The sequence below is a fragment of the Pristis pectinata genome, chromosome 19, assembly GCF_009764475.1.
Source record: "Pristis pectinata isolate sPriPec2 chromosome 19, sPriPec2.1.pri, whole genome shotgun sequence".
In the NCBI taxonomy this organism is placed as follows: domain Eukaryota; kingdom Metazoa; phylum Chordata; class Chondrichthyes; order Rhinopristiformes; family Pristidae; genus Pristis; species Pristis pectinata.
The window spans coordinates 41,493,571-41,601,521 of NC_067423.1; the positions used below are offsets into that span (position 1 = coordinate 41,493,571).

Sequence of the window (107,951 nt, forward strand, 5' to 3'; positions counted from 1 at the left end):
AACACGCCCTAACTGGCCTTGGGATGTGGGAGGAAGCTGGAGCATCCAGGAGGAAACCCACGTGGTCACAGGGAGAATGTACAAACTCCACACAGACACAGCACCCGAGGTCAGGATCAAACCCGGGTCGCTGGCGCAGTGAGGCAGTAGCTCTAGCTGCTGCATCACTGTGTCACTGTTCCTCCAGCTTGCACCGGACATTATTATAATAGTACAGGAGGGCACAGACAGATAGATCAGAGTGGGAGCAGCAGGCAACAAGAACTCAGGGCCATCCCTGTGGACTGATAGCAGATGCTCTGCAAAGCGATCAGCCAGTCTGACAGCAGAGCACGTTGTGAGCACCAGATTAGAAGTGCAAGTTTCACCTGAAAAGACTTATGTGGGTTCCTGGATGGTGGAGGGGGAAGAGATTTTAAAAAAAAAGAGAGGTGTTGCATCCCACTGACATCACCCTTTGGGCAAGGACTGTTTCACGATTTGGAGAATTGCAAATGAAGGTGAACACATTGAACAAAGAAATACAGTAGAACCTGCACTTTACCATGAACTTCACTGAAGTTTTGCCAGTTAGTTGGAAGTTTGGGGTCCACGTCCATAGATCCCTCAAGGTTGCCACGCAGGTTGATAGGGTTGTCAAGGCGGCATATGGAGCGTTGGCCTTCATTAGGGGTTATAGAGTTCAAGAGCCGCGAGGTGATGTTGCAGCTCTATAGAACTCTGGTTAGACCACACTTGGAGTATTGTGTTCAGTTCTGGTCACCTCATTATAGGAAGGATGTGGAAGCTTTAGAGAGGGTGCAGAGGAGATTTACCAGGATGTTGCCTGGATTGGAGAGCACGTCTTATGAGGATAGGTTGAGTGAGCTAGGGCTTTTCTCTTTGGAGGATGAGAGGTGACTTGACAGAGGTGTACATGCTGATAAGAGGCATAGATCAAGAGGACAGTCAGAGACTTTTTCCCCAGGGCAACAATGGCTAACACAAGGGGATGTAATTTTAAGGTAATTGGAGGAAGGTATAAGGGGGATGTCAGGGTTTTTTTTATATACAGAGAGTGGTGGGTGCGTGGATTGCACTGCTGGCAGAGGTTGTGGGGGCAGATACATTAGAGACATTTAAGAGACTCTTAGATAGCCACATGAATGATAGAGAAATGGAGGGCTATGTGGGAGGGAAGGGTTAGATAGATCTTAGAGCAGGATAAAATGTCAGCACAACATTGTGGGCCGAAGGGCCTGTACTGTGCTGTAGTGTTCTGTGTTCCTGGGAGCAGTAAGCTGCCCGTGCTTGCTGTTCCTCCTCTACCTGTCAGGCTTGTTCTGTCAGCAACAAAGCTTCTCCAAGCTGATGAGTCCTGCACTTCCGACCATAAACAAAATGTTTTGACAGCCAGTGTTCAACACTACTATACTGTCAACACTCAATTTAAATATTTGTCTATAATCTTTAAGTGTGAATATCATAAAAATATTGGTCACAATTAAAACACATTGGGAATCAATTCATATGTAAATTAACTCAATTGATTAAAAACCTCAATTACCTCTAACTCGCTGCTCTCCACCGCAGCCACTCTCTTCTTCACTGAAATGAATGGTGTCATTGAACCTACTACCAGCTCTAATCTGCTGAAAACTCAGTGGCACGTTTCCCAGCAGTCAAAACATCAGCAGAGAGGACCTCTGAAGAGTTTGGACTATTGCATTTCTCCATGCTTACACAAGTGTTCAGAACTTTGGAGGTTATGTAGTAAATCCTAACAGCTCCATGTGGGACTATAGGCATTCCTCGCACAAATCTAGTTGGTTTTATCTATCAAATGGCCTCGAATGAAACCCAACCCTGAGGCACACGGAACAATGACTCGTTCTATGTTTTCTTTAAATCTGCTCCTTAAAATCTTTCACTACTCATCTTAATATGACGCAACTAGATTAACAGTGCTGCAGTTATGGAGATTCATTAGTAGGCCAGATGATCACATTGAACACATCCAATTCTAATGGTGTAACCCCCTAATGCTGAGGAATTGAGGACAAGGGCCTCTAGCTTCAGAATAAGGAGAATAAGGAGTTAGTCATCACAGAGGATTGACAGTCTTAGGAATTCTGTATCCCAGAGAATTGTAGCTGTGTGTTTAAGTCAGGCAGTTATTTGTGGATCCTGGAGCACTACAGGGAAGGTGAAGTAGATTACTCAAGAGTTTAACTGAATGACAAAGTTGACTTCACCACATGAAATGCTCCTTTAGTGCGCTAAGCCCAGTGAAGTTGCATGAACTGCCATCCTAGTCCCAGCTGTCTGACATGCTCAGGGTGCATGTTCCTCCAGCATTTTGTGTGTGTTGCTCCAGATTCCAGCATCTGCAGAATCTCTTGCGTCTCCAGGGTACACAGCACTTTGTTTTAAACTCATGTTTCCAGTATCTGCGGTATTTTGCTTTTTGTACAATAGCTACTGGTTTCCTTAAGAAAATCACTAACAAAATACAGAAATGCCAGTTTTAGTTTACTAAGTTTTTATCATACACAAATACACACAATTCATTTTTTGCTGCTGTTTAATACTCAGAATCTTATTGCCATCATCCTAACATGTAGCTATATACAAACAAGTAAAACATCACAGATTATTTTCCTAATAAAATCAATTACAATTTGTTTAAAAAAATACAGCCAAAATAGAATTTACACTTGTAGTCTGATTTCAAGACATTTACAGGAGCATTTATACAAAAAGCACACTGGAGGAAATATCTGAGGGGGCTTACTGACAGTATAGACACTGAGCTATATCACTAGTGTATACTATACAGATATGGAATGCAAAGCACTTCAAACCAGAGAACACACTATCTATAAGCTACACCTCATTGTGTGTATAATATATAGTAAGCGCCTCTAATGTTATACACAGCTTCAATCAGCCATAGCAAGTCATTTCCGTGTCCCCTAACACAGGAAAATGATACCAATTCTTGATTGTCGTGGCAACAACTAATTATCAGGTGCTACATTTCCTCTGTTACCTGCATTTCTAGGCGTCTCTCAAGTAATGAATTGTTCATCCTTTCTGTCGGTTAGTTGTGGATGAATCAAATGGTGCAATTTCACATCACCAATGTTTGCTCCAGGGGGGTTTGTCAAGCCTTTATGTAAGAAACACATTTTCATTAATTATAGAATCTAGTAATTACATTGACCTAATATTCTTCTATGTGGTTTTTGAATGCGCCCTGAAAAGAGTAGACACGTTTTTAGAAATATACAAGAGCCTTGAGCACAGGGGTGGGTAGAGAGGAGTGGGCTTAAAGAATCAGACACAAAAATGATTTTTAAATTATATATTTTCTTTTTATACAAAATAGTCAACTTAAGTTATCCTGCAAAAGCTGGTGAGAAAGCTAGCAATAGAAGTTTCATTTGATACCGTTTCAGTTTCCGCCCCACCTGACTTCACAAACCAAAAAATAAAACCCTCACCCTACCTTCAAACAAAAAATACAACGCAGATTCTAACTTGATGGAAATCAGCAGCAGATTACGACTGCTGAATGGAAAAGGCTTCCTTCAAAGGAAGGAAAGCGGTTAGCGAAAGAAATCCAACAAAATAACAGGCGATGTAATCTCTAGTTCCTCAATACTAGCATTTCTTTCAGTTCCAAGTGTTTAACAGGACATTTTATAAAACTCTAAAGTTGAATATTGTAAACCACAATTCGTACAGAAAACATGTATTTGCAAATGACATTCCGTTAAACGTTCTGATGCAGGTAAAGTTTCCACTGTAATGCAGCAGAAACATTGGCGCAACACTAAAACTGGCTAAACCTGTAACTGTACAGACTAAATACCTAGCAACGATTTTCATTTTATTGGAACATAAACTTGAAGTCAATTATTATGCCTCAGGAGGTATTAGCACAAAGAAAATTGTGTTCAGGCCAAGACTTCTGGGCCTTTCACTGAAAAAAAAGGTTATTTTCCAGCAATTTTAAATGTGAAAATAGCAACATTTATTCAAATTTCTGTTTACGGTATCTGCCACTGGTATTCTTTGTGGAAGTAGGAACATCCATTTCTCTCCCTCTGCCTGCTAAATTCCAGATTCTACGATGTATTAATAGACTTTAAACAGGGTAATGGCTGAAAAATCAAAATTCAGGGGTGGGGGGAGGGGTGGCGGGGAAAGAAACTGGGATATTTAATGGGAATAAAACTTTGCATTGGTGGTTTCTCGACAGCTATCAAAGTGCTACAGTAAGGTTTTTTTTTACAGCTGCTTTTTTTTTAAAAAAAACATCCAATTTGAGTTAAATTTGCTTCCTTTTAATTAGTACTTCTGTGCGTGACTTCAATATAGAAGTGAGACTGTTTCCTTAGGATGTATACTAATTGGGCCAGGTTGACGGTCCATTGAAGATCAGGTGTGCTTCAATGCACTTATAATTATGTAACTCTACAATGGACAGGATGACTAAATCTAACATTAGCTTTGCATGGTAACACTGCAAAATATAATTTGTCTTGTCTCCTCATTTTCCTTATGTTCTTATTCATCAAAAAGGATACAGATGTGATATCAATAAAATTAAGCTACCAGATACAATGACACATTCATTTGATAAAGACAATTTGCCAGCTATTCACATAGTTGCCCAATACTTGCCCAAAAAGGTGTCTGGATCTACATCTAAATGTTATGCTATATACTGGAACAGTCTCAGACATGCAACATTGGTGCCTTATCAATATGTTACCGAGACATTAAACAAGCCCATTGTTCTCAAATGACTGTTTAGTCAAATACAGTCCTATAAAAATTAAAAAAAATTGGGGTAAACAAATATATGATCATGGCATTTTCAACCCAAGCTGTACACGCATTCTGCAAACTGCAGAAACTAACAATTTAAAAAAAGGAAGGGCTCATTCATGGTCACTTTTCTTTTATTACAACTGCTGTCAAGCACAATTCATCAATGAAAAATATTCACAGTCTAGTCCCCATGAATTGTTTTTCTTTCATTCTCTTTTAAAGACTACCCCGTGATTTTTTTTTTGTACATGAACAACCTGCAATTGTCCCTCATTGTTGAAGTGAAGGCGAAGAAGCTTCCAACAGGTTGCTATGATTGTTCATAGGTGTTAAATTACACTGCAGACCCTGTGATTTGACTGTTGTACTCTGCAGTTTCCATTCGCAATATGTAAGGTATTATACTGTCAATCTGCACATTTCCTATTAGTCCGGCAAAGAACAGTTCTTCTGTGATGGCAGAACTCATGAGTCGTAGTGCAGGCAATCTAAGAAGCAGTCTTGATAACCTGAAAAAAATTAAGTTATATGTGTGTTAGAACCTGAAGTTTGCTGTTCCAAGGAATTCACGCTTGCATCATATCAGCTAACAAATTTCATAATAGCTGCTTTGGTAAAATTACAGCCATATTCTCCATTTCTAGAAAATGTCATATTAATTTTTAATCTCACTGTTTGAAATGAAGGGGTTCACATGTACAAAAACCTTCATGCTCCCAGATAACCCACACGGATTACTTTTTTTGAAATATGGTCAACTGTTGCAAACAGGCAAATACCGTTGAAAACTGGTACACAACCTAGTGTGTGGAAGAGACCGTGATTCCCACATTGGCCTCGTCAGCCACCCCAAAACCCAAACAACTGGCAGGGGAGCGAGTCATCCTCGATCCCATGGGATAGCTGAGAGGAGGAGAAAGTGGTCTCACAAACAGTGAGAAACACATTAGCAGATCGTCTTCAATTGTGCTGATTATGGAATAAACGTTGATCAGCAAATCCCAAGCTTCATGTTTTGGCACAGGACCGATCACAGCCGAATGTGGAGACGGGTTTTGGTTTAACGACTGTTGGATAGACAGTACAACACGTTTGATAGTGGACCCTTGCTCAGAACTGAATTAGAATGTGAGACTACATACTGTGCTCACTTTCTTTAGCACGACCATGTGATCAATGTACAGCTCCTGTTACAGTTTGATCGGCCTTCATTCCTCAACAAAATGACCAAAGGGAAAACAGAAAATATTGCAAGTGCACAATTGTCCAACAGATCGGCAGAAGGGAATTAAAGGTTAACATGTCGGTTGAAAGCTCTCGATGGGGATACTGCCCCAGACCTGAATCTCTTCTGCCTTTTTTGATACTGGAAGATCTCCTATTGTTTGATCATCTCACAGAACCACACTGCAGGAAATACTACGGTGAGCTGTAACTTTCAATGTTATGAAACTATATCTCCATATCAATTATTGTTTTAAAAAAATTACATGATATCCTGGTACAGTATTCTATTTTTAGTTATGTAGCAAGTGCTTGAACATGACTGGTTCTGAGGAACAGCAACTATTTTCTGGGACTGGACCTTCACATCAAAGACACAAAAATAGGTGGCGTTAAAAGCAGTGCATTTCTTGGAAGTATTTAATCACAAAATATTAACAGATTAAACAAATAAGGAATGAGTGGGAAATGGATTTCAAAGCAAACAAATATGCAGTAAGTGGTCTTCATGGCAAAAAGGATAGGTTGGAGTTCTAACTAAATGATAAAAACCTGAAGACAATATGGTTCAAGGAGCCTTAGTAATCTACGCACACAGATCTTTACAACATCGTGGACGGGTACAGAAAATAATCAACATGACTAACAGAACTGTGGCCTTTGTTTCTAGAAGATCAAAATCGGGTTTATCAAGTTATTAAAAGTTAATGCAATTAAAATATAAATAGCAACTTCAATGCTGGTTCAACTGCACGGAACACAGGGCGCAAGGCGGGCTTGAACTACCCTGTCCTTTGCTATTCAAATGAAAATTAGAATCTCATTTAAGCTCTGGTTTCACCACATTTCTTAATTTATAGGTCTTGTCTTTATCATCACACTTGCGTGTTAATCTGCTTTGAAATTTGGCTTTAGTAACAACAGTTGGGCTTCTAACTGCACGAGTATCCATGTACACCATTTATCGTAATGTTATGGAAGGTTAGGTTGCACATTACAACCAGCAGCAAATGAATTGATTATTACAAATACTATCTGACAAATCAAGAAAGAATAAAGCGACTGCCCTGAGAGACAGTAATAAATACTAACATGATAATTTGTGAAGTGGGTCAATTGATTTAGTGGAAGAAAAAAGTCAAAATTTCCTCTATTTTTTGCTGCCAATTTTGACTGAACTTCAAATGTAAATGCCTGAATATTGTTCTTAATTTACCTTGTTAATCTAAGCAAATACTTCAGAAATGCACTGAATCGATTAAATACAGAAGGAATCAATGGTAAAGTATTAAGAGCATAGAACACAGCATTTGAAATATTCAGCATGAAACATGGTCTCCTAAAACTCAAATGAGATGGGCTTGTTGGGTCAGTGTCACGATTTGTCAAAACCTGCCTGAGAAATCAATAAATGACAGTGATTACTGTCAAAGCAGCATGCAAAAATTATCGGGCAGCTTATACTGCCCTCGTCCTAATTGCACTGCCACATTAATGCAATTCAAACCGTCAACAGAGGCAGCACTGTCAAATGCATGATACATAATTCAGTGCCACCATCTACAAAGTCACCAAGTCTAGCAGAATGGGCTACAAATATGAATTTGTGTTTACAGGAGTTAGAGGCAGCTTCCCTGGTCTTGTGCCCAACACCCGAGAGACACACGTCATCCCACAGCAACCCTCACCACAGTCACATCACTTGGGAGTGAGATAGTGCAGGCAGAGGTCCAAGTCCAGACCAAATGATAGCGAACAGGCCGGGAGTGGGGCAAGAGTTGGGTGGTAGAAAGTTGTGCCAGAAGATTGGCACGGAGGTAAGGGCAAGTCAACGCATCAGGGGAGATCAAGATTCAGGATTAGGTCATTGGAATGGAGTACTTAGGGACAATGACTCCAGAACTGGGGAAAGGGCACAGTGTTCAGCATTTCACAAAAAACCACGAGGCCCAGTAACACTGGGGTGTCATCACAAGAGCAGCACAGAGTAAGATAACAGCCAGCAAGCGAAATCTGTGAATCTTCCTGTGAACAATCAAAGATTATTTATGAGCAATTGCCCAATTAGGCGTAAACACAATCATCCTGAAATAGTCATATAACGGGCATGATAAATGGGGAGGGGGGACGCGCGGGGGGGGGGGGACGGGAGGGGGTGGGACGCGAGAGGGAGGGGGTGGGACGCGAGAGGGAGGGGGTGGGACGCGGGGGGGACGACGCGCGGGGGGGACGACGCGCGGGGGGGACGACGCGCGGGGGGGGGACGAGAGAGAGAGGGGACGAGAGAGAGAGGGGACGAGAGAGAGAGGGGACGAGAGAGAGAGGGGACGAGAGAGAGAGAGAGAGAGAGGGGACGAGAACATTGGAAATGTCATTTCATTTGGAAGAAAAATGTTAATTTATCACGAATTTGTTGCAACAATTATTATGACTGTGTCGAACCTCAAAGGTGAACAGCTGAAAGAGTGGAGGGGAGTGTTCAGATATAGAGATTTCAGTGACACAAATGAAGATAACAATGATGTCCCTTGTAGCTTTTTGCTACATTAAAGTAACTACATAAATAGTTATTATTGTTACTTCCTTCATCAGTAGTGATGACTCTAATACATAAATATTTAACTTTGTTATTTCAGCCACACTGATCCCACACTACAAATCCGCTTGAATTAATAATTTCCTATCAACTTCAGTATCTTTGCTTTTCTCCCAAAAAAACAACTGTTTTTAAACCTTGGACAATGCTGTAACTGTGCTGTGTGTATCCCAGAACACATATGGAACTACGTAAATTACTGGAGCATTACCACATCATGAAATTAAACGTTTTTCTTTGGCAACGTGAGTGAGAAAACATATTTGATAGCGATGCCCAATGGTGGTGAAAGAACAACATTCAATGACTCTGAAGTAAGTCACGATGACAAAATATCAGTACAGAATCAGAAGATATGCTGGTGCTGGTCAACAGAGTAACTACACAGCCTGATCCCACCGTCCAGCGCTGGGCCCAGAGCCCTGCTGGTCGTGACTCTGTGCACATGGTGAGGGTTTCTGCCTCCACCACTCTCTGGTACAGTGAGTTCCAGACACCCACTGCTCTCTGGGTTTTAAAGGAGCAACGAGCACCTTGTATTAGGTAGGCTACAACCTAATGGCATGAACACAATTCCAGGCAACTCACTCCCCTGCTGATCTTTTCTCACTCCTCCTGATCCAGCCACGGTTCGCTCACACACTCGTCCTTCCAACCAACCACCCACCCACCCGTTACCCAGTTCCTTTCCCCTTCCCCACCTGGGTTCCATCTATCACCCACACACTTAACCCACTCCGTCCCTCAACACCTTCCTTTCTGATCAGATTCCATAACCTGCAACCCCTTGTTGAACCCATTATCATCTCCCAGCCTCTGTCGCTGTCTGCGCCCCTCCCTCCCCTACCTGCCCATCAACCCCTCCTCACCTGGATCCTCCCATCACTTGCCAGCTCCTACCTCCACCCTCCCGCTCCTCTTTATACCAGCCACCTCCCCTTTACACTCAGTCCTGATGCAGGGTCTCGACCGGAAACATCAACTATCCCTCTGCCTCCACAGATACTGCATGACCCACTGAGTTCTTCCAGCAGTTTTTTTTGCTAAGATCCCAGCATCTGCAGTCTCGTGTCTGTTTTTTTTAAAAAGAAAAAAAAACAGCATCTCCCCTCTAATCTTCTATCATTAAAACCATACCTCTGTTTCTGACTCTGCTAATGGAAAAATATCCTTATTTACTCTACCCTGCACACAGCCCAGCGCATCACAGACACCAGCCTCCCCTCCTTGGACTCTGTCTTTACCTCTCGTTGTCTTGATGTAGCAGCCAGCATAATCAAAGACCCCACCCACCCGGGACATTCTCTCTTCTCTCCTCTTCCATCAGGTAGAAGATACAGGTGCCTGAGGGCACGTACCACCAGACTTAAGGACAGCTTCTACCCCACTGTGATAAGACTATTGAACGGTTCCCTTATACGATGAGATGGACTCTGACCTCACGATCTACCTTGTTGTGACCTTGCACCTTACTGCACTGCACTTTCTCTGTAGCTGTGACACTTTACTCTGTACTGTCATTGTTTTTACCTGTACTACATCAATGCACTCTGTACTAACTCAATGTAACTGCACTGTGTAATGAATTGACCTGTACGATCGGTTTGTAAGACAAGCTTTTCACTGTACCTCGGTACAAGTGACAATAATAAACCAATACCTCATAATTACACGCATCTCATGAATGTCTCCTCCTCTGTTCTAAAGAAAATAATCTTAACTTTTCTGATCTTTCTTCATGGCTAGTTTTCCCAGTGCTGGAAACGGCCTCTGCACTCTCTTCAGTCTCTCCAGTGGAATCACAACTTTCCTGCAATGTGACCAATACCGTATGCAGTACCTCAGCTGTAGCCTGTGGTTGTACACAGTTCTAGCATTAACTCCCTGCTCTTACACTGCCTGCCTCAGGTGAAGGAAAGAACCCCACAAGCCTTTTCAACGACCCTACTGACCTGAACTGTTACCTTTACGGTTTTGTGGATGTACATTCCCTCTTCCACACCACTCAACATCCTCCCATTTATTGTACATTCCCCACTTGTTGCACCTCCCTAGGAACTCAAATTTTATGTAAAAAAATATTCCAAATGCCAACACTGCTTAGAATGCAATAGTCAAATTTTAATCCTGACCACACAACATGGTAGTGATGTTGAAATGCTATGTGATTCAGATCCAATAGCTATGAGAGTGAATCAACATTTCTGTGGGGAATTTTGAAGAATTGCACACAAAATCCTGCAAGAAATAGGATGGCAAGTCAAGTGTCCAGGTGCAACCTGGACCACAGGCTCTTCTGAAATTGGGCACATTAGTTGTCGAGATTAGTTGTTAGCACTTCAAGAGGCAGCTCATCAAATATTTAGCCCTGCTCTATCACTGGTCAAGTCTGAAGTAGAAACAAACTCCCTCAACTATTGCTGATGGGCACCTGTGGTCCCTTTCAGAGTGAAGAATTGGGAAAAACTAAATGGGGCTGGTACATGCATGTACCAGCTGATTATGCCACATATTTTGCAGAAGAGTCTTGAGGTAGCTGCTGGACCATTGTGTTTGTAAACTGGTCCACAGTTGATTTTAAGTGACCACCAGGATTGCCTAACAATAGCCAAGACCAGCATGGAGATTAGGTGCAAACTGTGCTGAGAAACTGATTCACACTGCACCAGTTTTCTGCCTCAAAAATATAGCAAATGGACACCAATTTCCACTCTCGGATACCCAAAATGACTTTGGAGAATGTGACCCATATTGAGTGGCATCTCAGTCCCACCTGAGAAACACATTTGACACCCAGTGCCCCGTAGATAATCCAAATCTTGCTGCAACAGAGCCTGTGAAGAACACATTTCCTCATACCTGTAAGAATCATCTGGGTAGGCTTTTGCTTCATAATCCTGCAGTTCCATGTATGCCTTCTCTTGAAACTTGTCAATCTGTGCGGCATTAATTAGGCCTGGGTGGTCTACAGAAGTAAAATAAAATATTCTTAAAATGCTGCTCATACTTTATAACCCGAAGGAAAAATATAAAGCCTCTATTTTGTGGCTGTGAATGACCTAGAAGCTTTCACTCTTCACAACCATTACACCATGGAGTTGACAAACTTGAACATAATTAATTAAAAGTGAAATTACTATCAGCTATTCATCTACCACAGGATTTCCTGTTGAAGTCCACAAAATTGGCAATTTTTTTTGTAGACACGAGCGACTGCAGATGCTGGAACTAGGAGCAACACACAAAGTGCTGGAGGAACTCAGTGGGTCAGGCAGCAGCTGTGGAGGGAACTTGGCTGCCAAAGCTAATTAGAGGAACAGCACCTCATATTCCGCCTGGGCAGTCTCCAACCTGGCGGCATGAACATCGAATTCTCAAACTTTCGGTAACTGCTCCCCCTCTGTCCTCTCCAACTCCTCCCCCCGCCCCCAACCACCAGTTTTCTTTTCTCACTCCTCCTGATCCATTGGCCCCAATCACCTTATCTTTGCCCCCCCTCCCCCACCCTCTGTGCCCATCACCCACACACTGCTCCCACTGGTTCCCCCCAACCTCCCTCTAATTCCAGGCTCCACCTTCCTCTCCTATCAGATTCCATCATCTGCAGCCCTTTGCTGCCTCCACCTCTCACCTCCCAGCCTCTGTTGCTATTTCCATCCTCCTCCATCTGCTTACCCCTGCTCCTCGCCTGGATCCACCTGTCACCTCTTGCTACATTCCTCCCCCCACCTCTTTATACCGGCCCTCTCCCCTCTATCTTTCAGCCCAGATGAAGGGTCTCAACCCGAAATGTCGACTGTCCATTTCCCTCCATAGATGCTGCATGACACAGAGTTCCTACAGTGCTTTGTGTTGGCAATTTTTTGTGGTTATTGAATTAATAAAAACTTATTTTCCTGTACTTATTGTAAAAACCATCAACAAGTTGATCTCTGTTAAGTAAGGTGTAACAAAGTTTTTTTTTAAAACACAGAATACTAGGCCATTGCAGGTAAGCACTGCCAAGGCCCTGAGAAACTAATTGTATGCCTGGTGGATAATTCCCATGGAATAATTCTCAAAATTCCATAGCTTCTGAAAATAATTTTGTTTTGAAGACTAGGTCAATGATATTTTCAAGTTTCAACCACAAGCTCATCTGTACGTCCTAATCTTTATTTTGCTGTCTGCAGAATGATTAAAATGTCAACTAAAAATTAGAGTTTTGCTTCATGCTTTACTGTCTGTGAAAATACTTCAACACAATTTCTTTTCTTCCTCTTCCTGTACACAACACCTTGGTACATGTGACAACAATGAACCAATTTATGCTGCTGCTGAACCTCCTCCAAGGCGCATTGTTACCAAATGACAGAGACCAGCTGTAGTTGATGCTAGCACAAAAACAACAGTGGGGATAAAGGAAATCAAGATCCGAGATTATAGAAAGGTTCGCACCTCCCAAAAAAAAATCGAGCAATGTCACTTGTACCATAAAATCCAGAACAAACTGTCAACTCTCCAGATCTAAAGTATCTCGCAGGGATAGGACAGTATACATTTCTGCTTACTCACGTCAGTGGGATCAATAGCTAAATATAGATAATTGAGAGGAAGATGTGATGAAGTAGTGCCCAGAGGGCAAAGTTGGCCTGCTTTATAGCCTGCCTGCTTATCTAACGTTGTTCCTAGTATGATAAGATGGAATCTTGACCTCAAAATCTACCTCATCATGGCCTTGCACCTTACTGTCTTGTCTGCACGTTCACTGTAACACTGCATTCTGTTGTTTTTCCCTTGTACTACTTCAATGTACGATGTGACAAAATGATCTGTATGGATGGCATGCAAAACAAAGTTTTTCACTGTACCTCAGTACATGTGACAATAATAAACCAATTTACATTAAAACTAACATGCAAAATGGGCACTTTACCCTCTATTATTATGATTTGCTCTCTGTATACATGAAAACCTATGCCTGGATGACTAACTTAGAAAATCTACACTTGTACACATCTGTAGATGTATTCATTTTCTGAAAACATGCGTGGATCAATAAACCATTTAATTTTCCTATAAAGTCAGTTGAGTTAATGTCATTTCCTGAACAAGTTCCCAAACAGGAATAACCAATTTAACATCTATTGGTATATTATTGTCACTTGTACCGAGGTACAGTGAAAATCTTGTCTTACAAACCAATCGTACAGGTCAATTCATTACACAGTGCAGTTACATTGAGTTAGTACAGAGTGCATTGATGTAGTACAGGTAAAAACAATAACAGTACAGAGTAAACTGTCACAGTTACAGAGGAAGTGCACTGCAATGGAAACATTAAAATATTAATCCTTAGGTGAGTGAAAATTACCAGGTTATTTTACTGTTAAATGCAAATATTTTCAATGTTCACTTTTGTGACTGTATAAAAGTCCAGCCTTGAGATTTTTTGCTTTTCTACCATTCTCAGGAAAAAAAATAGAAAGTTCAGCAAAATGTTCTGATGATGTGAAATGTTTTGCTGCTGCTGCTTTCAAAAAGGGAAGTGGACAAATAGTTAAATTGGGGGAATTTGAAGTAGCCTAGAGAAGTATGAAGGGAATGGGACTTAGTGAGATAGGTCCGGGAAAGGTTCCAGAGAGCTAACCCACGCATAAAATGGCCACAGTTGGTGCTGTAAAGTTCGAGCAGATTTTAGGAAGTCACACACTATTTTGGTCAGATTGTCTTTATATAGATTCAAACTTTCTTCACCTGGACTAAAGAGGACAATTGCCTTCAGATAGGCATACTCGTATCCATCCAGAGATAGTTTAACCATGCTGTTACAGAACTCCTGCAGTTTCCAGATATGCTCCATCACCACTTTCACGCGGTCTGCTGACAATTTATCTGTTTATTAAAAACAAAAAATATCACCATGACTCACTCAAAATAAACTGATTAAATAGAACAAAATCCTCATTACAAAATGGGAACAATCAATTCTTAACTGCTGCACTGATTTCTCCCCCACCCCATTATTCTGTTCACAGAGACTATATTAATTTCCTGTGAAATTCTCCTGCATTTTCCCCAGGTGTCCTCTTGCAGCCTCCCAACTTGAGAATGGGAGCTCCCAGTCTTCTTAAAACATGCAAAATCCAAATACTTACAATATAGTACTGGACACTAACCTTACCCCACTGCACTAATGACAAACATTTCCCAGTAATTGAAATAATAAATTGACATCAATATTTCTTCCTTCATGCAAGTGGAAGTTAATTTGCTGCACAGCTCTCCCACGGTTAACAGAGGAGGTTAGGCTGCTAAAGAACCTTTAGTTATGCAAACATTCGTGTAGCAGCAGGTATAGTAAACCCTTAAATTTTGTGGGGTATACTAGCTGCTGTGGATGGTGAGAAAAGTCAGAAACTAGTCAATCTCCTGCCAGGAAGGATGCAGTCAAAGGCAAACCATGCTTGTTTTGACAAGCCAAGGCACACAGATTGTTCATTGAATAGCCATTGCTACCAGATAGAAGAGTGCAAATGGAGTCTTACTCCCACCCACTCCCCATTTTAAATAGCTATTTATTGAACAGACTCCTTCCCATAAATCCAGTCAAAAAAGAAAGTTAAAATGATACTTTTAAGGGCCCATGTTTGAAAGACAAACGCGTTCCCTACTTTTCCTTGGAGCAATAAAATCTTTGCCAAGTGACAAGTTAAATCGAATGAAGTCCTTTGTTGGAGCAAAGATTTGTTAAGTAAATAACTGGGGGAGAGCTGTACTTTCACAGTAACTCAAAACATTTTTAACCCTTGGTCCTTAATTTTTAAACAGGTACGATGACCCAGTGGCTGCAGAACTATACCAGCTGCCCACAAGCTGCGAGTTCAAGCCCCATCATAGCAAGTAGTGCAACTGAATATCATATGTTTGGAGCTACCGTCAGAAAAGTAACTTTAAGCATGCTGGATAGCTGCAATAACCACAACTGTTTCATTAACAACCTTCGGGGAATGGAACCTGCTGTCAGCTGTCACTCACTTTGTAGCATTCACCCATCTGAGCATATTGTGGGGGGTTTGTCCCAATCAAGAGACTTGAGCCTAAAAGTCTATACCGATATTTCACTATACCGAGGGAGTGGTATACTCTCAAAGGTCCTGACTTCCAGAAGAGGTGTTAAACTAAGGTTTCCACTGTGCTTCTAGGCAAATGATATAGTATCATGAGATTTTTTTTTTTGCAAAGAACGTCAGGGAGGTTCTCTCTACTGTCCTATATTTATCCCTTCATCGATATCACAGACACAGGGTGCTTGCTATGCTTAAATTGTCTGCTGTGTTTTCTGGATCACAAGTGACTAACAAAGCATTTCATTGGGTGTAAAACACTTCTGGACTTGAGCACTTTGTAGGTTCCCCAGTCACACAGTTCTCTCAGTAACATTACAATGAAAGAGGAAAACTGGATTCACAGGTTAGTGCAAGGCAAACTACAGAAACATCCCCGAGTTCCATCACTGCTTTATGCAGCTCACAGAAGGGACATATCATTTGGCTGCTAGGCATTCTCCCTCAAGATCATGAAATGTGCCATGAAAACAGTTGTCCTCTGAACCTGTTCAGGCATCCAATAAGATCATGGCTAATCTATGTCTTCATTACATCTTCCCACCTTCATTCTCTAATGCTGCCTTAACAAAATTCCCAGATTTCAACTGACAGGAACAAGGAGGATTATTTCTCGGGAGATCAGGTGGGAAGTGGAGTGTCAGATCTCCACCAGGTGAAGTGTGTTTTCCGAGCTCATCCTCGAATGGCCTCTAACTTTATGACGATCCTCCTTGTTCTAAACCTGCCTGCAAAAATAGTTTCTCTTTATTTATCAAATCTTTTAATCATTTTCCAACACCTCAATAAGATCAGTCCTACAGAGGGAAACACGGAGCTATTCTGCTCTCATAATGTGACTATTTCAGCTGTTATCATTCAGGTGAACCTGTACCACCAGGTACAATGCCCAGAAATGAATCCTGTCTCTAGCATTAAATACATGTGTGGTATAGCCTCCACCCACTATCATTTCACTCACTTTGAAATGAAAGGCAATTTTTTTTTCTAGTCCAAAGTGAATGACCTCGTTCTTCTCACATTGAACTCCATTGACCAGAATTTTACCAATATTCGGTGGCAACTTCCTGCTCCCCCTACTACACTTACCCATGTCACCCAATTTGGTGTCATCAGCTAACTTGGAAATATGGCTCTCTATTCCTTCAGCCAAGTCATTTACAAATACAGCAAAAAGTTGTCATCCCAGAGCAGATCCTTGGGGAACTCCACTGGTCAGATTTAGCCATTTGGAATATATGCCCATTTCTTCTACCTCCTACCTTAAATAATTTCCTATCTATGCTAATTAATTGCCTCAAATTCCATGCACCCTAATTTCTTACATTTCTTCTGTGGAAATGTATTGTTTACTGGAAAAACACAAATGTAACATACATAGACACTTATCTGCCAGATTAGTGACCTCCTCTAAAACAACGAAATGACTTCAGACTTCCACTTAACGATTCCCGAATCAAAAGATTTTTAGGAGGTTGGGATTACAGGAAGTACATTTTCTACTTTGAACACTCCTGGCTGGAGACCTTCAGGCCCTGGTAATTTGTCCATAGTAGTCTCATTATTAGATCTAATATTAAAGGAAATTGGAAAAAAAACAATTTCCTCTCCACTTTGCTTTATTCATGTCTATTCCTTTATCATCCTCCTCTACTGAGCAGTCTGATGCAAAACAATTATTTAGGATGTTCATCATTTCTGTTTTCTCAATTACATCTTTAAAAGCTCATATCACCAAATCTATTCACCAGCTCCATTCTTTTTAAAAAAAAACCTGAAATGTCCTTTGTATCCTGCACAACTTTTAAACTTCCGTTTTAAAAATTCCTATTACCTCCTTTATAGCCCCCTTTAGTTTATGCTCTACGCCAGTTTTGACTTCCACTATTCTTTATATTTGCATAATTCCTGATTTAGACTATCATGCATTTATAATACAAACATTTTCATTTTCTGTATTACTCAATGATACAGTATTTCAGTGCAGAGATGGGCTCTGTCACTTCATGGTATAGCACCAGAGCCCACACATGCCTCATTACACCGTGATACAACGTTTCAAAGATAGCATACACATGCTCTGAACTCCACGGTACAGCACTTCAAAGTACACATGCACTATTAATGAGAGCAGCATTTTAGATGCCACATTACTCTATGATACAGCATTTTCACAACACACACAGAATATCACGACACACACATGCTCTATTATTCTATGATACAGCATTTCAGAACACACATGAATCAACCGTTTGAAGATTAGCTCCCTGCCAACCTTGCTGGAGACTTGTCTGCAGATGGTTAACGATTGCAGTGAGTATGGTTGATAAATTCATCACTTGGGAACACTGGGCAAGACCAAGTGTAAAGAGTTCATTCCAACAAGCTCGTACCAAAGCTGTATTATTGTCTGGCCTGTGGAAAGAAACAATTTAAAATTCTTAATCCTTAATAAAATCGTGATAAAGAAATAATATTATATAGTATACAAATTACATTTTTTAATTATCCAATAACTTCTTAAATAAACTGTTAGATGGAGATCCTGTCTGATCAATATGAATTTTTTCAAAGAGATAACGACAGGTACCCATGATCAAGCACACAGTAAGGCCTTTGACAAATTCTCACGAGAAACTGGTCCAAAAAGGTTACAGCCCACGGGATCCACAACATGTTGGCAAATTGGATCCAAAACTGGCTTGTTAATAGGAAGCAGGTGATGGTGGAGGGTTCCTTTCGCAATGAGAAAGCTCTGACTAGTGGTGTACCACAGGTATTGGTGCTGGGGCCCTCATTGTTTGTTATAATCTTTATGATTTGGATGATACAATAACTTATGTTGTTGATAGTGAGGAGGTTAGTCCCAGGCTACAGGACGATATCAAGTTGGTAAGATAGGAAGAACAATGGCAGATGGAAGTTAATCCTGGTAAGTGTGAGACAATGTAGTTTGGGAGGACATAAAAAATTAATGGTAGGGCACAAGGGAGTCCGGAGACATTGGTGTACTAGTTCAAAGATCCATGAAGGTGGCAGCACAAGTAAATAAGATAAATTGTTTTTTTATTGTCACATGCACCCAAGTACAGTGAAAAACTTGTATTGCATACCGTTCATACAGGTCAATTCATTACACAGTGAATTGAGGTAGTACAAGGTAAAACAATACAGAATGCAGAATAAAGTGTAACAGTTACAGAGAAAGTGCAGTGCAGGTAGACAGTAAGGTGCAAGGTCATAAGGTAGATTGAGGTCAAGAGTCCATCTTATCGTACTACTTCTTAGAGACATAGAACTTAGATTTAAAAGAGTGGAATGATTATAATGGAATTGATGAGTGGATCTCCAGGAGGCAGCTTGCAAAGACTCGCCACGCTCCGGCACTGAGAAAGCATATGGATTGCTTGTCTTCATTAGCCAGGGGACAGAATATAAAAGCAGAGAGGTTACGGTACAACTTTATAGAACAATGGTTCGGGCACAGCTGGAGTACTGTGCGCAGTTCTGCTCACCACACTATAGGAAGGAAGGATGGATGGATTTGCACTGGAGAGGAAGCAGAGGAGATTCATCAAGTTGTTGTCTGGCCAGAGATGGAACATTTCAGTTATGAAGAGGGACTGAATAGACTGGATTTGTTTACCTTGGAGTGGAGGAGGCCGATGGAGGGATGAAACCTGAGAGGCATACAAAAATATAGAGGGGCATAAATAGGATAGACAGTACGAAGCTGTTGTCCATTGCAGCCTCTATGGAAGGCTATGGAGCAATTGGTGATAAATGGGATTAGTGCTGATAGACACTTATGGAGACACCAGAGACTGCAGATGCTGGGATCTGGAGCAACACACAATCTGCTGGAAGAACTCAGTGGGTTGAGCAGCATCTGTGGGAAGAAAGGAATTGCTGACGTTTCGGGTTGAAACCCTGCATCAGGTCCCGAAACGTTGACAATTCCTTACCTCCCACAGATGTTGCTTGACCAGCTGAGAGTTCTTCCAGCAGATTGTTTATCTGTATGGACATGTTGGGCTGAAGGGCCTGTTTATGAGCTCCATGATTTTATGACTATGTACTATTTTGACATGCATAATACAGCCTATATTTGTCTACTGGATAAATATATATCTGTATTTATGCATGTCAGCATATCCCAGCTTTGAGTCCTGTTTCACTATACTGCTTCACCTCCTGTACCTTCACCTCTCAGAAACCACTTCATCCTTCCTCTGGCTTTTTCCATTCTGTTACCCTTTCAGTCATTACCAACTAAGCCTTGCAAATTTTCGTCAAGGTTCCTCTTCACCATCCTGAAAGCTTACTAAACTCTTGGATTATTATTGTTGTTATTCACACTAGGCTTCCAATGCCAAAAAATAAATTACTGACACTCACTCCAGCTTTGCCAATCTTAATTGAAACAGATTCTGTTTCATGACCGCCTAGAATGACATGAACAAGTTCTGCAACTCCACAGAACAGTCACTTGGAGAAAGTCACCAAGAAGCACATGGTAGTTTATTAACGTGATACAAAAATGTATCAGAAGATTCATCTTATTTATTGGTATCAGTTTATTATTGTCACTTGTACTGAGGTACAGTGGAAAAACTGTCTTGCATACCAATCGTACAGGTCAATTCATTGCACAGTGCAGTTACATTGGGTTAGTACAGAGTGCATTGAGGTGGTACAGGTAAAAACAATAACAGTACAGAGTAAAGTGTCACAGCTACAGAGAAAGTGCAGTGCAATAAGGTGCAAGGTCACAACAAGGTAGATCGTGAGGTCAGAGTCAATCTCATCATATAAGGGAACCGTTCAATAGTCTTATCACAGTGGGATAAAAGCTGTCCTTAAGCCTGATAAATACACATTCTTTCTTTTACATGGAATATGGAAGACAACTAATCCAGCAAGTATGCTGAACAATTTGCTTCCTAAAGATATACAAAGGGGCATAAATATGCCGTTAACTAATTTAGAACAGATGCTTATGTTTTATATATGCATTTGCTCACAGAAACAGATTTGTTCATAAAACTGTTCAACGACCATAGATCTTTCATATCCCTTTTAGAACAGAGACATCTTTCTGAGCACGAAGTCAGAGGTTGAGTCCCTGCGATGCTTTCACTAATGATACCCAGTAATATTAGTTGCCACAACTGATTCCTTCTTTTAAAAAGGTACTTGAAAACAATAATAGATTTGCTTGAATATATAAAAGTTTAGCTAATTTATCTGTCAAAAAGAGATACAAATATATAGTTACACTGTCAAGTATTAATCTGGATCCTGAAATTTACAAGCAAATTCCAGCAAATAATCTGAATGAAATCATGAGTAGTGGCCTGACAAAGACAAGCCAGATCTACAGACAAAAGATCAAAACTGTACAATGTAGCTCATGGCATGGGAACACTGCACATACATGTCTCAATAAGCTCTAAATGACAAATTGAAATACAAGATTGTTAAAACTCGATCACTAACCCAAGAGCCTGGAAGGCTGGAATAGACCTTGCCCAATGCATGGAAAGGAACAGTAATCTTGAAGCAGACTCGCAGATGTAGTGCACATTCAGGTACTCTGGCATTGGTGACGGCATTGTTAACTGTAGATAGCAAACAAGAACTTTAACATCAAGTTATTCTATTAGTGCAAAATTTCCTTCTGTGGTAAAGGAATTTCAGTTTGCAGTCGCAACATTAATAAAAACAAATCATGTTCTTGACAACAATCTAGTTGATTTCTCATAACTTCTAAATTCAGATTAGTTGAATAGGTATTTGGATCTATTACACCATTTATGCAGGACATGGGACATCTTGATAGGACAGCCTTCACTTTTCTTCCCCATAGCATTACATGATGTGCAACCACAAGTACACAAGCGACAAATGCCAAACCCATTAGTCTCAAGGCTGCTGTTATAATTAACTACTGCACACTCAGAAGCAATGCCTTTAACATACAGCAACAGGGGCACACTCTTAACTCTGTAGCACTGGGAATTATATAAGCAGTACAAGCCAAAACTGCTGGTTGTGTCAGGAACCACAACCCTTAGAGCCCAAGCTGTCTAATGAGGAATTTCAAGGGACCTAATACGAGAGATACAAGATGGTAAAATAGAAAAGGCAGTGGCGATGTTATACAATACAAAAATAAGATTAAATCAAAAAGGTTATAACTAATCCCATGTTAATATGTCTATTATTGTGCAATTCACAATTTAAATAGATGGAAAAGGTTTAAACAATCTTACTTATAAATTTTGGGATTAGCCAAGACTACCTAAATCTAGAGATTAAGTCTCCATTATCAAAATTGGATGCACCGATCAAGAAAATCCAAGTGGTGTAGCTAAGCATCCCACGCCTCATTCTTCAGTGAGTTTGATGAAAAATTAGGGAACTGAAATAGTTCAAGTAGCCTAATAAACCAACACTTCAAATCAGTGATGCCTCTCAATGAGCTGGCATGTGTGAGAACTGCATCCAGCTGTTTCAGATGTGAAAGGTACAAGGACACCACCTGACTTAACTATAGGGGAATCCTCCCAGCATCCTGACCAATTCCTCAACCAATACCACCGATTTATTGTCCGATTAATTCATTGGGATATTGAGGGTTGCAACATAACACTAAATCCATTTACAGCACAAAAATATTTAGTTGCCTATAATGTGTTCTGTGATGTCCTGAGATCATAAAAAAAAGCTACACAGAGATACAAAATTCCTTCTTTCAAAGGCTATTAAGGGAAACATTGGCAAGCTTGCATTATTCTTCTCACTTGACTAAGGATTTACCCCAAATACACCATGGTCTGGTTGTGGTCATTTCTGGGTATGGGCTGAGTAGGCATGCAGCTTGATCCACAATCTCCAATAAGGAGTAACTGAGGTGCAAATAGACACAAGAGTTGCAAAGCCTTTTGGTGAATCAGGTAACTGGGTTGGGATGAGACAGCTTGGGAACACAGCAAAGGTTCTGCTTATTATAATAACCCTAATGTATTTGGAAGGTTAAAAATGCAGTCTTGGAAACAGATCTGACAAATCTAAATGGGGATATGTACCATTATGAGATCAGCTATTAATAATTGACAATTATTTCCAAAATTGGAACTGGGAAGGAAGGAGGATGGAAAGAGGTAAAGGGGCAATCAAACAGATTGATCATAAGGTACCAAGTCTGATTCCTTCCCTGCTGAAACCCCCAGCCCCCCCATTCCTCTCCCTCTGCACTCCCCAACTCTCCTCCCACTCTCCCTTCCCCCCTCACCTTGCCACATTCCTATCAATTCCCCATCCTACCCCTCCCCTTTCCCTTCAAAATACAAGTATTCCACTATTGTTGATAAAGGGTGTGATTAAGACGCAACATTTTTAAAAACTTCCTGACTATCCCAATTACATTATCGTGTTAACCATGTTCATAATGAACAAAGTAAGTGATGCAACTGTCTTTACAGATTTCAATGACTAAACTCTGTACTTGCCATTATCTTAGGTCTCAATCAAACTTCTTACGGAATGCTTCCAACCCTTAGGGTTTGTATTAAAGTTGGGATCGAAAAGGTCTGACAGATATGCACCTCCCTCTTCTTTCTGACAGAACATTTGACCATCACATTTATAAAATCACGTCCATTGGCTTCAATTTAGAGCATTATCCCTACTATAAAAGTTACTTTAAATTCGACACAGAAATCCACTGAAGTTTATAGCACAGAAACAAGGCCACTCAACCTAGTAGTTCTATACCACTGTTTATATTCCACACAAGCCTTAGCCACTTATCCATATAATCGTGTACCCTTCATGTTACCTGGCTTTTTAAATGTAACCTTCTACACCTCAGCCACTCCAAGCATTGGAGAGTTTCATTAACTTATTCAAATGAGTGTCCACAGCAGAACACAGAACTACATACGAAAAACTGGTAGGGGATTTTGGAATTCTGAAATATAGTTTAAAAGGCAAACAAAGGATTTCAGCGCGCCTGGCATACAATGGCAACAGGATGGTAAATGCCTGCCGCATGCCTTCTGAAAACTCAGAAATTATGTTTGAATCAGAAATACTGAAAGGTGTCCTAAAATTTAGCCCTGCCATAGGCTTCATAAGAAACAATAAAAGCAATGCAACAATGAAGAATCTTAAGATCCCATAATTTGAATGAACAAGCAATGGACAAAACCATACCTTGAAAGCAACATGCACATCACTGAGAAGAGGACCCTCAATCTCAACAATAGGAAGGGACTGCTCTCCACTAATAAGCTGGATATTGGTGCCCGAGGTATCCATGCACTCTGCTGAGTTCTGAACAGCTGATCCCTCTGCGGGATTTAGTGCTTTTGCAAGTGTATCAAATGCCCTGAAACACCAATGGTCAGAAAATGCAGACACATTTTATCCATGTAACTTTGCCAGGCTTATTTCTGCGTAACAAATGTCAAAAAGCCAGTAATGCAGCACAAATAAAGAAATCATCTGATTGAAGGGGGGTTACACTCCAGTGCTGTAAGATAACTTTTGAAATTAAGCCTCTAGCTCACCAGCATAATTTAGAATGGTGATTTCAGTTTTATTTAAGTGACCTGGAATAGCTTCATTTCTTTTGCTTTTACTTTAACTACTTTAGGTTCACTTACTTTCAATATTAATTTCCATCATGCTTTTTGTTTGCAAAGGAGGGGAGAAGGGACTTGGCGAGGTACTTTTGTAAATCATAGGTTGTATAATATTACACAATCATCTCTGAACAAGATAACCAGAAAGACATGGATTTGAATTTTTTTCAGCACATTATAAAACTATCATGAAAATCTAATTGATTACAAAGGAGTAGTGTATATATTGCTTAAAAGATTTTTACAACAGCCACAATGAAATGTGCTCATTGTTTCAGTGTTTTTGATCATCAGTAATTAATAAAGCTAACAGAATGTTGTCCTGATTTGCAAGGGGCATTCAATACAAAGTAGCGAGGTTACGTTTCAGTTATTTAGGACAATGGAGCACTGTGCATCATATTGATCATCTTATTTAAGGAAGGATGTAAATATATTGGAAGCAGTTATGGTGAAGTTTATTAGAGTAATTGGGTCGTGTCATGAGGAAAGGTTGACCAAGCTATGCTTGTATCTGTTAGACTTGAAAGAGAGAAAACACAAGATCCTGAGGGGTCTTGAGAGGGTGGACATGGGGAGGATGTTTCCTTCTGTGGGAGAATCTAGAATTAGGGGTCACTCATTTAAGACAATGATGTCACAAAATATTCCTCAGAGGTCCTGAATTTTTGGAGATGTCTTTGTCAATGGTGGTGGAAACAGAGACTTTGAATGTTTTTAAGGCAGAAGTAGATAAGATTCTTAATAAGAAAGGGGGCAAAATAGTACGATGGAAAGATGGGAATGCAGTGCTGAGATTGCAATCAGATATTGAATGGTGGACCAGGCTCACGGGCTGAATAGTTTACTCTTGCTTCTAATTTGTATATTTTTAAAATAATTACCTGGTAATATCACTGGCAGACTGGTCATCTTGTTGCATTTCTGATAAAGAAGCATCACCATTACTTAGGGCATCAATCCCTGACAAATCAGCACTACTTTGGGACAGATCCTTTGACTTGCTTAGGTTTGCAAGTGATGTGACCACATTTGCAAGAGTGCTTAAATCACCTTGACAGGTTTCAGCCTGAAATAAAAAAAACCAGTTAGCAATAACCGTTTATCCAAATATAGAATTTACAGTAGGCAATAAAAAATCAGAGTAAACTGGATCATATTATACCTTGTTCTCAGCTGTGAGTAGCATAGCACTCTCTGTCTTCATCAGTGGTTGTTGTATATTTACCAGCATTCCTGGCTCTAAAAGGCCTCCAGATCTTTGTGAAACAAAAAATTGAAAGCATTTGCACTTTTATAACAAACTCCCTCTCAATCTTCTCCAAAGTCAATCTATTAATTTTTTTTTACCCATAAGATACCATCGCCTCATCACCACTTTACCCCTATTTGTCCTTACTGCTGGCACTACTACCCTTCTTTCAACAGCAGTATCTCTTTCCCAATACTTGAGTGGTTGGGTACTCTGAATAAATTGGCTACTCTATGGGAGTAATCTCATTTTTCAGTTTACTGGCAACGTACAATAATGTTACAAAGTCACCTTCAAAATTAGATTTTCCTTCTGTTTGAAATCGATTAGGTGTACACAAATTGGGAAGGAAATCCACAGTAGAGAGTGTACTATTTTAGGCAACGTAAGCTTTGAAAAATCACTACATTGTTTACTTCATAACAAATGTTTTCCTTAAAGAGGTTGAACTACCTTCAACATTACAACTAATTTAAAGTCAAACACAATTCCTATTAATAAAAGCAACATTTTTTAAAAAATACAACCCTTCTCCAACACCAGTTTTGGTTACCTTGGTGCCCAAATTGGATTGGTGTTACAACTTTCTATTTCTTCCCCAGATTAATTACCCTCCAACTGAGGACGGTACCTTGCACTTTCCTTGTCTGTTACAAAGGTTGGTGTCGCAGCCAAAGGACTACGCAAATCCTTCCTGATGTAAATCTTTTCAGTTGAAGCTGCGCAGTTCGCAGACTTTTCTCGAGAAACTTCAATTGGTTTCCGTTCACACTGAACAGCTATTGAAAAAGCAAATGCTGTCAACAATTTACAATTAAATAATTGAATGGGCTAAAGATATTATCAGCTGGAAGTTCAGGCCTTCACTTACAATCCTGTTTCATTCCTAGTGCCAGGCATCTCTGCAACCGACAGTACTGGCAGCGGTTTCTGTGGTGTTTGTTAATCACACAGTCCTTTGACCCTCTGCAGACATACACCAAGTTCTTCCTTATACTCCTTTTGAAGAAGCCTTTACAGCCTTCACAGCTCACTGCTCCATAATGACGGCCTGAAAGGTTAGGGAAAATAAAATAAGCTTCTGGGTACAAATGCAAATGATCCTTCAATATAGAAAAAAGTTGATAACCAGTTAAAAAGAACTGTTGAATACCTGAAATATTTCACAAGAAAAATACTCCAGCAGTTAACAAGCATAAAGAATAAGAAACAAGAGCAGCATTATGCTAAATGGCCCCTTGACCTGCTTTACTGTTTAATATGATGGCTGATCCAATTTTCCTCTCTCTCCTTTCCCTCAACTCCTTTGTAGTTGAAATGTTTGTCAACCTCTGCCTTGAATTTGTTTATTGATTCTACCATGCAAGTTCTCAAAGTAAAGAATCCCAAAGAATCACAACCCTCAGAAGAAATTCTGCCTCATCTATCTTAAATCGATAACCCATTATTCCAAAACTATGTACTCTAGCTCCAGATATGCCCATTAAAGGAAACACTCCCTCAGCCTCCACCCAGTCAACCCCACCAGAACCGAGATCTACTCCAGGTAAATTTAGGCCTGGGTGCAAACAGAACTTTGCCCCTCCAGTATAGAAATGCAGCATTTCAAAGTGGGGAAAGCTGCTGATCCAAGAAAAGTGCCAATTCCAATTGATCTCGTATTTTGCTCAAAATTATATATTTTTTCAAAAGTAAGTATATCTATCCAATTATAGTAAATACTGCACTAAATTGGTCAGTATTTCTGGAGATTAATATTTTAAATGACCAATTTAGGTGGTCCTGTTACTGCAATATATTGAATAGACTTTCCCTTGTGGTTGACTCTCAATTGCCTCCTCAGTTCAGAGGCAATTAGGAATGGATAACAAATGCTAGCAGTGCCATTAATGTCCACATCCCATGAATATTAAAACCACAATTTTCAAAAAATGTTACAGTACGTACTGCACTAGTTTTCAATGCAACAAAATATACTACAAAATACAACTTATTGCATTAAAAATTAATGCAATACACATTTAGAGCATTTGAGAATATGCTATGCTAGGTTAAGAATATATTATAGTTCTACAAATCAATCACCTGCGAAGTTACATTTGGGAGTCAAAATCATTTGCAGCTTTTGAGTGGGGAGGTTAGATGCTGACAGGAGTTAACAGCACCAGGGAGCATAGGTACAGTTCAGTCTCCATTTGAAACTCTCCTCTCTATACTTCTGTATTTCGTAATAAACATCCATATTTATAATAGTAACACCCTGTGTCTTGTGTCATATTGCTGAGTTGGGAGTATGCAGATAATTAGGGGAGAGACTATATGTGCCACATTCACCTGGACAGATTTTGTTAGATTTTCAGAAAAGGGAATTTGTCCCAAGGGAAATGTATAATGGGATAAAGCTGAAAGGTGCTGTGTGCAAATACAAAATCTTCAGCAATTGCAAAGGTAGAGAGATACAGCAGTTTGCATGATCTTGAGATCTCCTAGAGTTATAGGAAATGAATACTTCCTGGTGTAATTACTGTTGTAATGTGGGAAAACAAAACAGATAATTTGTGTACAACTTGAGTCTACAAAAAGCAAAGAGATACTGGCCAAATAATATCTGTTTGACAGCTAGCAGTCTTGACATTTTAATCTGGAGATACGCAAAGCTGATTCCTGCTCGTTTATACCCAGCATGAAAGTCAATAACCACATTTTCTGTCCACTGGTAGCTTGACACCAAGGAGAGCAGCTCTGCTCAGTTTCAAACAGTGCAATGGGATGGGATATTTATTACCTTCATCTGAGAACTAAATAGATTCTTGGTTTAAATCATATGTGGGAACACAGCACATTCTCAGTACTAAACTCAAGTGTCAGCCTGGATCGTACACCCAAGAATGTGGAGCAGAGTTTAAATCGAAAACTTTCTGACTTGGGCAAGAATGTACACACATGTGCATAGAATATAAAACTTGCAACTTTAATAAAACATAACAGAACCCCAAACAAACTTTAAGGAACTTGCAGTTTGCTATCACTCTTAACCTTTGTATCCTGCCACTTTGCTTTCTTCTTCCACATTTAATGCATTTTTTGACCCTTTATCACTCCTTCAAGCAATTTCAGAGCAGAATCAAGTATCTAATAGCTGTCTTGATAGCAAACTACCAAAAGATATTGCATTTCAAATTTAATTGTTCTCTTTTCCAAAGGATGTTATCACATTTCTAAGCACATCGGCTGATAACTTTGTCAATTAAGCACGAGACATGCAAGAAAAATTGGGCCAGAAAGACAGGATCAGATCAAAAATCAAGCTACCAGTGAACAGAAAATTTGATTATTGACTTTCAAGCTGGGTATAAACGAGCAGGAATCAGATTTAGAATGTCAAATCGCCATCTGCTTTAAAGAATATAATTCAAAGGCATTAAACTTGCGTTATCAAACTCGAACTATTTCCAAATAAATTGTCAGAGATTAAGGAAGCATTTTCTTACCCGATGCTCTGTCGCCACAAACTACACAAAACTCCAGTGGCGGTTTGACTGCACTTTGCTCAGCTGAAGTTGCATCAGTTACAATCTACAGAGATGAAAATATAAATACGTTTTTAAAAGAACACACAGAAAGCAAAGGCTAGAACTTCTGCAGTTCCTACCCTATTTTCTGCTACAACTCAAGGTGTAGAGACATAACCTTTTGACCATGTTATGACAATAAAACTGTAGAAGTTCTGTGTGGAAACCTCTATCAGCTGGATTGGTGTGAACATCTTAGTTTTCAATTATTTTTCAATAATTGCCTTCAGTTGGTAAACTCCACACAACATCTCTCAAATTGCTCAAGTGCCGGGGAACTACAGGCCAGTGAGCCTAGCGTCGGTGGTGGGAAAGTTACTGGAGGGGATTCTGAGAGATAGAATCTACCTGCATTTGGAAAGGCAAGGCCCGATTAGGGATAGTCAGCTTGACTTTGTGCATGGAAAATCACATCTCACAAATTTGAGTTTTTCTTTGAAGGGATTACAAAGAGGATTCACGAGGGCTGGGCAGTAGACATCGTCTACAAGGCCTTTGACCAGGTTCCACGTGGAAGGCTGGTCCAGACGTTTAAATCACATGGGGTTCAAAGTGAACTAACCAATTGGATACAAAATTGGCTTGATGGAAGAAGAGGGTGGTAGTGGAGGGTTGTTTTTCCAGGAGGTCTGTGGCCAGCGGCGTGCCACAGGGATTGGTGCTGGGTGCACCGTTATTCATCATCTATATTAACGATTTGGATGAGCATGTAGGTGGCACGGTTAGTAAGTTTGGTGGCATAGTGGATAGTGAAGATGGTTATCTAAGATTTAACAGGATCTAGATCAACTGGGAAAGTGGGCCAAGGAATGGCAGATAGAATTTAACTCTGACAATTCAACTTTAGCAAGTTAAACTATGGCAGGATTTAGACAGTGAATGGCAGGATCCTGAGAAGCGTTATTAAACAAAGGGAGACAAGTACATTGTTCCCCGAAAGTGGCAACACAGGTAGACAGGGTGGTGAAGAAGGCGTTTGGCACACTTGTCTTCACTGATCAGGGCACTGAGTACAAGAGTTCGGACATCACGTTACAACTGTACAAATTGTTGGCAAGACCACAGTTGGAGTATTGTGTGCGGTTCTGGCTGTCCAGCTACAGGAAGGATATCCTTAAGCTGGAAAGGATGCAGAAAAGATTCACAAAGACGTTACAAGGACTAGACGGCTTGAGTTATAAGGAGAAACTGGATAGGCTGGGGCTTTTTCCCCTGGAGCGCAGGAGGCCGATGGGTGACCTTGTAGAGGGTTATAAAATCACCAGGAGTATAGATAATGTGAATAGCTGCAGTCTTCTTCCCAGGGTAGGGCAGTCTAAAACTAGCGGATGTAGATTTAAGGCGAGAGGGGTAAGATTTAAAGGGGACCCCAGGGGCAACTTTTCCCCAAACAGAGGGTGGTGGGTATGTGGAATTAACTGCCAGAGGAAGTGGTAGATGTGGGTATAATCACAATGTTCGAAGGACATTCAGACAGGTACATGGATAGGAAAAGGTTCAGAGGGATATGGACCAAACGCAGGCAAATGAGGCTAGCTCAGATAGGTAACTTGGTCAGCAAGGATGAGTAGGTGCTGTACAACTTTATGAATTTGGACACAGGAAAGTTTAGACGTGCAACGTTACACACAGATCAAGTTTTCACAAGTAAATTGGAATTAAATCTGTACTTATTTAAAAAAAACAAAGATAAGGATTGAGCGGCACAGTGGCGTAGTGGTTAGCGCAACGCTATTACAGCGCCAGCGATCGGGGTTCGATTCCCGTCGCTGTCTGTAAGGAGTTTACGTTCTCCCCGTGTCTGTGTGGGTTTCCTCCCACATTCTAAAGACGTACGGGTAGGTTAATATGGATTTTAAAAACAAAAGGGCGGCGCGGACTCGTTGGGCCGGAAGGGCCTGTTACCACGTTGTAAATAAAATTTTAAAAAAATTTAAATTTAAAATTCAGCATTCCCCCACTTTCAAATAAGCTTTTAAAAAGTTTAAAAACTTAGTCCTGAGTTCAGCACTGAATGGCATAATTTCTGTTAATTTTCTTTTATGTAACTTTTCAATTTGTGCTAGTAAGGCTGTCATTTCTTGCCTAATCCTCATGACCCTGAGACAGCAAGTCAGTTGATTGGATTGCTTTGTCACTGCAGAGGACTTACACAAGGATTAAGTGCAAGGTCACACAGTCTGGACGTAACAGCCAGTTTCCTTCCTTAGAAATGCAATTAGTAAACTGGTTTTCTTTTTCAAATACAAAATCTTTTAAATTTTTTCTTCAAATATAAAAGGTTTTTATTTCCAGACTCTCAACCTGGCATGATATGCATTTAACTCTTGCCCTCTTGGATTACTTGTCCAATACAATAAGTACTGTGCCCAGCATTAGGCATATTAATTCCATACTATTCTCAACTCCCTAGCACTTCACAACCGATTTTTTTCAGAATCCAAGAAAACTCAAGTGCATTGAGTGGACAAGGTAAATCAGGGAGGAGAATTTAGGTAGATTGGGTTTTAAAAACCCAAGGATTGTAGGAGGAAGAATCAGAGTGTCCTATAGAATTATCCAGTTTCAAGATAACAGGGAAAATTTAAGTGAGAGAATATAATGAGCTTTCAACCAAGTGACTCCTAGTTATCCAAAAGGGAATGAACAGTGATAGAGTGAATAAGGAAGCAATCCATTACTCAAGTGTGAATTCTACCAACAGGAATTACTTTAGTGGCTTTCAATAATACAGCTCTCTTTTAGAGACAAAGATCAAGAAAACTGGTCTCAGTAGAAATGACGACGAAGCTGTTAGAATGTTGTAAACACACAATTGGTTCATCTGTTTTCTTTATCCAGTCTCTGACTCTAGTGCAACACCACAAGCTCCTGAGTTGTAAGCAAACCATGGAAAGCAATTCGAAGCACTGGCTCACCACCTCTTTCTCAGGAAAATAAAACAGTAACTTTAACAGTCACACCCAAGGACAAAAACAAACCCAAGAAAAGTTGGAAAGGTTAGATTGCAAAAAGACAAATTCAATGTTTTAATTAAATGACTGGCATGTGTAAAGTTTCCAGGTTCCACAGACCACTGCGAACAGCATATATACAATTTGCATCCACTCTACCTGAATATGTTGTGCTGATCCATCAGGAGACGTAAAGATGAGCTGGTTGAGACCAGCAGAGTCAGGTGTGGCCAGGATGACCTTTCCTTGTCCTGAATCAGGTCGGGCTAAAATCACTTTGTTTGATGTTGTGCCATCTGAATTTGTTAATATGAATTGCTTGCTTGCACCATGATCCATCGACGTGACTATCTGAATCTTTTGGCCTGTCTGCTGATCAGTGACAATCTACAAATAAAAACATATCATTTGGCAGCTGACATCTATCATAGGATAAAGAGGAAAAATAATCTAATGGTGCCCTCTGTACCTTTAGATGTCAAACACTCACTTCAACATTTCCTCTGGACTGTGACCCACACACAACCATCGAAGCAATTGTTTCCCGGACTGTCACTGACCTCGTCTGCAGAGATTCTTCCTGTGACCAACTTCAAAGCCCCAAAAGCCGAACTCCTACCTTCCTCCTTATGGATCCCAGCTTTCTTTGCCCCTCTGTTAGATACACATAACATTCCCTGCTCCAGTCCTTCTGGGTCTAATCCCTCTCCTTTGGCCAGTTCACTGATGATTGTATCGGTAAGATTTACTGCTCTCACCCAGAACTGGAAAGTGTCATCAACTTTGCTACCATTTTCTCTCTCTCACATGGTTCACCTTTGACTTTTCCCTTCTATCACATTTCCAACTCTTTTGTAGGGAATAGGCTAGTGACCGATAACCATTGCATGACCACTAGCTTCCACACTTACCCTGACTAAATTTCCTTCCATCCCACTTCCCACAGGCATTCCCAGCTTTCAGCATCTGATCTTACAATGTCACTTTCCACACCAATGTTGCAGGTATGTCTTCCTTTGTCCTCAAGTGAGGACTCTCCTCCATCGCAGTTAACATGCTCCTCGACTATATGTTCCATTCCCTTCTTTAACTTTGCCCTCCATCCGAAAACCATGATAGAGGTCTACCTGCCTTCACCTTCCACCCTACCAGCTTCCAGATTCATCTGGCATCTTGAAGCCACCAAATGCACTCCATCCTGCACCAACATTCCATGAGTGACTGCTCCCTCCATTACTTGCTGGTTCATATCCCACCAACACTCCCACCCTTTTCCATAGCACCTCCCACATTCTCCTTTCCTCCCACCCAAAGCCTGAACACTTTAACAAAACAATTTAACAAGCTTGTTTCAACTGAGTATACACCAGACGTACTTGATTGTGTTGCAGTCTTCCTAAAGAACATATGAAAAAGAGGCATGGTAGACCATATGATTCCTTTAGCCTGCATTACCATTCAAAAAGATCATGGCTGGTCTGATCATTAGTCCCCAACTCCCCTTTCCTACCCAATTACTACAACACATGATTCCCCATGAAAATCTCAGCCTTGAATATACTCAATGACTCAGAGGCCACAGCTCTCTAGCGTAAAATAGTTCCAAAGATTTAATCCTCAGAAGAAATTCCTTTACACCTCCATCTTAAATCTTTTATCTGAAGACTACGGCTTTGGATTGAGATTTCCTTTCATGCTCTCCGCTCCCCCCCCCCCCCCCCCCCCCCCCCCCCCCCCCCACCCACTCCCACCAGATTATTGTGTGTTTCGATACGATCACCATTTCTCTTCCAAACTCCAGACAGCAAACATCTATTCTGCTCATTTGCTCCTAATAAGGCAAAACCTTTATTCAATAATCAGTCTAGAGAACTTTTCTGCACTATTTTGATTCTAATGTACTCGTCCTGATCAAGGCTACATATAGAACTCCAGACCAGAGTCATACAGCATGGAAACAGGCCCTTCGACCCATCTGGTCCATACTGACCAAGATGCCCATCCAAACTAGTCCCATTTGCCAGCAGTTGGCCCATAACCTTCTAAACCTTTCCTATCCATGTACCTGTCCAACTGTCTTTAAAAGTTCTTAATGTACCTACCTCAACCACTTCCTCTGGCAGCTCATTCTACATACATACATATCACCCCTTGTGCAGAAGAAGTCGCCCCTCAAGATCCTATTAAATTGTTCCCCTTTCACCTTATACCTATGTCACCTTGCCCTAATTTAGAACTTGAACCTGTGGACCATTTCTGCCCCTTTCCATATCTATTTTAAAACGAATAAAATTATGGTCACTGGTCCCAAAGTGCTCCCCCATTGTCACCTCAGTCACGTGCCCCATCCTGTTACCAAAGAGTAGGTGGAGCTTTGCCCTCTCCCTAGTAGGCCCTCTATATATTGCCCAAGGAAACTTTCTGGAACACACTTAACAAATTCCACCCCATCTAAGCTCTTAAAATGTGGTAGTCCCAGTGCAAGCTAGGAAAGTTAAAATCCCTCATTATGACAGATTATTAGGTGTTTCGATACGATCACCATTTCTCTTCCAACCTCCAGACAACAAACATCTATTCTGCTCAATCGCTCCTAATAAGACAAAACCTTATTTAGGAGTAGTTAGGTGTGGGTGTAGTCTCAGCAAAGTTCTGTACAGTTACAACAGGACACCTGCTCCATCCCTCTTGCAATACAGGACACCATCCAATTCCTTTTCTGATAACTTGCAGTATCTACATGTTAATTTGTTCCCTTTATACCAGGACGCTCAGACAGCACCAGCGACCTGGGTTCAATTCCCGCCACCGTCTGTAAGGAGTTTGTATGTTCTCCCCGTGTCTGCGTGGGTTTCCTCTGGGTGCTCTGGTTTCCTCCCACATGCCAAAGACGCACGGGTTAGGAAGTTGTGGGCATGCTATGTTGGCACCGGAAGCGTGGCAACACTTGCGGGCTGCCCCCACAACACTCTACGCAAAAGATGCATTTCACTATTTCGATGTACATGTGACTAATAAAGATATCTTATTAACATTTAAATAGTGAGACTAATGAATGCTATGTTTTCCTGTTTCCAATGTGAATAAACTTGAATTTCTCCACATTATACTGCATCTACTGTCTCGTTGTCCACTCATGTAACGAGTCAATGATCCTTTTCAGGCTTTTAGTGTCCTACTCACAATTTACTTTCCTATCTGTTTTTGTATTATTAGCAAACTTAGAAATACACTCAATCCCTTCATCTAGGCCATTAATGTAAAATCTAAATAGGTGAGGCCACTGCAGTGACCGCTGTGACACTTCACTGTTTACAGCTTGCCAATATGAAATTGCATTCCTCCCTCATACCTTATCATGTCTTCTATATATGTCTGTACCTCCCTCTTCCTGTCCCACTCTGCCCAATTGTACATCTGTGTCCCATTCCCCTGCCAAATTAGTTTAAACCCTACCCACCAGCACTAACAAATCTCCCTGCAAGGGTCCATTTCAATTCAGGTGCAACCAGTCCAGCCTGTGCAGGTCCCACCTTCGAGAAAAAGCCCAGCAGTTTTGTGTTTAATTCCAGATTTTCAGCTTATGCTGAATTTCTCTGCAAATTTCTTTGCAGGTGTACTGCATGTAAAAGACATCAATAACCAATGAGATAGTTAAAGAACACCAGTTGCCGGGAGGCAAGACACCACATGGACCAGTAACAACTCACATGAGGGGAGGGGTGATGGGGAAGCTGGACATTTCGACCCACTTACATATTATTTCTGTTTAAAGGCTGAAACTTGTTTCCATTATGGATGGAGCAGGTTTGCAGTATTTAATGCTCTAGTACATGCAACTTTTAATTTATTTCACCACATTTTAGTAAGAGAAATTCTACCTGAATGCGCTGTGCTACTGTGACACCAGAGTCTGTGGGAACAATCTGAATCCTCTGTGGGGTACTGGTCATTATTGGTCGTCCTATTACAGTTCCTGGAGCTACAGTAGATAATGTCCCTTGAGAGTGAGAGACCTGTGAGGAAGTTGCCAGGAAAAAAAATAAAAAAAGGCACTTCTAACTTCATATATATATATATATATATATTTCTTTAAAATAGCATCCTTGTCCATTGAAATTAAAGAAGATTAAAAGGATGTCATTCTTCTCCCACATTCTTTTCCTCTTTGCTTTCCCCACTGGTGGCTCATTACTCCAAATCCCTACTCAACTGACAGCAAGGCAGCCTGATCCGCTATTGTTATTATTGTTCACTAACTCATGGAGCCAGAGTGCAATGAAACACAGTCCCTGGTGAAATCTTCAAGTGAAAAAACAAGCTCAAATCAGTAAAGACTCTAAATGTTACAACTTTCAAATGAATTTTATTCTCTTTTGTTTTAAGAAGAAAGGGAAGAGGCAGAACACCAAGCACAGTAACAAAAAATGCTGGAAATATTCAGCAGATCAGGCAGCATCTGTGGAGGGAGAAACAGAATTAACGTTTCAACTCAATGATTCTTTGTTAGAACTGGGGGGAAAAAACATTTTAAGCTTCAGAGGAAATGGGAATGAGATAGAGAAAACAAAAAGGAAAGCCGTGCGACTGAGGAGACCATGAGTGAATAAGGATACGCTTTCGTTATACAGGGCTTCAGAGAGACTGCACCTGGAATACTGTGTGCTGTTGTGGTCACCATGCTATAGGAAGGATGTGATTAAGCTAGAGAGGCTGCAGAAAAGATTGACAAAGATGCTGCCAAGACTGGGGGGGGCTTGAGTTTAGGAGAGACTGGATAGCTGATTTTCCCTGGAGTGAAGGAAGCCAAGGGGTAACCTTAATAGAGGTTTATAAAATCATGAGGGGCACAGGTAAGGTGAATGGTCACACAGTCTTTTTCCCCAGGGTAAGGGAGTCTAAAACTAGAGGGCACAGGTTTAAGGTGAGAGACAAAAGATTTAAAAGGGACTGGAGAGACAAGTTTTTCCACAGAGAAGGTGGTGGGTGTATGGAATGAGTTGCCAGAGAAAGCTGTAGAGGCAGGTACAATTACAATGTTTAAAAGACACTTGGACAGGTACACGGATAGGAAAGGCTGAGAGGGATACAGGCCAAATGCAGGCAAACGGGCTCAGGAAGACACCTTGGTCGGCACGAACGAGTTGAGCTGAAGGGCCTGTTTCAGTGCTTTCAACACTATGGCATTAGTGACATCACGTCTGGATTGCCGTGAATAGTACTGGTCTGCTTATCTGAGGAAAGGTGTAAACACTGGAAGCAGTTCAGAGAAGATTTACAAGAGTGAAATCCAGAATGAGTGGGTTGTTTTATAAAGACATCTTGGACAGGCCTAGCTTGTACCTGCTCGAGTTTAGAACAGTGACAGGAGATTTGACCAAAACATATACTGTATGATCCTGTGGGATGGATGTTTTTTCTCCTGTGCGACATCTAGAGGTCACTATTTAAAAATAAGGTGTTGCTCCATTTAAGACAGACGAGCTGAATTATTTCTTCTCAGAGGGTCCTGAATCTTTGGAACTCTCTTCTACAAAGGGCAGTGGAAGCAGAGTCTTTGAAAATAGATAGATTCCTGATCCAGTATGGTTGAAGGTTACCTTCGGTACTTAGGAATGTGGAGTTAAGACTACAATCAGATCAGCCACGATGTTATTGAGTGGCAGAGCAGGCTTGAGGAGCCAAGTGGACAACTCAGACTCTGTGCGTGTGCGTGTCTCTCTCTCTCTCTGTCAACGTCAGCTGAGAGTCTGCAGTTATAAATACAAGATGACAAGCAAACTGACAAAGTAGAAGAAAGGAGGAAACTGAATGTTGAAAATTTGAGATGACTGAACGACTGATTATCTGAAGTTGTTGAATTCAATGTTGCATCCTCAGGCTTGTACTGTGCCAAGTTGTAAGATGAAGCACTGTTCCTCAAACGTTGAACTTCACCAGAACAGTGTAGGAGGCCAAAGACAGTGAGGTTAGAGAAGATGACAAAATAAAAGTACCAGACAACTGGAAGCTCAGGGTCACCCGAGCAGGGACGTTCAGCAAGTCTGACACCCAATATGTGCTTGGTTTCTCCAAAGTGGAGGAGACCACACTGTGAGCACCGTGTGCAGCAGATTAAATTGGAAGCAGTTCAAGAAAGTAGCTGTTTCACCTTGAAGCAGCACAAGGTCCCCATTTTATCTTCTCCCCTTATCTAGCATTTAATTTTTTGCCATCTCTTCCTATTTGCACCTGCTCCAGACATCTCTATCACCCTCTTTCTGCTGGCACCTCCATTGTATCATTCAATCTCTGGCATCACAGACCTCGCCCTTGGCCTTACTTCCCCTCCCCACTTCATTTGCAACTTAAATCTTGTTTAATTTCTAAACTTTTCCCAATTCTCATAAATGAATAACTGGAAACGTTGCTTCTCTGTTCACAGCTGCTCCCTGACCTGCCTAGTATTCCCAGTAATTAGTGCCTTTCTTTAAGTTTTCCAGAATCTGCAGTATTTTGCTTTTGCATCAAAAATTAGATGAGGTGGACATTTAAGGGGAAGCTAACTAAATGTGCAAGACAGAAAGGAACAAAAGGAGGATGCAAAAGCTTAGATGAACTGTAACCAGCCCTGCTTTCCCAGCACAGCCAACATAGGCAGAACAGCCATTACTGTGCTGTGAATTCTATGCAATGCTATTGGTTTAATCAGAATGCGTTTTAAACAAGACAGATTACCCCTACCCCACAAACTGTTGAGATATAGAAATGAAGTCCATTCCTTTCAAATACCTGATCTATTTGTTTTCTATTGGGGACATCAGGGCTGACAAATTGAAATGCTTTAGAGTTTCTCAATACCCCCTACATATCAGGACAAGTCCAGATCTGCCAAAATTTATATAGCAAGCAATTCACAATACGTTACCTTGAGTTGTGCCATTGCAGGCACAACATACACACGAGATTGAATTACATACAAAGATGTTAACCCTTGTGCAACAGCGAATTGACAACTCTGTCCAACTGTGTGAACCACATACAGAAAACCTGGTCCTGTCAGAAGGAAGAACATCCTTCCCATGGAATTTAAAGAGATCCTCTATTTGCAGATTGGTTGAATACTGAGATTAGACAAATCTGAGTTTTTGACCCAAGAACACGAGGCTCATTTGTAGTCGACTGAGCTTCCAGCATGTCTGACAGGTGCAAAAGGAGAGAAGCCTGGAGATGAGTCCACCTTGCCAGAAGAATCACAAAGAGGAAGGGGAGAGGGGCTCGGCTCTATCCAGGAGAGCTTAATCTCCAAGAGTCGACCGCGAGCACAGGTCATTAGTCTAACTGACAAAGCAGCAATGTGGCCAGAAACAAGTTAGTCGCTGTGATCTGGCAAGCTGCAGCCACACAGACTTGGACAGCTTTTGTCTGTGGCACTGAAGGTCACAGTCCTCGACTTCCACCTCCATTCCAGGGAGCTGTGGCAGATATCAGCCACAGGTTGCAGTTTTCAGTTCTGTAACATTCAGCCGTTTCTAATAGAGGGAGGAAAATTCAACAGCTCCTCCTTGGGAAGAGAGCAACAGACAACATGGACATATAGACTCACCAAGGCAACAGGATTTCCTAAATTGAGGAAGTAACAACCTGTACAAATGTCCCACTGAGGACTCTGTACAGGAACAACCACCTGTTCAAGAACTACAAGGGGCTTTACTGGACAAACATAAAAATTAATTTATCACTATTAGAGGATCAGGTTGGGACTGGGAGTCATTTGGGAAGCCAACAAGATATCTTCACTCTAAAGTACTCTGCTCTGGCCATATTTCAGCCACTACATGACTAATATTGGAATAGGGTTATCCCCTAAATCCACAGCTTGCAGCAGTTACAGCTGATCATTTGTGTGAAGAAAACCTTGGAGAAACCTGGAACGTGGTGGAGAAAGCAAGTAACATTACAGGATAAAACCACAGGGAGAGCATCTTGCTTTGTTGTCACCTGTATATCCCAAATAGCTTTGCCTTTATGAGTGTGCAATCTTTGACTGCAGCATCACGGCAGGAAGAAGGGCAAGAGGGTGGGGAAAATACAATAGGAATAACCATCAAAACAGCAGATGATGAAAGGCCCTCTCTGCATGTGTTGGAAGAACTCTTCAATTCAGTTAAGGAGCCAATTTAACACTTCCAAAGCTCAAAGAATGAGCCAGTATGTGCCCAGAGCAAGACCCAAACAGCACTCTGTTCTGGGCTCACGTGTATCAAGTATAAAGCAATGGTGATCTCCAAAGGAGAAGATCCCTTTGATTTTCAACAGCATTACCATTGCCAAAATCTCACCACTTACATCCTGGGAATGGTCATTGACCAGAAACTTACCAGGATCTTAAATACTGTGGCTTGCAGAGCAGATCAGAGGCTGTGTATTCTGCAGCGAGGAACTCAACTCCTGACTTCAGAAAGCCTTTTCCACATCTGCAAGGCACAAGTTAGCGTTGTAAAAGAACATTCTTCACTTGCTGGACACTCGACTTCATTCAGGATAAAACAGTCCAGTTGATTGGCACCCCTCTCAACCACCCTGAACATTCACTGCTGTCCACAACACAGTGGGGCTATTGTGAACCATCGGTAAAGAGGATGGCAGCAACTTGGCAAGGGTTCTTCAACAGCATCTGGAAAATTGACCACCGTTAGTCCATTGCTGTTTGCAGAGATTACATGTCATCTCCAAGTTCAGAAAGGGAAGTGTTTTGCCAAGTCTACTTCAATGTATCTGAGTGACGAGTCCACTACAACTGAATAATTGCCAATGTATGTAAAAGCTGTAAGTAATGGTAAGCTTTTGAGGGTGTGATGGGGCTCGTGAAAGTGGGGTAGGAATTGTAATTCATAGAAATTATTATTCAATGACTGATGGGAGCAGCGTGAGGTGGGATTTCACGATGCATTCACTGAGCTAACCACCTGTAGGGAAGCTTCTTCACAACATCCAGTTCCTTGGTGTAAAATTCTTGGAGTAGACCATAGTTAAAAACTTCTTCCAATGGCACTTCACAATGGACCTGGATGGTTTCCTGTACATCCTCCTTTCTAACTCTTCCACTATGTATCCAGAGTTGTATCCAAAATCTGGGTGCCTGCTCTACACTCTGGCCTTTCATTGCTTGCACCAACCTTGCCAAAGTTAGAAGGACCAGAGGCTGGAAGCAACGAGCAGCTCCCCAGAGATGCAATCTTGAATTCAGTCCGTGTCAGTTAACTGCAACTGCTGCTAGCAGCGCCTGAAACTGGTGCATATACATGGGATGCAATGAGGTAAAGAGTACTGTTGGCAGTGGCCAAAATCTGCAAACATTATAACAAAGCATGCATATGAATTTCTGATCCGACCCTCACCGAGTCAAAGTGACCCTGGTTACTTGCGCATATCCAGCAAGATCCAATTTCTAACCACCTTTCCCCACCCTCCCCAGCTTTCTCACCTATACCACTAATCCACACAGGAAAACTAATTCCTGTGTGCTTGATATTTATTAATACTGAAGTACTGCTTTCTAGTTTGGTACTCATCATCCAAGATAATTATTCTATTTATATTTAATGTACCTATACCGTTCAGCAATTTAAATTCTCTCTCTAATAAATTTATTCATCTAAGAAATGAAGTTTCCTTCTAAAACACAAACCCTGTTGTTCCTTGCCAACATATCAATATCCCTTTCAACCTACAGTGCCCAAACACATGTACAGTACTCAAAATGTTACCTCAGAAATTACAATAATTTGTTTCGCTGTGCAAGAAATCAATGCATCGTCAGGGAGGATACAAATATTTTATCTACCTTGTTTAGAACTACTTCAAAGAGTCAACAATTTCACTGTTTAGTCTGTGATCCTACCAACTCTATTTCCTACTTTTCTGTTGGGCATGTCTTAATAATGTACACATCTCACTTACAATTCCAGTGCCCATCCCTATCCCTCACATTAAAATTTCCATTCTCTCCCTTGTTCTATTAGATATCCAGTTCTCTTTCCCATCTATCCCTCCCTTAAAGCCCATAATGCCAACAACTGCCTCTATGCTTATCAACAGGCCAAGTTACATGGTGTTATCACTAAACCCAATACAAAGTGCGGCACTGCTAGGAGCAAGAATCCTACATCCTAAATACAAAGGCAATATAAATACACATTTACTCAGCTTGCTGTATCTGGAGAAAGTGTAAGCACTCAGAGTAAGTTTACTACTTCACTGGAAAATTCCAAACACAAAACTACATCATTACCAAAATAGTCAGAAAGGTCATAAACTTAGTGCCAAATTGCCTCAACAAACAGATGCTGGTTATGACTCCAAGAATATCTCCCATTTCATCTTTTTCTGCCCAGCTACTTTATGGTAATCAAACACACCATTTTCTTGCTTTAAGGAAATCAAGTGATATAGGGTTGGTGCAGGTACATAAACAGCCATGATCTTACTGAATGGTGGAGCAGGCACAAAGGGCTGAGTGGTCTACTCCTGCCTCTAGTTTAAATGTAATGTTCTTCATGGAATGACACACAGAATTTCTCATGAGAAATAACTTAACAGTTAGACAGTGTTTTTACTCAAGTTTTAAAAGTCCAGAGCTACATCAGGAAAATTTTCAGACAGATGATAAAAAGTTGGTTCAAACACGTTGGTTTTTAAGAATATCTTAAAGGTCCAGAGGAATGTACTGAGGTTTAAGAGATGAATGCCAGGTGGATACACTGATTAAAACTGGGCATGCACAAAAAGGTCAGGGTTGGTGGTGCATAAAGATCACTGAGAGTTGTAGGACTGAAAGAGTTGACTCAAGTAGTAGGAGTACCTTCTCCCTCATCTGGCTGAGAAGGGACTTGCCAATGAAAACTACTATTTCAAATAAAGAGTTATTCCCTTTTCCTATTGGAACCATGGCCATTCTTGTACTACATGGGCAAGCTCAAAGCAGAAAATGCTGAAAACACTCAGCATCTGTGGAAAGAGCATCAAAGTTAACATTACAGGTTGAAGGTCCTTCATCAGAACTGGAAAAGTGAGAAAACAAGTTAATTTTAAGTTGAAACCACAATGCAAAAGAGATGCAAGGAAATCATGTCAGAGAGAAGAGCAGAAAGTCAGGGTTGGCAAGCTTGGAAGAGATGGCAGCAAGTTCAACACGAAATGTATATCAAACTGCAGATGCTATATATCTAAAATAAAAACAGAAAATGATCGAAACTCTCATCGTGCCAGTCACAGGCCTTTCATGAGAAAGGAAAGACTGATTGTTATGAGAGGCCAAAACAACAGCCTGAGTGAGGAGTGTAAAGTTCTGAATAAATCCTCTGTATGCTTCCTCACAAGAGGGAAGGACTGATTTGACACCGTTACAGGGGAGTACATTGCTAGACCCAGATAAAATAAATCCAACAGATGAAATACATCCATAAGACAACGAGGGAGGAAATAGCTCAGGCCCTGGCCCTTGCTTCCACTCGCTATCTGCGGGCACGGTGCTAGAGGAATGGAAGGCTGCTGATGTGGTGCCATCGTTTGGAAAGGGTGAGATCAAGTAACCACCGGCCAGGCAGTCTGACGTTGGCAGTGGACAGATGTTGAGGAAAAGGTGTCGAGGGATGGCATAAACCAACGTTTGGAGAGAGCAGTTAATCAAGGAGAGTCAGTGTCAGCAAATGCTGGGAAGACCTAGCATGTCAGGCAGCACCTGTGGGAAAAGAAACAGAGTTAACACTCCAGGTCAAAGATCCTTTGTCAGAACAGGGAAGGAGAGAAAACAAGTTAGCTAATGTACCATAAAGACCTGAACTAAAAACAAAAATTGCTGGGAATACTCAGCAGGTCAGGCAGCTTCTACAAAATGAGAAACAGTTAATGTTTCAGGTTAAAGACTTTTAGTTAGAACTGAAAAGGGCAGAAAACAAATTAGTATTAAGCTGCAGGGAGGGTGGGGAAGGGATGCATAGGACAAAAGGAATATGTCACCGGGTGAGGCCAGGTTGCCCTAGGAATAAGCTGTAAATCTGGTCAATGGGTTAATGGGGCAGTTAGAGAGAAAGAACATGACCATTTATAAAAGCTTTAAAATGAGGGCAGGTAGTGAGAACACAGACAAAGGAATGCAGGAGTTATGAAATGCTGTACTGCAGGACACGTCCAGCAGGTCAGACTGTGCTAATGGAGAGAGAAAAACTGAGTCACAACCAGAGACAGATGACAAGCCAGTTCTGATAGAGACAGAGAAAGCAAGTTACCTGAAGTTGTAGAATTCAATATTGAGCCCAGAAAGTTGCAATGTGCCCAGACAGAAGATGAGGTGTTGTTCCTCAAGCTTATATTATAACAGCACAAGGAGCCACAGATAGATCAGTCAGAGTGGGATGGACAATCTATATCTGCAGGCTTTTTGATTTTTTTTATTTACTGTGCTTAGTAAATTAAACTAATGCAATATTATAAATGCAAATACTTCTGGATTATACATTTACAAATATAAATATACATCACATCCATTGGATATTCCTATCGACTGATTTATTTCACGTTCTCTTGATTTATGATGCTATAACTACAAAATCCAGACTGACTTCCCCATTTGGCTTCTGTATCCAGCTGTTTGAGGAATTTAATTTCTATTTTCTTCATTGATTGACTTTGCTCAGCATTCATGCTTAATTTATTACTTTTATATTTGGCTAAGACTTAATTCAAACATTAGCCCAAAATTTATAACACTAAAACTTAGCATTGAACTAATATACTATGCCGCATGCAATGAAGTATCACGGTTACAGAAATTGGACAGCTTTATTTGTGTTTGTAAAAAGTAGTTTGAACAGCTAACAATTGCTGCAATTTTTAAAGAGGAGCAAAGTCAAAAGGATCTCCAGTCCCACACAAAAACAGTGAAAGGTGCCCTTTAACAACAAGAATGTGTCAATCTAGAAAATGTAGAGAACAAATGAGACTTGCTTCTGGAAGTGCAATATAATTACTCTGTCTTATTAGACATTGCTTCAGCTTTGTCCTTCCTATAAACAAAAGATTTCTCTATCCTTCATTATTCTAACCTCAAAGCTCTTTGTACACTTTTTTCATTGAGAACCAAAACCTTAATTTCTGTAGCTCCCTCAACTCTGTTAAGAAGCAGCCTGCTATCAATAGAACTATTACCTCAAGTAATGAATTTACCTCTACTGGCATGAAAACATTTGCAATTCCAATGCTTGCTTGACTAATCCTTCTGCTGCACACAATGAACAAAATTATTCCAATATTACAAATGCACACATTTCAGGAACATGCAGGCAACCTCCCAGTTATCTGTCGAGCACTGTGAGGATGCACAATTCCCTGAACAGCTTCACTGCTCATATGAACCTCCTATGAAACATTTAATTTCATAGCAACAGAATAAATTAACCCTAAAGTCTTTTCCGATTAGAAAAACTACACATATTAAATGCTGAGCTCCACACATTGTCCCCAAGTCCATCAAATCTAACTCCATATAGCATCCAAAACCTGGAACCAAAATAAACTAATGGGGTAACCTCGCAGCATGCTGATTTTTCAATTTTCCCAAGCATTCTGTGGATTGTATGAAAACTGCTCAAAAGACAACTAGGTAGGAAGGAAGACAGACAGGGTGGCAACTTTTCTCTCCCTCCTGCTGTGATCACCTAAACCGTTAGGTGAGAAAGTCTTGCAGAAGAATGTTGCAATTTATTCAAACAGGAGAAACTCTACCCAAGATTGATTTTGAACATGGCTCCAAGTACAGGGAGAAACAGCCAATTTGTTACTTGGACAATGCAAGACTTTTAAGGAACTGGATTGGAAAATGGCATGATTAAAATAGAACAAAGGTTCAGAGACATAAAAGACACAGCAAGTTCAACGTTATTGGAAGAAATTAATTCTTGTCTCTGACTTAGAGGATTTCTTATTACTGCAAAAAGTTTGTATAAAGTTATTTTATCTAATAAAATGCATTTGAGTCGTATTCAAGGAGACTTTACCGTACATACAAGCAGCCAGAATTAAGCATGTATTTCTTTTTAGGTTTGGGGTCACAATTTAGCAAATAAACTGTTCTTGCTGTGGAGTTCAATCAAAAGGAAAATATACAAGCTCGTCAACTCTAACGTTAATTGAGTATTAATATGGTTAAGCAAAGCTATTTTAAAAGGCGAATTGAAATGTCGTTGAATATTTTTTATGGAATGGATACAATCTTTTCCAAAAGTTATTAAAAATAAATCTTGGAACTTGGTGAATTTGCTTTTAAAACTAAAAGGGGACCATATGGAAATGTTTCTAAACTTCTTCTAGCTGGTGCAATGAAGTACAGTACAGATGTAACTACTGCACATATAACCAGATTCAAACAATCACGTTCAGCAACCAACAAATCGTACCTGATGTTCAGCTAGTTGCTGAACTAAGTCATCAGTGACCGTGATGAGCTTTACTTGAGCCTGTTCAGCCAAGGAGACTGGTGGGCTTCCAGCCATAGACACTTGATGCATATGAACCTGTAGTGGTCATAAAGCAAAATTCAGCAAAGGATAAAAACCATGGGAACAGGAGTTCACTATTCCAGATCAGGAAACTGACCTCTTTTACCATGGCAACTAACCTCCTAGCTAAGCTAACATATTCTGTCAATCAATTAAGATCAGGATCGATCTGTACCTCAAGTCCATTTATCATGTTTTTGAAGAATATTCCTTGGCATTTTTAGCTAATGAAAATCTATTGCACAGTTTCAAAAACTTCTATCATTCTAGCATCCAATCTTTTTCGCCATAGAGATCCATATTGCCACTACATTTCCTGATTTCAATGTTTAAAATCAAATTTGTCCCCAATCAATTCTCAAATTTATCCAAAAGCCAAAAAGATGGAAACTATCTGGAGCTGCCTAACGGAATTGTTGGATCTGCCTTCCAAATAGGTATTTAAATCACAGCCTTGCCCAACATTTGAATGATTGGGACAAAGCAGAAGGTGAGGTGGGTTGCAGGGGAGGCAATAGTGTCCTGTTACCAACAGTTAGGTCTTTAGTCACTCTATCATGATGCAGCAATTGTCAAGCATCACACTTATACAGAACAGAAAAGTTGCATGGTGGGAACTGTTTACTGGTTGGGGAAAGGACCACAAGAGGATTTCATAAGACATATTGCTTAGTCAGTCCTGATAACAAAAATCTTCACCACCGTCAAGATGCAAAGAGAACAACATTTCTCATAGTTTGTTGACATTTTCACAGACCGGTGGTGGTAAATAATGCAACTTCTTGCTAAAGGAGTGGCCAAAAATAATGGAGATTCAAAGCCCTCTGTAAGGAACATGCCCTCTCTAGTCAATTGCAAATCACACAGAACTCATTGCCATCATAAAGATTCAGTGGATTTTGAGGGAAGTTTGCTTGGAAAGTGACATAACTCCCTACTGTTTTGCTAGAGAGCAAAGTAAAGAATATTTTTCCATAGTAAATTTTCATATTTCCTTATGACACAGCAAAGCCACTCAGCCCATCAAGTCTATGTCAGCTCTCAAACCAATCCCATTAATCTCATATCCTCACTTATTTCCCTGTAATTTATTCTCTTACATGTATACCTTATGATTCTCCCACCAGCCACCTACACTAGGGTTAAGTTAGCCGATTAATAATCAGCAGAATGGGCTTGGGAGGAAAGGCAGGTGTGTAGATTTTAAATGCCAGCCTGTTAAATCAGTCTCTAAAAAAGGCTTTTATGACCACCTTGCAAAAGATAAGAAAAATACATGACGACTAAAACATTATGTATTCAAATTTGCAAACAGAATAAAATCAACTGGATACATTTAATAGAAAATTAAATCTCAATGTCAATAGCTATGCACCGATATTTTTGAGAATGCACTCCTGAAGACAGGAGATCAGAAACAACCAGACATATGTCCCAACACCAATCCCATGAATACTGATATTCTAGCTACCAAATTAGTCCCAATGTTCATGTCTTCATTTCATGCCAGGACCAATTCATATTCAAACAATGTAGATGAATAGTTCTTCCTGTACTTTAAAAGACAAGCACAAATGCATTGTGCATGCAGATAACATTAAATATTCCCCCCGAGTACTGCCCTGCAGACTGCCACACGGAAAAAAAAGCTGCGTAATTAGAGTCAAAAATAATATACATGCAACATGCTATCATGTAATGGCCCATACAAGAATAATTGCAAACTAAAAATCTATCAACACTTCCAAAGTGGTAAAAATGCTTACCTATACTTGTCCTCACAATGTTCTCGAGCTTTTATACAAGTATAAATGCTACTTTTCTTTCCAATTACTTGTTTCTCAGCATGTCTAGAGTGGGGGGAAAAAAAATCACCTTTTAAAAATGATAAGGGATAGTCAACGTGGCTTCGTGCATGGCAGGTCATGCCTAACGAACCTAATAAGAGATTTTCGAGGAGGTTAACGGGAAGGTTGATGAAGGGAAGGTGGTGGACATTGTCTACGTGGACTTTAGCAAGGCCTTTGACAAGGTCCCGCATGGGAGGCTGTTCCAGAAGGTTAAGTCGCTTGGCAGTCAGAATGAAGTAGTCAATTGGATTCAACATTGGTTCAGTGGGAGAAGCCAGAGAGTGAAAGTAGATGGTTGTTTCTCTGATCGGAGGCCTGTGACTAGCGGTGTGCCGCAAGAATCGGTGCTGGGTCTGTTGTTGTTTACCATCTATATTAATGATTTAGATGATAATGTGGTAAACTGGATCAGCAAATTTGTGGATAACACAAAGACTGGGGTCGTAGTGGACAGTGAGGAAGGCGATCAAAGCTTGCAAAGTGATCTGGACCAGCTAGGAAAATGGGCTGAAAAATGGCAGATGGAATTTAATGCAGACAAGTGTGAGGTGATGCAGCTTGGGAGGACAAACCTGAGTAAGACTGACACAGTGAACAGCAAGGCACTGAGGTGTGCGGTAGAACAAAGGGACCTGGGAATACAGATCCATAATTCCTTGAACATGGCATCACAGGTGGATAGGGTTGTAAAGAGAGCTTTTGGCACTTTGGCCTTCATAAATCAGGGCATTGAGTACAGGAGTTGGGATGTTATGTTGAAGTTGTACAAGATGTTAGTGAGGCCAGATTTAGAGTACTGTGTGCTGTTCTGGTCACCTACCTACAGGAAAGATATCAATAAGCTTGAAAGAGTGCAGAAAATATTTACATGGATGTTGCCAGGACTTGAGGACCCGAGTTACAGGGATAGGTTGAATAGGTTAGCACTTTATTCCCTGACGCGCAGGAGAATAAGGAGAGATCTTGTAGAGGCATACAAAATTATGAGGGGTATAGATAGGGTGAATGCATGCAGGCTTTTTCCCCTCAGGCTGGGTGAGACTAGAATAAGAGGTCATAGGTTTACGGTGATAGGTGAAATATATAAGGGGAACTGAGGGGGGAATCAGAGAGTGGCGTGAGTGTGGAATGAGCTGCCAGCGGAAGTGGTGGATGCAGGTTCCATTGTAACACTTAAGAGAAGTTTGGATATGTACATGAATGAGCGCACCGTGGTCCAAGTGAAGGTTCATGGGACAGGGCAGAAAACCAGGCCAACATGGACTAGATGGGCCAAAAGGGCCTGTTTCTGTGCTGTAATGCACTGACTCTGGGTTCAACACCAATGTTGCAGTGTTAAGCAGCAAAGAATCAAACGCCCAGAAGTGTAATGGAAGCCCAGAGTGAAAGACAAAATCCGTTCATTCCAATATCTTAGCACTGGTTCAAAGTGAAAGACATAGGAGAGTGTTAGTTGAGCACAAGCAGCTGAGCAGCCAAGTTAAATAACTGGAACTCCTTTTGTATACTTGGTTTTGAAAGAATATTTCAAAAGGCAGGACATTATTTCAACCCAATCATAAAATCTTGGTCATTTAAGTTGTATAAGACAGAAATGAATAATTCTTTCCTCCTCATGTGCAGATGTAGATCTGTTCTGCTTAAATTAATTAGGCAATAAATCCAGAAATCACTTAGTGAAATCCCCCGCTGCACATGGGCCGTGTGCAGCACAGTTCTTAGCTTTTCACAACGGTTCAAGAGTCAAGTTAATTTTCTGGCAGTTTTTGCTCCCTTCAGGTTTGTTAAATGAGTAAACCCAATGGGGAGATATCACACATACAAGGACAATGTCATGGCTGTTTATGACGGCAAAGTAAACTGTTATATTGTCCAAGATGAGAATGAGAAGATTTTAACTCACTTAATGCTCTAGAATACTTGCCACCTAGGGCAGCAGTGCATGGTGGCTGCAATCAAGCAACCAATGGTAGCACCACGTTTGCACAGTCTACAGGGAGGCCCACTGTAGCAGCCACTTTCACCCAGGCACAAAATTGTTCAGACCAGTGATGGCAAGTTCATCTCTGTTGGTGTTAATGATGGGGGGATTGATTACACATTGAATATTAAAAGGTGGTGGATGCCTTTCTGTGTTACGCTCTTATTTATCCATGGAATAAATAAGATGTTATCACAGTCCATAATTTTACTGAGAGAGAATTTAATTGCAAAAATCAGGTATCCTCAAAGCCACTCTGCAAACATAGAATCATCGAAACATACAGCACAGAAATGGGCTTTTATGGCTCACCTCATCCATGCCAACCATGAAGCCCATCTACACGAATCCCATTTGCTTGCATTGGGCCCCTACCCCTATATACGTCTCCTATTGAAGTTCATATCCCTCAATGCCTCTCCTTTTTAAGTTCCTGTCCAAACACCTTTCCAGTGTTGTAATTGTATCTGTCTCTACCACCTCCTCTGGCAGCTTATTCCAGATACTCACCAACTTGTGTGTGAAAAACCTAACCCGCCGATCTCCTTTAAATTTCTCGCTTCTCACCTTAAACCTGTGCCCTCTAGTTCTAGACTTCCCTGCTCCGAGAGAAAGACTCAGGCTATTCATCCTATCTATGCCCCTCATAATTTTATCAACCTCAATAAGGTCACTCCTCAGCCTCCAACGTTGCAGTGAGAACAAACCCACCCTATCAAATCTCTCTCTATAACTACAGCCCTTCATTCAAGGCAACAACCTGGTGAATCTCTTCTGTACTCTCTCCATTGCTACCTCACCCTTCCTCTAGTGGCAACCAGAGTTGTACACAATATTCCAAGTGTGGTCTAACCAATGTTTTGTACAACTACAACATGACATCCCAACTCTTATACTCAATGCTTGGCCTATGAAGGCAAGCATGCCAAAAAGTCCTTCTCACCACCCTATCCACCCATGTTGCCACTGTCAGGGAGCTATGGACTTTGTACATCAATGCTCCTAAGGTCCCTGCCATTCACTGAATATGTCCTACCAGAATTTGACTTCCCACAGTGCATTACCTTACACTTCTCTGGATTAAATTCCATCTGCCACTGCTCTGCCCAACTTTCCAGCTGATCTATGTCCCGCTGTATCCTTAGACAACCTTCTTCGCTACCAACGACTCCATCGGTTTTTGTATCATCTGCAAAATTACTAATAATACCCCTTACATTCTCATCCAAATCATTTATATTAGAAACAACAATGGTCCCAACATCAATCCCTGCGATGCATCACTTGTTACAGATTTCCAGTCAGAGAAACACCCATCCACCAGTACCCTCTACTTCCCAACACATCTCAAACAGCAGTTGTCCTCAACAAGATGTGGGACAAAAAACATTAAAATTTACATGCAAAAGTTGCCGGCTGTCTTCTTAACTACCTCTGTATTTAAAAGCTTGGTCCAGCATCCTCAGGGGCCCATACTGTGAAGACAGATTATTCAGATTTGGCTCTCCTCCACAAAGGTTGCAACGTGATAGCGACACCAATATGATTTCATCTCTGCCATATTACAGCTGTTTAACTAAGTTCATGCCTACTTCATACAGCCTGGGCTCTGCTAGGCAACGAGCCAGAAACACCAGTCTATAGTAATTTATTTTCTCTTTATAGCAGAAGTGAAAATTGACTCTGGAATGACGAAATAGTTAGCCAGTGTTCTAACACCAGTTGTCATTCAGTGACTGGTGCTATCCTGCCCTTCACTTACGGCAAGGACAGGATCAGACTTGGTTTCAGTGGCTTCGCTGCCAAATAATGTCAACATTCTTTGACAAGCATACACAAAAATACCTATTAGTCTCCAGACGGAAATGGGTCATTACTGGTGTTTGCTTTCCCCATAAGCAAATAATCCTGATCACATTTATACGTTTACATCCTTATATCTTCAACCATCAAATCAATCTCATCTGAAATTTTGACAGCTTCTGTTTCAACTACTGACCCTGGAAATAAATTCCTTATGTTTGAAATATATTCCATGAAATTGAACATAATGCCTTGCTCATCCCACTTCCATGCTCAGTTTCCAACAGAAGATGCAGTACACTACTTCTCTAATCTAATCTTTTGCTGCTGTTATTTCCTCTATTACATTTAGTCATATGCAATAATCTAAGATGAGCCGAGCTCCAGACCCTCCAAAGACAAATTGCTGTCTGCCCTCATCCGACTGAAAGCCTCAAGTGTAAATAATGATTTACTTACATCTCAAACATTGGAAGACCAAATCTTGACAGCTTGGAGGTGTTGAGAACGACTGTCAAAAATGCATTAAGCATGAAACTGTTAACAGCTCCAGGGACTTCAAATTTGCTCAGTCATGTAGCTTGCTTCCACTTAAATCATCTTAGTTCCTTCATTCAAATGAGATATTAAGCTACATCCCAGTTTGCCTAGTTCAGACAAACATTTCCCACATTATTTAAAACAAAAGCAACCCTATTTTAGATGAATTAGGTTTGTTTAATCCTGCAGCACAGATGGAAGCCATTCAGTCCATTGTGCTAACTATTTAATAAAATCCACACTTGGAAAGGCAGAGATTGTCCATGGATAATTGACATGGCTTTATTCATGGGAAATCCTGTCTCATTAATTTGACAATGTTTTGAAGCCATAATTAAGCATATTGATGAAGACGATGTGATAGACGTCCTCTACATGGACTTTAGTAAGGTCTTTGACAAGATTCTGGTCCAGAAGATTAAAGCCCATCAGATCCAAGGTAAGCTGGAGAAATGGATCCAAAATTGGCTTCGAGGGTAGTGGTGGAGGGCTGCTTCTCTGATTGGTATACCATAAGGGTTGGTGCTGAGACCTCTGATGTATTCTATTGACTTGGATGTGAACGTAGGAGGTATGATTAGCAAGTTAGCAAACAATATGAAAATTGGTGGTGTTGTAGATAGTGAGGAGAGTTGTCTAAGTCTGCAGCATTACACAGATCAGCTGGAAAGTTGGGCAATGGCATTTAATCCTGTTAAGTGCGAGGTGATACATTTGGGAGGTCAAACAAGGGTAGGATTACACAGCAAATGATAGAGCCCTGGGGGAGTGTTGATGAACAGAGACCTTAGGATACATAAATCCCTGAAAGTGGCAGCACTGGTAGATAAGGTGGTGAAGAAGGCATATGGATTACTTGCATTCATCGGCTGTGGCACAGAATACAAGAAATGGGATGTCATATTACAACTTTAATTAACATTGTTTAGGCCATTTGGAGTATTGTGTGCAATTCTGATCACAAATAGGAAGGGTGTGACTAAGCAGAGGAGAATCACCAGGATGATGCCTGGATTGGAATGTGTCAATGGGTTTGTTTTTCCTGGGGTGGAGGCAGTTGAGGGATGATCTGATGGAATTAGGATATAGGTTTAGGAAGGGTAGATAGTGAGGATCTTTTTCCCATGATTGAGGTGTCGAAGGCAAGAGGACATAGGTTTAAAAGTAAGAGGTAGGAGGTTTAAAGGGGATCTGAGGGGGAATTTTTCTCCCCATACAGGTGGTTGGAATCTGAATACACTGCTCGATGTGGTGGGTACTCATACAACATTTAAGCAGCATCAGGACTAGCACTTGAATTGCCAAGTCATAGAGGGCTATGATGAAGTGCTGATAAATGGGATTAGTATGGATAGGTACAACAGTTGGCATGGACATGGTGGGTCAATGGGCCTGTTTCTGTGATGTACGACCTATGATTCTAAAAATCCTTGCTGCTCCCCAATAGCCTTTCAACTTCCTCATTATTTATCCCACTGTTTTGAAAGTTAACAATTGGTTTCCAGCACCGTTTCAGGCAGTGCATCCCAAATCAGAACTTGGAGCATTGAAAGATTTACCTCCGAATGTGCCAATTGGGCCCGTTATATAAAAACTTACAATGTGGTCAACAACTCTCAAGCTAGTGGAAACAATTCCTCCCTATGTACTCCATCAAATTCAATCAGAATGTTGGATACTTTTATTAACTCCCCAAGTACCCCAGCCAATATGCTCCTCTCAAGCAGTACACATGAAACAGGGAATAGGTCAATCATTTATCTCTCAGCTAGGTTTAGGACCATGCTGCTCATAAAAATGACTGCTACGTTTGTTTGCACAATAATACCCACTTATGATTAATTATGTCACATGCATTTTTTGCACGTGACACATGCACCCCATTAATTGATTTTTAAGGAAAAGTCAATTCTCACATTTCTGTAAATGTTTTGCCTCCCTGGGAGGCAAAAGAAAGAGGTGTCATAGAACAGTTACTGAAGAATGTTAACGACTAGAGATGAAATATGGGAACTTAGATTAGAGCAGTACTACATTGCTAAGAATGGAAGCAAAGGCTTGCTCAATAGACCTTCTACTTAATTAATGAGCTGAGAACACAGACTTATGATCAAACCATCTGAGAAAATCTATTAACTTTCAAATATTATGATGATGCATTAACAAAAGTGGATGAAACCATTTATGGAACTGTACATTTCAGTGAAAAGTCAAAATACAGCAGCCTGCCTGCAAAAACACAGCTGCCCCGTACAATGCGTTCCACAATCCTACGTCAGAGTCAGCACAATTACCCAATAATTGCCACATTGTGAAAAACAAATAAGCTGCAGATGCTGGAGATCTGAAACAAAACTAGGAAATGCTGGAAACACTCAGCAGGTCAGGCAGCATCTATGCAAAGAGAAACAGTTAACATTCAAGGTCAGAGAAGTAGATGTGAAGGATCCATTGACCTGAACCATTAACTGTTTCTCTTTCCACAAATGCTGCCTGACCAGCATTTTCTGTTTCAAATTGCCATTTTTTCCCCTGATTTTATTATACAAGTACAGTTTGGCCTATATGATCAGTGGCTGCAGTACTATATTATTGGTTTGTTCTGTTTTGTTTTATTATGGCACTCTTGGGAATAAAACAGGGTGAAGATGATTGGGTAATTCCTTTGTTATTAAGCTTGGTATTACACTGTTTTCAGTGACTTAGATTATTGCCATTTTCTGGAGAATTTACACTACCTTTACTGGGAGAAGTTGCTGTACTTTCCTCTACTCTTTAAATAGAAAGCTAACAGAGTACATGGAATTTCTTGGCTGTACAATGGATTGTTTACTTCAAGTCCTTGCCCTGCCAACCTCCAACACGCTGCCCGATCTAGCACTGGAAAAACCTTTAAAAGGCAGGACATATCTATTTTACAGAACAACATCCCTCAATGAGTTCAAGTCCTTCAATCAGTATTGATGACAGGAGCAGGAATGAGCATTCCAGAAATCTCTTAATTAGAAAATGACACATGCCAGCAGGCACAAGGAGCATTGCTCGGCAGCAGTAATTGCAACTGAGCAGTCAAAGGCAAAGAATAAGTACTCTAAAGAGTGTGTCACTCTTTCCTGACTGGATAACCAGATTCTGTGGGATCATTGTTACTGTGATCAAAATCAACCAAGCTGGAAACTCATCATTGGGACCCAGACCATCTAAGCCCTTATGGGCAACGTAGAGTGAATGCCCAGAGGACCACACTGATCATAGTCCAAGAACTCTGGAGATTCAGCACTGACGTTGCTGCTGAGCACTTCCCAATGTATGGGAGAAGCATAGTTCATGGAGAAATGAGACTATACCTCCTTTCGAAAGGATAAACAGAAAATAAGAAGAATCCAGGTTTCACAATAGTAGCTTTGACATCAAGAATGAACATACACTGACTTAACATATTTCCTTCTGGAATCAGTGATCACCTCATACCTATCTGTCTGTCTCAGTCTCATAAGGCACCAATATCTCAAAGCCATCAGGCCACATGCTCCAATGCAGACAATGAAATCAAGATGAATCTTACTCTAACTTTGACCAAACCATTTCCAGCTTTTAACTTGTGGAACAGAACCACTGGAAACATAGGAATGGGGAAAAGGGCCATACTCCTCCAGAACAAGTGCGTCGAACAATGCAGATCACGAGTTCAGGAAAATCTAATCCAGCTATTCTTGCCCAGTCAATCATCAGCAACATGGTGTAAGATGACAGTGTTATCAAGCAGCATTTATACACTAACAACCTGCATGCTAATGCCCAGTTTGATCCACAGCTCATCACGACCCAAGTCCAGAGGCAATATAGAATGATTGTCCCTGACTTCAAAGCAGCATTGACAAATCACGGCTTCAAGGAGTTTTACCAACTAAATATAATGATCACCAGGGAAAACAAAGGAAGACAGTGTTAGAAGTCAGTCATCTCAGCCCCAGTCATCACTGCAGGAGTCTCTTAGGGCAGCATCCCAGGCACAACCATCTTCAGCTGTTTCATCGACGATGTTCTGTCCACCAGCGGGCCAGACGTAGCAATATAGGTTAATGATTACACAACATTCAGCCCTCTGAGTCTATGCCAGCTCTCAGAGGTTATTTCCGATAACCTGTTCTCCCCACATTTCTATCAATTACCCCCAGATTCTACTCCCATCTACACTAACAGCAATTTAAAATGGCCAATTAACTTGCCAAATAGCACGCCTTTGGGATATGGGAGAAAATTGGAGCAGCCGGAGGAAACCCACATAGCCACAGAGAACATGCAAATCCACACAGACAGCACCAGAGGTCAGGATCAAACCTAGGTCACTAGAGCTGAGGCAGCAGCTCTTCTCCCCGTGCTGTCCTTGGGAATTCCTCCAACCGTCGAGGAGATGAGGAAGCCCATTAAACAGATGAAGAACCCAAGTCAGGTGGAGCTGCTTGACTTCCTGAAATCATCCTCGAGTGGGCAGGTGGAGAATGTGAATATCATTCCTCCGTGATGTTGAAGAAATATTAGATATCCCAAATGCTTTGACTATAGCAGGCTTCAAGGAAGGAGATGCATTCAGATTGGGAAATGACCTCGTCGTACATCACAGGAAAAATCATTGCACAAACCTTTCCGAATCCTTTTTAGTTATTAATTTTTTTAGGATACAGTTATCGGTGGCAAGGCCAGCATTTTATATTGGCTCACTACCCTCTTGAACAGCTGCAATGTTTCCTGAACAAGGTTCTCTCACACTGCTGTTCGGTTGGTAGCCCCGGATTTAGATCCAATGAAGAAACGTGGTAGATGTTCGTAAGTCGGGATGGAGTGCAATTTAGAGGAGATCCTGCAGATGGCAGTGCTCCCCTGCACCCGCTGCCCTTGTCCTCTTTGATGGTGGAGGTCACAGGACTGAGGGGTGCTGTCAGGACTATTCTAGCTGAGTAAGTGCACCTACTTCAGTGACAAAGCTATATTCAGCACGTGGAGAGTATTCCTTCATGCTTCTGATTCATGCCTTGCACATGATGGAACAATTTTGGAGTGTCAGGCGATGAGTCATTTGCTGCAAGTTACCCAGCCTCTGGCACGCTCACGTGTCCAGTTAAGTTTCTGGTCAATGGTGACTCCAAGGACGCTGACAGTGGGGAAACCCAGCGATGGTAATGCCATTGAAGGTCAGAAGTAGTGGTCAGACTCTTGATGAAGATGTCATTCCCGACAATAAATGTTTCTTGCCGCATGTTGTCCAGGTCTTGCTGCATGCTGGCATGGCCTGCTTCATTTGCTGAGGAGTCGCAAATGGATTTGAATATGGTTCAGTGAACATTCCCATTTGACTTTATAATTGAGGGATGGTCACTGATGAAACAGCTAAAGATAGTTGAGCCTAGGAAAGTGCACTAAATCCTGTGGTGATGTTCTGTTACTCACTACTAAGGCCAAGGTCCTCCTTTCCTAGCAAGTCCTAATCTGATGCTCTCTGCCCATTTGACTTACCCAAAGTTTTCACACCATGCTAAATAAACAGCCATTGTAATTTGTGACTGTACCAAATTTACATAAAGACTACAATAAAGTATGCTTGCCAACATTGCAATTCATTCCAACCAAGTGGAAGACACGCTGATAGGACACCATGGGAAGCAATCTTATTAAGGAATTCTAAAGGATCCCTTGATCAGTATGTCAAATGAAGGATGGCCCACAATGTGGACCTCTAACTCAAGTGACTCAGACGTTGAAAAAAAAGTCTACCAATAAAAACTCTTCATGAAAGAAATGCAAAATGCCATACTGCAGAAGATCAGCAGTCCAGATCTCCATCATCCAAAATAGCTATTTAAAAAAAAATGCACATTTAAGATTTGGATTGCAATGGATTACAAGTTTCCAAATCATAAGCTTCTGTGCACTGCTGGATTCCATGAATTTGGATAAATACAATAATTAAATGTTTTTGAAACTGTTATATTAACATTAAGCACACTATTACATTTAAAATTTACATTGAGTATACAAATATAGGACTTCTAAAGAATGACAAATATCCAAAAAGTAATCTATCAAAGACTCTAATTCATAATCCAATTATGACTGCACTTTGCTGTCCCCAGGATCTTGGGCTGAAGATCTTCTAGCGTATAACTTGAGTCATGGGCATTAAAAGAGTATTTGTATCCAAGCTGGGGACGTAGAAAAGAATTGTTGGATAAGTTGTAAGTCAATGGAAGAGAATGTGAGGAAAATAAAGCATGAAATCTACAATAGTTACTGAATTAGTTCTTGTTGGTTCCAGCACACACAGGTTAAAGCTAATTACCAACTGTATCTACAATATAAATCCTACTTTGGATTAAATTCACATTTTAGCACAAAACAGCTTACCAGTACCCATCCTTGCTTATTCAGATACTTAGGCTGAGTGTTCCAGCAGGTTTTTCCATTAGGCCTTGACTAGACCTTGGAGCTATACTCCCTAATAGTCACAATGCCAGACTACAAATTTCAAGATCAGTGAGAAGTCCTTCATTAGAACTAACAGCTATTAATCACCAAAATATTCAGGTTGATAAAAATACAAACAACGTGATGCGGAAGGTTTAAAATACAGGCCATTCTCAATGTTAAGACTAAGATGAAGATACCCCAGGTAAACATCATCCAACAGCATCAGATATTATATTTTCTGTTCCATTAACAGTTTTAACTTGAAGTTATTGGTGTTCTTGTTTATACTCTGTATAATTCCTGGACGTTTCATTAAATCTGCTAATAAAATATACTCACTACACACAATATTGGTATCAATATATGCGGTTTATCAATGCCATTGCACCAAATTGGGAATCCATCTAAAAGGTCAAAACGTTTGACACAGATTTATGATTCAACCTACTCCAATCAATTCAAACATCATGTGTAATGGATAAAATGACTGATCACTGAATATTGTTTCAATAACCTTTCTTCACATACATCAGCCGAAGATTTTGAATGGGGGATCCAAGGTCAACTTAGCCTCTGATAAATTGGCCTGAAGCCAGCAGAAAAACAGATGCGCATGACGTAAACCATCAAAAGTCATATTAAAGGGAACACGGTGAAGTGTGTTTGTTCTTTAACATTACGAGTACCAATTCGTTATCTAATTAATTAAATAAATTTGCTTGCTGGTTTATACTCTGCAGAATTGCCTAATGGTGTCCAGTTTCTGGTTGCTGAGAATAACAAGTGCATGTTATATTCCAATAAACCTGATCATTGTAGCAGGCTTTTTTTTTCCAGATATTACTACATTTCTTATTTAGATTCTGAGCAAATTTTCTTTTCTATGGTGGATGGTTCTGAACTACAGAAGAATAGCACAAAAATTGTGTTTAGTTGGTATCAGTAAACTTGCCACAAGTAACACAGCTGGGTATTGTACTCCATTGGAATGATTTCAATGGAATCAAAGCTTAGAGGTAGAGTTAATAGTTACTGGTGCGTCATACACTTAGCAAGACCAAATTGACGAGAAATTTCTAGGTATATGTCCACAATTAAAAATCCTAAGTTGGGATACCAGTTTTAAAAATATGCATTGTCAAATGACTACTGCATCACTATCACCTATCAAAACACAGTACAAACAATAAATTATTTTTAACTTGTTGCAGGGAAACTTTCTGGTAATATATTAACCCAACAGGTTTTGAACCAGTCTGGCTACTTACTCTCAATAAAAGGTAAATGCTTCAGACAAAAATTACTAAAATGTCTTTCAAGACCAGGAATTTTTTTTTAAAAAGAAAACAATGGTGTAACAGTTTGATAATTTGCCAATGTTGATCACTTAAAGCTTCCTTTAAATTAAACTTTGATTGACATTCACAAATTGCTAGTAACTGCAGTTTCTTGCTGCCATTGTTCAATAATTTACAATTGGATCACATGCCATTTGATTGGGCAGTTCCATGAGTGCTTTTAGATCACCTTACTTTAGCTGAGAAGCTTCATTCAATTTGCACCATAGTTCCGTTTCACCGGTTAGATATGCAAATTGAAAAATATGAAATCATCAAATTATTTGGCATTTTGTTGGATTTCTTCAAGCAAAGACCAGGCACTAGGTTGGTACTGAACATTCCCATCATAGCCACTTATCTTTTTCTCTTGCAAATGGGGAAAGGGAGGGCAGGGGTTGGCTGACAAGACACTGGGCTCCCTATAATACAATGAAAGGCACTCAGTGACCAAATTGAGAAAGCTGTTTTTGATGATTCCCATATGCATACCTCACCCACTTGAGCTTCAACAATCTGCTGTGCCAGTTCCTCCATACTGTTTGCCATTCAGATTATTCATGAGCACGTCCTGGAAGAAATACACAGATTTATCCAATAGTAATAGTGAGTCAAAGAAAATTACAGAATCCTCATCAGGTGAAGAAACGTATGACAGTTTACACCTACAGATGCACCAAGTTCCAGTTTTTAAATAAATGTAACATCACTTCTTACTCCCTAAAATAAGCAAGCATAAAATCCTAGAAAGGATGTGCATTGATAAACACCAACCACAACCTCAGAACATCCCAGACCAGTGTCAATATATTCACACATGAATATGTGCATTAATGGAATGATCAACATTTAACACCCATCAGAACTGCTCCAGGGGCCATTTAGTTCTGAAGTTTGCTGAAGTGCAATATACGAAAAGTGTCAATGAATTTGCACAAAAAAAAGATAAAACGACTGCAAAATGTGTTTTAGTGATATAGACCGAGGATGAAAATTAGCTTGTTTCTTCGGTAACATAATTGTAACTTTTATCCAGATGGGTCAGGAAGGAAGAAAATGAACCAAAGCTCCATTGGCATATAGAATTTGTGGCAAATTTTGAAATTTAGCCAAATAAATTTTCACATGAGAAACACAATTGTGGCATAAATGCACAAAAGTACAGAAGATCAAATCCTATTCACAAAATTATAAAGATGAAATTGAATGCAAATAATCTTTATAATTCCATTCATTATGAATAACATCTAGCCACTGACAGTGTTGACGATTCTAATATCAATCGACATTATTAATTCAAACTGGATGTAAAATATGACATGACAATAAATGGTGGAAACTGCAAATATTGCAGACAATATTTTACAAATGAAAATTGAAATTTAATTTGAAAGCAGACTTTTAAGTGATCAACATTATACTTAAAGGATGAATCCAAAGGGACCAACAGAATCGTCACACCATGGGGCAGTTCTTTGAATGATACGCGTCCTCTGCTCTATACAAACGTCCATTCCGAATTATTTCTTTGTACCTTGACATTTTCATTAAGCTTGCACTAGTGATCTTTTGCCACTTTCCCTACTATTGAAGTTCAAGTTAAAGTAACACGTCAAATTTCCCTTCATTACACATATGCCACATAATCCACATCAGCTCAGAAACTCAAGTTTTTACTTCTTCATAACTCAGTTCTCTGATACCACAAATTAGATATCCCATACTACTGTTGGCATCAACTTTTCATTCAGTTATCTAATACTAGCATACATTCCCCATCCTCGTTTGGTCTAAGAAGGTGGAAGCCAGCTTTCTTACATAGATGGAGTCCAAATGAGAACCATGTTGTAACTTACCCAAAGATATCACCAAATGAAAAACATAATTGTGACACGAGGGTTCTGACAAAGTGTTTCTCTTTCTATAGATGTTTCTTGACCTGAGTATTTCCAACATTCTCTATTTTTAAATTCAGATTCCCAGCAGTTTTTTTGATTTGCATTTGAGTCCATATAATGGCAATGCTCCCACAATGTATTAGACATGGTTCCAGGATTTTGATATCATGGTGAAGGAATGGTGATCTATGTCCATATGTGAATTGGAAGAAAAATTTTAATGTAGTGTTATATCTATTGACAAACAATTCTTGCTCTTCAAGGTAGTAGAAGTCAAACATTTAGGAGGTACTACTGAAGAACATTGACTTATCTTTTGGTTCTGATGCAGACTGCACAATCTACAACATCGATCGTGTTCTATGTTATAACTTTACTAGGTTAGCGTCTCAAGCTGGGACGATCATGCTCTTCTACACTCTGCATAAAACCAGGTGACCAAACCTGGCTCAATTGTGACAGAGAAGTATGGCCGTGAGGTTACAGATTGTTTTCTGCTGTGACAGCCCACAGGATCTCATGGATGGTCAGTTTTCTTTTGCCAGATGTGCTCTTGATTTACATCACATAGGAAGCTGTTGCACAACAAAATGAAAGGTATCTTCAGTAAGTGGGGTTGGGAGGGTGGGGGGGTGGTGAGGGGGAGGTGGTGGAGAGAAGCCTGGTCATCACAAGGACTCTGCAGTAATCACTACTAGTCAGTCACATACAAGAATGAAGTCACCCAACTTATTTCCTCCCTTGATTCTCTCACCACCTGTTACTAGTTCAGTTCGGCAGCTCTGGCCTTTATGACTACCAGGCCACTTCAGATGTTATAGACATCAAAATCCTGCAACCATATTATATGCTGTACCCTTGAATTGAAAGAGGGTAGAAGATACTGCTCAACAGGAAGTCAATATTGAGGCATAGTAGAACCGTTATCCTCTAACTGCTAACCATGTTAACAGCTTGCACCTTCCACTTTCCCCTACCACCACCCTAACATCCTCCAGACTTTAGTGAGATGAATTCCTGTGGAACGGAACAAATCCAGGGATAGTTGTCGAGTCTGGGACTGGATGAGAAGTATGATTCTAAGAGTACGATTTTGATAGACTGCTCCTCGATAAGTTTATGGGAGAATTCGTTATACATGCCAATCCCCAGATATTGGAAAAGAAGGTGGTGCAGGATATACTTTAAACACTTCCCCATTTCATGTACAGATAGTAACCTGATCATCCAGTTTTATTCCAAATAGTTTTTTTTAATAAATAATTTCACATAACTTAAGAGGCTTGCTAGACCACTTCAGGAACAGTAAAGGTTCAGCTATGTTTGTGTGGGACTAGAATTGTTTGTGCACCAGGCAGGTAAAGGTTTTCTTCCCAAAAGAACAATGATGCAAGTTTTTAATGACAAGCTGACAATTGTATTGTTTTATTTGCAGACACCAATTACTCCTAGATTTCTTTAGAACAGAACTCAAATCCTCAGTCTCTCTTGGTGTGATTAGAACTCAAATTGTCTAAATTATTACACTTCTCGCAGGCGGCGGTGAATCTCTGAAATTCTCTACCCTGGGAGGCATTGTGGGCATTTAAAGAGAATACAAATAAAGTTTTGAAAAAAAAAATCAGGGAACTGAAAAGCTATGGGGAACAGGCACAGAAGAGGAGATAAAGCCTGGTGAAGATTAGCATTACCCACATTCAATGGCTGGGCTGGCTTAAGTGCCAAGAGGGCTAATCCTGCTCCTATTTTCTTATGTTCTTATGATTTCAGTGGTAATTAGGGGCAGAAATGGAAGCAAGCAAATATAATGGAAAGCATATAGACTGAAAAGGTCAGCTCAGGGTTGAACAAAATACCAAAAAAGTATAGATCAATTAATTCAAACTCTGATGGTTGGTGGTGAAGGAAGCACAATGGAGCTCATTTTAATGGAGGCAAGAGTCCTAGAAAACAAGAAATACATCAGATGGAAATGAGCATTGCAGGCCAAACAAACCATTTACCAAGAGCATCAGCAAATATTACTAACACTTACCACCCCTATTCCTAAATTCTTTCATCCACCTATCCAAATCTAGAAAGTTGACAGCTTCTGCCTCAACCACCAATTTCCAAACTGCATTCCAAAGCTTGTCATAGCCCAGCCTCAATACACTATGAAGCACACAATAGCCCAACTGAGCTTGGAAGATTTTTTAAAACCTCATCAACATCTTGTCTTTTACAACTTGTGCTGTAATAAAATCAGGAACTACATTTTCTTTTGCTGGTTCCTAATTAGGATGACTGCTGTCTCTAATGTGTTATGAGCCTGTGCCCTCAAATTCCTCAGCAATAAGCCTATTTCCATACCAAGCATTAGCATTATTTTTTTTGTTTTAAAACAAAAAGCATCACATCATACCAACAGAAACTGGGGAAAAGACCAAGATGGGAATTTGCAGTGATGGTCAAGCTTCATGATTGTGCTTTGAGAGCAAGACAAAAATCACTTCAGACACACTGGGTTATAAGCAGAAATACTGGAGAACCAGGGAGATAACTTTCAACAAATAATGATGTTGTAATTTCCAATTTTGTATCTTGGGGTTATCAGAACAAACAACATTCTAGGTGTTATCTGATTGGAGCATTGCATAAATTAATCTCATCATAAGGACATTTTTTTCACTAGCATGGAGTAGCTGTACGGCTAACAACCAAATCTTTTCGAACTTGATGGGGAAGGAAGTCAACTTTACATCAGAGATACAAGAGACTACAGATGCTGCAATCTGGAGCAACAATCTGCTGGATGAACTCAGCAGGTCAAGCAGTATCTGTGGGAGAAAAGGAATGCAGGTCCTGATGCAAGGTTTCAACCCAAAATGTCAACAATTCCTTTCCTCCCACAGATGCCGCTCAATACACTGAGTTCCTCCAGCAGATTGTTTGTTGCTTTAACTTTACATCAATTCTGGAAGAAGTCACCTTTACCAAAACTCTATCCTGCTATAAAGAGGGAGTGGAACTGGATGGTTACCTCAGCTAACTAAGCAAGTGTGAAGGGTTGCTCCACCTTGATGGAGGCAAAGGACGGAAAAGAGACAAATTAAAGATGCATTAAAGAGGGTCCATCACGGACACTGAGGGTGGTGACAACCATCGCAGAAAGAAGACCCGGAGTTTGGAACTCAGAAGATAACAACCTCCATCAGAATGAGCCTGGCCAGTTCACCTCACAAGGGTAGTATTCAAGTCCAAGCCATGAGTCTTGTGATTTAGCGTAATGAATGATAAACCAGAATCTAATGTGGAGTTACTGAGAATTAATAGTATGCTGGCATGCCTAAGTGACTTGAGTACTCTGAGAGTCTGTGTGACATGTCAGTTGATACCCTATAGAGATAATAGGGTCAATATTGCTTATTGCACATCAGCCTAATTTTATGACATTGACACAACAGAGCCAAAGCCTAATACTCAAGAGGTCTTGTTAAATTGTTATCACCTTTCTGACACCATTGTCGATCTCATACTGCAGCAACTTATTTTCAAGTTACAAATGGGACACATTAAACAGCAAAGTTTCCATCTAGAAACTCCAACAATATAATAACAACAAGTAACATTTATTGAATAGTTGCAATTCTGGTTTCTGATTCGGAATTCTCTACTACATACCTTTTGCTGTTCTTCTTTCTCCAGCTTGGCACTTTATATAAACAGCCACTTTTTAATCTGCATGTTAGAATGGGCAAGAAAATCATATTTCAATTCTTCGAAAGTAAATTCAACAGATAGTATCAGCTGAAAAATAATCTTGCACAATACAAAGAGCAAGAGTGCATTTACACAGCACTTTTTATGACTGATGGCTATTATACAGGCAACAAATTATTTCTGGACTCATGTTTATTGTAAAGCCAACAAGCAGTTTTCTGCACACAAAAGGCCACAAATGAAGACAGAAGTGACTAGATCACCTGCTTTTGGGCAACACCATTCGCCAAATTTGGCAAATGTTAGCCAGGACAGCAGAAAATATCCTTCAATTCTTTGCCTGCAGAGAGCATTTATGATCATCTAATGCGCATTGCACCAAAGAATTAGCAATAGGTTAAATAGCTCAAGTCTCTGGAGAAGGCATTAAACTTCAGACTAACTTTCGAGAGATTGAAAAGCGTTGGTGTGTTCAAAAGGACTTTGGTGTCCTTTCCTAAGGATACACTTCCTATAGGAGTACAGCAAAGATTCAGGCTGCTTCATGGAATCACAGATATGACAGGTGTGTCATATGAAGAGAAGCAGTAGGGTAGGCCTGTGTTCTCTGGAGCTCTGAAGCATGAGCAGTGACTTGGGTAAAAATACAAAGTTCTTTGAGGGTTAACAGAGTAGATGTGGGAAGTATGTTTACCCGGACTGAGGAATCTAAAACTAGGGGGTCACAGTCCCAAAATAAAGAGTACACTATTTAGAATGGAAAGGAGCAATTTCTTCACTCAGGGTGTAGTGAATCTTTTAAATTCTCTACCCCAAAATCCCAGAGGCTCAGTTACTGATTGCACTCGAAACAGAGCTGGATTTCTGAATACTGAAGGAATCAAGGGATGTGAAGCTAGGGTGGGAAAGTAGTGCTGAGGTAGATGTAGAAAAGGCAGATATATATGGATGAATGAGACGATACTCCATTCCTTTATTGTAAATAATAATGCACAGTAATCATTCCATGTGTCTTTTTAAAACTTTGAAAATCAATGGCAATGATATTATAAATTAAAAGGCCCCACATTGCTGCTGACCAGTGCCCCTTTCCTCAACATGCACATTTTGTGTTAATTTTGATTTCCTTGCAAATTTTCCCATACTTCATATTTTACAATTCTTACCTATTTGTCACTCTGTTCTTTCCTCTCTCTTGATCAACAAGATTGCATTAGTTTTTACTTCTACTTTTAAGCTCTGCCCTCCTTTAGTGATCCAGAGATAGCAGGTGGAACTCTTGCCCCTTGGTGGTAATAAACTGGTTCTGTCCTACATTGAAATCTCACATGAACACCTCCCATTGGGTTTATTTGCTTCACACCCAAGTGGATCTGAGCGGTTTATTATGGTCTTTCTTCTCAGAAGGAAATTGCTTACCCTAGAATCTTAGACATTTTGCATTTCACTCTTTCAAACACATTAAACCTAAAAAAAGTGTTCAGTCACCCTCAACGTCAGGCTGTTGACTAATTCTGATTCATTTCCAAACACTAAATTTCATATTGTCCCTGTTGTAGAAAACCAACCTGAACAGACTTCAAAAATGCACCAACTTTGAGACTCAAGCTGGCCCTCTTATTGTCAATCCACATGGAAATCAAAATTCCCCCCTTAAAACCAGGCCTTTAAAAAACCAGGCTTACCTGATTAATGTATTCTTCCACAGTTGGCCTTTTAAAAACAGGGACTTAATGACTTATTACAAGTTATGTATGAAGACAGAAATTTAGGTTTGCTGGCAATCTCAAGTTCAGTGTCAATGTGTAGTAAAATTCTTCACTGAAATATAGGTATGTAGCCAAGTGTAATATTTTCCCCCCGGAATCCCATCTCTAAAAGACAAAACTGTCAAAAAAAAAAGGCTTATTCAGGCAATGGGAAGCATCTTGAGAATTTCAATTTCAAATCAAAATTCCTTTTCATTGCATTAAAAACACAACTGTATTTCAGAAGAGGTGTTACACTTTTCCTGCTCACATCATATCTTTCTCGTTTGTGTGGGTCACTAGCTGGACAACCCCAGAACATGACAGAGCTATCCCTGGCTTCAACAGAGTGCAAGGCAAAGTGGCGGGTGCTGACAGATATCATGGTCAATGTGGCCTCCTTTGCTAATTACAACACCAAAGAGTAATTTTTCAGATAACTACTCCTGATTACCCATGGCTTTTTAAATCTGATTAATGGCCTTGTGGAGTAGATTACATAGCCTCTGACAGATGGGGGCTGTCCCAATCGTGATGCAGAAGACCTTGCATTTATTGCTGTCTTTACTCTATGGACTAAAACAATACTTCAAAGAATTAAAGGAAATGGCTTGCGTTTATATTGCACCTTTCATGAATAGTTATCTTTCAATCTGGAGAAAGGTGAATCATGGTATGAATAGAGGCATTTCTCCGGGATCAGTGTTGGGGCCATTACTTCATTTATCTGCAATGACCTAGACTTGAGGGAAAGTCTAAATTTGCAGATGACACAAAACTTGTCAGGATTGCAGTCTGTAAAGAGGATAGTAATAGAGTGCAGCCACATGCTTGACAGGTAAATATTAATGCAGAGAAATGCAAGGAAATGAAAACACATTTTGGTAAGAACAAGGAGAGACAAAATAGAAGAGTACAGCACAGGAACAGGCCCTTCAGCCCATGATGTTATGCTGAACTAATTAAGCTAATGACACCCATTTAAACTAATCTCTTCTGCCTGCCGATGGTCCATATCCTTCCATTCTCTGCATATTCATGTGGCTACTTAAAAGCCTCAAAAACCTCTATCGTATCTGCCTCCACCACCACCGGCAGCGCATTCCAGGCACCCACCACTCTTGGTGTAAAAATCTTGTCCCACACATCTCCTTTTAACTTTCCCCTTCTTACTTTAAACACATGCCTTCTAGTATTAGACATTACAACTCTGGGAAAAAGATACCAGCTGTCATAATTTTATAAACTTCCCTCAGGTCTCCCCTCAGCATCCAACACTCCAGAGAAAACAACCCAGGTTTGTCCAACCTCTCCTTATAGCACATGCCCTTTCATCCAGGCAGCATCCTAGTGACCTCTTATGCACCCTCTCCAAAGCCTCTACATCCTTCCTATAATGGGGCAACCAGAATTGAATGCAATACTCCAGATACAGCCTAACCAGTTTTATATAGCTGTTACATAAATTACTGACTCTCAAACTCAATGCCTCGACTAATAAAGGCAAGCATGCCATACACTTTCTTTACCACCCTATCAATTTGTGCTGCCACTTTCAGGGAGCTATAGAAAGCACCCCAAGGCCCCTCTGTACATCAACACTGTTAAGGGTCCTGCCATTAATCCTGTACTTTCACTTTACATTTGATTCCCAAAATGCAACATCTCACACCCGCTCGGATTAAACTCCATTCGGTACTTCTCTGCACCTATCTGCAACTGATCTATATCCCGTGGTATTCTTTGGCAATCTTCTATAATATCCACAACACCACCAATCTTTGTGTCATCTGCAAATTTACTAACCCACCCATCCATGTTTTCATCCAAGTCATTTATACATATCATAAACAGCAGAGGTCCCAGTACAGACCCCTGTGGAATACGACCAGTCACTGACCTCCAACCACAATAAGACACATCGACCACTACGCTCTGCCTTCTATGAGCAAGCCAATTCTGAATCCAAATGGCCAAGTCACCGTGGATCCAATGCACCTTAATCTTCTGGATGAGCCTATCATGAGGGACCTTGTTGAATTCCTTACTAAAATCCATGTAGACGACATCCACTGCTCTACCTTCATCGATCACCTTCGTCAGCTCCTCAAAAAAACTTAATCACATTAGTAAGACATGACCTGCCCCACACAAAGCCTTGCTGACTGTCCCTAATTAGACCACGATTTTCCAAATACTCATAAATCCTATCCTTAAGGATCTATCCAATAGCTTTCCTACCACTGACATGAAACTCACTGGTCTATAGTTCCCAGGATTATGCACATTTCCCTTCTTGAACAAAGGAGCAACATAAGCTACTCACCAGTCCTCCAGAACCTCGCCTGTGGCTAGAGAGGACACAAAGATCTTGGTCAAGACCCAGCAATTTCATATCTTACCTCTAACAATATATCCCACAGGCCCTGGGGATTTATCCACCCTAAGAGACCCAACGCAATCTTTTTCTTCATCTCAAAATGCCCTAGCATATTAGTATGCTCTACAGTGATCTCACTATCCTCCACGGTATTCACCAAGGAGAAGGACAAGGCAAAGTACTCATTTAGGACCTCACCCACATCCTCCCTCCTTTATCCTTGAGTGGTCCTACCCTCTCCCTAGTTACCTTCTTGCTCAGAGAAATGCAATAAAGAATATTGTTCTTAAAGTCAGGGAGGACCAGAGGGACTTGCAGGTATGTGTACACAAATCATTGTAAAATGCCAGGGCAGGTTGAGAAAGCAGTTAATAAGGCAGACACAATTCTGGGATCTGTCAATAGAGACAGAATATAAAAAGCAGGAGAGTCATGCTGAACCTTTAAATAAACACTAGTCCAGCCTCATCTGGAGTAGTGTGTTCAATTTGGTTGCCACATTATGAGATGGATATGAAGATATTAGAGAGGGTCCAGAAAAGACTTTGGGTTCTCTTCCAGCAACCCTAATGATTCCTGGAATAAGTGGCAACAGTTACAAAGACAGATGACAGAGACTGGGACTGTTTTCTATGGAGGAGACCGAGAGTATAGTCAATGGAAGTATATAAAACAATGAGGGATCTATAGAATGTGGATAGTGAGAGGCTGTTCTCTTTGGTGGAAGGGTTGAGGACTAGAGGTCACAGGTATAAAACGGGGGTGCGGTAGAAGAGCAACATGACAAAAAAAAAAACTGCTCTGTGTGTGAGAGACTCTGGAATACACTGCCTGTGGATATGGTGGCCTTCATGTGGGAATTAGATAAATATACGGAGGAAAAAATTTGCAAGGCTGTGGAGAAAGGCCGCATTACCGTGATAGAGAGTCGGTGTGGACGTGACAGGCCAAATAGCTTATTTCTATGTTGTAACCATTTTAAGAGCTCAGGGTGTTCCAAAACACTACCTTGAAGGGCAGTCACTGCTTAATATAGGGAAACACTGAAAGATTGGTGTGTCCAAATCAGTAGCAATAAGTAGAGCTTGGCATAATATTTCTTTCTGTCAACCATTACAGGCTGAACAAGGGAAATATTGTAACATGACTTTCCTTCCCAACCCATAATTTAGTTGGGAATGATGCAGTTGACAGGTCATAATGACCCACAGGTGCTGATACCAATCATGCTATTAATGAGAAAATTAAATCCTTAACTGGGACTGTAATTCTATTCTAATAGAAGGTCTCAAACCATGGATCAAGTAGTTTGCAAAGCCAATTTCAGGCAATTGTGCCTAGCTATACTAACAGATGTAATTAAACAAGGAAAGAAAAGGCTGAAATATTAACCGCAAGGCATTTATAAGATTTGCATATTAAAGCCTCCACTTGGTGTCTATATCAATAAAAAACAGATGTTTCTGTTGGAAAAATCTTTGACACAAAACCTTTATGCCCTTTATGCAGAGTATCTGAAGAGACTTCGATATAAGATTCCACACTCTGCAAACAAAACAGAATGGTAAATAATCTACAGAACACGTTCACAATGTAAGGTTCCAGCAGTTTCATACAAAATTAATTCTACTGATAGATATTAGCAGTAATTTTAAACTTGCAAAATGCTTTTAACAGCAAAAATTTTTAACTTGCAACATGCTCCACTAATTGCAGATGGGAGCAGACATCATAAATCTGTCCAAGTCCAAAAATGCTGTCCCCTTCTTTCTTTTAATCTGCAATCAAAGCTAATATAGTGATCAGACTCCTGTCTTACCCTTGTGTCTGCATCTCCTATATATATATGGCGTAGGAGAGAGATGGGCATGTAGACTTTCAGAAAAAAAAACAAAATGCTAACACTAGCACCTGTAGGATTCACAAAGCCGTGAATTAAAATAATGTAACTCTACCTGCTGACATTTTATTAAATGCAAAAGCTTAATGACTGTTTCAAACTATGAATCTTACTATTCCTAAACTGACTGGCAGATTATGACTACTTACTTTTCAGAACAAATATAGCAATACTTGCTGTAAAAGCAGTCAACAAGATCATTCATTATTCCAAACAATGTTGTAAATGTCAAGGACTCAAGAGAGAATACTACACAAACTGTAGGTCGCTCTCTCAATTAAACCATCGAAAAGGATTCGGCTCTCAGCATTTTAAAAAAGTAGTTCCATTTGTCTAACCTTGGAGCAATCAATTTGGCTTTGCTCTGCTTAATAAGTACATTACACAAAAAGTCAACTATCTATGCAGAACTACCAAACTATTCAACCAGGGAAAAAACTGATTGCAAATTACAATCTTTGATAAAGAATCCCGAATAATATCCATTTTTGCAATATGCTTGTCCTTTCTTGAAAATGCTTTCTGGAATACTTTCTTATAGCCTGCCGTTTAACACTGACGAAAACCCTCAAAACTTATTTTTGTACAAAAATCCTTTTAGATGATTATTATAGACAACATTTACTCTAGCTGTCGACCTCATCTGCTGCTTACTGTTCTGAGTTCATCACTGATGCTTTCAGAAGTAGTTTACTTGGCCTCAGTTGGTCATCCTGCTGGCATTTAGTGTGAGCATTCATACATTCAAATAAATTTAACAACTCTTTCAACAAGATGTCTCACAGAGGTTTAGTGACAAGAACATAAAATAGGGATGCCCACTGAAGAAAGGGTGAAATGAAAGCTTAGGATGAGAGGTCAAAAGCATTGCTGAAACATTTTTACAATGTCTTTGGTCAAAAGCAAGAAAGGCAGTAACATTAAACAAAACAGGAGCACTGTCACTGCAGAAATAATGTTAAAGTAGAAAAATAAGACGTTAAAGTATGACGGGAGCTTCAGAAAAGTGGCATGGTGAAGCAAGGCTCAGAATATCGAACCAAGTCCCTGTGGCAGGTGCACTGGCAGAGTTGGAGGTCAAGAGTGCAGGGCTCAGTGCTTGCAATGTAAGCCATTGTTTTTTTTAATATACAAGTTGGAATCATTTGCAGAGCTGAAGCAATGTGATCAGCTTAGTCAACTGAAATAGTTCAGTGTTGAAGTGAGGAAAGCATTACTAAAAAGTGGAGGAAGCTAAGCTTTTGAGAACTGGAAAAGTATAAATTTCAGATTGTCTTTCAATTTGGGATATTGTGTTTGGTCAAGAACGAGGAGACTTCTTCTCAGATTGTCCTTTGCATAACTTGTTTCTACTCAAGTTCTGTGGCTTCTGAGGTGGCTGATGAAGCCAAAGTGGGATCCACAGACAAAGACAGACAAGCCAAGAGGTGCTGGATAGGGCAGGCGGAAGGGTAGTGGGAGATAGTACACTTTACGCGGGGCTTTTGTGTGGCACCTGATACATGGACTTGAGGTTCTCAAGACCATACGAAATGCTCCTTCTCCATTTAGAGCAGTCATGGGTCAGGAATTCCTACAAATCTTCTGTCCCCAGTAATCTCGTCATGATGGAGCTCAGACAAAGTTTGGTTTAGACATTTTAGCTTACAGTGTAATTTTAACGCTTAATGCTGGAGATGTTGGTCCAGGAGATGATGCTGATGTTGGTTCACTTATCCTGGATATGGATTTGAAGGATTTTGTATGCAGTGTTGATACCTGTCCAGTGCTTTGAGGTACCTGTTGTAGGTAGTCCATATCTCAGACATTTGGAGGGTGGCAAGGACTATTACTCCCAATACATAAATGAGCTTTGTGCTAGATTTGAGTTCTTATTCTTTAAAAGCTCTTCTGCTACCCAGCCAAAGGCTGTGCTGGCACTCTGAAGGGAAAGGTGAATTTCATCAATGACGTCTGCCTTCATTGACAGGTGGCTCCCAAGATATGGAAAGTGGTTCATGTTCTCCAAGGTCTCATTGTGGACTGTGTATAGAGGGTTGGTGTTCTTCACCAGGGGCAGGTTGGCATAGAAACTTTATGTTGCAAATGTCCAAAGAATCCAAGGAAGGAGAAAGGAAAGCCAACTCCGAGAGAGTCTTCTTCCTGACAAAGTGCTTGAAGCCTGATCTTCTCAAAACCAGCACCTTGTTTCTCCAGATAGGCAACCACAACACATAATGGCAACACCCCCCAAAGCAGTGGCGCCCATTTATACCATCATGCAAACAACATATCACAAAGGTAGTCACATCACCTATGCCACAACGTGTACTTATGACTGCTGGACTGACCACAACCTAAGCTGCTCTATTATCTCCATTAGCCTGGGCCCAAAACAACGACTGCATCAGAAACTCTGCTTCAAGAAAATCAATACTAAAAGTCTTAAAGACCCCACAAGTATACCTCTTTTCACACAGTTTGATGACCCCAACCAACAGGAGCCATGATGCTCAGAGTTTCTGCACTGTTCTGAAATCCATCTTAATCCGAGCCTGTGAAGAGATTTCTGGCCCCACTGATAGAAAATACCAGGTTAGATTTTGAGAATGACCTGGAGATCCAGGAATTAACCACAAGTGCAAGGTGTTCTTGGACTAAAAGTTCCACCAAACCTCAACGGAAAACAATGTTTAACAGACACCACTGAAGGTAGAGGGCCAACAGAAAACCCATGGCCTAAACAGCAGGTGGCAAGTGGATAGAGTACAAGAGGTTCTCAACTTGCTGATAATAGAATCATGACAGAAGCAGATTCTTCAGCACTGTCAAAGCCACCTACAGCCCAAATATCCAAAGCTCCACCTCAGAGCCAAGAATGGGAGGTGAAATTGTCAATGACAGAGGCAATTAGCACCCACTGGAAGGAACACTTGAAGATCTTTTCAATACCGTCGCTGTCCCTGACGTGAATGTGGTTAACTCCATCCATAGCAAACTATCCCAGCTAACCTTGCTGCCACCCCTGACAGACAAGAAATCGAAAAGGCCAAATACCAACTGAGAAACAAAACCTTCAAAGCAGATGAAGTCCCTGATGAAGTTCTAACACTCAATAAAAGAACTTTAGTTAAAAACTCAAAACCTTATCTTTCACGTCTAGTAAGCGAAGAACATGCTAGAGGACTCTGATGGCATAAATGCGACTGTCTTCAAGATAGGAAACAAATCCAATTTTGTTAGTACAGAGGGGTGTCACTTCTACCTGCCATTGGAAAATTCATCGCCGTGGTCTTCTTCAATCTCTTCCTCCCAATGACTGAAAACCTACTCCCCAAACCACAGCGTAGACTCCGTCCATCTGGAGGGCACAATGGACACCAAATTCACAATGCGTACATCCATGAGAAACGCAAGGAGTGCCATTGACCATTATTTACGACCTAATGACAAAAACCCTCAACTAAGGGGAAGAGTGGAGGATTCTTCTTAAACTTAGCTGCTACAGAAGTTCACTTCCATCATGCATCTGCTTCACAATTGCTTGCCAGCCATGATCTTAACCAAAAGGTCTACAACAGATCCAGTTATCAGTGTAGAATGGTGCCAAACAAGGTTATGTCCTGCCCTTCTTCAAAATATTTTTTGCTCCAATGCTGCACCTTGCCTCAAATAAGCTTCACACTAGAGTGGGGCTGTTCTATAGGACAAATGGGAAATTGTTCAATCTACATTACCCAACCTCAGCGATTGAGCTGCAGTACACAGACGCACATTTAAGTACACACACAATTGGAGGCAGAGCTAAATATCACTGGTGATTCTTTGACTGAGATTAACAACTTCAGATTGACTCACAAAGTGGTACCCATTGTCATTCAACATGTAAACATAGAATAGTACAGCACAGGAAGAGGGCCTTTGGCCCATGATGTTGTGCCAAACCAATTAAATTAGTAATTAAATGCCCAACTAAACTAATTCTTTCTACCTACACAATGTCCATATCCTTCCATTCTCTGCACATTCATGTGCCAAGAGCCTTTTAAGTGCCTCTTATTTGCCTCCACCACCACCCCTGGCAGCGCATTCCAGGCACCCACCACTCTGTGTAAAAGACGAGCCCCACACGTCTCCTTTGAACTTCCTTCCCCCCCCCTCACCTTAAATGTATGCCCTCTAGTATTAGACATTTCGATCCTGAAAAAAAGATACCAGCTATATAAGCCTCTCAATTTTATCAGCTTCTATCAGGTCTCTCCTCAGCCTCTGCCGCTCTGGAGGAAACATTCCAAGTTTGTCCAACCTCTCCTAATGGCACATGCCCTCTAATCCAGGCAGCATCCTGATAAACCTCTTCTGCACCCTCTCCAAAGCCTCCACATCCTTCCTGTAATGGGGTAACCAGAATTGCACGCAATACTCCAGATACAGCTTAAACATGACCACAACTTGTTAGCCTGTCACTTTTATTCTCCTTCATTTCCAAATTGGCCTTCACTCCTCTTCTGGACCAACGTTTTGTTTCATTATGTCCCATTACCAATGGCTTTTGCTTTGGGCCAACATTCCTCTACTAATCTCTCCTGGATCACAACTTATTGCAGACCTTTCCTTTCCTCTTTCTGCACCTTTAAACTCTTGTCTCTTTTTCCAGTTTTAATCAAAGATCATTGACCCAGAAACATTAATTCTGTCTGTAAAGATAGGCCTATTGAGTATTTCTAGCATCTTCTATTTTTAATTTCAATTTTCAGCAACAGTGCATTTTGTTTTAGTAAATAATGAAGGGATTTGACTCAATCCAAAGGAACAGGCAATTCAAACAGGATGGGTTAAGAAAGATGAAGGGACAAGCTGGTTAAGTTTTGTAAACATAGAACCAGAACACAGCTGCTCGTAGGGAGACATTGGACAAGTTCCAAGAAATGACCTATTTAATGACACAAAAACAGTAGATAGGTTACAGAGATCCCTTCACCCAGTTGCCATGGTCTTCTGGAGCTTGCTTTGAGGTTAGAGAGGAATCTTTCATTTAATTGCCTCCTAAATTGCTTAAGCATTTTGCTTCTTGTAGAAAACGGCATAAAAGTCGTGGTGAGAGGCACAGGATGGGACACAGAAGTTACACTAAGCCAGGCAGCTATTTCCTCCAGGAAGTACTTAAAAGTGTATTTGAGTGAGCATTTCTGAAACCACCTCTTCTGGTTCAGTGTCAACTCTTATGGAATTATGCTTTTATGAAGCACCTTGGGACATTTTACTATGTTAACACCAAACTACATTTATATACTGCCTTTAAATGCAATAAAATGCCTCAAAGCACTTCACAAGCATTGTCAGACAAAATTTAAGACACCATCATAAGGCATTGGGTTAATGGACCAAAAGTGTGGTTAAAGAGAGAGGTTTTAAAGTGCACCCTAAAGGAAGAGAGAAGGGAGCAAGAGTTGTGTAACGAGTTCCACAGTCAAGCAGCCGAAGCATGGCTGCTACTGGTGAAGTGATCGAACTTGGAGATGCTTTGGAGACCAAGAGGATTGTCAAATCTAAGGTTTAGGAAATTGCACATTAAAGCAGGGAGAGGCCATGGAGGTGTTTGAAAACAAGGATGAGTATTTTAAAATTAATTCACTTGCGAACTAAACCAATATTTGTCAACGAGTTATGGTAAACAGAGCTTGATGTGAATTAGTTTAAGGCCAGCAAAGTTTTGGAAGACCTTAAGGTTACTTTGGGTGGAAAATGGTCAGAGCATTGGCACAGTCAAGTCTAGAAAGTTTCAAAAGTATGGATGTAGATTTCAGCAGTAGAATCAGAGACAGATTTGAAAGAGATCATAGAAATAGAGGTCAGGTGCCTTGGTGAGGGAGCAGGTTTGTGATTAGAAGCTCATTTCAGGGCAAGTATGAGGCCAAAATTGTAAATAGGCCAGTTCAGCCTCAGACAGTTTTCAGTAGTTAGGGAATGAAGCTTGTGACAGGACTTTGTTATGCCCAACATATAAATGGGAGAAAATTTCTGCTCTTATCATACTGGATACAGGGGTTGTAGTATGATAAATCTTACAGTGGAGTGGTCAGTAGAGACGACAGAGAAGTAGAACCTGACATGGTGCACATGAAAACTCATGATTTATCAGGTAATGTAGCTGAGAGGTCAAATGCATATAACAAACAGGAGGGGGCCAAGGTAAGGATTTCAGAGGCAATAGTGGCAGAAAGAAACCATCGCAGGTTATTCTCAGACTTAAAACTGATCAAAATAGAGACAGTTGATTGGAGTCAGCCCAATTGAACAGCACAATAAAAATGAAAATTGTAATTGACAGCCAACAGGTTTGAATGGCCAGCTCGCTCTTATGTGCATTTTAATTTGTCTGAGTCCCAGACAATGTAACAAAGTACAATATCCCTTCTTTGATGATCCTAGCAGGTAATGGGATCAAGATAAATATGGGTTCTCAGAGGAATCAAATGATCGGCACTGGGTTTATTTATATAATGCCAAACCAAATTACGATTCATCCAGATCTTCAAGAGAAGGTAGAGCTGCTTTTGGAAGAGGATACAGTACAATTTGGGTGCTGGCATACATGCAGAGGTTAACTTTATAACTCAGGGTGACAATATCAAGCCAAGGCATTTTAAATGGTGAAGACTGGGAAGGAAGGACCGCAAAAGTGGCATATATTGGTTATGAAGGGACTGATAGTCAGTATAGCGCAAAGTACGAGGACAAGAGACAAGATCTTACCCAGGGCTTGAGGATGAAATGCAAAGGGGCCCTGGAGATGGATGCGACAATCTATAGTATTAGAGGCAAGCAGATAGAAATCTAACATACAGATGTCAGTAAAAACACCATCTGCAAGAGACTTCAAAGCCCATTGTGTTTGTATCAACAAGTAAATACATATAAACAGAGAACTGATAGTTTGAGCGAGTTAAGCAGGACAAGGAATTCTGCAGAGACAAGGACTGTTATAACTTATGAATAAAGAATTGCTTGATACAGGCCAAAAAAAAAGCAGTTGTTAACAGATGATCTTTGAGGCTGGGAAAGGTTTGAAGTAGAAATGTGAGGGATGGTCTACCATAAAAGACTTGAATCTGGTGGTAGGATAATTAGCCATTAGTAGTTTGTAGGATTAGAAGTGGGTTAGAATGTTTGCCAGGGATGGGTGTTTGTGCTCACTAAGGGAGGAGTCATTAGTGGGAGCCTGCATACTAATCGTTTTCCTGCAATAAAAGCAAAGATAGAGGGCTTCAGTTGAGTGAACAAGTATTTTGCATGCTGGTGAAGAACAGGCAGAGGCCAGTAATTCAGTGGTTGATTCAGGAAGTGGGTTTGAGCTTTGTTAGTAGTTTGGAAGAAAGGGAAGGGTCAAAGTGAAGAAAAGTGAGAATGCGAGACCTATTGCAAGTGTGGTTATTGGATGACCAAGGCAAATCATGAATTTTTAACACTTTTGCAAGGATCAAAAAGAGCTTACTTTCCTACATGAATGCTTTATTCATAATTCAAATGCCTTTGCACTTTTTATTATCATTTGAAAGCTGTATGTCAGAGGATACACTGGTAATCAAGCTATTTTAGTATTCTCGACCTTGATTCATTTGACATGACCTTCAAATCTATGCCAAACCTCAATCTAACCTGAAACTTCAAAATAAATTAAATATCCTCGTGCTTAACTGACTTCAGTCCAAACCAATCATTTTTTGGGGCAGTTATGTTAGCAAGAATTTTTCATTAGAAGATGATCCAATAAGGTTTATTGATTTTACAATCATTTCCTTATTGACCAGCTTCTCCTTTAACATGCATATCATTGTAATACTTGAGACTTCAGACACAGATCCAATGCCAGCACATTATGTCCATCAATTTTTACAACAGAAAAATATAAGGCATCTCAATATTGGGGTCAAGGTCAGGTTCTGGGTTAACAGATGAAGGAGTAGGGGTAGTTGCTTCAAGAGGCTTCTAAAATATTTTTGTCACTCCATATTACTTTTTGGTTCAAAATGCACTTTTAATTATACAAGCCTTAGCAAAGACACAAAACAACACTATAAATATCAAAATAGCTCACTAAAGGTGACCCTGACTTTTCCGTTAACTCTGCAACTTTAAGACTTAAATAATATTCAGTGTTGCCAATTCTGGTTTAGGAAGACATGGATTATAGTCTTAACCCCTGCAGAACAACAATGTCTCAAGTTGAAAATGCAAATAAAGAAAATGCCATAATGCATATTTTAATACAGGAAACTTTCCAGACTTCAGTTGAGTAGAATTCAAATAAAAACAATACCACTATGATTCAATAGTCCTAGTTTACAGACCAATGGAAAGTTCAAACATGCAACACACAAGTCATTTAGTCACCAGTTTCTGTTCAGAATAGTAAATAGTCAATCAAAATATTTCAGAATGCATGTCTGTCTTGAAGACAATTTCTTATGTTGTGTTCAGAATATTTCCCACTATTCTATTGAATTTCATTGCTAAACTGGTTTTCGATGAAGGGCACACAGGGTTTATCTTAAACAGGATCACTGTTCTCTGCAGTGGTTAAAAATTACCATCCAAGAAGATTTTATGGAATAGAAATTAAAGGATGATAATTGCTTGAAATTTGTATGAACTTGACCCTCATAAGCGCAAGTAGTGAGTTTAGGTGAGAAACATAGTCTCGTAAAGCATGTAACAGCAAGTTACAAGTCCTGTTGCTCTGCCCCACATAGACCTCCTCAATGCATCATGGGATATTTTTGTCCATTCTTCACACTGTCTCTTAAAACAATACGTCTTGTGCTGTTAATCTAAACTGGCATCAAGGCTTCTCACCATTTTTTATACTAAACCAGCCAAGGATTCTCATCTCACCAGTTTGGACTGAAATCCAATCTTCCAAAGTATCCATTATGCAATGATTTGAAGATGTAAAATCCATGAGAATGTGAAGCAATATACTGGCATTCTACCTACATTAGTGAGTAGAAGAATAAAAGTACATACATTGAACTCAAGGCCACTACAAGCAAACGTCCAATGCAAATTATAACCTGCCATTGTTCTCCAAGATTAAAGGATGAAATCAAGATTAAAATTAGTATTTGACAAACATTCCATCAAAGCAGGAATTTAGGTATGCTGAAATCAGTAACTGTGAGTGATTTTCCTTCATCTATCTGTCTTATCAGCAAATTCAAAAAAAGTCAGAACAGAATGTCAAACAATGTGATTAATCTTTCTAAATTAGCTTTAATCACACTGTTAAACAGTAAAGATTACCAACATCCAGAAATGCTTCCCTATATTTTCACTATTAATTTCAATTTCAGCACAATGCAAAGTTTTTTTTAATCACTGTACATTAAAGTGTTACTCTCTTTCAACAGGTTAATTGCAGGTCAAAGCTTTCAATAAAGTGAATTCAGTAACTTAAAAACACATCATTACTTCATCCAAGGGCCAATATCGGGGCCATATCTGGCCCATCGCTCAGCCTCCAACCCTGCTTCTGCCATGGTGGTGGTTGCAAGATTATGGCTTGGAGCAAAGTCAATGGCATGTGATCCTGATGCACAGACTATTTTTCAAAGCTCCAAGTTTGTGGCAGCCAAGTACATATAGGAACTTGGAACAGAATGTTGGGAGTGCACAAGGGTGGAAGAAGTGGGGCAATTAGCATCTGAGAGGCCAGGAAAAAAAAGGACTGGAAATGGTTTATTGTCACATGTACCGAGATACAATGAAAAACTTAGTTTTGCAAGCTATTCGTATGGATCATTTCAAAACGCAAGTACATCAAGGTAGTACAAGGGAAAAGCAATAACAGAGTGCAGAATAAGGTGTTACAGTAATAGAGAAAGTGCAGTGCAGGCAGACAATAAAATGCAAGGGCCATGATGAGATCGATTCTGAGGTAATGAGTTCACCTTTAATGTACATGAAGAGGTCCATTCAAAAGTCCCACGATTATTGAACAAAGCTCAGGGCCTTAAAATTCTCACAACTCTAGATGGTTCTTATCCTGGAAAGGCCACCTGGCCACAGCAAATGTGCATGATTATCATGCATTAAAAAATTAATGTGCTGAGCAGGCTGTGTTAATTGCATACATTAACTGTGATTAATTGACAGCCCTAATAAGTATTTACACAGCTCCCTTAACATGGCAAAATTCCACGCTGCACCACTGGAGTATTATTAAACAAAATTTCACCAAATCACACATGGTTGAAAGGACCAGTTTTCAGGATGTCTTAAATGGGGTAAAGAGACAAGAAGCTAAAGGTGAATGGGAACGCATGAGGTCAGAATTCTCTGGTTTTAAGAGTAGGTCAGAGGCTTGGTATTCAGTACAGGGTCACTCATCCCCTGAAACCATAAGCTTTTCCAATATCTACAGAACAAGTCAGGAGGGTGTTGGACTACTTGAACATTCATTCCACCACCATACACTGTGGTTGCAGTGTACACCATCTACAAAATGTACTGCAGTTACTTATCCGCGCTACTCAGACCACAGTTGCCAATCTGTAGCAGGCTTATGCGAACACCAGTTGACTTGAAGTGAGTCACACACCATTCTAACATGGAAATGTATTAACGTCCCTTCAACATCACTGGGTATAAACACTGGTGGAACTCCCAACCCAATAATCCCCTAGAACTTTGCCAGGACAGCAACAGTTCAAGGTGGCTCACCACCATTTTCTCAGTGCTAACTAGGGATAGGTAATAAATGTGAAACCCAATCCTAGAAAATTAACAAGTAGCCTTGCAGGTAGTTTTGGGGTTAAGAAGTGTGGGGCCACAGAACACTGTTAAAACAGGAATATTTTAGAAATGAGATCCTTTGTGGAAGTCATCGAGGACCATTGGATAACCAGGAGGATGCAAGTGAGGATATGAACAATTATTTTCTTTAGATACTGTTCTCATGCTATTTCCCACAGTCACCTTTACTCTTTGCCTCTGTTTATACTCAGTTCTCTTACAATTACTAAAAATGACACAACAGCACTACTTTCCCCATTCCCGTCTTCCCAATTCGAAGGCATTACCTTTTCTCAACACCTCCTCTGGAGCAGCTAAACTGAAATTAAAGCACAAAACATTAAGCAAAGAGGCAGGAAAGAGAAACCTAATTCTAACATGGAATAAGCTACAAGAATAATAACAACATTTTAATACTAAAACCAATGTTCACCAGTTCTTAAAAGAAAATGAAGGTCAAGTTAGCTTTTTAAAAAAGATTTCATGAATGGTTCAGTTTTCAACATTTTTAATACAAGTCATTTTATCTTTTTCTCCTCCACACTGAATAATGCACAAGCAAACTTCAGTGGATTTGAACAGCAAATTGCAAATCCAGGCGACAGCAATGAATCCTATAGAAACACAGGCCCTAGAAAATCAGAAGCCAGTAGGCCATTCAGCCCTTGAAACGTAATACACCATTCAATACAATTGTGGCTGATCCTCCATTTCAATACCACTTTCACACTGTTTCCCTATACACTCAATGCCATTGTATCTAAAAAATTATCTACTGCTTAAATATATTCAGCGGCTCTGTCTCCACACTGAATTTTGGAGACAAGGGAATGCAGATGCTTGAATTTTGCAGTTGTTCGAATTTTTGGATGCTTCAATGGGATCTGCTCTCAATCTTCTAAACTATTGTGAATACAGACCTACTTGACCCAACCCAGGAACCAGTCTGGTCAATCTTATTTCCATCTGTATGGAAAGTGGAATAGTCCTGAGTCACTTTGGAAGTTAACTTGGGGAACTTGTTGATTCAGCCAGTGGCTGCAATATCAGCAACTAAGGATTCAAATTCAAAAGAGACAAACAGGAAAACTAACCTTCCATGCCAAGAATACAGTTTAATGCTGATAATTTATAATTGCTGGGGCATGTAAAATAGTCTACTAATTTGAAATTAGCAACACAAATAACAGCAAAATGAAATTCAAAGTGAACTTTTGAGTTATCCAAGCTTGAATTGAGAGCAAATTACAGAATGAAATAGCACAGGAGGATACTCAGCTGATCATGCCAGCTCGGTGATCCATTTTGCAGCAAATATTTTCTTTTCAAGTATTTCTACATGTTACTTTTGCTTCTATCATCTGTTCAGGCAATGCATTCCACATTACAAGAATTTATTTTGCATAAACATGTTTTTCTCGTATTGGATTTGGTACTTCCCCCTATCAACAATTTCTGATCTCTGGTTACCATCCCTTCTTTCACTGTAAACAGTTTTGCTTTGTTATTCCTGAAATCCCTTCATTTTTCTTTGAAAATTAACACCCGCTTAACTTTTTCTGAAGGCAACCTTCTGAAGGCAAAGGATTTACCTTTCCACATTACCAAGCTTCTTTGTCCCTGACACCCAAGTACTTCTACAATCTTTCAGGCCTTAACACCGCTCTAAATACGGGGATGCCCAGAATCAAACATGCCAGCTAAATGTTTCATGATGGTTTGGCAAAACTTTGATGCTTTAACGCACCATGTCTCCTTTAATAAAGCTAAAAATTGCATATGATGCTGCCTCCTCTGTATCAGTGGGACCAATTACAGACAGGGTGACCACTTTGCTAAGCACCTGTGCTCTGTCTGCCATGGCTTTCTGCAACTCCCAGTTGCCAGCCATTTTAATTCCCCATCCATTCCCACACTGACATATCCGTCCTTGGCCCCCTCCACTGCCAGGGTGAGGCCAAACACAAACTAGAACAACAACTTGTATTCCGCCTGGGTAGTCTACAACCCAATGGCACGAACAGTGAATTCTCCAATTTCAGATAACCTGCTCCCCATTTCGTTCTCTTTCTGATTTACCCAGTTCCTCCTTCACACACACCCAACCCCCTCCCTCAGCTCCCTATCACCTAGTTTCTTGCCCCTACCCCACCTGCCCATCACCCCCACACTCCTCCCACTGGGTCCCCTGCCCCCACTGTTCCCATCTGCCCACTCCACTGCCCCCCTTAGTTGGCTGCATCTCCATCTTCCTTTTGTTACCGCCACCCATCACCTCACAACTTCTGTTGCAATTTCCACCCTTCCCTCCCACGTCTGACTCCATCTGCCAATTCTCCTCACCCGAATCAACCCATCCCTTGCCAGTTCTTGCTCCACTCCTTTCGCTCACCTCTTTCTACAGGCTATCTGCTCTCTACTCCTTCAGTCCAGGTGAAGGCTCAACCCAAAATGTCTACTATCCATTTCTCTCCACAGGTGCTGCCCAAGCTACTGAATTCCTCCAGCAGTTTGTTTCTTTTTTGCCAAAAATTGCATATGTTTGTTTGAAAGTAGTAGAACAAGTTGAACAAGCTTTTTCAAAGATTTGGATACATCCCCAGGTCTCTCTATTTCTCCAAGTCCTTAAAAATTGAACCATTGAGTTTGCATTGCCTCTCCTCGCTTGTGCTACTGGTAAGGATCAAGGTGCACTTCATTCATATTAAATTCTCAATCTGTCACGTGTCTGCTTACTTCCCCTAAATCCTCCCAAAATACCCAATTCTCATTGTTTCCCACTTTAGTTTTTATGTCATCTACAATCTTCAAAATCATGCCTTAGAAATTAATGACCTAGACTTGGACATCAAAAGACAGCAGTGATTTTAATACCAGATCCTTGGGAACACCACTCTACAATTCCCTCCTATATGAAAAATATTCACCACTCCTTTCTGCTTTTTAGCCAATTTTAGATCCACACTGCCACAATCCCACAGGTTTTAATTTTGTTTACGAGCCTAAAAGAATCCAATATTATACATCCCTACTCCAAATTGCTTCCCCGCAGACCTCAAAATTAGTTGGTGTCCAACTTTCATCAGCAAACAAACAGGAGGACAATTAATGCAAAACAGACAATATAAAGAGGCATCTGATATGCCAATCCATTACCTTATCAGAGGAAATATTGGAGCAAACCTCTTGCCCCAAGACTAATACCTATTCAGGAACCCCAAAGGGAGTCCCATTTCTAACTTAAGCCACCAATGACCCTTGTGTCCTGCTGTTTCTGGCTACTCATGTTGCACCAATGGACAGTTCATGGATTCTAAGGGGGCAGCATGATTCTCTTGAAGTTTCCTAGTTCCCAGGGTAGGATGTCTTTCCACTGACCCTGCACCAATATAAACTTGGTTCCCACACAGCTGTCCCCATTCAAAAGGGGAGAAATTGGCTACTAAGGGAAAGGAGGGTTTTTTTTTGGAAGTTTTTCCAATGTCTGTAGCAATAACAACCAGGACACTGTCACACCATTAACACAGAGAAACAAAGTCCAGTGATATCTCCAATAGCTCACAGTCTCACTGTCTTCACTCCTACTGGGTCTGGGCCAGATGCAGCAGAGAAAAAGAAAAGAACATGACACAGGAAAAAGAGAAAAATACAAATTGTGCTTATATAGCCAGTGGAACATTAATGAAAAGGGAACCAGAATGAGAAATAGGTGAATTGGGCAAGAGAGAGAGATAGTGTGCCAAAGTGCAAAAGAGCAATCTGGAAAGATCCACAATACAATGTCACTGTGAATCCACATCTTTTGGCCTCTAGCATCATTCAATTCTCCCATTAACACATACACACAGCACTGTACTGGATTTATTTTTCATTATCTTGAAGCTCTTTCACAAATTCCAAGTCAACCAGTCAAATTTCCAAAACAATAAACTGTTGACCTTGAATGAAGCTAATGTACAATTTCAGTTTTTTGTATAAATATTTCTCTCAATAGCTTCATAGTATTTTTCTATGTACATAATTGTCAGCAGCAATTCAAAGCCTGCTGCTTTCTAGTAATCTGCCCATTGATTTAACAATATTTAAATGCAAGAACTTAGCGTTTCACATGCCAACAATACTGCATAGACAAATAAACACAAAGTTTGTATTCAGTTTGTTACTTCAAGTACCTGCAGCAGAAATAGATTTTCTCCCCATTTGTAAATAATGAGAAGAATATTTGGCCACCCATTTCAAAATGGTGGACGCTGCCAAAGTAAATCAGACAACTTTCCCATCTCATCACGTGATATCCGCAAAATATAGTAGTAGCTCCTCAGCTTCAATGGAAGTTTAAAAACTGAGCTCTCTCTTCAAAATACAGAGAAACTATGAACTTCTTCAATAATTCATTTATAAGTACACAATTATTATATATCAATAGTCTTGGACAATTCAATGATTCTGTAGTACAATTCACAAGTGCTAAATCCACCATCAACCGACTGAATGCGAGTCCAGCTTCACTGGAGTCACAGAGTACAGATCAGCTGACGAACAAAAATAACTGGTAAATTTACAGGTTTCCACACACTGACAATATCAAACCAAATTTTCAAGATATGGGGAGATTCGACATCTTGTCTGAGTGCACCTTATAGTTAGCTGTAACCCACTAACTCAATTATTTGCTCTTGTTAGCATCATTTAAAATAAAACATTGGAAGGGATTTTGCAGAAGGAAAAATGGATGCCATCAATTGACAAGTTGAGGGATCTGGACCAAAAGTACAATTAACAAATGCTACTTTTTGAAAGAAAGATTGATCACAAAATCCTTTGAGGAACCCTCTGTGGTGTGAGTTAAGACAAAACTTCTACTACTGCATTGGGCACTGCAAGTGCAAAGGTGGTCTGATTCAGAGAAGAAGGATGCTGTCAAGTACAATGCATCCAAATAAGTAGGACTAGAGAGGATGGCTTAGGGAGAGAGAAATGGGATGGGGGGGGGGGTGCAGGGGGGAAGAAACCTCAAAAATCAATATTCCTGCATCTTATCTCTTAGGTAACTCTATAAAATAATCCTAACAGACTGTAGGCAAAGGAAATGATCAGTTTATCTTACTGCTTCATCTGACACATCAACATCTCAAACCACATTAAATCCAATAAAGTATGGCAGCAGTTACAACAAACATCAATGAGATAATAATCAATTAATCCTTTTTTATTTCTTTACTTTAAAGGAGCAGTTAATTTCTGGCAAAGCTAGCATTTACTCCTGATCCGCAATCACCCTTGAGAAGGTGACAAGCTACCTTGAACTGCTGCAGTCCTTCTGTTATAGATTTGGAAGGCACGGTAGCCTTGGGAGAGTAACTGCACCGCAACTTGTGAATGAAACACAATGCAGTCATATGCACTGGTGAAGATTGTAACCTATTTAAGGAGATAGACGAAAAGCAATCAAACAGGGTGGTGTCAAGCTTGAATTTTGTTGGAGTGGCACTCAAACAAGTAAACACATTCCCAATTTGTGCCTTATAGAAAGACTTTGTGAATTAAGGGTGTCAAGTACCATAGCCTTACTAGCATCAGACCCAGAGTTGTTTCCATAATGTTTTTGTGGCTGATCTGGTTAAATTTCTGATTGGTTGGATTCTGAGGAAGTTGATGTCTACACAATCTCAAAAGTTACATTCTTATTGGACATGGTCATTACCTGGGACTTGTGTACCGCACATTACTTCCCACTTATCAGCCTATGTCAGAATGTCATCTAAAATCTTGCTACTTGAGACATGGGCTGTCTCATTGAAGAGTTATGAACATTTGTGCATTCGGTGAACTTACCCACTATTGACGTTATGATGCCAAGAATGCCACTGATGAAGTAGGTAGTTGGACCCAAGCCACTTCCCTGAGGAACTTCTGCAGTAATGTCCTGTTTTTACGAATATTGGTTGAGGAATAAAAGCTGTCCGAGAAACTGGGGAATACCTGCCCCCCTCCTCTTTAAATAGTGCCATGGCTCTTGTACATTTGCTTGTGGAGGCAACAGAACCTCAATTCAATGTTTCAACCAGATGGCAGCAGTTCTGACAGTACAGCTCCCCTTTAGTACTGCACTCGGGTATCAGTTTAGTTTATGAACTGAAGTGGGACTTGAATCCTCAACTATCTCACTCAGAAGTGATAGCATTGCCATTGAACCAGTGCTTTTTGAAAAAATTTCTTTTTGAAATCCAGCCAATTAATAACACAGAAATTGAAAGATTCAGAAAGAATTCAAAATCACCAATTACTGGAGACCCAACTTTTGTTTGGATAATTCATAATTTGATTCTATCAACCCAGCTGAAGCAAACAGGATCATAACACTATAAAATGAGAGATCTAAACTGACTATTGAAATTGAAAACAAGAGAATTGTGAACTCACAAATCCAGTCACATGAAAGCTATAAATTTATAATGAATGTAAACTGCATCAAATTTAATCTACACTGAAAAACATTTATTTTACTTTCAATACTATAAAAGTATTAAACATGATAAGTGAAATAAAAGGAAACCAGCAACGATCAAAGTAAATGCACGTGTGCAGCGTCTAAAACGCAGAACCAAGAACATTCAGCCAACAGGTCCAGTTTTTCTACCACATACCTGCTGCCTACTCTTCCGCACTCACACCCCACCCCAAAAAAACCCTTGATTCAATTTCTGTTATCAAGTGCAACTACCCTACCTTCACACGTCTCAAAACTATTTGCTCCAAGCACTCCACTGTTGGCAAGCTCCACATTCCCAAATTCCTCCAAGTTTTATTTTGTGTCCCCTTAATTCTGAACTCACAAGTGGAAAGTCCATCCCTATCCACCCTACTGAAGGTTTACAAAAATGTTTTATACCTATAGGCAGCATTCTTGAAATGATGAATGTTATCAATCTCATCGTGGTGGAATCGCTGATAGAGTATATATTTTTATTGGCATGGATTTTGCGGGGAAATGTTCTGAGGTCAGGATTAGCTGTTGCGTGGAGGGAGGCAGCAGTCTTTGACAATTGGAACTAAGCAGGGTGTGGCTTAGGCAGATGTCAAGATTTTTAATTGTCCATTTTGCGGTTGGGGCTTGCTCTGCTCCACCTGTCACCTCATGAAATCCCATTTTCTTACAGAAGGCCCCTCCATCGCCCAGGACCTTGACACAAGGAAGCAGCTGACTACAACCAACAATTGTCTGGATCCAACAAGTTTTATCTTTATTCTGAAGTTAGTGATAAGGGTGGCTCGCCTCAGACCACAAATTCTGGCCCACGATTTTATTTGATCTACAATGCTAGATGGCAGTTTAATGTTTATTCTAGTGTTCCACATAAAGAGAAGGGCTCTGCTTCTATCAACACCTACTTTCACTTTCTTGACAAAGCTTTTCTTTTTAAAATTGTGTCCTAAAAATACAGATGAAAAGCATAATTTTTTTTGAAAGTAACCACCACACAAATGTAACATCAATATATGCAAATGTAGCTCTAGCTCTTCAATACCCACTCAAATTCAACATCACTGAGCCCAGTTATATTTACATAACTGCAATCTTATTCAAAGTGTATGTGTACCGCTGAAGGCATGCTTTAGAAACAGTTAGGCATGTTTTGCTCAAGAATAAATACACTCTGGCTGTCTGCCACTCCCACCTACTCGGGATTAATGAAAGAGGACACAAGATTGCAGATACTGGAACCTGGAGCAACAAAATCTACTGCAGGAACTTAGCGGGTCGAGCAGCATCAATGGGAGGAAAGGAATTGGCAACGTTTTGGGTTGAAACCCTGCATCGACACTTTGATGAGGCGGTGGGGACCGGGGAAATCAGAAGTTGTCCAAACGGTGGAGAGCATGCGAGGTGTCCCAGATGTAAGTGGGGAGGGACTAGACAAGGGAAGTCAAGGTGGACTCAAGGCGTGAGGAGATAAGTTTGGTGGAGCAAGAGCAGGCAGAAACAATGGGCCTAGCAGGATCTTAGATAAGAGATAGAAGCAGGAAGTGTAGGGTTGAGACACTATCAGATCAGAAGCTGCTGGGGGCAAGATCTCCTGATGTCATGAGATCTGTGACAGAGTGGAGATGGCAGCCTGGTGTTTGTTAGTGAGGTTGTGGTCAAGGGGCTGGTAAGAGGAAGTATTCAAAAGCTGTTGGATGTTAATGGAAGGTGTTGCCAACAATGTCATTAAAGCAGCATTAAGAACCTCCTCATGATCACTTTGCTCCTGCCTGGACCATTCAGCCCCAAAACTTGTTACAGTTTTACTCCAAACGTATGCCAAAGCACTAAATTGCAACAATAAGATGAGAGTAAAGACCACTGACCGTGTGACATAAAGGAAGTCCAGTAAAATTGAAATCAGACAATTAAGAAAATTCTCTGCTGGCTTGTGTTACGAAGATGGCAGTGATTTGAGGTCAATTACCCAACCTCCCACAACACTACACTGTTTCGGGAGTTCCAAGGCAGTGACCTAATCCCAGGCATATTCAACTACTTCAATGACCTTCACTGCATCAGAGAAAGCTGGAAGTAAATATGCTGATGAATGACTGTAGACTAATCTGAATATTTGCAAACTGAACCACAGATAAGCAGCCCACAGCATCTATGCTCAGAATGATCGATAGCAAATAATATTCACAAAACAGAAGTACCAAGGAATAACCAACCCACTCAATATTCAATGGCATGGTCATTAAATCCCCAACCTTCAACTTTGACCAGAACTTAATTACATCAGCCACAATTACTTCACTATTATCAGGATGGGGGCTTGTGCATTTTGCGGCAAGACCTCATTCCCTTCTCCCCAAAAACTTTCTGCCACTGACAAAGCACAAAGCTATAGTGCGATAGAATACTCTCCACTTGAATGGATGAATGCAGTTTGAAAAACACACCCAATGCCATCAAGTAGTATACTTTAGATCAGCACCCCATTCAGCATCTTATTCATTCACTCCATTCAAATTGGCACACCATAACTAGTGTGCACCACTTACAAGGTGCGGTACAATTAATTAGTCTGGCTGTTTTGACAGCACCTGTAATATCGATGACTGGTAATACTTGGGACAAATGCACCAGGCACATGAAAACACGACCTCCAAGTCACAGATCATCTTGATTTAAATGTTGCTTCATTATCACTGGGTTAAAATTCTGAAAGTTCCTACCAAAGAGCAATGTTCTGCCATATCAACTGCAGTGACCATTGAAGTCAACTCATCATCAGCTTCAGAAAGGCATGTTGGGTCAAGTAATGAATGTTGGCTTTGCCAGTGGTGCCGTCATGACAAAACTTAATAAACAAACTTTAAAACTGCTTATTTTCTACTGAAGAATTACAAATCACAAATGAAGGATCAGGAACTGCTACTCCTCCACTGTCTTGATGCATCACATGGTCTTCCCAATTCTTAACCACCATTATTTCCACAGTTAAAAACATCATTCCTCAACTACCAACCATTGCAACCCAGGTTTCATTTTTGACCCCAACAGGCACTCCCGATAACACACCTGCTCGTCACTATGATCATTCATTTCATATTTGTTACACTATCCAGATACTCACTCCTCCCTTAATTGAATTACTGATGAAATCCTCAACCATACCTCTGGCACATCAGGACTTGATGACGCTTCTCTGGATAGCCTCCCATCTTCCTTCAACTTCCTCCCAAAATTCTGCTGCCCCCATACCCTAATTCACACCCAGTTTTGTTCACCCTTCACCAGTCTTTGGAAATCTCCAATGGCTTCCCATCCAGCAACATGTTGAATTCATTTTATGGCTTCCCATTCCCCCAACCCCCACTTCTACAAGTTCCATCAACGGCTCTCCGAGATCTCTTTACTCCTACAGTTCTGCCTCTTATGCAACCCAATTTTAAATAATCCTTTCACTGGCACTGTGATTTAGCTCCTGTGACTTATATTCTGGAATGCCTTTTTCAAATCTTTTTGCTCCTATTCTCATTTAAATTGCTTCTTAAAACCTAATGCTTCAGTTGTGCTTTTGGTTACCTATCCTTGTGAAGACAACAAAGACAGGGATGTACATGACTTGGCATGGGAGAATCGGCAGTCAGCTGAAGTATACAAAGTGTGGAAGATGGAAAGCCTACAAGAATGTTAAATACAGCATCAGACAGTACAAACCCATGGATAATTGTTGTGGACAGTGATGGGACTTGATAACGTTCTGGAAGTGGGGACAGAAATAGTCTTTGTAATGGAGGTGATACAAGTTACAGCATCCAAAAGAGTTAATGACAAAGTTTGACTGCTTTAGAACATCGAGAAACAGCATTGGAAAGGCTAAACATTCCAATGTTGTCTAATCAAAACAAAAATGTGAAATGATGTCCAAATCTGAATTCGAACTTAAAAAGAGACCACCTCAGACAGATCAATAATCAGCATGAAAGTCAACAGTTGGCATCCTTTGCAAATTCTAGCAGAGAGATGGACATATACCAAGTGTAACTACGTCAAAGTTAAGCACAAGTGACAGAAAAGCTGCAAGTTATCTGAGGGATCAACACTTCACTGCTGCAACCTACATACATCCTGCAGCTGACAAGCTGGATCTTCCAGCACCTAGCTGGAACTCAGATTCTTCTGCTGTGGAGACAACACTGGGCACAGGTCTACATGCAGCACAAACTTTCCCCCCAGCAAAATACAAAATGTGGGAAGTGTGGATGACAAAATCCACACCCATTAAACCATTTAAATGTGCACAAGTTAAAAAGCTTCTGTGGTCAATTAAGCTGCTACATAGGCACTGTGTTGCGCCATAGGTGGAGTATCATAGAGTTTGCCATCCCCAATTCTAAATTTACTACCATAGAGCAGAGTTTACTTGAAACACACTTAACATATAGAAATGCACTTTTCCTGATTAAGATGCAGTAAATGAAGACCCAGTTATCACTGCATCCCAAGTAAACAATCATACATCAGAAGGTATTGAAGCCTTGACTGCTGTGACATCCTCTACATTGCAGAACTGGTGGAACATATTCAAGGCTACTGCATTCAAAAGTATACACAGAGCATAGCAACAAATGATTAGGCAAAACTGATCCGTGCTGGTGCTTTAATGAAAAAAGCCTCTAACCAATCACCTCCAACTACCCCTTCATCTCTTCACCAAGCAACCCCTTAACATTTTTTAAGCTGTTTAAAGTGCAATGTAGCAGCAGGTTCCACCTTATTACTGCACATAAACATTCCTCATTAATTCTTAATTTGGTCTGTTAGGGATGATATACTCATGCTGTCTTGTTTTGTAAACCATGCTCAGTGGAAATAGTTCTCCTCATCATTCTATCAAATATCATTGTTTTCCCTCGTTTTCTCCTTTCCAGAGATACCAGCCATGGCCTGCTCAATTCTGATAAATCTTTCTGCAGCTCTTTAGTAGCCTCTCTGTAGCATGAAGGCAATTGGGATCAGAGAATGACACAGCACAGTAGGAAGCCATTCATGCCTGTCTACTCCTCGAAAGAGCTGTCCAATTAATCCCACTCCCAGCTCTTTCCCCCAAAGCCCTGAAAATGTCCTTTTCACACCAGACTGCATCTCTCACAAAAACTAAACATAAAGGCACACGGACACTTTATTCGCGTTACCGTTTATAGTAACAAAAAAAGCAGCTTTTCAGTCTTTTGGGCAAATATCCAATGTCCGGGTTGCATTTGCTCCCTCTTTTCAGCTGCTGCAGTTGACATCATCAGGCTGCAGTTCGTCGAGGAACATTCTCCCATTAGCAAATGTTTTGTTTGCAAACCTACAGATTAGATGACCCATTTTGGGGAGCGATTCGGAGTTTTTAAACTTGGGGGGGGGGGGGGGTGATCCTCGGGGGACAGAATCCCCTGCGCTGCGGGAGGGAGGGCGCACCCTCTGCATTGGGGAAACCAAATCCAGCCCGCTGACTGCCTGCGCCACAGCAGGCCGCGGGTGCCAGTCCGGACGCCGGGCTCTCGGAGGCCGCTGCCGGGCTCGACGACCTGTCGGGAGTCCCATGTAGGAGACCCTCACGGTGACAGCCCGGGAGGGGAGGGGAGGGGAGGGGGTGCAGGACAGTCAGGGAGCGCTCGGCCCGAGGGGTTCCTGTGCCGGGTCCGGCCGGCGCCTCCCCCCGCCCACCCCCGGGGTTGAGGAGGAGGCGGCGGCGGCCGGCCGGCTGGTCGGTCGGGCAGGCGGCGGGGAGCCGAGGCTGCGGCTGCTCTGGGTGAAAGGTCACGGAGAGGGGGTGAACCGCTGTCGTCAGATATGCAAAAGCGGCGGCCGCACGGCGCTGTCGGCGGCTCTCGGACTCCCCCACCGGCCCGTCTCCTCGGCCGAGTGCAACCCCGAGGCCTTGCGGCCCGCTCCCTTCCCTCAGACCGTCCCCCGCTCGCCGTCGCGGGGCCTGGGCTCGGCGGGGCGGCGCCGGGGCCCTGAGATGGCGGTGGTTCCGCCGCCGCCTCGGCGATCGGAGCCCGGGCGCCCGGCCGGCCGCCGCTCCGACGGGACGTTCAGCCGCCCTTCCCGCCTCTTACCTGAAACGTTATTTTTCAAACGGGCGGAAAAAGCCCCGAACGTTTCTCCCCCCCGTTTCTCGGCTCCGCTGCGGGTCAGAGTTCGTGACCTCTCCCTCGCTTCGACAGGCGGCGCATGCGCACTCCCTCCCCCCCCAAGGCGGGGAGGAGGACGACGACGACGATGCGCAAAATGGCGACGCGGCCAGTTAATGGGCGCTTGGACGTGTGCCAAAAAATCCCAAAAAAACGCTAGCTCTTCCTGCGGTGGAAAGGTATCTGGTTTTTTCTTTGGTTGTCCTTGCCGTTTGGAGTGCTGCGGAGCCGGTGAAGGACGCCGGGGTTAGTGGTGTGGTCAGCGGCTCCGAGGCGCAGGCGGGGCGGGTGATGGCGCTTGATGAAAGCCCGTCAGTTCCCCCATTTTCTGCGGGCCCGGAGCAGGCAGCTCCCCACCCCCCCCCCTTCTCCTCTCCCTCCTCCCCTTCTCCTCTCCCTCCCTCCCTCCCTCCCTCCCTCCTCCCTCCCTCCTCCCCATCCACAGGGAGGCTCGATCTCTGCTCCTCTCACATCTACCTCAAGATAAATTATTCATTCTACCAGGAGCTTTCGCTGTTGAAAAATAACCACGGAAGGGGACACCGGGGATCTGAAATAACAAATACCAACAATTAGAAATCAAGGGAGTAGAAGTCTGAAATTAAAACACATTTGCAAGAAAAAGTAGAAGAATTTTTTTTGAAAAATGAGCCTCTTTTTTGCGAATTGTTCAAACATCTCTATTCCCACACAACTTAGTGCAAGGTCAAGTTTCCCTCTCTGTTTAAAACCTGCCTCAATTCATGGGTAGCAGCTGGACTTTGTGATCTCCTGTGATTCCTTTACTCCCATTGTGTCAATACTCCTGCGTTTTCCACCGCAGTAAGAATTCATGCAGATCTCTACTCTTTGAATTTCAAACTATTCTATTCCCCCATCACCTCCATGCTCACGAAACAACATTGATTTCTTGTCTGAGGTTTGTTTTCATACTGTCCCACTATTTGTGGCCTGCCCTCATAAACCTTTCCTCCTTTATCATCTTTAATATTTCCTTTCAGTAAGCTTTGCTGTATTAGTTACTGCAGGAGCTGAATTTTTGTTCATCCTGACAATGTACTAATAAAGATGCTTTACAGGCCAAAATGTCTGATCCCAGATTTAACCACCTCTGGTCACATTCTTCCCTCCCTGACCTTCAAAAGTACCAATTTAAAATGAAAACATGCAATTTGTAATTAAAATAATTACTTGGTTAAAAAATAAAAGCTGGGAATCTGAAATAAAAGTCGAGCAATCACAAACAAAATATAAGAAATGTGCAGCATGAAAAATCTGAAGTAAACTTCGCATTCTACATGAAGTAGAACATCCTGTAAATTTGTACTACAAATACCATATTATCAAATAGAATATAAGGAAACAAAATAAAAAGATATTACTTTGAAATAGAAATACAAAAATTCTAAAATAAAACATAAAAATTAATAAATTAAATAGGAAAGAACCCTAAACTTAGAATTGATAAAGTATAAGGTATTTCAAATAAAAATCTATGGAAATTTGGAATAATTTTTTTAAAATAAGCAAAGTAATCTGAATAAAAATAGTAGCACTTAAAGAAAATAAATAAAAATATGAAAAATGCAATAATAAAACATAGCAAATATGATTAAAAGAATAGAAATCAAAAACATGCAGATGCTGGACATCTAAAATAAACACAGAAATTACTGAAAACACCAAGCAGGTCAGGCAGCATTTGACTAAAATAAATCTGGTTAAAAAGAAAATGGGGAAATTAAATTTGGAAAAAAAAGTAATTTAAAATACACTTGCATGTATGTATCGGGCAGGAGTAGGGCACTCAGTACATTGAGTCTGCTCTGCTATTTAATAAGATCATAACTGATCTGTAATCTCAACATATTCCTGCCAATCCTGTGGTAACCTTTCACCCCCCTTGCTTATCAAGAATCTATTTAACTCTGCTTTAAACATATTAGGCTTCTCTCACCCTTTGAGGAAAAAAATTCCAAAGACTCACAACCCTCAGAGAAAAATTTAGCTTTTTAAAAAATCAACCCCTAGTTCAAGGTTTTCACACAAGAAAATAATGTCTCCACAACCACCTGTCAAGATCGTCATGATGTATGTTTCAATCAAGTCAATTCTCACTTTTCTAAACTCCAGCAAGGTAGCTTGTTCAACTTTTTATCGTAAGACAACTCACCCATTCCAAATAATAGTCCTCTAAGTTTTTTCTGAACTGCTTCCAATGCATTAGTCTTCCATTCACCTTAATTTCTACACTATGAGCTTTTGCCTTCCACAGTAACATTTGATGCCATTTGGAAATCTAAGTATATCCATCGGTTCTCCTTTATCCACAGCACGTTATTTGTTCAGAGAACTTCAATAAACTGGTCAAGCATGGTTTCCCTTTCATAAAACCATGTTGACTTTGCCTTAAAATCTTCAACTGCCCTGCTATAATGGATGAAAGAGAATCAGCTTGAGTTCAAACCCAGCAGAATTTGGATGAGCTGAAGTTAATGGATGGTGGATTATGAAGGAACAGCCAGGACTGAAATGGAGTAATAACTAGGAGGATCAGGTATTAAGGAAAGTTTCAGCCACAGATGAGGTGAAATAAGAATGGAGTTGGCAGATGTTACGGAGGTGGAAATAGGCATTCTTAGTGATGCCATGGATAAATGGTCATGAGGCCACCTTGGAATTAAATTTGAGAGCATGATTACATCAGATAGATGCCTGGATTGATTGGGGGTTGGGGGGGGGAGTGGTGGCTAAATGAATAAAGCAATTTAATTAAAATACTGGAAATTTAAAATAAACTTTAAATGTAATTTGAAAATAGTACATGAAATCTGAAAGGAAAATAAGGAAATTTGATACTTTAAAAAATGAAGTAAAATTACAAGGAATGTGAGATAAATAAGTAATGTATGACATCCAAAATGATGTACACAATTAATCTAAAATAAAAGTTGTGTTAATTTGAAAGAATTAATCTGAAAGAAAAGCTACAATAACTAGAATGAAAATAATCAAATTATATGAAATCAAATAAAGGATGAAAATTTGATGTAAGAAGTATGAGACTACTAAATTAAACATTTAAAGAAATATGAATTAAAGAAGTACATGGAATCTAAAGAAAGGTCATTCAGTCATTCTCTCACCCCACATCCACACACACTTGCTCCTTCACAAGAAAGCAAAGGTACAGGTATCCCTACATCCAATTGTGATGCTTGCAGCCACCAGCTCAGATATTGTCACTTACTCATTTCTCTTTTTGAAAACTGCCATTGAAAGCGTATCCTAAATCCCATGCATTCATTGCATGAATAAACGTTTCCTCGTGTTGGCCTGGTTCTTTTGGCATTCAACTTAAATCTGCGCCCATGGTTATCGACCCTGAGGCTATTGGAAGCGGGTTCATTTCATCTGATCCATTCACAATTTTAAACGTTTCTGTCAATTCTCCTCTTGGCCTTCTGTGCTCTGAGAACAATCCCAACTTCTCCAACCTATCCAGAACTGCAGTTCCTTATTCCTAGAATCATTCTAATAAATGTCCTCTGTACACTATTCAGAAGCTAAGGTGTGGTGCCCAAAATTAAACATAATAAACCAGCTGGGGCTGCAGTACTCTTACAGATCTGTTTAGCTTAATCTTTTGACTTTTATATTCTATGCCTCTTTATAAAGTCTACTTTCAAGTAAATTGATATTAGTTTATTATTGTGACTTGTACCGAGGTACAGTGCAAAACTTGTCTTGCATACCATTCGTACAGATCAATTCATTACACAGTGCATTGAGGTAGTACAGGGTAAAAACAATAACAGAATACAGTGTCACAGCTACAGGGAATTGCATTGCAGGTAGACAATAAGGTGCAAGGTCATAACAAGGTAGATTGTGAGGTCAAGAATCCATCTCATTGTATAAGGGAACCATTCAATAGTCTTATCACAGTGGGATAGGAGCTGTTATATATATATATATATATATATATATATATATATATATATATATATATATATGTGTGTGTGTGTGTGTGTGTGAGTGAGTGAGACAAATAGATGAGTCTTAAGTGCCTTAATAAATTTGGACATTTGAAATGATAAATACAAGACAACAATTCCAACATGCAAATAATTTGATAAATTAAAGCGATCTGAAATTTTAAAAGGTCCAGACATTTAATCTAAAAATGAAAAAGAATTCTGAAAACGTGACATTCTAAACATCAATTTGAAATAAGATACCAATGAAATTTGGCATCAAATGTGTCAGATAATTGAAAAGAAATCAAAATTTGAAATAGAAAATACAATAAATCCAAAATCAAAATTACATAAAATCTGAAATCAAAAGTATTGGAAATTTGAGACCAAAAATATAAAATATCGGAAACAAAATTTCAGGATGTAGGGAAGGGGACTAAATTAACTTGTGTTTTCTTTGCTGGAAGAACATTGGACAATTTTTACTGTGTCTGCTTGACTTGGTGCAGTTTGCACACAAAATTTGTGCTCCAACCTCAGCACTGACAGCACTGTTTACTGACAGCAGACATTCACAGGACCCACTTCTGTGTGTATTCAGCAGCAACTGAAGTTACCTCTTGTTGATTGAAGGCATGCATGCCTCCATCTTTTAGAGGGGAAGTGCCATGTGGCTGTACCTAGTGGTGCAAAGTCTTTGGAAGGTTGGTGGAAACCATAGTAGAGCACAGGTGAGAACAGGTGCAGCTCTGCTGGATAGACAAATGGGAGAGACTCCAAGAACTTTGCATCATCAATGTTCGCAGGCCCAGTGTTCAAGTGCTCTAGACAAGGACAAAGCATCTGAACCATGCTCATCCAGAAGTACCAAGTAGGTAATCCATCTCAGCTTCCTCGAAAGATTCCCACCGTCACAGAAGCCGTGCTTCCAACAAATTCAATTCCCATCAAGTGATACACTGATATTACTGAGAACACTGGCAAAGGCTATGGGAACAAGCAACATCCTGGCTGCAGTACTGAAGACTTGTTCTCCAGAGTTAGTTCCAACTCTAACTGAGCTGCTCCAGTACAGCTACAATACTGACATCTACTCAATAGTAAGGAACATTGCCCAGGTATATACTGTTCACAGAAAGCAGCACAAATCCATTCTGACTAATTACTGCCCAATCTACTCTCAATTACCAGCAAAATGATGCAGGGCGACCTGGCAGTGTTAGCAAACAGTGCTTACTCTTTAATAACCTGCTCACTGAAGCTCAGTTTGAACTAAGCTAGGACCACTCAGCTCCAGACTTCATCACTGCCCAGGTTCAAACATGGCAAACAATGCTGAAATACAGCATTGAGGTGAGAGTGACTGTCCGTGACATTGAGGCAGCATTTGACCAAGCATGGCATCATGGAGATGTGGTCAATGAAGTCAATGGGGATCAAGGAGAAAATACCTCAATGGCTGGAGTCATTTCTTCCACAAAGGAAGATGGTCGTGGTTGTTGGTGGTCAGTCATCCCAGCTCCAGGACGTTGCTGCAGGAGTTATTGAGGACAGTGCCGCAAGTCTAACCAGCTGTTGCATCAATGACCATCCATGACAAGGTTTGAAGGAGGAATGTTGACTGATGTTTGCACGGTGTTCAATTCCATTCACAGCTCCTTAGCAAATGAAAAAGTCCATGCCTACACACAGCAAGTCATCCAGGGTCAGGATGATAAGTGGCAAGTTGTACCGCAGCATATCCAATAAGAGAGAGTCTAACCACCTACCCTTAACACTGAGTCCCCCAACATCAACATCATGGGGGTCACTGTTGACCAGAAATTCAACCGGAACAGGCCACATAAATGCTAGATAAGGCTACAAGAGTTCAGGTGGGGGAGGGTCCTTGCTGAATAGACAAGGAGACCAGGCTTGAACTACTTTAAGGCTGTAAATGAATCAAAACTGATGATCTGCTAATGTTATGATGTACCGTGGCTTGTGTAAATGCTGATTTGGGCATTCTGTATTGCATACATTTGAATTTTTTGATGAATAAAGTATGCTTGAAATTTAACAAAAAGTCTTGTTCTGAAATCGGTACTCAGCTCTGAATACTGATGAGTGTGGTAGTTGCTCTGGGGAGTATAGCCTGAGTCAAGTGCATGGCATTATGGGTTGGTCATATCTGTGTAAGAGGGCGGGGAGGGGGAAGGCAAGGAAAATAATGTCGATAAGGGATTCAGAAGTAGTGGAGGGGCTGATAGCTATTTCTATGAGTACAAACATAATCCAGCATGCTAGGCTGTCTCTCTTTGCCAGAGTCAAGAATATCACTGAGCGGTTACTGAACATTGTTATGGGAAAGGATAACAGCCAGAGGCCATGGTTCATTGCTCAATGAAAGTAGCAATACAGGTGTATAAAGAAGGTACAGTTTGTTTATCAGCTGAGATGTAGAACAGAAGAGCAGAGAGGTCATGTTGGAACTGTGTAAAACAGCAGTTAGCCCACAGAACAGTTCTGGTCAGATTTTCCAGGAAGGGTGCAGTGGTATTGGTGAGGATGCTGAGATGGTTAGCGCGATGCAATTCCCGTCGCTGTCTGTAAGGAGTTTGTACGTTCTCCCGTGTCTGGGTTTCCGCCGGGTGCTCCGGTTTCCTCCCACATTCTAAAGACGTACGGGTAGGTTAATTTGGGGGTTTAAAATGGGCGGCGCGGACTCGTTGGGCCAGAAGGGCCTGTTACCACGCTGTAAATAAAAAAAAATTTACGAGGACTGAAGAAACTTATTTATGTGCAGAGATTGGCTAGATTGGGACATATTCTTTGGAACAGTGGAAGATGAGATATAATTGAGGGGTATAAAATCAAATAGCCCTAGACCGAATGGATAGGAAAAATCAATTTCCCTTAGCAGATAGAAGGATTAAACGGAAACTTAAGATTTATTTTTGCACTTCAAGGAGCAGCAGAGGTCTAGAACCCACTGGACAGCCTTACTTCATGTGAGAAGCATCTGGATGGGACTTTGTGTGCTGTAACCAGTAAGATTGCAGTCCAACAACTAGGAAGTGGGATTGGGTTAAAAAGTTATTTGGTCGAGAGGGACTTGATAGACCAAATGACTTCCAATATGCTGAAAATTTCTATGAATTATAAAACCTTGAAAGCAAAGGAAACAAAAACTGGTCAGAATACAGAAAGGGCAGACAAGTGATAAGAACATTGGTACTATTAACATTAGAGAAAAGACTCGTGATCACAAGATATTGCAGGCACTTTGTAAACTAGGTGAACTTTCCTGTGGTATTTTTCATCATGAGAGGCAGCGAAGGGTATGATACTATTTTTGATAAAAGCAGAACTGTAATGTGGACACGATTTAAAGTGTGCTCTCAAAAAACCTTATGGAGGAATTGGATGATGTTGGAAAATGTGCACGGGACTCACAATGTGTCAATAACCTGTGTCAGCTTGGCTCAGTGCACGTTGCAATTGTAATTTGTGCCAACTCCTCATCATAATAAAATGCAGCTCTGCCCATTGGCTCCAAATCACAAACTGGTACTTTGAGAATTGTTGGCAACAGATGCAACTAATTGATGCTGAAGGAAACTATGATGGAGTTCCAGCTGTTGCTCAGTGGGTAGAACAGAAAAGTTCAGGCAAACGCTCCATTGCAGCACTGAGGCAGTACTGGATAACATATGTTTCACAACCAACATCACCAAGACAGATTGTCTGGCAATTACCAGTTTGTAGTTGGTGAATGCTTCTTATGCACAAAGCTTTGTTTCCTACAATACAATGGTGACTTCATTGTAAAGTAATTCATTGACTGTAAGATGTTTTCAGATGTCCTGAAAGGTGCTCTAGGAATGCAGGGTCTCCTTTCTTTTGCTTCTAGCCTTGTTGGAAATCATTGCTCAGCCAGAGCAGGGTTGAAGCAGATGGCTCAATGTTTGGATCTGGCACTGGATATCCCAGTGGAAGAGATAGGAGGAGAGTGATCCTCTAGGCACAAGGACCCAGAAGCCATCCTGGTCCATCATGAAATGCCCAGGCCACAGGTGGCAACCATGGCTCTTAGCAGGAGGTTTGCACTCAGGACCTGGGGTGCAGTCCCCGATAAAGTTTAATGATTCCACATGCATGATCAAAGTCAGTGAATACATCATCAATCCCATCTCCCTACAGTTGCATCATTACATATAAGCACTGCTCCATGCTGTACACCACCCACAATGATCTGTGGCAATCAGGACACCTACCTGATGTTCATGTGCCTCACCACCCTTCATGTATTTATCATTACTCCAAAGCACACAACTACATCTTGTGATTTACACATCCTCTCAGCTATGGCTGACGCATCACATAGACACATTGCCACATACTCCCGAACACTCTCCCCTCTCGCTTGTTCTAAAATGTGTCAGACCATCACCATCAGCTGTGGTGGACTGCTAGCAGACACCCTCATGTCCATTGGCTCGGCAGCCTGAAGCAGAGAACACTGGCCAATGTTGGTGTGAGAGCAGCAGTGCAGAGAGCCTTGAAGAAGATTGATGAAAAAGTCGATGTGCTCATATCTAATTCTCATTTCCACATCCCACTTCACCTGCAACCCCTAATCTGTTCTGATTTGCAAACTACAAATAGTTTGAGCATGCACTTCTTGGATGTCCTCTCTCCTCAATTCACCATGACCACACCCCCGAGTCTTTCTCCTCTCAGATACCCAAAATCTGCCTCTTAGACTCCGTCTGCTGAGCCACCAGCTTTCCCTGTTCGGGGCAGAAGCAGAGGTACCTCAGTACCCATGGAGTTAGGTGGAGAGTCCAGGTGATGACTGGGCCTGGTGCAGTGCAGTGCAGAGAGGCTGCCCCCAGAAAACACTGACAGGGTCTGGCAGAAAGGAGAGCTGGGGAATCAGCAGGGTCTAAGAACCTATAGCAGGTGAGACCTGGTGCAAAATCTGAGAGGTGGTTCCTGGTGTAGGGACGGGGAATCCCAGCAAGTCTGGGTTCTACCATTGGCCTCTGTGGGACTTTCTGTAATGAAACATAAAGACAGAAGAGGCATCATCCTTAACTCAGGAAGTCGCAGACTCACAATGCGTGTCGCAGGTCCTGGGCATACTTCTGCTCGAATGCCTCAGTTGTCTTAACTTCCAGGGGTTGGGATTGCATTTGAGCTTAAAATTCAACGAGTTTGGAACGGCCTCAAAACCAGCAACTTGTTCAACTGGACGGGCAGGTGCCTAATCTCCACCCAGGAAATGATTTAATCATTTACATATGTCCCTTCATTTTAGCAGCCATTTTATATTTAACCAGAACCAGCCTTTTTTCACAGGCCTCTGGATGTCCGACAGCTGGTAGCTGGTGAAAGGGGCTGAATCCATTCCAGATTATCAGACATTGTCTGTTGTTGATCTCAGCAAAATGAAAACCACGACAACACAGATTACAGACAATACAAATTAAATGTCCATAAAATGCCTCATGTACAGTATGGAAAGGTATTAAATAAACGAACAAGGAGGAGTTATCTGTTCCCGACATCTGACCATTAAGCTGTAAGGGTAACATATGAGTGAAAGCTATGTGCTTTTTACAAAAAGCTTGCAGTTCACACTTTTATCTCAGAAGGCAAACGTCTTCCACACGCCCAGGTCAGGAAACTGGACACATTCCACTGCCCCTCACCCCGTCTACTCTCATTAACCAGTCTGCTTCACTGTGTCAGCTTCAACTGGGAATCCCTTGAGCTTATGCACATCTGCCTGTCTCTGACCAGTGTAAGCTCTGGGCAGGGTTGGTAATTCAAAGCACCTTACAGCCCACCATGTCTGCAACAGCTCTTTAGAAGAGCTCCTTGAAGTTGCCAGTGAGAGACCTGCCCAGGGCCAGGCTGCTCTGGGCCAGAGGGTCCTGAGTCCAACATGGGGTGGATCCAGACCTGACATCAGCTGAGCCACAGGGACAAGGCAGACAGCAGGCAGAGTCGAGTTGTTACCTCAGATCTTCAGCCCTCTTCCAGTGCTTCAGGATAAGCAGGGTGGTGACATCACCAACTGCTCTGTTTAAAAGGGTTATGACTCTCTGGGTATCCCTGGTCCACCCCCTGGTCTCTGTTGGTTTTTCAGGAAAACTGATTCCCTGACATATGGAACAGACAGCTTTCAGATGTAAGAGCTCCTGTACAATCCAGGACTGTTGGCAACCCTGATCATAATATGTACACCCACAATAAGTCCAACAAGATGTGATCTGTCAGGAAAAATGCAAAAAAAACCAGACTAAACTCCAGGCCAAATGTGGGTAAATATAGAAATGTTTGTTTCACTCTCCACTCACATACGGGAAAGAACATCCCTGCTTTCCTTACAGGGATGCGGTGGGATTTTCATGTCTGCTTGAGAGACTGAAGCTCAATAAACGTTGAAGTCAAGGCCTACGCAATACTGAACCAGAATCAGGTTTATTATCACCGACGTATGTCGTGAAATTTGTTGTTTTGCGGCAGCAGTACAGTGCAAGACATAAAGACATAAAAATTACTACAAGTTACAAAAAATAATCAAATAGTGCAAAAGAGGAATAATGAGGTAGTGTTCGTGGGTTCCTGGACCGTTCAGAAATCTGATGGTGGAGGGGAAGAAGCTGTTCTTGAAACGTTGAGTGTGGGTCTTCAGGCTCCTGTGCCTCCTCCCTGATGGTAGTAACGTGACGAGGGCATGTCCCGGGTGGTGAGGATCCTTAATGATGGATGCCGCCTTCTTGAGGCACTGTCCTCAATGGTGGGGAGGGTTGTACCCGTGATGGAGCTGGCTGAGTCTGCAATCCTCTGCAGCCTCTTTTGATCCCGCACATTGGAGCCTCCATACCAGGCGGTGATGCAACCAGTCAGGATGCTCTCCACCGTGCATCTGTAGAAATTTGCGAGAGTCTTTGGTGACATACCAAATCTCCTCAAAGTCCTAATGAAGTAGAGCTGCTGGTGAGCCTTCTTCGTGATTGCATCAGTGTGTTGGGCCCAAGATAGATCCTCTGAGATGTTGAAGCCCAGGAACTTGAAGCTGCTCACTCTTTCCACTGCTGACCCCTCAATGAGGACTGGTATCTGTTCTCCTGACTTCGCTTTCCTGAAGTCCACAATCAATTCCTTGGTCTTGCTGATGTTGAGTCCAAGGCTGGTGTTGTGACACCACTCAACCAGCCGATCTTTCTCACTCCTGTACACCTCCTCATCGCCATCTGAGATTCTGCCAACAACAGTGGTGTCGTCAGCAAATTTATAGATGGCGTTTGATCTGTGCCTAGCCACATAATCATGAGTTTAGGGAGACCGGAGCAGTGAGGAGAGAGAGAAACATGTTTATCAGTTGTGAGGCTAGACAGGAGTTTAATTGATATTAGAGCTCTATCAACAACCCTAACTGTTGATGATCGGAGAGTGTGGGGAAATTAGACAAATCTGGGTGGGGTCAAAAGGAGAGTTGAATGAGAATCAAAGAGAAATTTCAGTAATAACCACATTGAGTAATGCGAAGCTCTGAATATTGTAGTGAAACTTGCCTCTTTCATTCTCTCTGAAAGGTGGTATATTAGGAGGAGACCAATCAACTCCTTGCAGTGCTCCACCGGTTAATTAGTGTAAGACCCCATCTGAGAAGTAGAGCAGTTAATTTAACCCTGAGACATTCCAGGTTACAGGCACAGTCTCTGATGAGGTGCACAGACAACAATGATGTCAGATGTGCTTCTGGTTGGACGGAAGATTTGGGTGGGGGGAGTGTTTCCTCAGTGACCTGAAGATTCGCACCAGGTCCCTGAGCATTTTCATTTGTTGACAAAGATGTCAAATCCAGAAGTTCCCAGGTATGCTGAGCTGTACTACAACTCAGTTTGCCAATCCTTGCTCCATATCCCTTGAAATCTAATCTAACAAACATCTACCAGTTCTCAGGCTGACATAATTCAAATCAGCTCTAGGTCACAAAGTGCCTCACAAATCCAGAGCTTTATGTGACAAAATGCTTATTGATTTCCGATATGCCTTAGCTCTAAGTTCTGTGACTAATTTCTCAGAATCTCAAAGCATGCCTACATTTGCAGGAATACCACAGAGTTCCCGGAAATAATACTCTTGATTTCTGAATTTATTTCCTTTCTGGTGGAAATGAAAGTGGTGAAATTGGTGTGCAGAGATCTGGTTTGTACTG

The 107,951-nt window shown here is 40.8% G+C and overlaps 1 protein-coding gene across 8 annotated transcripts; it reads right to left on the bottom strand.

Moving 5' to 3' along the window:
- Positions 1-3,331: 3,331 nt before the first annotated feature.
- On the bottom strand, positions 3,332-96,125 carry nr2c1 (nuclear receptor subfamily 2, group C, member 1). Of its 8 annotated transcripts, none has more exons than XM_052033440.1 (19): positions 95,682-96,124; positions 83,381-83,412; positions 66,254-66,310; positions 61,185-61,263; positions 48,483-48,566; positions 46,615-46,731; positions 36,061-36,195; positions 32,339-32,566; positions 29,145-29,229; positions 26,525-26,704; positions 26,285-26,432; positions 25,567-25,660; positions 25,286-25,470; positions 23,971-24,145; positions 21,250-21,371; positions 17,990-18,165; positions 14,378-14,515; positions 11,501-11,606; positions 3,332-5,330 (listed from the first exon to the last, which is right to left on the bottom strand). In XM_052033440.1, exons 6-19 carry the CDS (start codon positions 46,723-46,725, stop codon positions 5,156-5,158), a joined length of 2,058 nt encoding a protein of 685 aa, XP_051889400.1. In that variant the 5' UTR covers positions 46,726-46,731; positions 48,483-48,566; positions 61,185-61,263; positions 66,254-66,310; positions 83,381-83,412; positions 95,682-96,124; the 3' UTR covers positions 3,332-5,155. The 8 variants fall into 8 exon arrangements, with proteins under 8 accessions (XP_051889400.1, XP_051889403.1, XP_051889405.1 ...); XM_052033443.1 differs by having other exon boundaries at positions 18,026-18,165; positions 95,682-96,122; XM_052033445.1 differs by lacking the exon at positions 36,061-36,195 and having other exon boundaries at positions 95,682-96,125.
- Positions 96,126-107,951: the final 11,826 nt, after the last annotated feature.

Bases quoted from the DNA above. Each gene is read 5' to 3' on its own strand.
- nr2c1 (XM_052033441.1), bottom strand. From the start codon at position 46,725: ATGCATCAAGTGTCTATGGCTGGAAGCCCACCAGTCTCCTTGGCTGAA. The intron at 29,230-32,338 runs GTAGAGTGGATG...TCATCTCTGTAG, and splicing joins GATCAGCACAACATATTCAG to ATTGTAACTGATGCAACTTC. The intron at 21,372-23,970 runs GTATGGTTTTGT...TGCTATCTACAG, and splicing joins ATGTGCATGTTGCTTTCAAG to TTAACAATGCCGTCACCAAT.